Here is a 144,179-nt window from a genome sequence, read left to right as displayed (position 1 = left end):
CCCACTCGTGGATCAAATAAATGTTGTGCGGGGGCTTGTCCCCAGGACAGTCCATATCTTTGTCTCCAGGACAGTCCCTACCTTCAACAGCTTCCACCATACTCCCTTTTACTCTACCTGGTAAAGCAGCAAAAGTAATTTGAAATAGGAAAGCACTTGCTTTCTTAGTCATATGTACCTAGACGCACACACGCAGGCTTTGAGGAAGGATTTGGCAGGGTGACTGCTGCTGAGGGAGTTCTTTATCAGCACGGAAAGCCTGCTGCTCTTGGGCATCAGAGACGGGAGGAAGAGCTATTTCAAGTATAAAATCAAGGGTTATTTCTGCCCGTAGCACTTGCCTCATCCTAAGAGGATCTGCAGTTTAAAGTGTGAACTATACAGCTGTTCCCAAATCTTCTGATGAAAGAATCCCGAGATAAGAACTACTGCTCTGAAATCCTGAAGGTAACTGGAAGCCTCCTGGTTCCATCGAAGTTAATGGGGAAAAATCCGATGAACTTTCAACTCGCATGTGTGGGAATAAAGTATGTATTTTTGTTCCCCCCCCGCCCATTTTCATAATCATTTCGCCCTACAATTCATCTGTAGGATTTCAAAGGAAGATTCTTTTCCCAGTGACGCTAGTGAAACCCTGTAACGAGTTTAGGGCTAAGAGGACTCAGCAACATCACTCTGAGAGCAGAATTTAGACCTGACCTATTAAAACCTGCTATCATCGGATGTCTGGAAGGAAGGAATGCCGTTGCACTTTGGCAAAGAAGACACTATAAGCATAAAGTTAGTTCATATAACTCATGTTTCATTGTAGAGAATCACCTCAAAAGGTGGGGGTTTTTTTCCTTTATTTTCAGTTCAGTGAGCAATTTCTCTGCCCCACAGTTTATCATTGCAGCACGCAAAGAGAGAGTTTGAGGAAGCATCCCCGAGACGGAGGAGTAAAAACAAGTCTGAAGGCTCACGGTTATTTGCTGAAACCTGAACAAGCATTTGTATCCATCAGTTAAGGAAAGAAACTTCCCCAAAACTGCAGATATTCAGTAAGGAAGTTTACACACAGAAAACATTTGTGATCTATATTGTTCATTGGCGCAAAGACACTATATGATCTCTGTTTAATTATGGTTGACATCAAATGTATCAACAATCAACTTTGACCACCAGGAACATGAGAACAAGTCTTAAAAAGCAGTCACTGGGAGGCCTGGATTTTGGACCTGCCTCTTTTATCCACCAAATGGCCTCAAGCAAGTCCTATAACTACTTTTCACTTACTGTTAATGCTACCTGGCACAATTCACAGCACTCGACTGAAGTCCCTATACAATGCCCATTGCTAACAAAGCTGCCGCGTTAAGGCACCAGTCCTCGGGCAGTCAGAAGAGAAGTGTGCACCTTAGGACACCAGAGGTGGGTAAAATTACCTCCCAGCATGTGCTGTGAAGCCTGAACTGGGAGGTGTGCTCTGAGCTGGCTGAGCCTGGCAGAGGGAGGAGGAAAAGGAGCGCTGAGATTCTGCGTGATCTAAGAGTTGAGCTGCCCAGTGCTGTAAAAGCCAAATGCTCCTGAGCGTGCCTGTTCGTTAAGCCTTTTGGAAACTGTTTGAAATTTAGGATGCCATCGACGAGTCTATTGTAGATAGGAGTACTGAAAGGTGGCTTTTCCACATCTTCTTAACAGAGTATTTTAACAGTAAACAGTTGTGAGGGAGGAAAGTGCTATTGTCCCTGTTTTACAGCTGAGGAGGTAGATAACTAAAATTCTTTAGGTTCTGGGTCAAAATGGCTCACATAAACTGGAAGCGTGTGTCAAAGCAGGGAACTGGGACTGCCCTCCTCTTTCTCTTTAGGAGACAAAGGCCTTCTCCTGACCTGGAAGCTCAGGTCTGTGTGACACGCCTGGCCTTCACCAAGAAGTTTCTGATGGTCAGGAAAGCCAGCAGTGAGAGCAGGCAGTAGGTTAAATGGGAGAGCAAAAGGAAAGCTGAGAGCAGCATTCTGAGCCCAGGAAGAGGTGGAGAAGGGGAATGCAGGCGCCTGGATTGCAGGGAGCTCAGGGGCATATGCGGTTCTCTAAACGTCTTGGCTGCAAACTGCACCAGGAAAGGTGGGAGCTGACTGTATGCTTGACCCATAGGACAAAACAAACTGATAAGCTTGTCCTAGGGTTCAAACAGTGTTTTTTCCTAATCCTTCTTTTTTTTCTTTTCTTGTTCAGTGTTAAAGGAAAGCTACTTTTTAACATAGCAAGAACGAAGGAGCCAGAAGAGGTGAGAGCCAGGCTGAGAGAAAGCAGGTCTGCCAGCCTGTTGACCTCTCACACTTCTCAGGCCCGTACTGCATTCCCGCAGCCAGCTGGATCATCACTCAGCAGCCTGATAACAAGCTCACTGCAGACGGCGCTGGCTGCCGCATCCCTGCCCCGTGTTGCCCGCACCGCCTTGCACACCACAGCCAGAACCCAGGGTCCAGCCGCAGCCCAAGCAGAAGGCGGTAACGCTGGCCGTAAATGTAAAGGAACGTGGGAGCTTTGCCTTGGGTGTTTCTATCTGATTTCCCTTTCCCAGCCCAACCGTTGCAACCCCCAGATGTCCAAGTTTCTAAATTTGTCCTTGCAGAGCCAGCCAGCAATGCGCTCACCTGCTGCAGCCACCTCCTCTCAGTGCAGAGCTGCTCCCTGAGGGTATGCAGATACCAAAAGCTTTCCGTCTATTTTAGCATCCATTAGCTCCACGACAAAAATCTAAGGGGACGGATGATTTTTCACATTATGAAACCTCAGCAGTTTCTGTCACGGAGTAGAGCCACCCGCTGTTGCCAGGCTCAGATGAGACAACAGAGCCCAAACTGGTTTGGAAAGGGAGCACCTTCTTGCTCCTGGCGACGGTCCCTGCAGAGTAGGGTTAAGTCCTCTTGCCCTTGCAGTACCTGATCAACCAGCAAACACACAGGGGCAGTTCCTAAGGCTTCCTTTTCAAGCAGTAAAATATCTTAAAAATCAAAGATAGAAAAGCAGTCACCTTGCCCAATATCAGTAAAACCAGGTACATCAGAAGGTGCTGAGATGATAGAAGCAGAAACTCAGTTTCTAACCTCAGCAGATCTCAGTGAAGGCTTTGATAGCTGTTCAGATTAGTAGAAATGCTTCAGGATATTACCACCCTTCTGGCTTCTGCAAGTCTCTTGCCAGTGTTACATTGCACAGCGTTTAGAAAACTGCCTATACATTTCATAGCATTAGCTTGCACATCTACTGATAAGGGAGAAAAGAAAACCATGTTCAAAAACGTAAGGAAAGCTCAGTGTGAAATATGACAAACTAAAAAGAAAAAATGTGGGAATTTTGTGGTAGGATTTTCAGGACTCTTATGTAAATCCATTAATTAAGCCTCTGAAATTAAATTTAAATATCATTGCCACCAGAATGTGGCTGGCCTTAGTCTAAGCCAGGTGAGCAGCCTGAGAAATGTGTGCAGAGAATTCTGATTACTTTATGCATTTTAACGTGACACAGACTGGAAAATGCTGTTAGTAAGTCAAAGAAAACAAGACAAAAGTGAAAGAAACCACTTTAAAATGGTAACTAAAATATAATTACAATCAGTGCATGGGAATACAAGAATCCATGCACTGTTTCAGTGTTATTACCCTCTTACCAGATGCAGTAACAAAAAAACAGATTGGAAATACAGAAGCAATAGACACAAAAGGGAAATGAAAGATTAATATCTTAGTGTTCATATAGACCTTAAGATGAGCATATAAGAATATGCTGCTGCTTCTTTCATGTCATCTATTTGTTTGTTACACTTACTGTCATTTACGTGCTTTGGAGTGTCCTCTTCAACCCCCATGCCTGTTGTCTCCATGTGCAAAACAGGTTAATCAAAAATGCCAAGGAACACTACTCCGTTGGTATTCCTCACATATGAAAGCTGCGATACTTACTCCAAATATTTAACTGACCCCAAGGCCAGTCCTTTTGAGACCCAGCTTATGTTAACATAAATAATGCACTGCTAAAAAAGAAAGATTTCCTCCTATAATGAAGTATTTTAGTGCTCTAGCAAACATGATTCCTAGATGTACTTCACCTCCTCCATTAGAGACTTATAACATTAATGTCTCATGTTTGCATTTGACAGTAGAAATAATACGGAGTAACTATTTACATTAGTAAATCTTTAAAAATATCAGCATAATACAGAAGTAAATACGACGAGCAGTGAGAAGGCATGCTTTTGGATTTTGTAATTTTTCCACCTCCCAATCTGTTTAGCCTTATTTTTCCCAAGCCCTATTTTCCTAAAGCTACACTTTCACAGGTTACGTATTATTGAGTCTGAATTAAAATACATACAATTGCTTATTCCACAAGTAAACTTAAACTATCTGAATGGCTTGTATTTTATTTTAGGATCTATTTTACTTGTCTTGTGTGGAAGACCACCTTGACTAGTTATTCTAAAAACACATCTAGGCCATTATTCTTTCTATCAGCATCTCTCATTCACCACCCCCACTAAAAGCAGACAGAACCTGCTCCAGTCTGTGATTTTTTTTCCTTGTAGGTGAATGAGATTCGCTGCTACTTCCCACGGGTCCTCCCTGTCTGCCCTCGGCGAGGCTGGAATCCGTGACCTCCTCTGAGAGACGCTGGCTTTTTACAGTATTTTGGGTAACACTTGCAAGGCGACAGCACTAAAGGGACTGCGGGGAGCTGGGATCAGGCTCCGTGACCGATGCTTTCACGTTTTCTGTCCCCTTACCCTCACTCGTGTCCCGTGGAGGGTGGAGGGCCACCCATCAGCCTGCAACCGTGCTGCTTGGGGGCTTTCAGAGGAAAGAGGGGTGTTCTCCCAGTACCCTCGTGGGTGCAGAGCATATCCAGGGGACCAAACTAAGAAGTAGTTTTAATACAACTGAAAAATCCATACAGGTAAAGCCACAGTAAAAATACTGTGGCTGTTTATCTTAGTACCTGAGGGAGTGTGGTTTAGCTGAACGTCTCCTGGGAAAATGTTCACAAAAGACGTTGATCTCTTCTGTTTCTGGAAATGTCAAGAGTGCTGAATTAACAATTTTTTACTTCATGGTTTAATTGTTCTCATCCTAATGAGGCAAAAAATGGCAAAGAAAGAGAGAATTAACTTTCTGATGCTTGAAAACTTCTTTTTAAATATTCTGAATTTGACCAACAATTTCTACCCATCTTTTTGTGAGAGACTCAGACCTGAAAGACCAGAGGTGACACCACTGAAGCATATTTGGACAAGTTAAAGCTACACTGTTCCTAAGCTGCCTATCATCACGGATTCATGAACATTCATTTTGGTGTACTAACGCAACTTTCTAATGACTACCTACTCCTGCACTGAGGACTGACGTGTACAGCCTGATAGTCTTGTTATGGGGTGCTTTGTCAAAGTGCTAATACGGCTCCTACCTGCTGTATTACCTCATCACTATTTTTTTAACCTATATGGGTTTTTAAGAAAGAAGCCCGAGTTTTAGAAATGCTGAGCAGCCACATGCTTCAGTGACATCAACAGGAGATAAAAGTGGTGAAAATCAGGTGCCCTTTTAGAAAGGATGAATGTGCTTTTTCTTGACACCTACTAGTATTGTCCTGTTCAGCCCACTCAGATGTATTTGATGGCGTTGCCTCCCTTCACCCTCTAGGTGTATTACAGCTGCATCAGGTTCTGCTTCTATCACAGCAGAATCAGATCAATAACATATAATTTAGTATAAAAGTCTGCTATTAACTTCTAATGGGCTCTCCATCTAAGTGAGATAAGCCCGATTTGGCCCTTGGTTATGTTTTAAAATGGATCAAGGGGCAGCAAAATGTTTTCTATTGATGTGATGTTTGGCTATCAGAGTTTTCTCTTCTACATAGAAACAGGGGATACATAAGCTGAGGATTGGGAGAACTTAGCATTTCAGCTTAAATGGGAAAATCTAGATGGCAAGTGTGTTATCTGGTCTATGCAGAGGCATGGCTTCAAGTTTATTACAGCTCATTTTAAGGCCATAAAATTTGCCAAAATTAGTAATGATTCAAACTGTAATAAAAGCTGAAGTCCCTGCTAGATCATACATATTAATATACCATCAGCATAAAATGCCAATTTAAATTCACCGATGCCAGCCTCCATCCCATGAGACTCTGAAGCAGCATTAACAGCTTCTGTCAAAGGCTCTCGTGTTAAAATAAAACAGCGTGGTGGTAGGGAAAAGGAAAGACAGAAAATATCTTTTTTTCTGTAGTAATCAGCCTTTAAAGTTTCCAAGCTGTCTTGCTCTCTACAACATCAGAATTTATCCGGCTGTGTGTTTGAGGAAGCAGTGATTTAGTGCTGGCTAGGACAAGGTTGAAAAGTGGCAGTCTCTCTGAGGCGAAAGTTAGCTGACCGTGGTCTTTTGGGAGCCTGTATATTAAGAGCTCCCCTGTCCCCAAGTTCTCTGTAGGGGACATCAGTGAGGTTAGTAAAATGTCATCGGATCTGATTTTGTACTGTTTGGGAACTTTGAATTTCACTACATCACTCTTCAGGCTGGTTTTGCGAACATGACATCCCGAGATTCCTTAACAAATAATACCAACATTCTGCAACACCCACTGCCTTCAAGCAGTGTGATTCAGACAAGTAGGAGCTTTTCTTTCCATTAGTCCCACTTTCAGCTTCATTTTAGCAATGAAATGACTCCCTCCTTCCCTTTCCACACAAATAATCCTCTCCTAAAGAAGTCCAGTTTCTAGTGATTAATAGCATTTTGCAAAGTCTGGCTAACTCTTTAGCAAGAACTGTTCAGAGCGTCAAGGCCAGGGAGAGCAGAGCTCAGGGCTGACTGTCGTTATTCCTGATTCTGCCACTGACGTGCTTTGAGATCTTTAATAAGTTAATTAACCTCTGTGACTCAGTGTAAGCACTGGTGTAATGCACGTAGTAATGCTTAACATAGAGTCCCACAGATGTAAGGCATGATAAAAGGGTAGAGGACTATTATTGTTACTAATGATCATTAGTTTGAAATCATAGTCAGGCAAAACCAAAAATAACAAGGCCATTGCAATTAGTTGAAAGGTAGGGTTGTGATATTTAATTATCATTAAAAGGGTACATGATGAAAAATACATTACGTATTTTCATGGTACTACTTAGAGAGAGACGAGAAATAACTTGGTGGGATATGTGCAGTAAAGACCGGGAGTAACAGCTCTGAAAAATGAGGATCACTAAATCTTCGGATTTCTTCTCCCAGCATAGAGCTTATTTTTCCCACCATGTTGGGCACTGTGGCTATTAGAGTAAGGCTATTTTTGTATGTGTGATAGGCTTGTGCACTGAAAGATAACAAGCCACAAGTCTGTAATATCTCTACTATTGTTGTTGCTGTTATTGTTCTTACCATGCTTAATGCTAATTATATGTATTATCTAGAGAACCCTAGGTTTGGGTCAGAGCACTTTTGTCCTGTGTGCTGCACAAGTACATTAAAAGATATTCATGGTCTCAAAGAGATGGCAAAAGTAAGCTGACATCTTTACACAGCACAGTTGGTTATAACTGTCTTTCCATTTCTTTTAAACATTGCCTCTGGGATATAATTAGATAAAGGAAAAAAAAATCTCTTGCATCAGTTAAGATATTAGTGATCAGAACTGAATATTGGCAGTCTCAAAGAAGACATTCCTTTCCAGCTATCAAGAATTTTCCTTTATTGACTCGTATCTTTCAGCCTATCAAAGAAAAGTTTAATTTGTAGCTGAAATGCTGATCCTCCGATGAATCATGTTTTCTTTTGAATGCTAAGGGCGTCTGTCTGGCAAAGTTGGCAGCCTGATCTCCATAAATATTGTTCTATTGATAAAAAGAGGAATTGGATCTAGGGACTATCCAAAATAAATATTTTGCAGGGATCCTGAATGTCTGAATACAATAGAGCAAAGGAATGTTATCACGTTTTAAATAATAATTCAGACATAAGCTGAAGTGAGGATTAGTTTTAGTTGAAAAACTGTCAAATGCAGCTTGCACCTTTCGTTTCATTTGGGAAATCAAAATGGACACCTATTTAGGGGTTGCTGTTTTCCCTTTTATCATCTGTAGGGATTTGCCGTTGATTTTGTTGGGAGCAAGCCTGGGCTGTTTACTTTCTAGGAGATTTAGCACAGGATTTCAATGAAGTATTCAGAAACACCAGCCCGACGTGCTCCTGCCCTTTGGGTGGAGGTGGATGGAAAAAGAGCCCTTTGTGCCCTCCCTGCCAGAAGCCTTTGCAGGCTCAGGGCAGTTGCCTCCGCACGCCAATGGGGCAGACATGCACGTGGAAAATGAGCTCTGCGTTGCAGGCAGCGGGCAGGCCAGGCTGCCCCCCCACCCAGGATCAAGGGAAACCTGTATACCCCCCCCTCTTCACATTGGGGAAGCACAGAGGAACGATTTCTCCCCAAAACATAATTGCTCTGGGGGTTCTCTTGGCATGGCATACCTCCCCACTGCCCCTCAACAAGGCTGTGCCCCAAAAGATGAAAGACGTATGCTGGCATACCTCCTCCTTTCTGCCCCTTTTGCTCCTACAAAAGCTACTTACATAAAGCAGAAAGGGTGCGCAGGAGGAGGAGGAGGTGTATGTGGAGGATTACTGCGTGAGAAGTCCTCAGAAGGGCTTAGGAGAGGTGTCTCAGCACCGTCGGGTCACGACAGAAAATGGTCTGACGCAGAGGCGTGAGCCAGCTCGTGCTGGAGTCAACAGGACCGTACCTCTGCGTATCCAGTCTCGTCCTCCTGCTGCTCTTTCCCAAAGGGAGCAACAGAGGAATTTTTCTCATCAGAGACTTTTTCTTCTTATCAACGAGCTACACTATATTGCTGCTGCAATATATAGTCTAAGAATAACAAAGGACATATATTTTTACTGGCTCATCTATTTAAGAAAAGAGAACTCCTGTCATCAGTGCTGAACTGTAGACTAAAATTCGCGGATAAGATATGACCTACTATTTCTTTGTCCTGTAACTCACGGCGCTGCTGTGACTGCCATGCAAGGGAACGTTGTATAGTGTATGTGACAGATACACCAAGGCTGGCTGTTTATCTGCTTCTCTCTCCCTATGAATCATTCTCCTTTCTGTACTGTATACCTCCTGAAAAGGGTCTCCTGTTTCAAATGGATTTAATTTTTTTAAATGCATGTTTACAATAAAATCATAATAAAACCATACTTCTGCAATGAAAGTAATGGCATTATTTACTTGGAAGTAGATTCCTCTGGACTGAAACCTCAAGCGAAACCTCCCTTTTTGCTTATATTCTAGATGACGGAGAAGCTTTGTGTCTATCAGCTTTCGTTGCCATAGGCACATTTCAGCACTTTCCCCTTTCAACATTTTAAAGAGGGTCTACTACTTTTAAAAGGGGGTCACACCAGTTACATCCTCTCTACCATTTCTAAGAATCAATCAAAGGCCTTCTTGGCACCAACTGAATCTTAAACATCTGTATTAGTCACTAAAAAAAAGTCAAGAGTGAGAGACGGAGGTGGCATTCTCCTCTCTGTTGACCCTAAAGTCTTCTCTTAAAAGTTCAAAGAACACTTAACAAAACCCAGAGAACACCAAGGAATCGGCCATCCGCAGGCAATTCCCCCCATCGTTCTGAAGGCAGAGGCGCTGAAATGCCCGGTTGAAGTGGTGCACAGCAGTGCAGGGCTCAGCGGGAGGGCTGAGGCTGGAGGAGGTCCACCCCGGAGCTCAGCCCTGGGCAGCGGTGGCTGTGCCACACACTTTGGCAGTGCTTTGGCACAACCCGGTGCCCGTCGCCCCAGCCCCAGCCTGCTCCATCTCCACCTCACCGGCAAAGCTAACGGTGGCTTCCCGGCTGGGCTTCTTGCACAAACAAACAGCACACCTGAGGAAGAATAAAGAACCGCTTGTAAAAGGAGTAAAGCAAAAACCCGAGACAAAGAAAATAAATAGCGGTTCACGAAAATGTCACGCGGCCAAAACCAAGGGCGCAGAATTCCTCAGGCAACCTGAGAGAAGTACAACTGTGTTTGTTACGGTGCCATCTGCTAGAGTGCAGGTCTTGAAATCTGTCAGAGGAAGGCTGTGTACCTAATCAAAACATAGCTCCTTCTCTTGGCTCAGTGATTTAATAGCACTGCTTTTGGGTACAACACATTCTCCAAAGTACCGCTGTGCTGCAAGTTACAAGAATGCCTTTCCGGTGTATCTGTCAGAGCTCTGATTTCTAAGCACAAGCTGAAGTTACTGGGGAATTTTGCTTAAAGTCAGACAGTGTAATTTGGATCTCTGCATAACTGTTTTTTGCCTTGTTCACGCTCCTTTTTTTCTGCTTTTTGCTCTAATTCTTACAACCACAATTGCTGAAGTTTGGATTTGGGCGGGAGGCTTTCGGTAAACATCAGAAAAATACTCATTAAACCAGGAGACACTCTTACTTCATTTAGGTCTACAACATTAAATTTAAGAAGTATAGTAAACCATTTTTTTCTCTGGGACTGCAATGATTTTTCACTGGCAAAAGAGTTTTGCACCTGTACAAGGAGTTAAACCCTAGGACAAAGTTGTAAGGCTACACTTACTATTATACCACGAAGCCACAGCAGACTCTACATTAGTGCATCAGAAATGCACAAAATGATCTCTATGAAATGCTTTCGGTCCTATCTTAGAAGCACAGGACCGCCTCCAGCTGCCTGAACGTTAAGCCCTTAGTGCCACTTGCACATCCTACCACGTCCCACCGGCTACCTCGCATTTTGCCTCTTGGGAGACGTAATCAATCCACCCATGACTGCACATCTAATTTATTTTAAACCTCTTAAATACATTACAAGATAAAAAGACCAGCTTCTTGCTTTCATGTGTTTTTTTAGCCCTTCTGAGCAGAGACGCAGTGCTTAGCAGTTTGCTCAGAGAGAAGCTCCCACAGCCGTCACGAATGCCCCTGTAGTCACTGGAAAAGCTTTGTTCAGTTTCAGTAAGCTTTGAACAGAGCTCACCAAGTTGTTATTTCTCTTAAAATGACAACTAGAGGCCTCAGCTGAGACTGACAAATACTGAATAAGAGACAAGAACTTCCCAAAAAGTTTTGAAATTAAAACCATCAAATAGATGTGATAGACAATGGGCAAATAAACTGCATTTTTTAAAATTATACTCATTTTATAGATTTAGTTTCTACAAAAAACGTATGTGGTGGAATCCAGAATGGAGCCTGCTGTCCCCCGGTCCCAGGTCAGCACTTTAACTACAAAGACATTCTTCTTCACCGATCAATTGTGAGATAGGTAACAGAGATTAGGTTAAAGACCATTATTAGGAGCTCAGGAGATGATAGAAAATGCATGACCTAATGCCCACACAACTTTTAAGCAACAAGGTAGTGCATGTGTGCCCTAGGATGCCATCTTTCATCACACATTCATGTCCCTTTTTCCTTCCCACAGGTCCATCCTTAGTGCAAAAAGCTGACGGTACTCAATTAATGAGTAACAACACGCAATTTTATTTTCCTTCCATTGTTCAGTGCATGGCCCAAGCCGCCTTTCTTCTGCACTGATGAAGCTGTGCTGTAAAAGTGGGATTATTCACATCCTCAAGAGCTCTTTACAAATGCCTTTCACTGCACTGTGTACGTGCTTCACCGTCATTCGTGACCTAATTTCACAAAGCTCCTCTGAGACACGGACTTTGTATTTTTCCCATGTTACAGAAAATGCAGTGCAGAATGACTAACGTCAAGTTGAACAGCATACACACGCTTAGGGCTGCAAGGTCCTTGGGCGTGCTCTGGGAGCTTGGACAGGGAGAAGTCTCATCTCTGGAGACTTTAATTGGTGAACTCCAATCACTTTCTACTGAAAGGTTTTGAACTGCAGTATTTCAAAGAGATGTCACTTTGCCAAAGGTGAATTTTCATAGTGACAGTAAAAGATAAGCTCCAGATATAAGGTTTCTCCTTTTGTGAAACTTCATATCCCAGCTCCAAATGTTAGAAGACACTACAACATTTAAAATAAAAGAAGCTGCGCAGCTTTGAGACTGGTAGAAATATATTCTTTATCCCATACCTTATGCTGAAAACTGGCAGTACAGCTTTAGCTGAAATACCTTTGGAAAAAAAAAAAAAGAAGTTAGATGGAAAATTTCATTCCAAACAGACAAAATTTGGAAGAGATGTGAGAAGCTGAAAACAGGGTATTACAACAGGAAATGTGCAACCTCAGGAATATGCTACTGGCCTGACTGCAGACTCAGAGAGCATCCAAAACAGAGACGTAATACTGAAAGGAGTATACTGTAAGACTGAAAGGAAAGGAAGCCACAATAAGAACACCTAAGAAAATAATGCCTGTCAAGAAATAAAGCACGTTTTACAGACCGTAATCCCAGAGAACATTGTAGTGTGTATTTCTCTGACTATTCCTACTCCAGACTTGTGGCACCATGGAAATATCCTTTTCTTGTTTTCCACTGCCAGCTTGTACGGAAAAACAGCTTGCTGGTTATGTAAAATAGAGGTTATCAGCAATATTGCTAATTAACGGTGTAGTTGCCAGCTAAGAAGTTAAACCCTGACAAATATGACCTAATGTTACACAAATATGCTTCATCAATCACAGTTGAAAAAAATACACAACAGCCAGTATTTTCTTTGGACTAGTAATAGAACCTATTGGCAGTTAGTGTAATTAAAGGCTAGTAAGCAGATTAAAATGTTTGGGGTTTTATAGCCTTCTTGTCTACAGAAAGAGGATGAAAGAGTTTTTAAAATGCCACAGCTTTGAGCTGGTGGTTGTTTAAAAGGGGGAGAGTTTAGTGGGAGCCCAAGGATCTACAGGCAAATCCAGGTTCACTGTGGTGAGATCTCGGGTCTCTGGGCACAGTCAGGCTGTTGGATGTCTTCTGATGGATGCTTGCTGCTGCTGGCACTGATCTTGTTCACAGCAGCCAGTCGTACTGCGCTGCAGTCCCGGTATCCTCCTGGGTATCTGTCTGTCGTTGTGACATACAGAGCTATTCTTTCTTTGTCCCATTGTGTCCCGTAAACTTTGAAGCTGTTGGGGAATATCGGTAACGTGGAGAAGCCTGATGGGCTCTTCAGGAGGTGGGTTTGTTTGGCCTCTTCCCTTCAAACGGAGAAGAGGGAAGTACAGTTCATTTCTTTAATTTATTAAGTGCAGAATTTTTTGAATGATGGCTTGTGACAGATGGGAGCTGAAGAGTGCAAAGATGAATAGGGAGTCTCAACAGCAACCCAGAATGAGACATTCAGCAGATTATGTTCTTAGGCTTAGATGCAAAGAATAAAGAAGGAAAAAAATCTTGCGTGGGAGAATTCACTTTACTGATTTAATGAAGTTAAATCAATGTTTTTACAATTCTTTTTTTTAAAAAAATGATGTCTAATGGTGAGGATGAACCAAGCATTCTTAAATATTCACTCTGAATGCCAATTTCCCACATGCCATGCAAGAGGACAGATTGACCATTTTTTTACTGCTGTCAGAACAACGTTACTCATCTATTTTAGTACAGACTCAGTACATCAAGGATACATTTCACAGTAATATTTATTTAAGCAGCAAAACATTACTCATTGACATAGAGAACTAACGTTCCATTTATGCTCAGCAATTTATCATTAGACTCACTGGATTCACATACCATCCCAGCAAGATAAGGAATGCTATGAAAAAAGCTATTACTTATAAAAAGGAAAATCAAAATCTGAATATTAAATAGATTGCACTGCACCGTGATGGAGGTTTTCTTTTAACATTGGCAAAAGAGAACAGCACTATAAAAGCGGAACACGCTATATGAAAAGAACATGGCTGGAAGTAGTGGCAGTGATAATTGGCTCTGAACCTTTCATGAACCCGTTGACTTCAGTGGCCTTTGGATGAGGCCCAGAAAAAAAGCCACATTTTTATATGGCAGGCAGATTTGATAAAGGCACAGTCTGAATCAGAAACAAAGAAGTTGTGGGGAGCTATGCAGAGTAGACCATGAAGCAGAAATAAATAGTATTCATACAGTCAAAGAAACAAGTATAGTAATTGCATTCACTCACATTAAATGCAGTTGATTGATTTCCATTTAAGGAAAGATTGAGCTAGAAAAAAAATAGGAATCAGAATTGAAAAATTCTTCAGGATCTGGGTTATACATCTAAGATGAGCCCTGCAGGCAACAATACATCCATTATGCTTGGCATTTGGCCCACGCTTTGTATTTCAGTTGGGTTTCACAAATCACAAATCCTCAAGGGTTTATAATTTCTCCCTCCTTTCCTGGGATCACTTGGCCAGCTCCCCATTACGCTTCCAGCACAGCTAAGGCCCATGGAATGCCATGTACAAAGACTTTGGCTCTTCATGTCTCTCCATGAACATGGTTAAGAGCTGCTGTTTCCACCAAGGTAGGACTGGGTCTCTGGTGAAAGAGGTTTCCCTTGTTCCTGATGAAATGGTGAAAGGCTCCTGCTAAGGTGGCTACGCATCAGAAAGAAGCACACAAATGCGTAGTGTGGGTTTATAAATGCAAGTGCAATGCTGCAATGCCAAACCTCTTCATACCCCCGTAGGTACTAGAGCTCTTCAGGTGCCTTGGATTTTTAGTTTTTCCCAGGATTCTTTGAATAAAATGCAATTATCCAAGTGAGGTATTTAATCAGCAGAAGACAGAGTGAATCCCTCTTTTTGTTCCAGTAGGGCTATGATTTTTCTGACCTTATTTTCAGCTCAAATAGAAGGAGAGATCCTGCCCAGATCCTAAAACAGACAGCAGTTGGGGGGCTAGGGCACCCTTTAAGGACCTGAGCCATATAGGTGTGAGCTGGGAGGAGAAATTTGAATGAGCCTCTTGATTTCCCGTCACTGAAGTAATGACTAGAAAGGGAGGAAGAATAATAGTACATGATGCCTACCTGGAAGAGGGAGTTGGCTGCAAATACCAACCTGGGTGTACTAGTTGCAGGAGTAAATGCCAGATTTAAGACACATTTCAGTGCACAGCAATTCTTTTATCTACTTCTTAGGTATTTTCCTGCTGATTGTTTGATTCCTGAGCAGGAACAGCTTATCTTGCGCTAGCTGTAGCTTTTCTCACTCCAGAGGCCTTCCCTCTTCCTTTCATGGAGATCCTGGCTGTCCTGAAGGGACAGCAGAGACCTAGGTAGGAAAATGCGAGAGCACATCTAACATTGTGTCATATTGGCCTACGGCGCATTCTCTCCCTTTTCTGTCCCACTGCTGACTGTTGCATTTGCTCCAGGGCATTTTCCCCAGACACTGGAAGAGATCATGGTCAGAGGAGAGGAGAGAACAGATCTCCAGAAAAGTTACTTGATACCTCAGCAGATGCCCAATGCAGTTCTTACTACAGCATCACGAACAGCTGTACTGTCATGGTGCTTTGGCCAGCACACTGTTCCCACTGGTAATTCAGAACATAGGTGTGCTTCATTTAAGCAGCTTCTTGCTTGCTCTACTGGTTATCTCAAATTTCTTTCTGGGGTGCCTGGTTTTCCCCATGCACCACAGAGGTCACCCAGGCATGTACAGGATTTTGGATTCTGCATCAGAATCAAGCCACCCAATTTTAAGGTGATTAAGGCTCTTTGAGGGTCTGGCCATTTATAAATGGGGAAGAGAAAATAACATTCTGTATTTGCACATGAATGCCAAACAAAGGCCTTATTAATGATAATACATGGCTGCTCAAGAATGTCTTATGTTACGGGGTCAAGATTTTTTGGAACAAAGTCGTGCTCCCCAACCAACTGCCTGTGAGGAACTTTTTCTGAATAAGAACGTGAACAATGACTTATGTGTCTTTAGAAATAAACATTAGTGATTAAATTAGAACATTATTAATATGTAAAAATGAAAATGTGTATATAATCTTTCTTCTTCAGGTTTCTGCAATGATGTCTTCTTTTACCTCCCCTTCTCTAAACGGTACGTCATTTGTGATGCACAAGCGAGCTGCTTTCACAGGCTAGAAGGGAAGAGTGAATATGGGCACCCAGTAAAAAATTATCAAGCTAGAATGGCCAAACTGCCATAATATTATATGTATTATAAATTAAGCTGCTTTAACTGAGAGGCAAACCACATGACATTAAACTAGTCTTATCAAGGTTTGACTAGGCATCCAGAAATAACTGCAAACTGAAACAGGGCATGTGTGTACCAAACTTCACAGAAGTACCCATGACAAAAATTATGTTTGCAAACACAACACATTTGCACAAACATCTAGAAACCAAATGCTTCCATCATTATCAAATGTTCTTCAAAGCATTGTTGATATTATAAAACTTGTAGCTGGGAAGAAAACACACGTGGGGCCTTATTCCATACCTAGTTGATTATCTCAGCCCAGGAATACTATAAGTTATGTTTTAGATAAACTTGCAGTCACTTTAAGATAAACCAGTACAAAAAAATCTAAACTTAATTGCCACAGAAAAAAAATTAAGTACACTGGATCAAAAGATTACTTTGCCCAGTCACTGATATGTAGTCTCATCTTATATATTTAGGTATCTATCTTTTCAACCAGTGGTCAACTCAATGCCTGTCCACAACTGTTGTTCCTATCCTTCATAGTGACTGCCTTGGGAACCCTCACAACAGGATCTGCCTCGGCAGTAGAGTAAAAGAAACACTCCAGAGATCCCAGATGAAGTGTTTCACCTTTGTCAGCATGGTTCACATATGGAAGTACGTATGGAAGGTGGAAAAGAAAATCTTAGCATTTTTCTCCCATTCAGTATGTCACATTTTGGGTGGGTTTAGATGCAGACACATTACAACATAGAGCTAGCACTACACTTTATCTTTGACAATGTTTATTAGTCCTGAATTAAATCCAGACTGTTTTCTCTGTTGGTCAGTCATGCATCTGACTGGCCGGATGGGTCTGGGTTTCTTGAGAACAGGGTTTGCTTTATTTTGGAAAGAAAAATGAGGCTGTGAAAACCTTTGAGGACAAAGCTTTGCTCTGCAGATTAAAATTACTGATGGTAATATTTTTATTTGTTAGCTAAAGCTAAATTTTAACTATCGTGTTTTGTTATTCCAGATTCCTGCATGCACAACATTTCATTTAGTTTTTTTATTGGAGAAAGAAAGAACATGTTTAGAGCAGCATAATTATTTAGAATGAGGGTTCAAAATTTTATAAGATCATTCCTACTAGTAAATCAGAAATCATTTGACCAAGGATATAATTTTAGAAATAATTGAATAAATGCTGAGTAAGCAATAAAATGTCCTTCTGTTGCATTTAGCCATTGCACAAAGACACGTCACACACTTAGATGACACCTTTTCACTCCGCTACCGTGTTGTGCAATGGTTTCCACATCCAGGTACTGGGGACTGAGAGGGGGATGGCAGACTCCTTTATCTCCTTCACTTCAGGAAAACAGAAACCAGTTGACAGTGTATTCAAGGAGAGAGAGAGAAAGAGGGAGAGAGAGAAATTTGTTTTAAAAACCACCAATGCTACTATGAACTATCAAGTTCTAATTCACATGACTCACACTAACTACTCTCCCCAGGCTGGCCAGATGACAAAGCACATTATAATTATGTGGCTAAGATTTAAATGCTCTTAAAGCCTATGCAACTAGCCTAATGGACTCCACTAAAACCCACCAAGGGCAGTAGAGCTCACAACCAAAGACCATAGCTAGATATTACAAATGGCAAGGCTGTAGTCCAGTGAAAACATGGTGCTACTTGCAAATTGTTTCTCCCTAAAATGATTGCCTTGCTGAATGCTCGAGGAGAGTGACATCAGTTAGTGGTCACCCATGACAGTTTTATTCCTTCAGCTGTTTCCTATCGCTTCAGCTGTAACGAAAAAGGTTTTCTTTCCTTGCATAAAACTCCAATTGAAATGAATAGGTAGGGGAAAGCTTTTCTAAAACTAGAGCTCTCACTCCTTGAGTAAACAAGAAAATTCCTCGAAGGATGTATTCATAGCAGGATTATTGTTCTCAGTGTGGGTCTTCGGCAGAATAATTTCCCTCTGTATATGAAATAATTTGGCCAAATGGACAAAAGGAGAGCACAAACTGCTGGTTTCACTGGCTGGACTAGATCAGCCTTCCTCTTTGGTTTGTCTGTGCTTTTGCTCCCTATTCCATGCTACAATGAAAATACAGCCCTGCAATGTGTGTGTAAAAATGTCTTCTCTATAAATAAAAATTGGTTGTGAATAGTCAGTTGTCAATGCACTGCAAGACCACCTAGAGAGTCCGCAAAAGGCAAGGTAAAAAACAAAACAACCAACAAAACAAGAGGAAATATTTTCAATGTCCAAAAAATTAATCTACTATTTTAAACGCAGAATAGAAGCACAGATCCAGAAAATGATACCTACAAATTTCTGCTTTCCTTTACTCACTCAGACTTTTTCTACTCCTCTTCTGTTTTCTCATTCTTACTTCTTAGTTTTAATGAGTTGATTTACCTTTTCCTATAATTGTTTTGCCTTTCCCTATACCAGTCCCTGATTGTCCTTGTTTCAGTCTTCAATATGCCCAGTTCTTCCTCTGCCCATCTCTCTATCCCTCCCTTTCTTCATCTGTGGCTCCTCTATTTTATGTCATATTTTCCATTCCTCCTTTGCTAGTGAGGAGCTGTGAGCTAAGGCCTCCTCCCTGCCACAGCAGAAAGTAGGAACAGAAGCACATACAAAGCAAAGACTCTTGTGGGAAAGAGGGGAAAGTAGAAGTCCACCCAACCATTGCCTTGTGCTGCTTCCATTTCAGAGCTCGCTGCTTAGAAATTCTTACTTCATTTCCCCCCCCACACACACTAGTATGGGAGGAAAAGGGAGTAAGAGATCCCTCATGGAGCTCCCAGACCACGAGTACAGCAAGAAAAAGAAACATTCCCTTCTAGAAAAAGAAGAACAGATGTGCATGCTTTCTCTTGAACCTTTAGAAATATACAGCCACATCCATTGGATAAAATAATTCATCAGTTTTCTGTCTATTTTCAAATCCCTCCCTGTACCCTAATTCTTCAGATTAGATCATCACCTGGCACAGGCAGCCACCAGGCACTCACCCTGCCATCGCAAGTCCCAGGCTTCCCAATGAAGAACTCGGGAAAGTTACAATATCAATCTTAATTTTATTTTCATTTCTTTCATTTTTCCCCTCTCAATGATTTGAAAAAGAGCTCTTGGAGAGCTGAGATATTTCTAGCACCTTAGTTAAAATGCCAGGCCTGCCACATCTATTGGTCTTCCCACTAGTCTACAGCTGTTTGGTCTACTTTGTGAGACTTAGCAGGTATTCTAATCAACCTATGGATTTATTTTTGGCAGTGAACCAGGACTGTGTATTAAACTTGTGAGATTAATAAGGAATAGTGCCAATATAAAACTAGGCTGTTCTGTTTCCCTGAAGTCACTGAGAATATATTACCCAAATATAGTTTACACAGATTCATGGCTACAGAGTGATTCTGGGTAATATTTTCTGCTTTGTTTTTAATTTTGGGGAGAGTGTTTGTATTTTTGGTTCATGCTTCTTAAGTGAGGTTTCTAGGGGTTACAGTCACTGGCAATTTACCAGGATGTTGTCAGAGGCTGAAGAATAAACCTTGCCTTCAAAACAATGCATCTTTTGGCTGGAATTTATTGTAATCAACATGGCAATGCCACTACTTGTTTTTTCTGAACTCATCAGTACAGAGCTGTTGAAAATAGCTTGATGCTTCTCCTTTGCCTCCTGACATTAATCATGGTTAATTAAGTGACAATGAAGCTCGGGTTAATGCAAACAGGCATTAATTCTTGTCATCTCCCTATTCTCAGGAGTATTCAAGTTAGACAAGCAGAGAGAAACAACACTGAAAATATATCTTGGAAAAAACATCCAATTAACATCAGCATTGGAGGTCTTATCAGAGATCTCTTATAAAGTATGTCCCCTTTTTTCCCAATAACTGCAAGCAGGCAAATCCCAGCGTCTGCTCAGAGTTAGATGTAGGACTGAGGTGTACTTTTACAAGCACTAGGATAAAAGCTTTTGTATCCTTGCTGCTGAATGTATGCCAGGCAATGTCAGGCAGCAAATGTGCCAGGTTCATTTTTCTAGAGACTTTTATCTGAAACACTGAAGTGTTTCCTCACGCTGCTCAAATGTAGGAAACTAAATGAAATTGGGAGCTCAGGAGCAAGCAATACTTCCTGGGTGGCAAAAAAATGATTTAGAAAGAAAGGTTTAAGTAAACATTTCTTTTTTTGTTTTGGTTTGGTTTGGTTTTTTTCGGTGGGATTTGGGGAAGAATAATAATTTTAAAATCAGGTTATAAAATCTGAATAACTATCACTAGATGAAACTACCGGTATTCCAAGGTGTGTTGGCAATAGTCCTGAAATGCCCCTTTCAGCTGACTGAGGCGGTAGCTAGCTGCTACCTGCTTTTACATCACTCACAGCTCACTGCCTAGGCTTGGAGGATTAGCAAGTAGATCTCCCTTCTCTACGGATATGAAATATATGAGGTCTGTTACCTTTTTCAGCTAAAGCATTGACACCTCTGTTTCTAGATACAAGACCCACACAGTAGCTCCACCTTGAAACGTTCAGCCACCGCCGCACCAACGCTCCTTCGTCACCTCCTATCCAGCCCTGCAACACTACAGCCACGACCACTACTCCTCTGAAGCTTGCTGCTGCTACGTCCCCACCACAGTCGCCCGTTGCTCCCCATCCCACAGTGTTGTCCTCCTGCCAGCCTTACAGCACTTCTGCTGGCTGGAGAAGATTTATGGTCTGCAGGACCGGCTCCTTCCCCAGGGAGAAGGCACTAAAAGTTGGGATTGGAGTTGCCTTTTTTTACAGTAAAGAAAGGCGATCCCTCCACATGGCACTTTGGAGAGATGTTTGGTGTTCAAGATTGTCAGATATCAACCCATACATTACAGTTTTGTGACCGTTAAGTGAAAAGTTTGTTTGTAGTAAAAAGACAGACGCTCAGGACTTGCACTGTCCAGTCACCTCCCCATGCTCTCCAACAGATCCATGGAAAGAGTTCCTACATGTGACACCGATCACTTCTACTGAGAAATTTCAAGCACTTTTCAGGTTTGATGCGGAGGATGCAGCTATTGCTAATCAACATTGCGATGCCACGACTTCTTTTTTCTGAACCGCCCCTTGGCAGCACCTTCTGTCCCCTCGGTCCTCAGGTGAGAGGAGGGGGCTGGTGGCAGGGCCGGGGGGAACCATGAGCACCCACCCTGGGGTGCCCTCCTGGGGCTCTCCAAGGGCATGCCACCGCTTCCACAAAGCAACACGCAATCCCCTGCACCTCAGTTGCCAAATGCCCTTTCCCAGGGCCCCCACGCTGGGGGTGCATTTATTTTCTCTCTGAATAATACCAGATAGCCAAGGAGCAGAGTGCCAGTTAGCGTCTCCTGTGTAGGCTCAAGGATGACTCGGATTGGAAGAAAAGCGTCTTCAAAATGAAGTCATGGAAGGCCATTTACAACAGAGAAATGGTACCCACAGTGTTTTAAGTTTCTCATAGCGATAATTTTAATAAATCTTTTAATTTGGGCACTCTTTTACATACGGTGCTGTACACCTAAGTGCTGGCAGGTAGAAAAGCAGGCTTGTGTTGCAGTCACAGGAAGAGAACCTGAATTATTTACGAGGGGAAAATTTTTCAGTCTGGGAATCATAGTCAAATGAAGAAAATCAAAAATCTCAGCTACTGCACGGTGCAAAGGCTATAAACCTAAGATCTCCCATCCCAATTTTTTATGTGGCTAAAGGACATCTGTATTCAGCAGATCACAAAAATAATTCATATACAAGTGTATGCAGGTGGACTTGCTTTTCCCTGCTCTGGCTCCTTTAGCATTAATATATGCTGAATACATGATTTGACACAGAAACTTAACTTACTCTCTGAATTAGCTATTGCTGCCTTATTTTTGGCGCATACTGGCTTTCATGCTCCTGCTGCTTCTCTGCAGTACTTTTATTATCTTAATTTTTGAGCTTGCAGCAGTACAAACCTGCTGGGTGCAATGACTCAGCTGCTTTCCTCCTCTTACTGCTGTGTACAGCATAGATATCTAGTAGCAATGATGAAGGGTAAAAGGAACGGGGAAACCAGATAAAGAGCGTGCTTCTTTGTAGATACATATATGCTGCTATTGCATAATATAGATACATAGATACCTATGCTCTTCATCTATGCCCGCTCAAGAAATTTGGTTTAAAGATGTATTAGTGTATTATAAGAAAGAAATAATAATGCATTCTTGTGTTGATATTGCAGTGACCCTTATGGAAAAGACAGACTTTACATTCTTTCTGTAAAACATTTTGTCATAAGTACAATTCTCCTCTATCTATCTCCTCACTTTATTGGTATTCACTGCTCCAGAAAAACAGTTTTTACTAGAGAAATAGCCTTGGCCCTCACATCCTGCTCCCAGAATGGGGGCTTGAGCTCTCCTGCACCTTTGGATATAGAAAGGTGTAATTGCCCCAGCTTTCAGAGCCGGATTGCACAGATGACCCTATCTATGTACACATCTAGATTCATGTTTTACAGCTTTCCTTTCTCATGGTAAGCAACTAAAAGAAATGAAATTTGTTTCCCCAGTTCTAATATTGTACAGCAGCTCTGCACTTACTTTTGGTAATCCTTCCTCTAGCAGATGCACTGAGTCCTTGAAGAAATCAAAAGCTGCCAAACATCAGCCTCTTCACTGAAGTGACATAAGTGGGAACAACTTTGTGGGGAGAAAACCACTGCAGAAGGAGAAAACACAGCTCATTTCTGTTTCTTTTTTTACCTTCTAGACACTAGACCTGAGGTGGAGATCACAACACTGGCTGCACTCCTTGAAAAACTTGATTAAGAAGTGGCCAAATTACACCAAAGAGGTCCTCCAAGAATTATTTCCATAAAGGCAACACCATCTCACCTGGTAAAAGCTATTTTTCATCTGTTAAAAGTCAAAGGAAGAATTTAAGTATTAAAATTTGCATAATTTCCTTCCTTGTGTTCTCTCATATACACATTCAGCCAAGCTCATTAGTGCTTACGAGGTAGCTTTGCTTCAAAAATATTACAAAAAAATCAATTATGACTGCTAGCTGCTAAATAAAGAGGTGACACTTGGGAGCAATCTGGATTGCATGATAAGCTGAGTTCATTTGAACAATACGCACTTGAATACAGTTAATGTAATGTCATTAACCTTGACTTCAAGAATGTAGGTTACTGTTATAGAAGGGTGACTGTATTTTGGAAATCAATAACCAAGTCAAGGATTTAAGGGTCATCATTACCAGGCAACTAATCATGCATTCCTAATGTGAGGCTGATCCTGATTCCACCACTGCATTTGTGCGGAATGTGAAATTAACTCTTTAGGTTGCAAAGGTCTAACTGATTAAGTAGAAACTCCAACTGGAAGGCAGGAATGAGTGAGAATCTTTAAAAAATAATATATTGCTTTAAACCACCATAATTTTTATAGTCAACTGCCATTGCCTGGCCTCCTGGAATCATACAATCATGTCAGAAATGCAACTTGCATTAAAAGGGAAACAACCCTCCACCAGAAATTGCTGCCTAGTTCTGATTGCTAGGGAAAAAAATATATGAAAACATGAACCCTGTTTTTTCTAAATTAAATCTCATCACGCTTAGACCTGCAAGCTGCCTATACACCAAATAAAGGCAATAGAACCATTTCCATTTTAGAAGGTACAACAAGATTGCGTAGCTAAAATTAAGACATTTTCAAATATCAGGATGCACAGTTTTATCACCAAAGGTATTTCAATCTTCAGTCTGAGCTGGAGAAATGAAGACTAGTGCAGAAAAGGTATGCTGAAGTGGTTTGGCTCATGTATGTACATGGTCAGTAAATTGGGATAGTCCTAATGCTAAAATCTATAGTTTTAAAGCCATGCATGTTTGGTTTCTTGGCTCCAGTCAGTGGGATAACAGAAGTTCATCATCTGTGTTAATTGGTAATGGACCTGTATTGGCAGTTGTCAGCTATAGCTACGGTTGCGTCTCGCTCCAAACTCTTGTAACCTGAAAAGTCCTACAAAGGTTCATAACACTTTTAGTCCTGGCACGGAACAGGACTTGGTCTCTGCACAATTTACTCCTGCAGTTCTTCAAAATTGGTGCAAATGCCCTTTCCCAATGTAAGTGTAACGGGCATTTTAACTTTGTTGATGGGAAATGTATTCCTTCGGTAGTTTTCTTTTTTCCCAAGGAAAACTGGGTGACCAGAGGTGGACTTTTCCCTACCAGCTTTTCTTCCTCTCCAGTTCATGGCCTTGCAGACGGCCACGTGCGCTGGCTCTTCCTGGACATCACAGCTCCTCCCTGCAAAGTTTCCCTCTGGGGACTCCACGCCACCATCGCACCTCTCTCCTTAGGTAGCAGACAAGTTCTAACCCTGTGGTGCTAGAATTGGAATTCAGGGGGCCCAGCCCCAGGCACACTGTACTTTTGTCCCCCCAAAGGAAGACCCTTCCTGTACTCCAAACCTCCTTCTGGTCCTCCAGGAGGTCCTCCTGCCAACTCCCAGTATTCTCCATGAGGATAACTACAGCCTACTGCTTCCTCATCCCTCCAAAACAATTTGACTTTTTCTTTGGCTTTTTCACCAGAGAAGCCTTTGCAAGGCTTACAGCTTTCCTGGCATCCCTCTGTTTTGACCAAAAGGCCTTTTTTTCCCCTGGCAGTCCTTCCCAGCACTCTTCTGCCTTTAACTCTCTGCTTCTGTGCCAGGACAGCTTGCAGGAATGGGGCCTATATGAGGATATAATCGCTTGGGAAAGGAATGTAATTAAAAGCAACATATAAAGCAATTAAAAAAAAAAAAAAATCTTCTGAGGACGCTCAGCTGGCACAGTGAGAATCTTGCTGAGAATATTTAATTGTTCATGTTATTAAGTGCAGACAGGTTGGTTTTAATTCAAAACAAACATGGGAATTAAATAAAAACCCTATATCAATACAACATTATAACTACAAAATAAAAAAATGAAAACATGTAGGAAACATAAACATTCAGGCTTTCAAAAAATGGGAAGGACAAACTGGATTAATCAGGTAATTAAAAAAAAGTCCTAAAGTTTTAGATCAGCTACAATATAAGGAACCAGATGTAACACTGATGCAGCTGCCTTGATTATTCATGTTTTTTATTCCTGTTTTTCCAGTTAAATCTGCAGCAAAACATACTGCATTTGATGACATCAAGTGCATATCATAAGAAACACTTCACAGCAGAATTTACATTTGTTACATTTTCTTTCCTAGGTGTCCTGTCTGCTTATCATTTCATTTTTGAAGTGTTACCACATTGACAGATTAATGTAAGGTTTTAGCTTATTTTCAGAGTATATGCCCTTGGTTTGCTATTTGATGGAAAGGTTTGATAGAAATACTGTCAAACACTAGACAGGCTTGCGTGAGGTAATGCCCAAACTGATCAGAAAAAGCCAAAGCTTTTTTTTTTTTATATATAACTAAGAAGAAAATCCAGATTTCTTATGAAAGACTGTACTTAGTTTTATCTAGTATGTCTCTTCTGTGGATGTTAACCAATTAGCCTATTCTTATCTGAGAGAAGTAAGAAGCTTTTAGCCCTGTTTGGGAAATGCAAAACTTAAGTAGGGAGATTAATTGACTACCCTAAAACCAAAAAAGGAAACTCCTTCAGAGCTATTATTAGATATTAGGAGCTCTGGACTTCTCACCACCTGCTCAAAGCCCTAGACAAAATGATTCCATCCACTCCAGCAAAAATACTTAATATCTCATTCTCCAATCAGCGGTATCATTTTAAGGTGTATTTTTCCCAAAGCTGACCAGTTCCTCTTTTAGTAGCCATTCCCAAACTCCTGTATTTACTCCCATTATACCTTTACTGCCCAAAACGTGCATTCAGACACTGCCTAAGCCAAGTCTCAGTGCAAACCAATTTTTCTCTTGTGTCAAAACTATGTTGGGGAGGAGGGAATGGAGGGTGCTTAGATGACAGTGTTGACGCTCGAGCTACTGTGGAGAATCACAAACATGATGCTCTAATAAATAAACCCTGCTGACAGGTTAGAAATCAAAGCTCATTAGCACAGAGGAGGGAAGACGAGCATTTTAATGCCTCTGGATTCCATCCAGTGCAATTAACACCACATACAGCATATTGTTCACCTAAAGCTATAAATCACAGTAACAAGTGTCATATTATACACAGATCCTGAAACCACAAGAATGAAAATGAGGAATGGCTTAGAAAAAATTAGGGGATATCACATTTTTTCGTACGACCAACTGGAAACTCAACTGAGTGCTGAAAATACTTTAAAATTCTTTCAAGATGGATGGTCCTCATAAATATGTCTGAAGGACTCCATTTACCTGAATAAACTACATTGCTGTAATGCCTGTGGGCCCAACCCTACCAGGGCAAGTAATCAAGAGTAAGACAATGGTATTCCTGAAGTGAATATAAAAACTCATGTGCCTTAGTCTGTACAGGACTTGGTATAATTTTTGGTTGGACTCTGACTGAAGGGTTTAAGGAGAAAAATAGTGACTCCCAAGTTCAAAAGGTGTCAGAGCTAAATCTGAAGCTGAACACGCTACTGAGATGCAGATTAAATAAACTAGTGATTATTTCAGAGTATTTCTATTTCCAGGTGAGTTGGACCCCAGGAGGGGGGCTGGGTTTAGATTGCTGCTACTGTTCAAACTCAGAATCACATCCACTACATTTCATTTTTTTAACCTCTTTACAGGTCCTGTGCTCTGTCTGACATCTTTCCATGCAGACCGTCATCTTTCACTAGTAAATAACGCAGAGCACTAAATACATTGCACTGATATATTTAATTATACCTCTTTTTTTAAGCTTTCTCTTCCTTCCCGCTTAGGACACTAGGCATGCACACCAACCAGTTGAGAGCGCCATCAATTTGAGACGGAAACTCAAAACATCGGACAGGGGAAACGTCGTCCTGATAAACTTTGCAGCCTAAATGCTGAACCGCGTCTTTTCAGATTGTATCATTGTCAACGAAGCGGCGCGTGGCGCAGTGGCTGCCGGTGCCTGTGACAGCACCGGGGACAATCCCACATGCGCTACGTCCCGTGTCCCCCCCAAAAATGTCCAACAGCCCATCGGCAAGCAGACGTCAGAAACGGTCCAGAGGTCGTCCCAGGACAGCACAGTTGTTCCTCCTTGGGGACAAAAAGGACAGCACACCCAGAGCCACCCCTCATGGCCCGCTCTCTCTGTCAGACTCACCTCCGTCCTGGCCTAGCCTCTCTGTCAGGCCCAATCCAGGCGAATCCGCTTCCCAGGAGGGATCAGGCAGCTATGCAGGGTGCAACCCGGTTGCACGGAGAATTTCTCAACAATCTGGGCTTGGCTGGGTGCGGAGGAGAGCGCAGGTCTCTCTTGGGGAGCTCCCTGGTGTAGTAGGAAATGGGCTTGGCACCGGCCACGTGTGACGAGCGGCTCGTCCCGCTCTGTAATTAACGTTTCAAGCCGTGGGCCGGGAGAGGTGGGCTCTGGCTGCCAAGTTCCCTCACGCACGGCTCCCGCAGAAAGGAGCTGCAAAAACCCTGTCCACGGCCAGCTGGGCGCCTGCCCGTTCCTCAGGGGTGGAAGGAGGTTCCTCCAAGAGGAGGCCCGCTGCCTGCCCCTCGGGATGGGGGACTGGTCGCCATTTCGCTGGCTCTTCTCCTGCCCCGTGACTCTTGGGCTTCTGTCGGGACGGGCTGGGGTTTGACAGGAGGACAGAGACGTGTCCCCTCCCCGGGCCTCCTCTTGAGGGTATGTTACTGGTTGGTGTTTAGAGGCAGGGACTGTAATCCCTTGGGAGGCAGAGATTATCCAGACTCTCCTTCTAACGGAGGCCGCAGCTCAGTTGCCGTCTGAGGAAGAAGCCGGTACCACCGGCATGGAAGCAGCCTCGGCACTTCTGGCCCCACAGGAGACCATTACCCCTGTCACGAACCTGAAGGTCTCCACGTTCCGTGGACGGAGGAGCTGAACACAGCCCTGAAGCAGGTGCTCCAGGGCCAAAGGGTGGCAGAGATTCAGGTGTACTCCTATGCCTACCATGTCCTGATCCCTGCTTGACACAGAAAGCTTTCTGGATCAATGTTTAAAGGCAGAAATCTTCCCTTGAGTAGAAAACCTAAGTAAGTGCCTTACTTAGGTGGTCTGGATTTTCCTGCCAGATGCCTCTTTCTTTAGTCACTGCCTGTTTTAGCCGTCTGCTTCGTGTGTTGCAATCTCTGTCTTGCCCTTAGGCACCAGCAAAAGTAAAATAATAGTCAAGTTTTATGTCAACAGCTGGTTGGAAACAAACATATTCCTAACACGCCATTATTTCTTGTCAGGTGGAGAAGACAGACCTATAGCAGGGCAGTGACAGTGAGCCTCACACATGCTTCCCTTTTTTTTAATGTTCCACACGTACAGATCCGGTTAGGAAGAGGAAACGCATAGCAGAGTAAGGGGATGGCAGAAATTTGACCTTCGTGCCGCTTCTGAAGGGGCCTTTCCCCCACTTCTCTTGTATTTCAACATGCTACCCAAAGCACTCAATTACACATCTAAATTTCCTCAACTTGTCAACAGAAATTTAAGAAATTGGCTCTCCTCCTAGAAGGGTATGGCTGTAGCTAGAGCAGAGCAAGATTCTTACCATAGTTTTCTAATCAAGTGTTCTCTGTGGGCATATATATCCCCAGTCCTACCTCACGTGTCTCTGAGAAAAGACATACCACCACCCTGCTCTCCATAGCCATCAATTATCCAAGCCCTACAAGCAGCATTATTAAGACCGAAGAGAGCAGTTTCCCACAGATAGGCTCCTTGTTTGATTCTCATGCAAAAATAGTTTTCGATTAGCCAAGCAAATATATATCATTGGGAACACATGAAGGGTCCTGGCCGCAGCTGGTGGGTGGATTACTCTGCATATGTGGAGGGGGCTCGGCGTGGGTTTGGTAAGGTGCTGTCAGTCATGGCATCAGAGTTGAAGTCCAGCCCAGTCTTCACACCAGCATGATTAATGAAGCATTTTCTGAAGCCACTGGCACGCTGTGAATGACATGGTTAGCCTTCAGCCACTTCTCCTTGACTCTCCAGCCCAGGTGACCACATCATTTACTGTTGCAGACCCAATAATCATATGATTGAGTGTGGACAGCCTATGGCACAAGGCCAGCGCAAAGGTTTGGTCGTGCTAGCACGTCACAGTGTACAGTCCTTACAGCATCTTTTACAGCTTAAAAATCACAGAAGGAGACCGTACACTTGTCTTGGTGTTTTTCTGGAAGCTGAATGAACCTGTGGCAGCTGCAGCTGCACAAATGACTCCTTTGGATTAAGTAGAAGATTGTGGCCAAAGTCCCTACAGTGCCCTCTGCTTCCCTCCCTACCTTCTGCTTCTCTTCTCACTGGCAACCTGCAATCACCCTTTTGCAGTAGCCATCACTGGCAGGGTTTAAGGATTTTTTTTTTTTTCTTTATCTGTCACCCTTTGGCAAGGTGATGTCAAAGGCAACCTGTTCTCTCTGTCAGTAATACTAGTGTACTAGGTGTAGTAGATCGCCCCAAGTTTATGGAAATCCATGTGGAAGAAACCACAAAATTTCTTAGTTCATCCACATGCCTGAATCTGCTGTGACACTTCTGCAGGCACCTATAATGAAGCCAAGAGAAGAAGTCAGCCTGCCTTGACCTGTTTGCTGCCTTCAGGACTTTCTCAGCAACCCTGAAGTTTTGCCCGAAGTAACCCAAAACTGCTTCTCCCATTGTCATACTTGCTCTGTGGGGCTCACAGCAGTTCTCTGGCAAAAACAAACCAACCCAAGACATTTCCAACAACAAATTAAATAAAATAAAACAAGTACCAACAATCAAAGCTGCATGGATTCTGTGGGCAAAACCCATAACAGTTTATTGGCTGTTTACATTCCTTTAAAAAACTCACCACTTATTCTACAGATGTGTTTTGACGGCAGCATTTTGGGCAGCGGCCAAGAAAGGATAAACACAAAAAGTTGACGCTTATAGGGGAAATGCAAGAAATGGAGAAAGGAAGGAAAAAACCTGCACACGCGCACGCAGAAAACCCAAAGGCCTTTACAACTAGATCGGGAAATGAGAAGGGTATTTAGAAACCAGTGTGTAGTCACTGAGCACTTGGAATGACTCTTCCAGCAGGACCCACCCCAGCACCAGGACACAAAAGGGGTGCCTGCCCAGCAGGGCAGGCTGATGTGAGCTCTGCTCTCCAAGTTGACCCAACATGAAGGCACAGGCCAGTGCTACAGGGCTCTGTTAGCATGGCAGTGCGCTCACGGGGAGAGCTCTCGGCCCCAACCTCGTTTATGTCTGGCCAGCCTGGGGGGAGTGGGAAAGACGGGTTTGTCTGTGCCTGCATATATAGCCCTAGCTAAAATAACATGGCTATGCTGAGCCCATGTAGCTCGAACCACAGGATCTTCAAGGGCCACGCTGGTTGAGGATGAATAGATTGATGAATTGGATGAATTGGTAAAAGATGGGGATCTCCCACAATACAATTATCTCATTATCAGATTGAGACAAGGTGTATTTAGACATTCAAGGTCCTGAACAACGTCAAAATTTCTCCAAAAGGACAACTTTGCCCATGCTCTTCCCCGATGGCCATTTCCCACTTCTCCACTACCTCAGCTTCCTCCTGTCCCACCGTATTACTGCTAGACCCCTAAACCAGGACCACAACCTAGTGCTTCTCTCCACCCCGTCTCTCATGAACATCTCTTTCCCAAAACTAGCCTCCAGGTTCTCCTCCAACAGCTGTACTTCTCACCTACCAAAAAAGTTCCCTAATCCAAGCCCTTTCCCTCCCCACCTTTCCAAAGAGCTCACTTTTAGAAACTTTTCCAAAAGTGACGGTTGCAGAGACGCTGCCTCGGCGCACGAGGCCCTGCAGATTGCACACTGCCAATATCAGCTCGTCTGGGCATACCACCTAGGTGCAGGACCTCCTCTGCTTGAGAAATGGGGAAAACTCGCTGAGGAAAAAAAGATTTTTAAAAAGACACCTGGCTAGCTAGCACCCAAATGTGTCTGTACAGATACTCAAAATTCAGATTGGGTATCTATATGCAGATTTGTCATCTGAAAATACCCACTAGTATCACAGAACTGCTAGATGAAGATACGTCTATAAGAAACCAAAAGCTAGGATGCTGTGTAAGTAGCCTAAGTTTCAGAAGGGCCAAGCACCCAGTAAATTCCCCTGAGACCAACAGCATTATTGTTTGATTGTGACTGTATATAATACAAACTTCAGCAAGAGAGACAGACACGGAAAAAGCAAGATTACACTGGCTTTGAATGGGAAAGCTGATTAAATGCATTTTCCTCAGTTACTATTTGATGTTCCTTGTCACTGTGTCTACCCATTACTCACCCCTTCTGCATATCACGCTTGTGTTTGCCATGCAAAAGCACATAGTGTTATTCAAATAATCCAAATGCTGAACCACGAGCCGGTTGCATTTTGTTCACAAGCTGCAGAAGGAAGAGATACTATATGCTATGTATATATAGGAGGTACTTTTTCATCGTTTATCCTTCTGGGTGGGGAGAACAATGAACGATCTCTACCTTTTAGCAATAAACTTGCGTGCTTTTATTCAGTTGCATTTAAGTCTTTCAGGCCCTTATCTATGAGCAGCAATAATACTAATTCCTTACATTACTGAACTGTTGCAGGGTGAAATACACTACACATGGTGAAGTGCTCCCATACTGTTGTAAAACACTGATCAAAATACCCAGATATATAGCTGGTTACCAGGTTATATAAGTTAAAAGTCACCAACCTGGCTTACAAACCCTAATTATCTGATTATTACAGTCTGATGAAAATAAAACTTAACCCCAAAATATTTTGCCCCAGGATATTTTAAGATCAGTGACTGATGTTACCTAGAGACCACATACAGCTCCTGGGGGCTGGTAGGATGTTCTCCGTGTGGTTAGGTACGGCTATGGAGCAGATGGGGTGTATGTAACGTGGTGAAATGCTGCGGGCGGAGGTTTACAGTCCTGCAGTCTAAGCTGTACATTCAGCTCTGGTCCCACCACTCCTGGAGTTTGCTTTCCCTAAAACTTTCTGACTCAGCAATGGCCCCACTACCACCACCTTCCCCTGCCCAGGCTATGGCTGGTATTCAGCTGCTTGCTGGGAGTTGATCGGGAGGCCTCAGGTTCTTAGATGCCGAAAAGGCCTTAACTGTCCCCCTTTTCTTGACACCAGAACTGGAAGGTACCTGTGGTTATTCACATTAGCGTCATTACAGATGTGTTTAATCTTGCTGGTTCGTCCCCCCTCTAGTGACCTATCAGCCCAGAGTACAACATCTAATAAAAATGCAGTATTTCCATGGTCCTCACCACTGTACATCATCAGGCTTAAGCAGGAGGTGTGCAGGGTGTGAGGAACATATTCAAAGCACATACATTTAAATGCCTAAACGCCTGCGTTTGCCAGCCTTGCCTCTCCGGCCTCCCTTGATAGTCAGTGCAGACAGAGCGTCTCCCCCAGCGGGCAAGTCAGAGCCTATAACCGAGGCTCCTCTCTGAGTCACCCCCAGAGAAGTTACCCTCGTCTACTGGCTCTGAAAGGAGGCGAGGGAGACTCATTTCCTGACATAGGCATCCCAGTTCAGTGCCTCAACCTTGGCAGTGTCACCGCCCTCCATCTTCCCTGGATATTTTCTTTTTTCGTTTCTCAAGGGAGCAAAGAATAACAAAAGAACCGCAGGTATTAGAAGCGATTGAACTAAACCCAGACCAGCGAAAATATACTGTTGCCACATTGGCTTAATGGAGAAACAAGCCCTGGCCAGGAATGTGTGACAACAGTGTCTAAATCTGAAAGATGGACTGGGATGATACACGGTGAAACCAACCTTCCCAACTTCTAATGAATCCTACTGCATGTATAGACCCATAAGCAAATGTTCCATATATGGGAGAAAACTGGTTGTTTTCCAGCGCATCCTCAACTCTATGTAAACCAGGAGGAGAGCGACTAAAGTAAGATCCAAAATGAGATACCAGATAGTTCTTTCATCCAGTTTTAAATATATGAATACATAAATCAATGTGCATGTTTATGTGTCTGGCACCAATTAATAAGCACCCATCCTGTGCCTCAGGCTTCCTGACAAGCATCAGAATTAATAATTTAATACATGAAGAATGATAATCTTGTGGTTAAGTCATTTGAAAGTTGGTTTCAGTTCTTGGCTCTGCCATAGATTTCCTGTGTGACCGTGGGCAAGTCACTTAATCTCCTTGGCCGAGTACCTCAAAGGTATGTAGGTGCCTGATCCCACCAGTTAGGCGCCACTGATATCTTCAAAAAAACACTGCTCAGCTGTTACTTCAGTAAGAGTAGGTGCCTAATTTCTGTCAGTAGTCATAAACAGGGGCTGCTGACGTCATCCCACAAGCTAACGAGCTGCTCCGAGGCCTTATTCAAGTTCAAACTCCTGGGTCCCCACCGTGTCACAGCTGGGAAAGCTGGATTTCAGCTCAGGGGACCCCGAGTGGAGGTGCAGACGTGCCTGCCTGGCTGGAGAGAAGCAAGCGTTTTTGGCTGGGGAAAGCACTGCCTTTTCACAAAGACTTTGGCTCCCGGCAGCTCCCTTCTCAGCTGGGAAGGTTTTTTTTCCCATCCGTCACTTGTCTGGACCACTAATTCAATCCTGCACGTTCAGTTAGGGAGCAGGGAGTTACAGGATGGGGGAAATTAGAGAAAGGACGGCGGGAGGGGAAGGACCGTGCAGGGAAGGTGACACTTTTCTCAGCCTGGGCCAGGGCAACGCACCCTCTGTGCCCCACGGGAGGGGAGCAGCCACGTTCGGGGCCGTGCCAGCCTCCCCACGGCAGCCCGGCAGTGCCCGAGGGCTGCGTCTCTTCCCTCGCTGCCTCTTTTTTGCTGCGAGCGCCCATTGCCCTCCCTTTCCCTTTCTCCTGGTGCTGCTGACTTTCCGAGGGGGAAAAGCTGATGTTCATCACCACCGAAGTCCTGAGGACACCAGCAACGGTCCGGTCAGTGCCCTGCTGAGTCCCTCAGGGAGGTAGAGCTGTGATCGGAAACTCCCCAGAGCAATTAAAGGGGAAAAAAAACCCAAACAAAACATACTTGCCCTTGTGACAGATCTGGGGGACGTTTACCAACTGGGTGATAGGAAAAGGCATTTATTTCCCCCCCCATCCCCAGTTATTGCATGGTGGGGGGGCAGCTTGGCATTTGGTGGCCAGAGCTGTTGCTCAGAGCCCCCCACCAGTCTTCCCAGAGGGACCTGACCAGCACTGAGTAAACCCCAGCAGGCTGTGCAAAGGGGAGGTAGCCGTAGGGAGCCAAGTCCACACTGTGCTGTTACTTTCCCTTATTTCTCTGGAGGAAAAGCGATGTTTTTGGACTGTTGGGAGTTTTAGACTTTGAGGACTGGATTTAAACAAGTCAGTCAAGTTGTTCAGGTCTTTAGCATATGTGCTAAGCTAAGCCAGTTGTACTTCATCCAAAGAAAGAATAAGGAGAGAAATTTTACATGGCAGGATAGGAGTAAACAGAAAATACAGTGTTGAAACAAATTCAGTGGTTTAAGAAATTCTTCCAGCTAAAAAGTCACTTATTCTGTTAGCTGATTTAAGACATTGCAAACCAATCAAAGTGGTATAGAAAATTAGATTTTCCGTACGTGCTTTAATGCTTTCCATAACAATGTGTAGCTGCTAAATCTCATTAATCATACATGAGAAAAGCAAAGATCTCTAAGCACAACTGAAAGGCACTGAGCTACCAAGATAGGGAGATTTTGAGCTGGTGAGGGTTGTTCCCTGAGGTCAGTGTCCTTGTGGACGCGCAGAGCTGTCTCTGGTGCATGTGTTGTGGGGGGAGCAGCTTCAGCGAGGAGAAAGCGGGCCCTAGTGCTTATTTCTCCTCTCCTCCTGCTGAATATACAGAGCTCTTTTGGGCTCTTTTGCTGGCACAGCCCCATGGAGTAAGCCTGCTTGCTGCTGCTGCCCGCGAGGAAAAATTCCCAGCAGGGGGAATGCAGACCTTTCCCAGGAAAGCTGTGCCTGTCCCTACCTGTACAAACTGACGCCAAACCATCCCTGTTCTCTCCCACTAGCAATAGCAACTCGACGCTTCAGTCTTGTCTCCCTACAAAACCGTAGCCAGGGAGGCACAGAAGAATTACGCAGCAAATCTCGGCTCTGCCTGGGAGGGCAAAGGCTTCCCCCAGCCCTGCAGGTCAGGCTCTGCGAGATTTCAGCTGGGATCACAACTCCCTTGGCTCTTGGCTAGATTTAATCAAGCTGGAATGAAAGGCGGCTGTACCGAGTTCAGTGCAATGTTAAATAGACCGGGATTTGACAAATGAACTCCCCTAACACACATTACCGGAGGGAAGTTAGTTCAGGGTATCTCCTATCTCTCCATGTTGTTGAGGAGTGCAGTGCTGCAAGAATGAAAATTTAGGAACTCTTTTGCAGCTTTACCCAGCAAGTGCTTGGAGCGCACAGACTGGAACATTACTGTAAGGAACAAAGTAAGGCAGGAGATACATAAAAACAGCACAGCGTTTAGAAAAGAAACATTTTAGAGAGGAAGAAATTCTTCTATACCTTTGCTGTAGGCATCCTCCAGAAGCAATCATCCCAGCCTGAGTCTGCACTGTTATCAGTCATTACAGTCAGCACCTGCCACAAATGCCTCCAGGCAGGATCAGGTTTTGTGTTGTCCTTCTGGGGAGGGTTTTAATGGATAATATGATGAAAAGAATACAAAAATCTGCAGTTTAACTCCTTTCCCCTTCAGCCAAATCATTACTATGGTTGATCGTTTTGACAGTTGATCTAGCATATGGGCACTGACTAAGTAGTGGATGTAGCCCTAGCCAAGAAATGAATCTACCTGTAGGTGGAACACTGACCACAAAATGCAGTGGAAAGGCTCCCAGCTACTCTGGACTGAAGTGTTTTTTTTTTTTCTTCTTATTGTCTGGTAGAAAGCAACTGGTTTTTACATCACACATTATCATTTAAAAAGAGTATATAGCCATTGCTCTCCATGCTGTGGCTTACAGGCACATAAGCACGAAACACTTTGTGAGCTTACTCATTATTATACATAATGATAAGCATTTAGGAACAGTTTATTAACATCTGGCAGTCATCAGCTTGTAATGAGAGGTAATTTTAATACATCCGTTCAAGAAAATTAATTTTTCATGCCTAATGGACAGAAACATTAGCATCCGTAATTGAAGGATTTTTTTCCAAACATCTTCATTCTACATATATTACTTGTTTTCTTCTTTTTTAATGTGAATTACTTTTAATTTCTTGTTGAGTACACACTTTATAAGGGAAATTAATGGAGGCTTCCTGTTATGAGCCAAAGGAAGTAAAAAACCCAAACAGATGGATACTTTAATGGGTATCTTCACAAATCCACATAATGCTTTTTCACGTGCCCTTAATCAAGCGTACATGTGCATTATCCAGATTTTGCTTGCAGTTATACCACAGAGAAGCTGAGTGATTGCATATTTGATATAGCTACTGTTTAACCCCTTTACACAGCTCTTTGTGGAAGAGCTCAGACCCAAACCTCGCAGCCCTGTTTGAGGAAGAGGTATCCTCTGAGGGCTGCTGGTACCTCTAGTGACAGCTTTTATTCATTCATTTCTCCTAATGCTTACAAACTGTATCCAAGACCTATGAATAATTTGGGTTTGCTCATTTAAAGTCCTCTGCTCCGTGACCTCTTCCATTGTTGCCGCTCACCAGTGAGTCCATGAAGATCAGGCATGCTCTCTCACTGCATCCACTTATTCTAGCATGTATTCTTCGCTCTCCACTGAATTTTTGCAGCTCATATCGCTCTTTACAAGTTTTGATGCAGAAGGGAATAAAAGCTTTCAGAAGTACTTCTTACTGCTTTCTCATGCTGTTCCTAGCTTCCCCAGTGGTAAAAGGACACAGTGGACATGAAGTTTGCAGACATAATGTGCTGGAGGTCTTTCTTCCTTGTCCGTAATCACAAGAGCTGCTGCACATTTGTTGGGGCTTAGCACGGCAATCCTGATTGCCTGCTCTCGCCCCAAGCCCTGGGACAGGGGTACCGTGCTCCTCTTGGCCTGACATCCCCGGGAGAGCCCTGGATCCCTTCCCCATCAGCTATGGTCCTCTGCAAAGAAAAGTCCATTCCGGCGTGGGAGCGGCTCACTCTACATTTTCTCCTTTGATCCTTCCCAGTAGAGATTGGCTCAAGAAAAGAGGTGAAACCTTCAAAGGAAATAATAGATCTAGCATGTTTGCTGAATGGGTCTGCAAAATTTGTGGAGAGATGGCTATCTGGAGACATGATCTTCTTTCCCACCCGTTGTTCTTTCAAAGCCTCCTGCTCAGTTAAAACCATAAATGATATTAAAAAAAAAAGCCCAATTACCAGTCAGTCAGACAGATCTTATTTTCACAGATCCACTCTCAATCCACCATGCTGTATCACTGTTATACGTGAGGCACAGTAACGCTACTACCCAACGTAAATTTTACTTAATTTCAGAACCACACGGATTTTTAAGGCTCTCTATGGCAAATCTGCCAAATTCAGCCTCTTCGCCACATTAGCTGCTTGAATACCTTGAATAGTTTCTGGCACTACTATAGGAGATATCACTGGCAAAGGCAGAGCGTGGCGAGGCTGGCAACCCAGGTGGCATGCAGGGAGCTGGGGGCACTGGGGACACTGGGGCCAGCCCCAGCCCCGGGCATCAGATACCTCCCTGGGGATGGGGACAGGATGGGGATGGGATGGGGTGGGATGGGACGTGGACCTGCAGGTGGGCCCGGCTCAGCAGGGCCCGTGTCCGGGCAGGGCAGGGCTGTGGGGAGCTGGAGACAAGCCCTGCTGCAGCACTGTTGGGCAGGGGCTGCCCTGGTCATTCTAGCTCCCCTCTGTCGATGTGTTCATGGAGAATCTACTCATGGGATGAAGAGCTGCAAAAGGATGTAAGTTATTTTTTGCATATTTATCCCAAGAAATCAGCAGAGAACACCAGCCAGTCTACTAACACCAGTTAGTAGACCAGGAATGTAGAAGTCTAGAAAGAAATGCTTCAAATACTGATCATATATTTGTGATTTTAGAAAAGGATCTTCTAGATGCAAGGTTTTACATTGTAGTTTTACAAATGTGCTTTCTTGTGATTTTTTTTGCATCCTGTGTTTACTTGCATTTTTAAAGGTCATAAATGGAGTTGACTTCCTTTGAGTTTTGATTTTGTAAATTAATTCTCGATAGACATCACAGCTTCTGGCATAACATCAATATTATTGGAGTTTACATGCAATTATTCTCACAGTAGGTTCTAGTTCATTAATTCCTGAGAAGCTAATACTGTCAACAACACTTTGATTTTAATGATATCATTAGAAATAATCTTCTTTCTTACTTCTCTGATTGTTATTTCTCCAGTGGCATATTTCACAGTACTAGCTCCTTCACTTCAGTTGCTCTGAGTTTTGTCTGTGCTAGGGTGGTACAAATTCAATTTCTCTTGAGCAGACATCCCACAGGATTTTACTTGTGGTATAATAAGGTTCAAGTATTTCATTGATGATTAATCTAAGTTTTCCAGCATTTCGAGATCTTGCTGCAAAAAACCATATGTTGGCTGCCTTCCTTGGGGCAGCTAGCCTCCCTCTGCTTCTCTTTATAATTATAGGAGGTAACCAGCCATCCAGGTGGATCCAACCCAGCTTCAGCAACAAGCTCAGCTCTCCTAGGCGAGATCTGTTTGTGATGAACAGAGGTGAGGGCGATTGGGCTGTTTCAGGGCTGAACGGCTCATTGAAGACTGCCTGGCTGGCTTCCTACACATGGTGTTGGTAATGGAGGTACCTGAGCTGGGGTGGAGTAAAGTTGGCTACAGTGAGTAAATCCTTCATCGATGAAAATACCTTGTCCTTCAGCGTAAAGCCCAATTTATGTATTTCCCCCCCGTTCTGCTATGCTGTATGTGGGAATAAATGCTGGCATCTCACAATCTATCAATTCACCAGGTAATGCACGACACATACGTTTTTGCTTAACTTTCAGAGCACATGGCTTCAAATCCTTTAAGATATCCATGACTGATGCCAAGTCTCTTAAAATCACTGGAATATATCCTTCATCCTCCAAATCTGATTCAGAGCTTTTGGAAGAAGCCTATGCAGGCCATGACAGAAGTAAAAGTCATGCTGGGTTTACCTCTTTCTTGTATCAGAACTGTGTGGTCAACTGACTGCTTGCAAAAGGGACTTTGTTTTGCTTCAGAGGTTGATGATGTTCTTTGCTGATGGCTTTGTGTTACCAATGTTCAAGTTCCTATTTGTTTTTTCTTTTGAGAAAAGGAAGAGGGGAAGAGAGAAAGAAAAAGAGAGAGAAAGAAAGAGAGAAAGAGAAAGAAAGAAAGAGAGAAAGACAAGCAAAGAAAGAAAAAGAAAGAGAGGCTAAGCATTTTTGGTCATGGAAATACCCATTTTAGTTTATGTTTGCTGGAGGGCTGAGCGCAGGGAGAGTATTGGCCAGAAGCCACCAGGTTATCACATCACGGCAAGGATTTTCTGGAAGAAGCGAGGTAGGGAAATAAACCATGTTAGCTAAGTTCATGCCCTTTGTAACCCTGTGTTCCTGACAGAGTGAAGGCTTCTAGCTTGCTCAGTACTGATTAAAAAAAGACCAAGTCAGTGATTATGCTGTTTCTATATAAAAAATCCTGTTTTCCTACATCCTGGAATCAATAAACCCCAAAGGAGTGGGTTATTGTGCTGTATACCAACACACAGTTAATAACTGAAAATTTATGCTATTTTTCTAGGTCATTTGTATTAGCATGTTTGGCTCCGTCTTGAGAGTTTGAATTATTGATTCCTCCCTTGTTTAAACAGAATTGTTTTCCCCTCTTTTCTTCTGTACTGCTGTCTAAATCATCACATCCACAACACCACAGAAAAGTCAATGCTGTAGTTTAGTGATAGAAAACTCCACTAAGCAGAACCCGGTGGAGTCATCATGCGTGCTCTTTCTTGGGTCTGGGAGCACAAAGTTTAAACTGTCTATATAAAAGCTGCCACAAAAGCTGCAGAGCTCATCTCTGTTGTTTTTTTTTTTTTCCCATTAAGGTATTATTTTTTGTCAGATTCTGTTACAATCCCAGCACATGTTTTAACTTACTTGTAGAAGGCTTACGTATATAAATACACCCACTCCCTACAGACCCCTTTGTATCATTCTGTCGCATACTTTTTACTGGAGATCAAATCAGGGACTGCAGCTGGCTGAAGGGTCTTGAGATTTGATGCCAGGAGAGGCATCATCTTGGCCTCGGCATCTGTTTTGGAGGCCTGCGGTGGTACTGTGGTGCTCTGACGGGGCAGGCACAGTGAGCGGAGCTTCGTGGAGAACTGGCTGATTTTCGACAGCTCTTCGAGCTGCAGGTTGATCCATAGGGAGTCTGCTATGCATTAGAGTATTCTGCCAGAATACAGTTAAATTGAGATGGATAATTAACTGCTTCAGAGCGCTGTCATAGAGGAGATCTGACTGATGCATACGTCTTGACATTTATAGCTAAAAACCTCCTGGGCAGAGAAAATGATACACGATTTCATGAATATTATTGGCTAAACATGGACTCACAAGACAAATAATAGCAGTTAACAAGGTGTAAGAGGAGGATCAGCAAAAGCCTCCTGACACGCAGCCTTGCCCTAAAGCCCTGTGCGCATCCCCGTCCCACTTCGAATTGCAGATACAGGTAAGTTAGTAGTAGGAACTGAGCTTTTGCAGAACCTACAGTAAAATCAGTAAAATCCTGAAGATTTTGAATGGAAAACTAAAAACCCCTGTGCAGCTGGCAGTGCCAGCCCCGGGACACAGACACCTCTGCTGCCAACTGGTTGCACGGGGCCCTGGCATGGCTTGGGGCTGCGCCACCTGAAAACCAACCCGGGGAGAAGTGCCGGCCGGGGACGGTGCCTAATGGGTGCTTTGTATACCACAGCCCTGGTCATACGAGGTTTCAGCAGCATGGGAACACCGTTTGGCTCCACCAGTACAAACCAGCCGCTGCGTCCCATGAGTGCTACCGTGCTGCAGGCGCTGCGGAGCGGCTGCTTATGGGGAGCTGTCTGGACAGGATAAATCCCTTGAGTTGAGCGCCTCTGGGAACTTTGCGCTTTTATATCTTTCTCCCTGTGAGAATCAGGAACGAACATCACCGCGCAGCTAATCCAGCTACTGGCACGGGGTTCTGAGCCGCTGACACTGCGTGCTCCCAAAGCCTGCTCGCTTCAGGGCTCACCGGCGAGGGGAGCGCTGCCTGCTCCGTGGGCCTTAATCTGGGAAAATACTTGCTTCTCTTCTCCCGTTGGGGTGCGAGGAGAATTCAGCGTCTTGTGCTGGATGCATCGTTTCTGAGGGCAGGGCACCGTCCCTATGGGTAGCCAGAGGCTTGGTGCTTGGAGGATGACCGCCCTGCTTGCCTGAGTGCCCTCCACTGCCCTGGGGCCATGCCAAACCGGTATTTCACGAAGGCTTAAACACCAACCTGCAGCCAGGTTAACATCCCCTTGGTGCCATCCGTCCCTGCTGACTGCGGCATGTGCCAACCTGGAGCTGCGTGCCCACTTGGACCACCGGCGAGGATCTGAATTTGCCTGGAGCTGAGCAGCCAGCGGAGGACGGGAGGGCTGGCGCTGGGCTACCTCAATGCCATGGAACCAGTTCGCTATGTGCTGCTGTCAGCAGGTGTCAAACAACCCTGAAGGATGGATTTGACATGGGTAAGTAGCTGCACCGTGACAGCCATCTAGAGGGGACGATGCCTCTTCAATATCTTTGTATTCTCTGTTTCGATTTGCCTTTTTACCACCAGCTGATATTGCATCATGCATACTGCCTGCTTTTTGGGGGAGAAAGAAACGATTTCATACCTTTTCGTGAAGCAGATGGGTAGACCTTTTTGTCACAGCAGATGGCTGTGATAACACACTAAAGACCAAAGGCATCAGGCTTTAAAGAGACTGTTAGACTCTAAATATAGACCAGTAAAATCCACTCATCAGCGTTCACTGGGGGTTGCGAACTAAATCATGAATTTTCTCAGTGTTTGGGGGAACAAAAATTGGCATAATTTCTAGTGTCATCTATATTAATCAAGGGAATAGACCAGAGTCAAGATCAACTAAGGTGAAAGAAACACTTTTCATGTGTCTTTTCATGACATCCTTTAAAGCACACTTGGTTAACTGGCATCCAGGTAAAAGAAAAACATCTTAGCCTGTCAAGAAAATAAAAGACAGTGCGACTTCTGTTTGAGATGCAAACATCACTTCTTACTTCCTATTCATGTGGACTTTTGTGCTTTCTGTCCTTTCTCCTGCTTTTGGAAATTAGAATAATGTTCAAATGGCAAAGCAAAAAGAACTAGTGGTAGAAAAGTTGAAGAAAAATGGATCATCTCTGGAAGAAATGGAGAGGAGCAATCTTCCTCTGCAAGACCCTGCTGCTCTGTGCAAAAGGCAGGTGGTTCCTGCGCAGTGCCCATGTTCTAACACTGTGAAAAGATTCCGCTGGATGACATTGTCACAGCCCGGGCTGGACAGACCAGGGAGGGATTGTGGCAAGGTCAGAATTCCCTCGGGCCAAATTAAGGTGAAATGACACCAAACGATCAGTTGAACGTTCTATTTATGGCAGAAGCAGCCTGAACTTGGAAGGTGTAACAGTAGGTGGCATGGTTTCTCTCAACAGGAATTGGCACAGAACTACCTCAGTAAACCGTGTAACCCGTGGTAAGCATATACATCAATCCAGGGAAGAAGGAGATCCCTCCCGTTGGGTCAGGAGGTTCAGAGCAGACCCCCTTGCTTTCTAGACTCCTCCTCACAGAAGAGCCCAGGGGTCGCTGGATCCACTCCTAGTCCCAGAATGGGTCAGCGGTTTTGTGTCTAAAGGGATGAGGTGTAGGTGTTGTGGAAAAAAGAGAAAGAGAGAGAGAGAGAAAAGAGAAAGATTTCACCAGTCCTGGGTCCAGCGTTGGTCCAGCCAGCCTAGAGGTCCAGTTCCGGAGGGCGTGCGGGTGCGGGGCTTCGGTTTGTGTCCTTTTATCATCTCCTTGCCCCTCCTTTGGGCGGGCACTTGCACGGTTTGTGCTTTCAGAACCTTTGGGAAATGGGTCGGTGGGCTTGGGGGTCATTTGGACAATAACTTCCCCCTCCCTGCAGACATGACCATTGTTTGATCTTTGCCCATGCATGGTGAGCTGCCCTGCTCAGCGTCTCAGAACATGGAACTGTGCATCCTCTGGCACGATGCCTTCCCAGTCCTCTTGCTGCTGTCCTGTGCCGATCTCTGCTGGTCGGCTTCTCACCTGTGGTCCGTTGTTATGCAGAACTTGCCCAGCCACAATATTTGAGACATTAACTCTTTCAGCCTCTCACAAGGCTGGAGCATACACAAGTGCTAGAAGCTACAGAGACTTACACTGCTGCCAAAGGAATTTCCTTAGCCCATATCGTACTGTCGTAACCTGAAAGAATACACTTTTCTGTGATATGTTTAAATAAAGAAAATCTCTACACAATAGCATTTGGAACTGTTTCAAGATTCCAATACTGGAATGTATTTGGGTATTACCTGATGTCTGTTATTTTAATTTTAATTCCAATAGGAAGTGTAGCTTAATGCAATGCTGAGGCAGATCAAGACTGGAAGATCTGGCCTTCAGCCAGATATTTTTTGTCATCTTCTGTAGCTAGAGGCTCTGAAGTCTGGAAACAAGTCTCACAAACAAAAACAAGTTGTTTTTTGAAGAGTGGAAATAAGAAACCTTTTCTCCTACAGGTTTATGTTCTATGCCCCATTCTTCCCCTCCTCGCTCCGCCACTGCAATGATCTCAGCTTCCATCTCCTGCAATACCACCGCACTCAGGCCTCCCCCCAGCCGACACTCGTCCCATGCTGTCCAGGCATCCGGCAGGCCAAACAGAACAGGTAAGACGAGTGACCACGCTGCAGCCGCCTTCGATGCAAATTCCTAATTTAAATCTCTACCTTCTACTCAGACTATGCTTTTCTTCAGCACAATAGCTGCTGAATTTGTCTGCCATCGCCCAAGAGGTTCGAAATCATTAGCAGAGAACTGGCAGACAGAGACTCAAACCCTTATTTCTCTTAGAGACCAAGATAAAAATACAAAACGTACCTTATCAAAGTAGTGATAATCTTCTCCTCCCCAGGTCTGAGCCCTGCTCCGGCTGACTAGGCAGTCTTTTAGGTGCAGGGCATGAGGAACACTCTCTCATTGACTCTTCTCATTTGGCATCCCTGAAGATGAACGCAACCAAGTTCTGCAACATGACCGTCAGCTTCACCAACTTCTTACGTGCCGCATTTTGGGGCCTGAATGTGACCCCTCCAAGGAAGCAATATCTCAGTCAGTTATACTTGATGTCACCTCTTGAAACTATTGTGATCACACAAAGCATTTAATCAGTATGAAGTTTTGCCATTTCAGCCATCTTTCTTCATAATACATTGTGCTGGTTTTGGCTGGGGTACAGTTCATTTTCTTCATAGCAGCTGGTATGGGGCTGTGGTTTGGATTTGTGCTGGAAACAGTGTCAATAACCCCGGGATGTTTCCGTCACCGCTGAGCAGTGCTCACCCAGAGCCAAGGGCTTTTCTGCTTCTCCCCCCACCCCACCAGCGAGGAGCCTGGGGGGGCACAAGGGGTTGGGGGGGACACAGCCGGGACAGCCGACCCCGACTGACCCAAGGGAGATCCCAGCCCGTAGGACGTCGTGCTCCCCATATAGAGCTGGGGGAAGGAGAAGGAAGGGGGGACGTTGGGAGCGATGGCGTTTGTCTTCCCCAGTCCCCGTTGGGCGTGATGGAGCCCTGCTGCCCTGGGGATGCCTGAACTCCTGCCTGCCCACGGGGAGTGGGAATGGATTCCTTGCTTTGCTTTGCTTGCGTGTGTGGCTTTTGCTTTACCTATAAAACTGTCTTTGTCTCAGCCCACGAGTTTTCTCACTTTTACCCTTCTGATTCTCTCCCCCACGCTGCCGGGGGTGGGGGGGGGGAGTAAGCGAGCGGCTGCGTGGGGCTTAATTGCAGCTGGGGTCAAACCACAACAAATATCTACTGGAGCAGAAAATATTACCTGAAAAAATACTCTGCTTGGTTAACTCTTGCTTCCAAAAATGCTGAAAAGCTCTCAGGAGGCTCTCTGTCATTGATGTTAGGAAAATCTCTTTCTATCACCTATAATCAAAGCAAAACAGCCACCCTTACCCCACAAAAGCTCTTTAACTCCAGCAAAATTCACAAGAAGGCAGGGCAGGGATACACAGGACCTCATTCCATCCACACTTTTACTATCACAGATGACCACAACACTGTTATGAAATCAGAAAGCTCCAATTCAAAAGACAGTTGTTATATTTTGAGTAACATTAATACATTTATTTAATTGTAATTTACTTTTCATTCATAAAAAGGACAAAGCACGGTCCTGCTCTACTCATTTGGAAAAAAAAAAGATAAAAAGTAACTAAAAAAACAGTTCAATATTCATCAGTATCAAATAATAGTAATATCAATTTTCCTGAAATATAAAGAAACAACAAATATGTCTATCTATATAAACTTTAATTAAGAACCTTGCGTTTTAAAGCGGATGATACATCAGTTAGTTTTTCTTGACAACAATTTGAAACTGAAGGTCCCGGTCAAATTTACACAATTATGTGAAACAGAAAAATCTCCAGCTGATCAGTATGTGAAACCTACCTCATCTGTGCTGCTGATTTAAAAAAAGAAGTGGCTTTGCTTCCCAGGTCATTTCCATGCAAAAACTAAACAGTTTTGCTTTTTACACCACGTATTAGAAAAGTAAAAGGCAATCATGCATTTGGCAAAAGATTTAGTTGTGGTTGTGGATTATATAAAAATGAGTCATACTGCAAAAGAACCAAACCAAATGAAACACAATAAACCACAATTTTTTTGTACAGAAGGCTTACAGCATATTAGTTTCTTATGTATGAAGACAGCTCATTTCTCTTTCAAATAATTATACAATTTATGAAACTCAGTAGTGTTTGACACTTTGACATTCCTCTATAGGGAAGTTATCACTTTCACCTATTTAAAAAATTTTCATCTTGTAACAAAGTTAAAATTAAACTAAAACAGCATTATTGATATTTCTTAATGAAGACTCTACACTTTTACATGTAAATATATAGTACAAAATTATACAAATAAAAGAAGGGGGTGTAAATTATTAATTGACCTATTCTTGCTTCATGTAAATATTATTATTACGGACCTCTACAGTATCAGTTCTAAAAAGATAAAATCTATTTCTAAGTAGCTAGCAAGGTTGTGCTAATAAAATATGATTCAAAGCTTATAATTCTTGAAGCATCAGACATTGCACTATTACTTGAGCCAGCTGATTCAATATCACTGTGTTTCTTCAACATTCACACTCAAACTAATTCCCAGCACACCATGGAAAATGAAAGGAATGTGCATTTCTTTAACAACTTAAAAAAACCCCAAACAAACCAACCAAAAACCCAACACTGAAGCACTGTAGACACAGTCAGAACAAAAACATTCTCTATCTCTAATAGAGTTCCCATTTTGCGAAGGCCATAGTAAACATTTAGCTTCGACTAACAGTTGGGATCTGACTTTCATGTATTAACACACAGTTGGATCATTCAGTACTCTATCAAATAGGGAAACGGTCTCAGAACTTTAAAACTCTTATTTACAACACTATGAACATTAGAACAATATCAAGTTCTTGAAAAAGCATATAATTCTCCCAAATGTACGCCTTCATTACAGGAAGGTAACACCTGGCATCTGCAGCATAAAAATGTAAATATAATAATTTTTTTTACTGTGCTACTCTGTTTTTGCCATTTATTGTATATCTTTTTCTTTTTTTATATTTTAAATCTTTTCACTTTAAAAAATAACATACGTTTCCTACCATTTCATGGTCCACCTGGCTGATCTTAACATGGAATCCATTTCCAAGCTCCTAAGTGTTATATTGCTACCTTAATAATAATACTAATAGTAATAATACTAAATCAAAACCAATACATTACACTGCTTCCCTGAAAGCTGACATTTGACTCCTAAAATCAGCAACAACAACCATAACGGAATTTTTCAACAGAATTGTTTCAAGAAAAGAATATGGTAAATCTTGTGTCAGTGAAGCACAGGTAAATTCCTTTAAGCTGAGCATGCTATGCACGTCTCGGGTGTTCTGAACATATTTAAAATAAAAAATTCCTTGTCACTGACTTCTATTTCAAGTCCTTCAAATTCTATCCAATAGCCTCAAGAAATACAGCTCTAAAAAAATGAAATGTTTTTGCTTTGACTGTCTCTCTAAAAACCAGTAATCCCAATAAATGATGATGGGGCCATTCAAAAATATGCAGTACACAAAACATATAGGATAGTACAGACAGACGTAGTACTCTTACATTTATCACATACAATCAACATTTCAATCTCTATTATATTTCACAATTTGTTATTCAAGTTAAAGCACCTACGTATGGTGATTTTACTTTCACTGTACAGCCTATGTTATTGGGTTTTAACACTGTAACTTGCCCCATTGGACCGAATCATGCAACTGTCACAGATCAGCATAAGTGTTTTATAAGGCATATTGGAACAAGTTAAAAATATTTCTTAGCCTTTCAAAAGTTGATTTACTTCATGAAGGAGTTCCTGGATGCCTCAGTCCTCTTAAAGTTCATAGGAATCGGTAGGGTAATTTATTTTAAAGTGTGATTTATTTGGCTTAGGATGGTGCCACGGGAATCAAAAAGAGTCGCGGTCCTCGTCTTCAAAGGGAGTCCTTTGTGGTAGGCAGAGGACAAGGTAAATCCAGCTACATTCAGAATCCCGAGCAGGCGAGGACACCCAGGGTAGGCACCACCAGGACCAGGAGCAGAGTCGGTACTCCAGCAGCGGCACCTGCGCATCAAACAGAGAACAACACGGTGTTGGTCTTACTTCAGCGTTACTCGTGGCGTGGGAAGGGGGGGAACAACCCTGAACGTGAGCAAGAACGCGGGGTGTGAAGGTCGGAGAACCAGCTGGCGTATCTCAGCACAGCCTCTACCTGTGTGGAGAATCTGAGACGGACAAAGAGACTTGCTGCGGTGCAGTGGAGGACTCCTTCTTTTGTTCTGCAAGAGCTGTTTACGCAGCGCGTTTATACAAGCAGCAAGGCCGCTCAGGACACATCAGTGTATTTTGATTTGGCCGGTCCAACAAGCCAGGAGGTTAGACCAGGAGGTAAAAGGTCAAAATAAATATTTAAACATGTGAAAACAAAATTAATGGTGTCTTTGAAATGTGACGAAGCAAAGAGACACCTTTGGAAATGTTGATGTTCATATGATCAGCAATAATCTGAGAGATGTCAAAGAGCCTGGTGCCCCTGTTTACCTGCCAGATTACAAAGTCCAGATGGCTGACTTCTAGCAGTGTGGCATTTATGCCTGTTAAAGACACAAGGGTCCGTCTTAAACAAGTATTTTAAGACAAAAAATATTAATCGACAGCTTACAAACTTTACACAACTCACTCTGGCAAACAGGCCTAAGAATTGCTATTATGTTAAATGGCTTGTATTGCCATGGTCCAGCTCCCTGTTAAGAACCATCTACATGAGAAGCTAAGCCATCCAAACTGTGCCTGGCTGTCAGTCTCGGAGATGGGCCAACGGAGCTGGAGAACGGGCTGTTCTTTCATCCCAGAGAGAGCTCGTCTAGGTCAGGATGGTGGCGTGTAGGCGGGCAGTGCCGGATCCAGCCTACTGCTGGCCTTGCTGTTGAACACAGACTGAGGACAGAAGCGCTTGCAGCTGGTGGTGACAGTCCCGAGGAGCTGCTGGAACTGTCCCACTGGACGTCTGTCCAGCAAATGTTCTTCTGAATGTGGAAAAACCATACTGAAAAGGTAACATGCGAACCAAGCGGCACAGATTTCAGCAGGCAGCCCTGTTTCACTTAACAACAGGCGCAGTATGACAAATTTCAAGTATTCTTTCATAGGATTTAAAATCCCAAAAGAGCATTCCCACTTTCTCATCAGACCTCTTGCAAGGACAAGTAAATCACATATTCTGGCCCAGCAGCATGCAGGCTCCTAGAAAGACAGATCTGTATTTGTAGGTTTTACATGTCTGCCTCAGAAGTTTCTGCATCTTTCAGGATAAATAAAGAGCTTAATTCTTCTTTTTGTGTCTATCTCAAACCTCCTATCAATAAGGTGCTTTATTAATTTTAAGTTAGCAAAACATGGTCCTGAGGCTGAAAAAAAGCTGGTTTGAAGTGAGAATTTGGTAAAATAAACACCTGTCAGTTACCTTCGAGTCTTTATTTCTTGCAGTATTTCCTACCCACAATAATAAGGAGGAAGTAAGGAAATTAGATGGACATGAAATTGATTGATAACAAACCCCATTTTTTATAAAGTTTGTGGCCTAAGTCCAAATCAGAAAAGTCCAGAGGTCACCAGCTCATCAGTTAGATGTGGATATATCAAAGTGATAGTATTTAGTCATTTGTAGTTCCTACATACATAATTGCAGGGATTTTTTCTGATGGGTTTTTCACAATATGTCTTAACACACTGTGGGTTTGATGTCCTTCAGATCAGCATCTCTGCTGATTTACCATACATGTACTATTTGCAATTCCAAGATGAAATTTTGTTTTGTCCCCCAAACACGTCTTAACTAAGGATGATCACATACAGTCTTAATTTTGTACCGGACAGAGCTTCTCCTCTTTGCAGAGTCATTTAATTGAGCCTTCATCTCCAGTTCCCCGTGCTCATGGCACCATCTCCTCTCCTCATTTGCCTTTGAATAGCCCCACTCCAAACAACAGCAGTTTTCAGGCAGTTGTTCAGAAAGCCAGTTGGAAGCGTATCTCAAACTAGAGCACTTAGTTGCCTTTCCTCACAACTGGCTTCTTACAGTACTTCCCAACTAAATCCCGAGTATTGGTAGGGTGGGAACAATCATGTTCCACCAGATAGGTAGTACATGTGTATCACTGGAGAGAGCTGGGTCTAAAGATACCTTTCAACCAAGAGCTCTCTCTAGAGAAGACGTTAGAGGAGTGTGTGCCCCCCGTCCCACGAACAGAAGTATGCTAGTATGCTTCTGAGGTGACCAAACACCACGACAGGATGTGCCTACAGCTCTTCATATGCACACAGGTACAGCTTGTCGCCTGGCAAATCATTTAATGAAAAGGGGACCATAAGCCACTACCAAACAGAAGGCCTGACTTGTTTACAGTTGGCCTTCAGGAGTGAATTTAAGCGCTATTAGAAAGGCAGACCTGAAAGGCAGTGTGTCCTGACCCACGGATGAAGCTCTATGCAGACCCCACCAGGGATATATTCGGAAGACAGTTTCCAAGATGGAGACAACTATTTCCCGTCTTGTTTCTACCACAGGAGGTAGAAACAAGTATTTTTACATGACCCTGATTTCTCCATTGTTCCACCAGGGAGAAAGTCCACAACATCTGCCATGAAGCCAGAATTTTAGAGCTTTCCCCACAGAATTTATTTTCAATTTCGGCCATGTTTCTCTTATTGTCCCCCTTCTTTCCAGGTCCACCCACCACCCCACTCCTCCTGACCCTGGTCCTCACTCAAATCAAGTCCTTCTGCTGCTCCAATCTCTTCCGTGTCTCCCATACTAAACTCCACCCTTTTTCTCTTGCTTCTGACACCTCAAAACTCTTCTCTGCTCCCATTCCCACCCTTCCCCCTACTGCTCTAGGGATGCTTTCTTCCTAAGTCCTTTCTGATATCCAAGCACTTGGAAAACCAAGACAAGAGACCTACCAATCCTTCTTCATCAGCTCAATTCAGCTGTAAAAAGTACATTTCTATGAATACTATGTTTTTCCATAGGAAGCAGTATAGCCACCTCAGCAAAAGATAAAATTAAGGAAAATATTGGAAGATTGCTTTAAGTATCCACAGAGGAATTTTACGCTTAAAATGAACATGAATCTATGTTCAAATATATTCTCATACATAACAACTGCATATTTTGGCAACTGTGAAAGTACAGGGGTCTATTTATCTGTCCTTTTTAGTGATTTATGAGACACGTTCATCTTTTCTGTAGTCTTTATCCCTAAATATCAAAGTTGTGGTTCTTAATGAATGAATAATAGCCATAGGAAAAAAAAAATCCAGATTTCATATTTAAGAATATCCACAGAAAATGTATTCTGCCTTTGTCAGACCAGGATAATGCAGTTGGAAAGACACAACTAAACTCACATTTTGAATGCTTCTAATGAAGGAAAACATGAAGAAAAGTTTGCCGAGTGACACTGAATGATGAGCAAGTATGAGGAAATCTCTATCTGCATGTAACTATTCTACAAAGAGAAAGGAATAATAAATCTTGCCCTGAGATGTGCTCACTGGCTCCAGAATTAATAGTTAGCAATTCACCCCATTACAGCAGTTCCTTACAAGGTTTAGGCGCTGTTGCAGAGGTACGTATAACAGCTTTCTGCAGTGAAGCAAATCCTACCCTTAGATGACAGCACATTAACAGAACATTAGGAGGACAAATGCACATTAAACAGATCACCTCTTCTTTTTTCTTGTTAGATTACTGACCCACATGTCAGGAACCATACTTTACTGGAAACACCATTCACCAGTGCATGACAGCCAGTAGACTCCTGCAGCTCACGAATGGAAATTAATGTAAGTTTTGCCTGAATACAGACTACAAGATTTAATTCTGTGCAGTAATGCAATTGTGATCTGTCAGTTTTAACAACCTTTAAAAACTAGAGAAATGCCAGATAAAGACTTAATGAACATGTACAAATAAACGTGGATGTAAATTAAAAGAGAAGAATTATTAAGCTCCTGCTGAGGTCTGGCCAGGTATGAGCTGGACATATTTAGCACCTAAGGATTCATTCTCACCTCAGTGTTATAATGTGGGATCTCTCCTCTCAACCAGAATCTTGCATATCCAGTGCACATGCACTTGCAAACTACAGTCAGCAAAGTCAAGGCCAAAACCAAATCAGAACCTAACTACCACTCTAATACACTATGTGTGGACTTCATATCAAAAGTCCTCATTTCTTTCCAACAAACAATGAAACACACACCTTAAATTTGCTTTTTTTCCCAACAGCCCCAAGCAAAAGTTGTGCAATCTTACAGCATTCCCATGGAGGCCTTACTACAGTCTGCTATAGAGTTCCTGTAGTTTATATTTTTAAGCCTAGGACTAAACTATCTACAGAAACATATACTCAGAACATAGCTTAACATCAAATACAATTTGTATGGGATGCGTGCTGTTAACCTAACTTTTCTCCTGTCTCCTATTCTCAGCAGCCTTTCTCACAAGTGGCTGTTTATCTCAGTAAATGAAGAGAACAACTGCTGGATGGGTTTTCCTTCAGCATAATCTCTACGTACCACAGGAACTCCTGGTAAAGTCCCACTAATCCGCAGCTTTCTATTTGTATTTTAAATTCTGTGTTGCCACCTCAATCACATAAAGTCGGGGATGAAATCTTTTACACTTCTGAATGGAGATCCTAGATTTTACCGACATCTTGAACAGTACGCAACACTCTTCCTATTATGCCCAAAAGAAATGAAATCAATTTAATGCCTAAATGAAACAGGGATTAAAACAGTTCAGACTTTGATGTATTTCCCAAGCCTCTGTAACAATTTGTTATTAAAAATACGTCATTATTTTCTTTAAATGTTACTTATCTTTAAGATATGACATTTTTGGGCCTTTTCCCAACACCAGTACCTTTTTACACCAGATTGTAAGAAAAAATCTAGAGGCCTGTTCAGAAATCTTACTTTCATCAGATCTGTGAACCAGGAGATTAGTTACTGGTCATCTGTGAAGCTGTCATATGTGAGTAACTTCTCTTTCTCAGTGGGAAAGTGTTTGCCCTGCCAACATACACAAACTACAAGCTATTCCTTGGCTAATCATGAGCCGATCCTGTTGGCAAAACTCTTTCTCTGCTTTTGTTGTCAGGAAAGATTGTTCAAGAATTAATTTGCATTAAATGACATCAGTTTTCTTAGTTTCCAGGTACTGAACATCAAGGGGGATGTCTACATGACTCTTCTAGTTTGAGAAGTGTTTTTTTAAAGCAAGTATCTCAGCCGTCCCCTTTACTGGGGTTTATTTCACACTGTGCAGCTGTCTCGGATACCCTGTGCAGGACTGGACTGGAGGTAGTGCAAAGTAAAACCTGACATGAGCACACAGGCTGGAGCTGGATCTTCAACGCCGCTGTTTCTCTCTACAGATCCACTCCTCTCGTGCTGCACAAATTGTTCAGGTAGATGCAGACTGGCTATCTGAATGATACGGTCGCTGCAACACATTTTTCATCATACAGCTTATTATACATTCAGTAAGAGTAAGGAAAAGGGAAATTTTTCTTACCAGGACTGGTATTTTATAGGATTCATAAAGGATTTAAGTTTGTAACATAAATTTTGTAACTTGTTAAGAAATAAGTCTGCCTTTGTGTCTGTTTTGCAAAACAGATTCCTTTTTTCTGAAAGAACTCCTACCCATTTTCCTGTAAATAATATTATGCTTTTGGTCCAGGATCCAAGGACCAATCAACCCCCGGGGCTGTCTGTTTTTATATCTCTCCTTTTTACTTTAAGAAAGGTAAATGCAAAGCCTTCTCATATTCTGTTTGTCCTTGCTTCTAACTAAGCTTGTCCACTTCTCTGGGAAAAAATTAGGCCACCTGAAAAAGACGGGATTCTTGCCTGCTCCATTTGTTAGTTTCTTTAGCATCTATTAGGCTTCATTAGTATCTGTTTTCTGAGTGTTTTCATATTTACCCAGGTAGAACAGAAAAGCAAGAAGGGAGGAAATGTAATTTCTTCAGGTTAAACTAAACTGCATAAAAGAAGTGGGTGGGTTTGTAGTTCTGTCAGCTGGCTTCTGAAAAGAAATTCCAGTTGTCCCAGCTGGAAATACTGTCTTCATGAAAGACTACTGCAAAAGAAACAGGTAGTATCAGCTGACGTAATTCAAATTCTGCTAACCCTATTCATGGTAAATGGAAAATAACTGAACTAATTAGAATATGCTTATCTTGCATCACTGGCATCATTGTTAAGTCATGGGTCCAACTTTCCCTTGTCTAGGAATACCTTTGTTCGGGCACGAGGAAATTTTCCTCTTGCCTGTGCCATAAACCTTTCAAGAAAGGTGCTATGGAGTAATTCACAACCCTGTGAATTACTGTTTTGCAGCAAAGTAGATGTATAGGATGGAAATAATGCTGTCTGTGCATCTGCCCATGCTCTGTGCCGTGTTAAGGTTTGCTGTGCATCTGCGGAACAGCTTTAAAACTATTATAAGGAAAAGAGAGAGAACTTTAAAAATGTATTTGAAGAGCTGCTGATGGTCTGGGTGGTTTGTCCACCCCATGGTGTTAGTCCGTCTTCTCCTACTTGAAAATCCATATGTTAGAGTCAAGTAAACGTTTTGTTTTGTTCTGGCAACGGTACCTGGTGTGTTGGCAGTGTTGGCAGGCAGCAGCAGGGGCTTCTTTTCCATTGACTCTGGCCCTGCTACAGACCTGGGCTGCCAAAATGAAAAGAGGCCTTGGACTCTGAGGAAAATAAGGTAATTTTCAGTTGGTGGGCTATTACTTATCTGTCAATAAATGTAGATTATTTCTCAGATACCTCTTCCCTTTCATGTATGTTAATGTTCATTACAGATTCTTTTGCATGGAGAGTTAAGTAGAAGACCACAGGTAATATTTTTAAAACGTACGCTTTTAAAGCAGCATACTCAACAAATAATAGCAAGAACAACTGTGGAGGTCCTCCTGTGACCCAGGCAACAGCTGTAGTTGTACTTCACACGAATTTTATGAGTTTCAGGATCACTTATACGACCTAAAGGCTTGTCATACCTCTCAGCATCTGCCCTGTCTCTCCGGTTTTGAGTGGTCACTCCAGACAAACTGGCTCCCCAGCAGCACCAGCAGTACTGCCAGGACGAGTAAGGCTGAATCGTGTACTCAGCTAGGACGAGGTGTTCACTGCTGGGAACTGCCTGCTGAAGCAGCAGGAGCAGCTTGGAGCAAGTTTTGATAGCTCACCCCTATAGAAAAGCTTATCTGTGATTACAGTGATTGTCTGGTGTGGCAAGACACTTGGCTGTCAATGTTCCCACATAAATGTATTCTGCATTGCCTCAGAAATTATGGTTGACAGTCGTCTTTCAGAGGAATTTAATCATCCTCTGAGGGAGTCATTGACAGGTTTTTCATCAAAAAGGGCTAATTTTTCAGGAAAAAAATGGGAGGTCAGAAGAGAAAGTTTCACTGTAACCCTGAAAAGAAGAAAAAGGACAGATCTTCTTTGGCCAGCTGGCATGTCTGGGGATTTCTGAGTGAGGAACCTACTCCTCCTTGGTCAAGAAAATAGGGATTTCTGAATGTTTTTTGCAAGTAAATTCACCCCAAGTATACACCTGATGTATATATTGCAAATAGTCCACACTTAAACAACCACGCGGTACAATGGGCGAACAGCAGAAACTCTTCAGGTGCAAAATGGTGGTGAACTAATGGGAAAAATACTATAGTTTTGGAATTTCTGTGTTCCTGGGAACAAATGTGGCACGTATAAATACTGAGGCACGTTAAAAGCCTGTCTTGAAAATCTTCATCTTTCAGCCTGTAGGCTGGCTCACACATCAGAAGACGAAGAAGGATGCCCTCAGCTTCTACAAGAGTAGAAGCGCTCAGTCTCAACAGGCTGGATGACATCCCTCCGCTGCATGCCACAAGACTTGCACAGCATGTACAGTGCAGGGCTCACACTCATGAAACTGGACATTTGCTATACAGTCTTCATGTACAATCTTCCAAGGTAGCTGGGTAGCAAGATCTCTGGTAAAGAAGACAGAGAGGAATAGGCAGGATAAAGCATCTTAGAGGGCCGCATAGGCTGCATAAACCAGAGAAAAGGCATACTGGTTAATACAGAACCTCTACTGGGAAGGCTCCAATTTGGCCAGTTCCAAACAAAGGTAAAATTAAAGGAGAAACAGATGAAGGTAGAAACTAGCAAGAACACACAAAAAAATAAGAGCAGGGGGCTAGTGTAGAAATAGTTCCTAGTTTGATACATTTGCTGGCGACTCCATCTGGTTTTCTGACAAAGTAATTTTCGCATTGTGAGGACTTCGTAGGTACATGTGGAAAAGGCTGTGATTAGTACTGCACTCCCCTCCAGCTGAGCACATCATTTTACATTTTAGTGTCCTGATACAGAAGTACTAACAGCCATTGTAACTGAGTGCAAACACCTCCTTTATAGTCAGATAAAGCTTTTTACCTCCATACTGTGTAATGTCAGAAAAAGATTTGAAACAACCCATCACTGGGTTCTATTATTATAGAAAATAATAACCTAGAAATTAATGAAATACTTGTTTTAGGGAGAGAGACAAAATCTTCTCATGTGGAAATAAATGAGGGAAACATTTTTTTACAGATAATATCTAAATGAGACAGCAGTGCCTAAACCCAGCTTTAAACAGCTGCTCATCTGTTCAGATGAGTGACTTACGCTGCCACATTAAATTCTACATTTCACTTATGTCTGCTCAGCAGTATTAGAAAATAATGCTGAGTTACAGAATTCAAGCACAGAAGGATTGTTATGTCTTTTAATGTATATCCTATATCATCTAAATATTGCTTCACATACAATACAGTTTAAGCAGCCTTTTACTTAGTTTCTCCTGTACTGAGCCTAGGAAGATAGATTTTTCTAAAACACACCTTCTAAAATGGCTCACAGCCTTGATTTAGAAACACTAGGAGTTGAAAAGCAAAAAATCAAGATTTTCATGCTTCTGGAGACGAAATTTTCAAATTGATCTTCTGTTAGAATTTATCTCCTGATAAAATTCTTACTTCAGCCACTCTATAGCTAGAGCCACAAGCACCAAATGTGATACTTTGAAACATTCACATGAACTTAGATGAAGGATCCTTCTGACATTTCCTACTTTGACAGAAGTAATATTCCTCCTTTCCTTCCCACTTAATGTAAAGATGTTGAACAGGCACAGGAGACAGACCAGGTAGCGCCTACAGTGCCTACTTCTAAGAACTCTGTTGTCAACTCTCCATCGCTTGCTTCTATGAACAGGCTCTGGAATACGGTGAAAGTAAAATAGATGGCACTGATCTTTAAAGGCAAGAACACTTTGACATTGAAGTCCTTCAAGTATTCTGAAAAGAGCATGGAGCATTTCAGTATGTAATAAGATGCACTATTTAATATATCTAAATCTATCGATATATACAAAGAGGGCAAAAATACAAGTATTTTGTATGGTCACTGGCACTTAAACGATAAATTCAAGTTAGCAAATATGTGATTTTATCTACTCCTCATATCTGTAGTAACAAATCTATTTATACATGAATACAAACCTGCCAAATAATCACAGTACAAACTGTACTTCTAATGAAACATTTATCATTTAATGTACTGTCAGTTGATCTCAAGTTTGGAAGTTACACAGTTCGCAGGAGCGCAAAATGCCTGGTTGCACCTGGTTGTAACTCGGGCTGTCTAGTCTGACCTCCAACTCATATCAGGACTGTCGCCAACACTGGATGTCGTCAGCCGTAGCTTTGCCTAGCTGAGTCACAGAACTCTCCAAAGACAAAAACTGGACAGCCTGTCTGGGTAACCTGCTCCAGTGCTGCACTACGCTCTGGGTGAAGTTCTTCCTAATGTCCAGCCTGAACCTCCCAAATTGCAATTTCTGGCCACTGCCCTATGTTTTATCATCTGCCATGACCAAGACTTTGGCTTCATCATCTTTGTAACCGCTCTTTATACAGTTATGTGCTTCTGTTGGATAGCCCCTCTCCACCATGCTAAACCTTGGTGTTATTAAAGGACCTAGACTCTGTGATACTTCCTTAATACTAAATTAAAGAGCTGTGCACCTTCCGTATTACCGAAGAGTGTTGCTGAAGTCCCTCGGACTTTGCCACTGAAGTAACTGGAAGACTATCACTGCTGCCTTTGTCAGAGGATCACTGGGTTTTGTTCTCTTAAGAGCGAGGTTTCATCAAAAGGTGTGTTACAGCAGACATCTAACCTAGGTCTTCTGAATCACTCTCCTTGCCAAGAAGGAAAGGAGTCTGGCTAGGTTAGGTGCATAAAACTGAGAGGTATGAGTACACCACCACCCCAAGGCACCCATAAAAAGTGAGATAGATTGTTAACCGCTGAACTGAAAAATACCGCAAGGATTTGAATAAGGCAGTTTCACGTCTTGCTACTGAAAATTAAAACATGTAAGAATTGTCATGACTAGAAAGTATTCCCTTCTTCATTCCTTCACCCCTGTGATCATGTCTGCAATCCTCTCTAGATTATTAAGGGGAAAAAAAGTAATGAGAAGACTCTTCCAAAGATTACTTTAAATCACTCTAAACACTACTTGGCTGGCTTTGATTTCTCAAAGCAATTAAAAATACTGTATAAATATAGTTCAATAGTTACATGTCCTACCAAGAGGTGAAAGCAGAATATGCATTTGTATTAAATTAAATCATTATGCATCAAAGGGATTGCACTATTAAAGCAAAATACTAATCTTGGCATTCACTCTATGAGCTATGTGATTTTTTCTGGGCTATTTTTGCTATGTTGCTACATTTAAGCGTAAGAGAGTTAAATAACTATCTTTTGGATTTTTTCCATCTTCTAATGGTAGAGTACAATGAATATAAAATACCAAGCATTTTGTTTAATAAAAGGGAAGGAGTACAGTGTTCCTGTGCTGGTGTAATAAGAACACTGAAAGTACCTGTACGATATGTCTCAACGACTGGATAAATTAATGGAGTAGTTCAGCCAAACTGAATTTCAGTGTGAGACCTTTAATTCACTGATGAATTGATGGTCCTACTGAAACAGTGGCAATCAAAATCTTGCTGAATTTTTAAGAGGTATTTCCGACTGCACAGTGAACCAACATTTATTTTTATTTTTCTCCTTAAACATTTTAAAAGTCAGTCATTGTTTGGTGGGTAACATTCAAGCTGCTGAAAACAGTAAAGAAAGTATTTAAGGGTTTCAGAAGAAGAAAATAATTCTTTGTCCATCAACTAAATATTATTCAGGCATTTCATGGTCCACTTTCCTGAAGCTGGGAGCATAGGGTCAGCTTTAGTGAGTCTGACCAAAGGCCTCTCTAGCTCAGGACACCGACTCCAACAGTGGTCTGTAACAGATGCAGTGGAAAGGGAAAAAAAAAAAATCATACCATGCAGAATGTGATTTTCCTCTCATATTCTTTCCCACTTGTGTCAAAGTAGCTCCTGAGCTACTTTGTCGCTTCTGTTCAGTAGCTCCTGAGTCAAAGGCTGAATATAGGACACAGTTTTAAATGAGGGCTGATAGACCAAGCCTCTATTTATAACTTTGTCCTGCACAACATCCTGTCACAGGAAGGTCCACGGTTTAATTCTGTGCCATGCAAAAGAGCGTAACTTGGATAGTTTTCTATCTGCTGCCTGCTAATTTTACTGAGTACTGTCATTCTTATAATGTGAAGAAAAGTGAATAATCTTTTCCTACTTACCTCTTGCAATTACCAAATTGTTCATGACTACCCTACTCTAGCTGAAGACTCCTTGCCTCTCTCACACACCTCACCCAGAATTCACTCCAGAGCTGTGTTACCTTCACTGATTTTCCCTGTACTTTTACAGTATCCTTCTTCAGTATCTTTTAGTATCTTCAGTATCTTTACTTTCCTAGCTCCAACAAGAACGTATGTTTTCCGTGACAGTCACACCTTCCTACAACATTCTTGCAAGCTTGGGGATAGCCGGCAAAATCTCCAACATCTAACAAGTTAAAACATGTAACAAAGTGTATGAAGTTGCCATAGATTTCCTTTTTGCTAATGTTTAAAAGCACTGCGGAGTTCTCATGCCTTCATGTGACCAAGCAATAGCCATCAGTGGGGATTCTGCAGGCAGTTCCCAAGCTCCCGCAGACAGGAATGTGGCAACTCGGACTGAAGATGAAAGCAGGGGGAAGCGACACAGTTCTTTTCCAGACAGTGGCCTTTTTCTGTTTTCTGATGGATAGCAACTACGGTTTCTTGTCTGGTCAGTATTTTCTGATAACGAGCAACGTGCTCTTGTTTTGTGTGATACTGTTCTCTTAAACCTCTGTTGTGTTCCAAGCATGTGCGCACACATCCAGTTTCTAGCCACAGAGCCTGTCAACAACCACAGCACAGCTTAGTTAGAAGCCTTATAGCTAAAAATGAAATTTTGTCATATTCACACTTTGTGTGTATCCAGGCTTTGCCATATAAATAAACACAACTGACAAAATAAACAGCATTGGGATTATCATAGGATAATGCAGACTAAGAAAACGTAACTAGATACGAAAACATTTCTGCAGTCTGTCCTACTGTTGAGTTCGAATATAAGAAAAAGAGAAGAAACTGCAATTAAGGAGAATACGGCTTTTCAAGAAAATGTTTGTTCTAGCACTGAATACACTGTAATGCACAGAACTGTCAAACCTCAGTTGTCAAAGTAAGGCTTGGAAGGAGGCAGCACCAATAAATCAGAACTGTGATGAAATGAAATGTGATGATGAAGGAAAATCAAGAGATATACCAGAGAACCTAATATGTTTTTTTAGGCAGATTTATGTACCAGGTTAGAGGGTATTCTGAGTATTTTCTACTTAAGTTTCAAGCCATGAGACAACAGCAAATGCATTGTAAAAATTACTGTTCTTTTAGAGGAGACCTCTTTTGGAAATGTATTTTTAGTTCAGTAGAAGCTTTTTGCGACATTCTCGTCACAGATGAATAGTAAGTTCCAAGATCAGTAAGGGAGGACTGTCATGCCAGTTACAGGACTGTTTTCATCAGCATTCCTTATGAATTTTACCTGTGTTCTCCTCTTTTCTTATTACTACAGCCATCTTTGCAACAGATTGACATTTTCAAATTAAGATAAAAAGATTTTGATTATACCACATGAAAAGTGAATGATCACCTGATTTACTTGATACTAATATATGCAATAAATATTAATGTCCCCTTTATATAATAATAAAAAAAAAAAAGATAAAATAATTAAAATGTTTGTATGAGTTACTACGGGCAAAAATTTTGCATTTTCCTTTGAAAAAGCTATGCTTCAAAGTAAATACTTTTTCAGGATCCTAAAACATGCCTCTGGCAAATGGAATTCATATGTGTATATATATGTCTGCAGTGAACACAGAGAAGCTGTAATTTTATTCTCTTGCTATAAGCATATACAATACATAAATTATTCTTTGTCCATATTTAAACTGAGACATTAACCTGATTTCATGTTTGAAGGTGAAGGGGCATGGTATCTTCCCTTTTTTCCAATATTTTCCCAAATCAGAAGTTACCCTCCCCTCTCCCCCCCACCCCAGATGAAATTTTAAAATTTGAGAGCTTGATTCTATTTTTCCTTACTCTGGCATAAATCAATTGCATTGAGGCCAGTGCAGTTACACAAGTGAAGTGAGAAAAGAACCAAGCACCATATGGTTTTAGTTCTTACTGATTGCAAGATTGCTTTGATTACATTAATACTAGCATTATGACAAAGCACGGCAATTCAAAAAGCATGCAAGAGACAAAAAAAATAAATCTCAGCCTTTAAAATAGTTAATATATTTCAAAGAAAACCGATAAGCCTATTATTAGCTACTGAAACTCCTTTGGTTAAACAAGTAGTTCCAATCTTCGGCTGGTTGCGGTATCTCAAGAATGAATTTTAAATTGTGTAGCTCATTAATTTACTATAATGGGCTTGAAAAATATCCCCAAACCTCTAACTGTACAACAGGCACTAGCCAATAAAATACAACAGTTCATGAATGTATTTTACACTGATTATAGCTGTATGCTGAAATGCAGCTCAGCATATACACAGAAAGTGATTTTATGATAAGTACTTATATTTCAAGATCTTCAGTAAAAAGAAATGCATGTGAGATGGCTGTATTTGGTAAGCTTCCTTTATATCATTCTCAACTAAAACCGTGTATCCTGTAGGAAGCTGACTGGTTATATGAGAGCAAAGTTGCTGTAGGACATTTGCCTCCCTCTTCAGCATGTGACTCGGTTTTCTGTGAGAAGGAAGAGGATGAGGAAAACATAAAAGAAAGCTTCTCCCTTAGACAAGGGGTTGATCTAGAAAGAACATATATTTCTAGTTTCTTTTACATTTGACTTTCAAACGTAATTTTGTTAGTTAAAATGTGCTGTATTTTTAATACATAAGTTAAGACGTCAAGGACAGTTAGGGTTCCTGAACTAGATGTTCTTGTACTTAAACCTAATTCAGACCTAATTCAGCAAGTGCTAAGAATTGCTCAGAGTACATCTACAACAGGCTGCCAACATGGTAGCCTAGGACAGCAACAGCAGCCACACAAATCAAGGAAATGGTTTTGGTTTGCAAATAGGTGGAATTCATACACCTGAAATCTAGGCCAAAAGATGTCTTCTGGTGTCCTGTCTGGCCTCCAGCTGCTGATCCAGAAGACCTCAGGTCCCCTGTAGATCATGTCATGCCTGCCAGCATTGTGTGGATGTCCCTGGTAATTGGGGGCATCGCAAATGCTACAGGTTTTGTTTAAGCTTCTGAATTACACCCTAGATGACAACTGATTATAATGGGAGCTTAGACTTAACTCAGGTGTATTATGTAGATTACTTTGGATTTGAAACCCACTGAACAGCAAGAAAACACCAATCTGGAAGACACATAGTTTTTCTAGACATTCCTCTCTCTTCAGTACAGCCTTCCAGTTTGCTTAAGATGTGGTCATTCCTGGGCAGCACCCAGACTATTTTGAACCCCTGCCCTAGTTGCTTAATTCTCCCCATTGACTTAGGCAGGAAATTAATTTGGTTTGCAAACTCTGGAATCAGATGCCTAAAGGTCAGGTAAGGCAATGGTCCTCTTGCATTTGATAAGATGCCTTATGTTTTGCCTTAGCTATTGTTTACATCTCTCTGTAAACTTACATAAGTTCCATTTTGGCCAGTCGACCACCAGAACACACATTACTATCAAACTTCTCTTCTTTGCAAGTGTCTGAGAAAAATCACCATTACTTGAAAGTTTCTCACCACTCTATCACCCTTCTTGTGCAATTATTCTAAACGCTGTTGCACTACTGGAAAATTTCCTTAAGAATAAAAATTAGCAGACATAATTTGCCACGTGTAGGTGTTAAAACTACACTTCATCCTGCTCTCTGGAAAAAGCATAGTTTGAGCTGGGAAATAGCCTGAAATGCTTGCCCAATTCTCTGTATACTGTGTATTCCAAAGAGATTACCCTGACTTTTGTCTCCTTTTTCATCTCCTTTTCCAAACTGAATCCAGGGAATGCTGCCTCTACCTAGGCCACCAGAGGCACAGTCCTTCTCTGTCTAGCTGGGGTATCATAGAAGTCATGGCTGAAAACTTGTCTGCAGCGTGGAAGACAGAGCAACACAAAACTCTGCAAACTAGCATTTGTAGAGTGCTAACTCTCCCAGAGGTGCTCACTCCATACGGGCACACCTGGGGCAGGTCTTACTGGCAAGACTGATCAGCGTTGGGGGGGTCAACGTTGTACTGACATGATGGTTCTGCTTCTAGTCCGGCAAGTAATCGATCAGCTGCTACCTAAAGGGTCTTTGCACCACACTGATGCTAGATGATTATGTATGATACAAAGATGACCTAAGACATGTCCTAAAGATAGCAGTTGCTTCAGCTTTTTTGCAGCTCATAAAATATGTTAAAAGTGATTCCCCCACAGTATGACAATATAACGCAACGTATGACAACTTTTGTAAAGTGGTTGACTTAGCACCCCAAGACATTCTCATGGAAAATGATACACACGATTAACACAGTGTATGCTAAATGGATTAAGAATTCAGTCACTGGCAGATTTCAAAACACAATTATTGAAGAACAGTCACACTGAATTTCTAGTGTAATTCCACAGTGAACAGTAGCAGACCGAATGCAATCCAATAATTTTCATCAAAACTAGAAGTAAACACATAAGGAACTGTGTACATGAACCAAAATGGCAAAGTAGTAAAGAGTAATGACAACAACACATTCATATAGAAATCCAGATAGCATGAGAACTTAAGCCATTCAAACCAACTGTGCTTTGCCGTAGCCATTATACACCAAGGAAAAAAGCAGACACGCCACACAGATCAGGATGGGATTCTGTATCCTGGAGAGCAGGGATTCCAGGAAGGATTTAGAGCTGGTGTTGGACAAACAAGATGAACACCATTTTATAGCTCAGTGCAGGGAAATAAATGGCTAATGAAAGCCTTTCGTGAATAATGCTGGGAGTAGTAAGTGTAGGGTGGCGAGACAATCTCTGCAGACAGCAGAGTTGAAACAGTGCATATAGTTAGTGTCTATGGTCCTAAAGGAATTCTCAGAAGTTGGAGAGATGAAGAGAAGAGGTATTGAAATTATTTAAGACCTGAAGAAAATGTTATCATGGAGAAATTCAAGGCGCTCAGTCTGTTTAGCATTTGATCAGTAACTTGACAGATATATATGCACATTTCTTAATGAGGAGAACATATCAGGCACAAAAAGACGCTTTAATCTAGACAAAAGCTATAAAAGGGAACAATGGCCAGACCCCCAAACAAAATAAATATAGAGAAAAAAAATAGGAAAAAAAAATGTCAACAGTGCAGGTGATTAACCATGAGAACAAAATATCTGGCAAATGATGGATTCTCCACCTCTAGATTCCATTTGATCAAGAGCGGAATAGATGGTTCATACAAACAAAAATGGTGATACCCAAGAGTTCACACTAGGTGATATAAACTGTATGTATTACTAAAAACCAGCAGATTGGAGGTCCACCCCTTTAGGAGTGGGCAGCTTCTTTCACAGTACACAGAAAATATAGCATTGGCATTGCTTTTTTTTAAAAGACACAACAACGGTTGCACTGACTGTGTGACAGGAATACTGTTCATGTTTAATCCTTACTCTTTCCCAAGTTCATTTCTTAATTAAAAAGACAAGAATACAATGCAAGTGTTTAAATCATAACCTTGGAAAGACACTATCCAAGTCCTTGATGTTTATTCATATGTTCTACTTCATACACTGTGTGCGAAGGCACTACTTAAATTACAAGACTAACAGGAAAGAGATGTACAGACCATGCCTGAGCTCTTATTTAGCATCAAAACTGAGCACAAGTTGAATCAGCCTGAGCCATGCTCCCTTCCCCTCTTTACCAATCAACCAGACCACTCTAAAGTTGAGCATGTTGCATTTCAGTTACTTTCCCCTCAGCAGCAGTTGACAAAGGAATAAGATACAGAGGCAACAAGTGCTAGGAACTATAGGATTATTGCAAGCTGACGTCTTGAGCCTGACGCCTGCATCATGTAGTTATGCTTGTAGGACCCTACTAGAAGTGGCAGCCTAACTGGGGGCACCAGTAGAAACAGTCTGATATTTGGAAGATTGGAAATGCTTCCAGGATTGAACTGGACTGCTGCTGAAGTGTCCTGTGTGCATTATGTCTTCAGAAATAAAATATTTTAAGATAAACTCTAATTCTCAGTGCAGTCACTGCTGAAGAGCTACCTCTCAAATTGTGGATGGGAATGGTGTGCCCATCTCTGGATAGTGTGCAAGAGGAAAATATTCAGTCCAAGATTTCCACGGAGTGTGGGAAAGGAGAAGGGAAGTTATCTGCTCACCTGAAATTTTTATTTGAGCTACTTCTCCATCTCCTCCTTCACTGTGTGCTCGGACCTCAACAACATATTCACCATCACTGGGGACTGGGACCTCTATTGTGTGCTTTCCAGTTGAAAACAACTTGCCTTCATGTTGTCCATCTGGTCTATAAAGTACCTAGAAAAGTCATAGTAAGTATAGTTATTGAAATGCTACATTTCCATGAAAACACAGTTACATTATGTACAGTCTGTCAATGAAAAAGCATTAGGTTTTTATTTATACATGAAGTCAATATATATCAAAACTTGGTGGCTGATACTACTTTTCCCATTTTTACATAGGGTGAATCTAGACAGGATGTTTCCTCATTGTTTTATCTATTATAAAACTATGCCTCCTTTTGAAAAATAATTTCAGCCCTTACATTTGAAATAAGTAATTAAATGATAGAGGATAATAATGCAGGGTGGCAAAAAGCATCAAATAAAAATCTGCGAACTCAGCTGGGTTTTCTGACATAAAATTTATTACCATTTTCATAAATGAAACAATTATTAATTTTATTATTAACTCTCAATGATGTTAAACTATTGCAAATGTGATGGTATATGTCTCGTGGGGCCTTTAGAAAAGATCCCCACCACTTCTGCAATCATCTCTGTGAAACACTGTCAGCAATTCCCAGGAAGCAGTTCAACTCTTCAAGCAAAATTTGAACATGTAAAATGTGATACTAGTTTTCTTACTGCCAAGCGAGCAGCAAAGTTAAACAGGAATTAATTTCTGAAGCTTTCTATACGCCCTATAGTTAGTATATACACTTGCTCTAGTTATAGAGTAATTGCATCTAACAAGGTTACATGTCCCTTCCCTTCCTGTACCTTCCCAGACTTTAAAGAACTCGTGTTCCAGGAACCGTGGCTCACATGGAGATGGGGAAGGAAAGCTGGACCAACGCGTACTGGTATAAGGAAAAACCATTTAAGTGTACAATATTTTTAAGAGTTATTTTTAGCCAATAGACAATAAATATAATCATATGGGAAAAGAGGTCGCTGCAGTCACTCAACTTTTCCATAATATGGCTTACTGCCCAAACGAATTTCAGTGGCCCACTGTTTTCTCATATTGACTAAGCCCACTGGCTTTGCCCTAAGCCTACTGGATGTCTGTGATCTCTGAGCACGATCCCTTCATCTTTAGCATGCAACCATGTTTAAGTCTGATTAGGTACAAAAATTCAATGCACCTCATGTAGCATACACAAAGACAAAAAAAATTTCCATAGATCATACTTTGTATCCTTCAACTGCAGACTCATTTGACATTGCCTTCACGTGATCCCAGGTGATGATGTACCTTGAACCAGATCTTACAGAACTGATAATTCTTGGGCGTTGGCTTGGAGCTGAAAAGCAACACATGTATAATGTACACATTAATGAGATTTCATAAACATTCAATGACATTTTTATTAAGACATGTAGAAATGTAAAAAGGGAAATTAGGCTGATCGTTACCTGATTAAGGGATAGTCTCCTTCCTGGAATGAACTGCTACAGCTCCAGCCAGGCAATTTTGGATGGCTTGTGCAGTGGCTGCTTTGTGGGTTTGCCTTTCTGTGTTGCCAGAATGGAAGTGGCCAACATTACCCTTCGCTATGTTGCTGACCATGTGTGTTTGCTGGCATGCAACTATGTTCAGAACCTCCCAGAAATGTGGCTTAAGTCATATTTATTCATTGAGCTTAAATATTTAATTAACCATTTAAAGGTATTTCTACAGCATTTAACTGAGTAGAAACAGGAGTACCCCACTGCAGAAACCATTAATTGTATTTCACACAATAAGCTTATAAAATGGAGTCTTATTCAACACAAATGAACCTTGCAGGTGCAAGTTGCACAATACAGTATTTACTGACAGAAATCCTCAAATTAGTTGTACATATTTTTAGCCCATATAAGTGTGTTTTAAACACACAAGATGTATTTCTTAATTGAACACTGCTCAGCGTATGTCAGTGCTAGGTATCATCATTAAGTCAGGAGCTATATTCAGAAATCTGTTATGGCGTGTGATTCAGATCACTCACTTTTCAAGGGTGCCTGATCCTGGCTCCCCCTCCTGCTAATGAAATGCAAATGGCAACTGGTCACTTTTTAATCATCAGCATACAATCCTTCTCGCTATGGATTAAACAGAAAGACAGTGTATAGCTGCCTAAGTAATGGCTGGTCTGAATTGTTCATCATTTGGAATATCACGTCCAGCTTTGGGCCTCCCAGTACTAAAAAGACTCTGGTAATCTGAAGTGAGTTCAGCAGAGGGCCACCGACCCGATGGGGAGCTGGAGCACTTGCCCTGTGAAGGGCGGGTGAGACAACTGGGCTCGTCCACCCTGGAGAAGAGACTGCTTTGGAGGGACCCAAGAACCTCCTGTCTGTTCTTACAGGGCGGTTACCAAGAAAAAGGATCCAGGCTCTTCAAAGTGGTACGGCAGGAGGACGAGTGACAAAAGGCACAAATTTGATTAAAAGAGACTCAGATTAGATGGTCAGAAAAAGTCAGGCAGTGGAACAGGTGTCCCAGAGAGGTTGTGCCGTCTCTGTTCTTGGAGGTTTTCAAGGTCCAACTGGACAAAGCCCTGAGCAACCTGATCTGAGCTTGTAGCTGACCCTCCTAGGAGCCTAAAATCTTAGTCTCCTTACAGCCTTTTGTAAGATAGCCACATTGTACATGGCAACAAAAAAGAGGAAGGAGAGCCTTAGTAGAAATTTTCAAAGAACCAATACCACATAAAGGGAGAATGTTGGGTATATGAATGAGAAGCCACATGTGAAAACATGACTGACATGATGCAACATGCAGTAATGAAGTACATGACATTATGCTCAGCCTAATGCTCCATTTACTTACGTGCTTTCCTGGTAATGATATCAATGGTTCTACTGGGAGGTCCATAACCTGCACTATTGAAGGCAGAAACATCTACATGGTAGCGAGTATTAGGCTTCAGGTTTTCCAATTTGGTTGAATATTCTTGATTGCTCACTTGTACCCGCTGTGCAGCTGCTTCTTTATCATGAGCAGCCCAGTAACGAATCTGTAAGCAAGCAAATTGAAGGATTAAATTTAACATATCTAGTCATAAAGAAAGTTTATAAAAACGATGTATGCTGGGTACTTCTATACTCTATACTCTGGGTAACAAGTGAGCTAAAAGAAACTAACAGCAATAGCACAGAATTCCTTCTGCAGGCTGTGATTTTAACCAAGTTGTACATCGACATAAAGAAATAGAAAGAAATTCAGATTTTACTATGAAACCTTTTCTCACAGTGGTTTAACTTGTTCTCAGCTAAGTCATTAGAAGTCTGGGAGGTGGACAATGCCTTCAAAGAACAAGACTATTTTCTTGTTGCTGTTTCTCCTGAGCATTTTACTCTGAACTTTAATATTGTTTTCCTACACTACAGTATAGACTAAACTCTGCTAATGTTTTTGCAATACTTTGTTTAAAATGTCTTACAAATTTAATCCTTTTGTACTTCTATCTAGGGAATGAGAAGTATTCGGTCATGTCATCTGTATGGGCAGGTCTAGACACATGTACTTAACCATTTTCTAAAGTTCTTTGGCTAAATTCAATCAGATATCATAGTACAATATGACATTTGTCCAAGTAGATGAGAAAGAACATGAAAATGCTTAAGCAGTGGGAAAAGCATCAATGGAAGCTTGTAACATCTTAAAATCCAAAGTCAAGTAACTGTACGTAGAAATTTTGTGAGGTTTTTTTTTTCCCAAGAAATTGTTCCATTTTGCTTTAATTCATTACACATTACAAAGCACCAGTTTAAAAGAGAGTAATTCCTATGGAGTGATGCCATTCCATAGGGTCCATCACATACGCAGGGTCCTATTCTGCATGGTCTTGTGAGATGCAAATGAGAGTAAACCACTGTCAGTCTCTGGGTTTTGTCTGGTTTATAACCATTTGCATAAGACTAAATTACTGCACTAACCTGAAAGAGTGGAAAGTCGTGCCTATTACATTTTGGGTTTGAGTGTTTTTTCTCTCAGCGTTTTTGCTCGGCTTCTGCCTGTCTCCATAATCATTTCTGGGTATGCTACATGAGGATCTTTTAAAATTTTTTAGGAAGGGGTTAATGTTGGTAATTTCAGGTTCCAAGAAAAATCTTGCTTTGTGAGATTTGACTGGTGACATCAGGTATCCTGTTATTTTATCTTTTAAACAGCACCAGCTTTAATCTTCTGTTCTGCTGACATTAGTTTTCCTTAGGAACTTCATTTAAGGAATAGATTAGGAGAGGAGATAGTTTGTCAAGGTGTTAATATCACAGTTCTCCTCTTTACAAATTATGGGTACAACCCTTGTTTGGCAAGGCTTTATTTTCTCTTGTTCATGTTTAAATTAAAACGTTTAATAGAAATATTTCTTTCTTTTACTTTCAGAGCACATACTGTGGCTGAAGGAGGAGAGGTGCAGTAGAGGATTTCTCTTCACCTACTTCAAACGCCTTTGGACACAGTAGCAGCCAGTATCACTACACAGAGGTTACTCTCATTTAAATACTGAAGTCTCTCATCAATGTTTGTTGCCTCAGTCTTGTCCATCAGCGTTAGAGGTGACTCATACTCTGATTATTATAAACGTGACAATATCTTAATGGCTTTTCTCACTCTTCCCTGGTGCAGAGAGAATCACATTGCATCTGCAGGCCCAGCTGGCTCCAATTTTTAAGTATAGCATGCACACTTGCCTTTCACCACTCACAAACAGGTAATTTTTAGTTATATAAATGTATGTCCTGCACAGTGTTTTGGAAGTTTAATCGACTAGCATCCTGAACATCAGTTTACTGTAATGTAGGCAGTCACACTCCTGAAATTCCCACTTATCAAGGTGGCTATTTTACTGAGTCAACAGCCTTTGCCCCAAAACGAGTGAGGAATGTGCACCCAATCCATCCTGGAGGCTTCTCCAGCAAGGTGGTAACCTCCGCTTAATGAATGGTTTCAAACTGGTGTGGATCTGAAACTGTCACAGTCACTTCAGCCGAAGGTCTGATTACGATCTTCAAGCCAGAATTTTTTCATATGTTTATAATTAACAAACTGTCGTAGGTAAACTGCTGCTGTTGAATGCAACCAGCTGTATACCACAAGCTGTTAACTAGGAGTGGCTGACTGAAGTGGGAGAGGGCGTGTAGGTCAGGAGCTAGAGGACATCATGTCTACCTCTGCCCCTAAGTTCAAACAAGTTTCTAGCCTGTAGCAAAGGGATGTCTGTGAAGTTCTAGGTGGCCAAAAGTTTATTAGCTACGACAGGACCAATGGTAGCTTTGTTGATATTAACTGGCCATTGAAGACTAATTAATTCATTTTTAGTATGTTCTATCATGTTAATTAAGTACCTGCTTTACCTAAAGACGGCAAACACTTTATGCGAAGCTTTTGTTAATCACGGGGCATATGCTGGGAGCCTTTGAATACCTCTGACTTGCAAAACTTTCTACAGTCCTACTGTTCATTTGCACTACAGTGACGCTAAGGGCGTAATATAACAAGTAATATACAGCATCAAACAAGACAAGCGAGAACAATGAATGAAAATGTAAATTACTTCACTGAGAGCATATTACAATTCAGGCAGAAGTAATATAATTTAAAAATTAAATTAAATTTAAATCCCAAATATTATTGTTCTTGGCTGCAATGTTGTGGACTTTACTCCTGTAGTGTGTGAGCTGTGTGTCACACACTCAGAATGTTCTTCTTTAGCTCTTCATTTAATATACAGTCTTATCTACATATTTGGATCATTGTAACTACTCTTGGAAAAGAAAAAATTTCAAGTAAGATGACTCCCTTGAGAGCTAAGAAGAAGTATTGTCTTCTTTATGCTATTTCTACATTTCTCTTCTCACTTATTATTTAAATAATTTTAAAGTCTCTTGAAATAACTTAGAAATTTCTTTCAGTCTCTTGCCTCTGTGGAAGTGATACCTAGAATTAAATGCCCCATTGCTTCAAGAAGTCACATTTCCCCACTCTGCTCAGTAGCCCCTCTCTCTTTTTCTTAAAGAGCTCTGCATTAACCTTGTTAGGATAATCCATAGGTAATGACCTCCCAGGGGACACAGGAGGGTATTTCGCCCCAGCTCTAGAGTTTTTTGTAGGCGATAAGCCAACAGTGATCTGTGGGAAGGAATGCCCTAGCCATGATGAATTAGTGCAGCCCTCCGTGCTGAAATCAGGGAAGAACACTCTCTTTCATGGTCCTCTCCTCTATTCAAATTTTAATATACTGAAATACATCAGAAGTTGTTTCTCTAAGTGTCATGAAACAACAGCTCTCATATTAATGAAATTTTTACATAGGAAAGACATAGAAAAGATACTTTACTCATACTAAGAATGAATGCTAATAGCATATTTCAGTAAACAAGGGACAATGGTGGTGAGTAGTGATAAATTTAACAAAATAAACGTATCTATTGGCATAGAAGCAGCAGGAAATATGAACAGTGTCTTTGGCATTGCACGCACTGAAGAGCTGTGGCTTTTAGCGGGCTATTGTAAGAACTCATAAATCTTAAATATTCTATATGGATGGAGATAGTTTTCATACTTTATCTCTTCTTTAAGTGTGAGCTGAGGATAATCCTCTGTAATGGCAAAATGTATCAGCTCACACTCATCACCATGAGGGCAGTCATCCTGACAGTATGCATTAGCGTCAAGAAAATCTGACTCCTCCTGGTGTGAAAAGTGTTGCGTCACAGGTGAAATACCTTCAAGTACTTTGCTCAGGGTACTCCCACCTCTTAACTCTAGCATTTAAAAGGTCACTTATGCAATTTTCAGGTAATAATAAAGACCAAAATGAAACTGAGAAGGTGGTCTAGTGAATGAGGGATTTTGCTAACCTGTGTTACAGCTGAGCAGTAATTAACAAATAAATATTGGATTATTTCTTGATGCCAATAGAGACAGAGCCTTCTAGGCATATTAGTTGGAATTTTATAATGTAGTTTGAGTGCTCCTTCTGCCACAACCTGTATTGTAACTTCACAAAAGGTATCTGTGGCCTTGACCTTCTGGAAGAGCCCTCTCTATTTTCGCCCTGTCCTATGGCTCCTTCAGGACTGATGGGAGATCTGATCTTCAGGAGCACAAGACTTTCCTTTTGCCCTCAGTGTAGAAGCACAGGCTTGCCCTCTGCTGCCTTCCCCTCTGCTAGAATGAGGCTGGTGATTGCTCTAGAGAAAAAGGCCTCAGAATTCACACCTTACTGAGCTCCATGGGGCAGTAATTCATGCCTAGCAGTCTGTTTATTGTGTAGCCAGATGGGAACTTTTTTCCACAGTTCTGATAACTAGAAGATTAGTTTAGTAAAAGAGAAAAAAAAGAGAAGAAATTCGTATTCTAATGCCACTGCTCACTGTACATATTCAAGCCAACCAGTTCACACCGGATTTGTGGAAGTGTAGTACCTCTTTAGGAATAAGTGGATGAAATTACACTCCAGCTATCAAACTAAGGCCACATCCCGCACATCTGTGTTCTGTGTAACAGAGCTCTCCACCCATTCCCAGGGTATCCCACCTTTCTTCAGAACAGCAGTTATTCTCTTTTCAGCCCAAAGACCCTCCATGCTTCTTTCTGACTTTTTTCTTTTTTTTATTGACTGTTCTGTGCATCCTGTTCTTTCCTGCTGAATCCTCTCCCCTCCCTTCTTCCCCTGATGTTCCCTGACAGCAACTCAGATGGCTTTATGTAAAATAAGGTAAAATTAAAAAGAAACGGCCCAAAGTGGGCTGCCTACGGCAACGTTCTCCCACCATCTTCTTTCCCCATTTATCCTCACTCCTCCAGCCTTCCTACCCCGTTCCCCACTACGACTCTCATCATCCACTGTCACGCTCTATCGCTGCTGCAATCCCAACCTCTCCCAGCGCTCCTTGTTCCTGCTCTCTCCACACCCCCACAAGTCCCGCGGCGTGTGCCTCCCGAGTTTCTGCTCTGCTTGTTCAGGATGCGCAGGCTTCGTGCCCAGTTTCTGCACGGACTGCCCAGCTCAGGAGCGCAACACTGCGACGTGGCGGGCTGACTCAGGCTCACAGGGCTGGGCACTCCACCCCGCTCTCACTTACGACCATGAATTTGTCCACGCTATTCTAGTTGCACAATCTCTACGAAACACCAAACCAGTGGGCTGCTTTAGTAAATTAGGACTTACTGTTGATGCCAGTGCCTTAATTTCAAACTCCAGTGTTTTCTGCTTGTAATTTTAAAACCTAATGTGTGTACTGTGTGGAATCAAGCTTTATACGGGACGCTATGCTAGTTCCTATTGAAATCTTCACTATGATCTTGTTACAGTACCCCAAAAGTATTACATAAATCTCATGGAGACAGAAACAGAGATCAGGAAATATAGAAACAAGTATTACTAATTAAACCAACATTTATTCATAGGTTTCAGTTATAAAAATACATTCTACGAGGTTACTCCACATTTGTATGTGCTCATTTTGGAACATAGAGACTACCATCAAGCAGTCGACAACTTAAATCACAAAGCAAGCCACTAACAAACTAAGGCCCAAATCCCTATTTTGCAGTGCCGCCAAAGTAAGCTGGCTGCACACTGCAGAGTTCGTCAGCATCCACTACACATGGATGTTAAGAATTCCCTGCTGGAGTATACGTGGCCATTTCTGGTTGTATCCACCCTGTGGCTGTTGTCATCTCTGTACAAGGACAAGAGCAATTTTTACTGGTAGTACCACTTAGTCCTGGACCAGATGAACATACCTTGAAGCTCTTTTTCACGTGGAGAATAGAAACCATGAACAAACCATCATTGTCTTGCACAATAGCACTGCCTCTGTTATACTGGATTCTGGGCACTTGTCACATAGTCCAACTTACTATAGGATTTGTGGGTGAATTATATTAAACTGCTGCTAATTTAGATGGGCCATGAGTTAGTTATAATTTCACTTTTGTGTTGACAATTACACCCAAAACTTAATTTCAGTATGTTTTGAGAAGGTAGAGACAGGCATTCAATTACATAACATAGGCAAGATTCTCTTATGAAATATGCCTTTTTTTCAGCTGAATAGTCAGCAGTACATTTGTTAGTATGTTGTAGTAATGAAGTACATAGCACAAAAAAGAACCTGTTTCTCAGGATGTGAAATCTGTACAGCAAATGACAACTAAAGAGACATGAACCCTAGGAGATAGAATGCTAGAGTAGGAATTATTCTTGCATTTAATGACTGAAATTAAATGAATGAGAAGATATACAGTGCCACCTCTAAACTCACCTGATATCCTTCCACAGATTTATCAGAAACATGGTGCCAAGAAACAGACATTTCAGAAGATGACAAAACTTTTACGCTCACATCTGTAGGTATTTCAGTTGGAGCTGGAAGATGAAACACATGTTAAACATCCCATCTCATCCAGTGATACTGTTATACTTGCTTACAGGGGCTCTTCTCACTGCAGTATTTTGTATTATTTTCTTGGTGTCAGGAAGCCAAGTGTGTTAGTCTTTAATCTGGTTTTACTTGAACTTTACTTTAAATTCAGTGATGATCTGTACGGGAAATGACTCTATAATAACAAAGCACTGATCCTATTACTTGGCTCAGACTATGTATTTTTATGCTTCAATAGATTCCATGCTGAAATTTCTGTAAATTATAAACAGGCTTTGATAAACAGAATGAAGCATCCAGTGATCTCTTACTAAATTGGGCAGCAGCTCACAGATTATATACATCAGATTTTTTAAGCTAGTTACACACAAATATTCACTTAGTCGTGATGATACAAAGTTTTTAGAAGACTAGATATTAGATATAGACCTGGCTAGTGGCACATACAAACTTGAACATAGGTGAGAAATAATCCAAGAGCACCCTTTTATCAGGCATACATCACACAGTTGATTTTGCTTGTGTTCTTAGTTCTGGACAGCAGCCAACATAGAACACAGACCATTATAATGTGATAGGCTTTTATTCAGGGCTAAAAATACTAAGTTCTAGTTTCATTATAAGAAGCTGTTAATTTCACTGCTGCTTGTATTTTAAGTGAGGTAAGGAATTTAAAAAGGTATGAACTTAGCAATGTCTATAAAAGATAAAGTTTTCCAAGCTAAGAACAGTTCTCTGTCATGAATCTTTTGAAACAAGTTGCAACAGACAGGCATGGCAGCCTGAGCTGAGGAAAGCTTTCATATACTTAATCTTCCAACTGGGCATCCAGTCAACTATGCATCAAAACAGCCACTGTTAAGAAAAAAATCAGTTACATCTCTCATGAAAAGTAACCAAGGTAACAAAATAATCTTATATGCAAAGTTACCTTTTGTAATTGTCTTTCAATGACTGTTAATAATGCAAATGTATAATTAAAAAATGATACATTATTGCAAAATTGTTTTCACAATGACAGGAATTTAGATAAGCAAGAGGCCTGTGCACTCATTACTAGCAATCATTACTTGCTACTAGCAATGGCAGGTATGACTAGTAGTTGTCAGATATGGAACTTGGATTAAAACATGTGGGAACACAGAAATTCCCCAGTCACTAAAGCGAATAAAGATGCCCACAGTTCTAACTAGACAGACATAGATATATTACAAAATCCACAAATTAGTGGAAATGCTGTCATTATATTTATGTATGTATGCGTATTTATACATATCCATATGGAATGCTGTATGACCATATTGCTTTGAAATCTCACTAATACCTTTGAGAAGTTGTGTTGTCTGACAGTAGTAATATCACTTGCTGATTCAGAGGTACAGAAGTTCAGGTGGAATAGATGTGATCATCTAATCTATTCCCAAATCACTGTCAGACTCTTCTCCGTTATATCAATTACAGAATTTGCCAAGATGTTTCATATTGAAAAGTTCCAACTGCCAGGGATTTTGCTGATACAGTACTCTAAAGAATATTTCATCTGCTTATGCTTGTTTATGAGCTCCAAATAATTTATATCCCTATTTGGCATTTGTGTTCTGTAAATATTTTGCAGTCTCTCCTGAGCCAGAAAGATGACATCAGCTGCTTTTCTCCAGTCTTCTAATTCAGTAATTCTACCAACTAAAGAAGCAATCACATGGGCCTCACAATATGTTCTCTTCACTGAAAACATACTGGCCATCACACAATTATCTTCTAAGCGCAACTATACCAAGTTAAGGCTGGGAGCCAGTAAGCATGCTACAAGGTATGGAGGTGACTTTGTATAAGTCCTGATATCAGCAGAAAACTGCAGAATGCTCTTTGGACTAACTTCCATTACACTTACTGGAAAAATTCCTTCTAACCCACCCTGCAGTTCCTGGATTTGATATGGTCAGTACTCAGGGTCGTAGCTCTGCATAGGAGCTGTGAGCACTACTGGTAAGGTTTGGAGCACCGTGAATTTGACTGTTTTGGCGACTCTTGTGCTTGAAATCAAAGAAAAGAAGTAGGTTCACTGAGCTTCTATTCCTTTTGCTGCCCACATCTGGCATCGTTCAACCACAAGTATTTCTATCAAGTGTCTGGACATTGCTAAAGTCTATGTTAGGACATCAGCAGCCACCGAAAAGACTTCTTTATCTGGAAGCTGGCACTACTGCACATTTGCTTTTCCTCTGTCTTTTGGAGCTCCTAGGGTCTGCCATGTCTCTGAACTTAGAAAGCTATACAAACACACTGCTATCTCTGACATGGTTAGTATAATCTTAATATAAACATGTGGGAGCTTATCAGTCAGCTGTCGATAATGTCTCTGAAAAAGAATGGATACTGAAATGTTAACTGGCAGATATGGCTTTTACTACATCATAGCTATTTACTAACTCATTTATACAATTGCAAAAACAACCATTCTGTTGCTGCAGCAGCTGCTGAAGATGATATCCTAAGGTACACTTCTCTGAGAAAAAGGATTAGAATTAGCCTCTTCAGATAGCTAAGTGTTGCTAGCTTGAACTATTGTAAGAAACAAAAGGACTATTTTATCTTTTCTATGTGTGTGGGCGATTTGTGTGCAAAGCTCCCATTAGTGCTAATGGGAATCATGAACATAAATCTCCTATAAAGTACACAGAGTAAAGAACAGAGTCGGAAGTGTGAGAATGTGGCCTTGTTATCATATGCCTCCTTTTGGCTCTTTGGTCTGGATCTGTTGACTTTGTGAAGGAGATTCTGCTCTACGGAAAGAAAAATATGAGCAGTTCTTTGGGTTTCTGGCAGAAATTAATAAACCACATTTTTTTAAAACAGGCTTGAGTGATTATGTTGCAATTAGGATGTTGTATATATTTCTTCTGATTTAAGGTAGACCTTCTTCTAGTCCTTTCTCTCTCCCACTAAGTTTGGAAATGTCATTTAAACTTCAATCCTAAAGATAATAGGAAATGTGAAATAATTCCAGTAAGAATTAAGAAAAAGATTTTAGTGAAGTGTCAAAGAGTTTTTCACTAAATTATTCACTTGCTAGATCTAACTTCCAAACCAGAATAAAGAATGTGGCACAGATAATTTATATCAGACTCTGAACATGCTGGAAATATAACTTGATGCAACTGAACTACCATTCCTTCACAATTTGGGGCTAAATTCTGATACTGATCTACTAGAATAATAGGCTTTAGCGTGGTCTGTTAAGAAGAAAAAAATACACTCATGTCAAATACATGTATTAAGACCACAGAGACATTGCTGGATAACGATGTAAATGTTTTAGGTGACCAATTATGAAGATCAGAATTTCTTTTTTTAAATCCTTTAACAAGCGGTGTGAAGAATCTCGAATGCTTCTGTGTATTGCTCATTGACAGCAAGTACAACCAAGTGCCCTGCATCACATAGAAAGCGGAGTGTGAAGTTGTTTATTCAGAACAAACTACAAGTGTTTTGTGAGGGCAATATAGCCCCTCCTTGCTGAAGGTGTATGTTGCTATATAAATCAGTGTGAAGGACCAGGTTCTCTCTACTGATGGTAGCGCTGATCTGGACCCTCAGTGTAAAACTTATCTGGAACCTTTACTCACCATCTTGTGCTGAATAAATGACAGCAGTGAGACTGAATGGTCCATCCCCTTTGTTGTTAAAAGCTTTCACTTTTACTTGATACTGGGTTGAAGGTGGCATTGATTCATCCTTGTGGACATACCGGCCAATTTCAGGATTAGTAACTGTAACTCTTCTCCATTCTTTCTCACCAAATGGCTTGAAAGCCACTATATAACCAAAGTTATTGCCATAGTGGTATTCTCTTGACAAAGGCTAAAGAGGCAAAAGATAAAACATTAATTTTTGTAGCCAACTAAACAAATGGATCTCTAATGAAAAATAAATAATACAGAAAGCATTGATACCCACATTGTAAAAACACTGAACTGAAGTTCCATTTTCTCCTGGTTTGCTTCTATGATTTGCTCCCACCCCCTTTAAAAATATACTATCAAATCAGTGGATCTGCTACTAAAACATTTTAAGATCTTGTTCCTCATCCAAACTCAGTGCAAGGCACATCACGTTATCTCCTACAGAAAGAAACCAAGAATGATTGTGTACTAAAAGTGTTGTCAACTGTAGCTAACAAAAAATGTTTCTTAAGGAGTAAGCGACAGTGGATATGTAACACAGATACGCTATGCAAGTATACGGGTCCATGTGCATCTGTGTAGATAGATATTCCCGTAAAACAGAGAGAGAGAAGAGAAAATTTACGTGGCCGGTCCAAATTATATTAATTTACAGAAAGTTGGTCACCTAGGCAACTGGCACAGCTGATTAAGATGGACACATTCAAAGAATGATTCATCCTACCACTTTTCACTGATGATGGAGGGGGTCCAGTTGCTGGTTGAGACTATCTACCTAGCTTCTAAGTGGTAAAAGTTTAAGTGAAATGACTGACTCCCACTTTCAGCATGAGCATTAAAGGTATCTATCCAAAATAGTTCTTAAAACTAGAGCTGATTTCCTATAACTAGGGATACTGGAAAATTTAAAATTATGGACCACAATCTGCTATAATGAATTTTGCTTCATTTACCAAAGCTCTACACTCAGTGATCCCTCCTCAGTCCACAGAGCCTTTACCACAACTATTAGACAGTGCACCCAACGGGACAAAATCAGGTCATTCATCAGTGCATCTGAAGGCTGACCAGAAGCATCCTTTGAAAATAAACTTCCTGCACTACCTTTTCCCCTTCTGTAAGCCTCACAGTGATGAAATAGCTTATCTTGAAGTAAAGGTCCTGGAGCAGTGCAACAGAGAGTAATTATTCTCTTTAGGTGTTTGCCCACTACTGTAGCACTTCAGCCAATATGTGTGGAGATACTCTGCGCAAGGATTTATGAAACTTAGATGTTAATAGTGGAACAAGTCAAAAAAACCCCTAGCTCATAAATTTTGGTGTTTGTATTTGTTTGAAGCTAGAATGAAACTCCAAAGATTCTGTGAGAAAGAAAATTCAGGTGAAAACTCACCGAATTTTTGGAACAAGAGAAACATTTAAGTTTTGACTTCAGAAACATAACACATGGATTAGAACACTAGTATACATAATAGAACAAGAAAAAAATTAAGGCAAACACAGACGTCGGAACTCAAAATTTGAAAAAACATCTGATAAGGACAGATGAACAATGATGGAACTTCTTTTCTTCATGACAAAGCTTCCAAGAAATGTACAGAATCAGACCAAAGGCTGGGACTTCTGACTTTACTCAGCTTAAGGTTCACTGACCCCTCTCCCGGGTGTACCAGCTATCAGATCCCATTGTATCCTGTTTTCTCTGTTGCTGCTGTAAAGTTTCACCACTCTGCAACATCAATGCTAAAGTCACAAGAACAACAGTGCAGCAATACTAAAAGCAGGCAGCCTTCAGCTGGCTGAGGACAGAAAGCTGGTTCTAGATGAAGCTCCCTAGACACCAGTGCTTCAGCACGGGACCATCACTGGATACAGGCAAAAAGCAGCTGTGGGAGTCAGGCCCAGAATCCAACAGGATTTACCATCTGTAGAGTTCAGTAATGAGCAGGTTTCCTCTTGCTTGCTGTTCTTTTTTCCCCATACTTAACTGCATCTCTAGCAGAACAGTGGCTCAGTTCAATCAAATACTGGAAAGTAGCCTTGGCACACCATGACTAGGGTTAGGAGACCCTTCTAGAACATGGGATATGTACGGACAATCTTCCGGACTAAGCGCCTCTTGCTTCTTGAGTGGTTACTCTAACCATGACTCCATGTTGCAGAAGACACCTGACTGATGCAGCTGACTGCAGGTCTCTACATACATAACTTCTTTGGCTTTTCTGGGGGACATAGGTGAAATGCCGATGTATGTAAAATCTGGATTATAATTGAGCTTTAGACGGTGGAAAGATACCCATCTACCTACAACATGACTTCTGAGAACACATGAATGACTTAAGCATAATTGGTAATTAAGATGACTGCCAACAGATAAAATTTGAGAAACTCCTCACGCCAAAAAGGAGATGGATATTTGGTCTCTAGTTGTGACGCTAACCACAAGGCACCGGGTGAAGACTCTAACTACAGATCAGCTATGAAAAAAAACCCCAAAACTCCAAACCTGGATAATCTATTTCATGTGCTTAATTTTTTGTGTGTCAGGCATATTCTGAGTGTACCTATTGGATGACGTATAACACATGCCTTAGCTTGTTTTCTACCTCAGGTCTGACTAGACATCAGGTGAAAACTGGATGCCTAGTTTCCCAGAACAGCTAACGTACCTTTGTGTACCTAAGTTTAGATTCACAGGCAACCTTGCAATTCAAAAAGTAGAAGATTTCACAGACTGGATCACGTTCAATAGCTCGTCTTCTGAATCTACCATTGTATGTAGCTGCTTAAAATAAACCAGAATCATATCTCATATGCCAAAGTAAGCGGCCTGGATGCAGCCCTAGTCTCAGAATGGTTTTCAGCCAGAGCAAACTTTAGAAAGCCAGGACTGGCATTTAAAAATTATATTCTGGAAAGTCTTAAAATAAAACATTGCAAGCAGCTTGCCCTCCAATGGCTGCACATAATAAGTAGATATAAGTAGCTGAATAGTTTGTAGTATCCACTAAAAACTTTGAAAAACAAAATGGAAGATGAAAAAACACATGGGGAAAAATGAGGAAGAATGGGCATGCCACTCCTAGCTCTCTTTCTCAGTTCTTCTTTCAAAACAAGACTCAGAAGAGCTTTGATTGCATCTCTGGCTGTCTCATTCAACCTGGGCTTATGAATCATAACAAAAGCTGAAAGGGGGTTGGCAGCAACATGTGAACCTGCCATACATTTTGTTCTTCTCTTCTTAATTAAGGACTATTTTGAGTAGTGTATGCAAATGTCAGCACATTTTGGGGAATCAATATACACCTTTATCTTAGCCTTACAGATAGATATATTGTTGTCTGTCAGACAGGCTCTGTAAATCTAATGCCTCTACTCAAAAACACTTGCTAGCCATAGTAGTGGAAGATTCTTGGGAAGTAAATATTTGAAACAATGCTTAATTTGTCTGACTAAATGAGCTACTCATTACAGAACAGATGTAAAAAGCATGGCATTAGGTAAGAGAAATAATTGGATTATAAATCTACTTGGGCATATAGGAAAGACTGAAATGATCTTGTACTTCAGATCTTGGATTAGTCACTATTCTCCTGGTTATAATTTTCTTTTTTTAATTTGATCACAGCTGAGTTTTCACTGTATTGAAAATGCCACAAGTATGGCTCTTTACATGCAATGCAAGAAGTAGCTCTGTAGTTTGTTAAAGTTTTTATAAGACAGCACTTGTGAAGAAATAACAAAATAATCTAGGTCTTGTGCAACTGTCCATTGCATGTGTTCTTATTTGACTTTTGCTTTTCAAAAATAAATAAAGATCAGAATCAAACCCATTAGGATACATCTAATTCCTAACCTATTGTTAGTGGAATGAAGAAATAACCTTTTCAATATATTTTAACAGAAGTGTAGTTCTTCCTTTTTCAGAAACTTAGAAATTTTTTCTTTAGGTAAATTCATTGCTAAAATACTTAGGAAGACTGAGTAAATATTTTGAATTGAATTAAAACCAAACCAAAACAGGAAAGCCCAAATGTGTTAGCCCAAACACATGGCTGACTATTTCTGTGTCATACTTCAGAACTTTTCCAAAGAGGTATGATCAACCTTAAGTACAAAAAGAAAGAAATATGCGTATGAATTAAAATTTGTACATTCATAAGGAGGATCCCTATACAACAATGACAAAGTTGCTGTTGGAATTATGTCATCTTTATATCACTTCCCACAAGAAAAAGCAGTCTTCATAGAGGTAAATAAGCTGCTACATCTGATACAAACTATTCCCCAAAAGACAAAAATGGTGTAATGTGCCTTATGTGCCTCATAGCTATATGAAGGTGAACAGAGAGGTCATTAGCAAGATAGACTTGGTAATTTTTTCAAGCATAACATTTAATCACCTTTCTTTGCCAGAGGTAATGCTTCTGTAACTCTGTTTTTGCTGGATACTGATAGGCTCTGACATGACTCAGATAGGCTTTTTTTGCTTTATTTCTCCTCCCTAGCTTTCCCAAATACCCTTCAGAAGACTTCAACTCTCTCTTCCATGTAACTTTTGCCTACACAACAGCTTTGCTTATAAATTCTTATGCTCTCTTGTTCTGGGGTTTGCTTTCTTCCTATCTTCCTCTCTTTTCCCTTCTTCCCTGTTTTCAGAAGCATTTTTTTCCCCACAGTATAGGTAAATTTTAAAAACCATTGCTTCAATACCAGAACGAAGAGAGCATTTATAAATATAGCTATATATACAAGACTTTTTAAAGACAAAATATCATGAACTGAATACCTACAGTACATGAGAGAGATTAAATTTTAAAAAGACTGTGCTTACTGAAAAGCTTCTTTGATAACGCTGTAATTTTTTTAACTTTTCATTGCATTATTTTTGTGATTAACATTTTATCTCTGTCCCTTTCTCCGTTCTTTATTTTGCTTAATACATAATCATTAAAGAAAAATTAATGGCTTGGAGGAAAAGAGCAACAATATCAGTACGTGGATCTCAATGAACGGCTAAATTGTGGCATGAGGCAACATTGTTTTGTATTACCAGTCACACTACCAAAAAATAAAACTTATAAAATGTCAATAGACAAGAATTTCCTTAAAACTCCAGTTAATAATTATGACAGGCTAGTTTATAGAATGGCAATGTATTTTCTTTTTTTTTTATAGCCTGTAAATCTGTGCACAGCACATTGAAGTCATAATTAAGCTGTTATACTTTTAGTTGTAGTAATCTGAGTGCTATTCAGATTGTAACAGAAAAAGGCTCAAAGAAAGATACAATATGCAGAATTTTCAAATGCAGTTACATCAATGACTTATCATAGTCAGTATGTGTTTCAATCTCTTTGAAACATACTCCGAGAATGTTTTAGATCATATCTTAGAAACGTCCAATACAAAACCATCTAAAATATTGTCTTCCTCATTCCTTTTTACATATTTTTATGAGAAAAGTCTGAAAACCTGAATATACTGTGTACAAATCCTGCTCTCACAGGAGCCAGTGACAAACCATCCACGGGTTTCAGGAGGAGGAGATCAGACACAAGGAAGTAAAGGTTTCGTGCCATGTCGGTGCAATACCTACCATCCATGTTATTGTCAGCTCTCGATTGCTCCCCCCGCCTCCTCCGACATCAGAAGGAGCCACATTAGGAGCTAGAAAAATAGAAGAGACAAGAAAAATGACTACGAAGTATGCAGTCAGTAAAAATATCACTATTTACTTTTTCTTTTACCAGCAGGGCCAATGAGCACACGTGGCACACACAATTAAAATAATGATAGTCTGTAATAGCTGTGAGAGTCTGCGGTCTTGCCAAGACTAATGTATAGCTACTGCTGCAGGAACCATGCCAGTTCTAACTATAGCTAGCAATCATTCTTCTTTTCAACCATATTCTCTACAAATATTTAATTGAATATTCAGAAACGGAACACTCCTCATAGGTCTTAAGAAAAGCACTGTGTGTTGTGCTTGTGCTTCCTCAGACGTTGACATGCCAAAGGCTCAAGCACCCAGGACTTGCACATGTATTTACCTTAACAGACTGTGGTTAGTTCCATCACTTCAAGATATTTACTCACAATGTGTACTGTTAAACCCATGGATATATATCTGAAGCACTGGCATCCTAATCCTATTCTAGATTAGTGGCGCATGTCTTCTTGATTGGCATGTTCAGAATGGGTAGATGTTCAGAAGCAAAGCTGGCATAGCACTTACTGTATTTTACACTGATATTGTGTGTGATGAAATAAAAACTGTTGAGCTATCATCAGTGCACAGCTGACTGGTAAAGCAGGATACCCTGAAGGACTCTATTACAAATCAGTCCTGTATTCTCATTTCTGTAAGACTCTTTGCACTAAGTGTGAGGATTCTATTGCTATCCCTCTACGGTGTTTGTGTATTTATTTGCTGTCACTCAATACTAAGGACACACAAAGTACCACTGAAAACTTAGGCAATGATGGCCTATCTATAGTGCGTTAAACATGCCCCAGGTGACCATGCATTAACTACATGTCATATCTACATGAACATGTTCTTTGTGTTAAGAATTCTTGTACGATCAGGCATTTTCTCCACTAATCAGTGAATGTCACAAGATAGTAAGGGGATAATTCCTAAGTGCTCTCCTACTAATTAAGATGTTTGCTGAGGCCTTCTCTGAGGGTCAGCTGAGGAGAAATACAAAGCAGATAAGAATTAATGTTTCCAGAAAGGATAAAAATATATAGCAATAAATTTGAAATTGAAATCAGCATGAAATTCAGTGCATGACTGGTGTTATTTATTTCAGGCCTTCCAGAAAACAAATTAGTGGAGAGTGAGACTAAACACACATATCATGACAATTCGAGAGGAAGCTTGACTTATTACTTGACCTTGTTATTACTGAAATACACAGTAGTCACACTATCTATTATAAGCATATAACTTCAGTGCTAAGTTAGAAGCAGAGGTTTGCTAGAATGCTTAAGTAGTCAAAGAAGATACAGAGGCTGCCAGAGAAAAGAAAAAAGACTGTCTAATGTCTTACAAATCACCCTTTTCAAAAGAAACTCTCTCCTCTCAACCATTAAACCCAGGTTTCTCTCTCCATTAAGACCAGGCTACTAATTCAAACAGCTGTACTTAGACAATTACTCTAATGCATCCAGAAGCTAAAATACATAAAAGCAGACTTTGATCCACTGAATTTCAAGAAATCACTGTGAAATGTGTTATTGATGAAGGAAGCAGATTTCATTAAAAAGAAAAATCATAGCACACATTCTTAGCATGCTAATAAAGATGTTACTGAAATTAGTTATCTACAAGAAGAGACACTGAAAAAGCCACTGATAACCTGTGAGTTTAACAGATATTATTTTTCACCCATACAGTACAACAAAGATGCAGCACTGTTTGTTGCTGTTTAACACAGAAAAAATGTTAAAAATAACTACAATGTGTGGATATGGGTTGTTGTTTGTGCAATAAAATACTTACCTTCTTCAGATTTACATGAAAATGCACATGCAGTACTGGTTCTGTAGTACCCTGGAAGTTGACAGTGCAACCCAAATCGTATTGCTGCTGCTCATAACGAATTCCAGCTCCTGGCAGGAAATGCACTTGGGCACAGAAGTTCATCTGCAAACTGTTACTGATTTATACCCTATTTTGGCACTGCAAGAAGTGCTGATTGATGCCTAGGAAGCCTACATAAACATTTTGCTTTTTTTTCCCCCAAAATGTCTTGCAGTCTGCCAGAGATGACAATGGTGTTGTGCATGGGGAATCAGACAACAGCCAAAACAGACTACCCCTTGCAAAAGCATTGCATCCTGCTACAAAACTGAAGGGTATGCCATTTTTTGGAGGCTACAACAAACACCACAAACATGGCACACTGCAAACTGCAGGATACTATCACTATTCCACCTGTGAGCATTATCTCCCCTCCCTTTCTGTCTCTTTTCTGACATTTCAAAAATGTCTATTGTGCACAAGGCACTCCAAGAAGTGTGTGTAGATTTCTCATTTAGATTCCTGGGTGTTCAAATACAGCTGTTAAGTCATAAAATAGATGATGCTAATAGTCAATTTTATACGTGGCAATTTCCTTTTACTTTAGTATTGAAGTTCTCTGGCTTTTCCTTCCCTGTAAAGATTAATTTAACCAATCTGTATTTCCTTTCTCCTTAAGCAACAAAATTTTTAATGGACCAAATGTGAGTCTTTTTTAATAAATGTTTTGAAATTTGCAATGCAAATACATTTTATTTTGAAAATACTATCTAATCAAAGCAATAACCTAGCAGGTGTAATTGCAAAAATTAACGTTTACACTTTGATTTTTCATTTTTAGTGGGACAACAATTGTAAATATATCTAGGTTGCACATGGGTGCTAATATGTGTTAAGGAGGATATACCGGTATATAGAGGCTTTGTGTGACACAGTCTTTTTGCTCCTAGAGCACTGCTGTTATCTCCTTTGTACAGTCAAACCAGAATGTATTATCTTGAATAATAACATCTAATTCCTCATTTTGGAGAATTAATTTTAAAAAGGATGTGCCTGAGCCTAAAGGATATCCTTAAATATGCTCTGAGATTTTAACACTGAGCAATTAGACTGATAAGGGCGTATGTTGTGTCGGATAATGTCACATCTTTGACGTGGAATAAGAAGACACAAGACCAAACCTTCAATCACAGAAAAATGGCATTATCCAGTATACCACACATCCTGCCATGTATTCTTTAGTTAGAATACAAACTAAATAGCAAATGGACTTTTTTCTTGTTAAACACATGCATGTTTTTTTCTAAATCCTGTACCCTGGTCCCAAGCATGTGCATGCATTCATACACAAACAACCTGACTGATAGATACAGTAGGGGATCTCTGAAAGATACAGTATGATTCTGTTTCAGCAATGGAGGCAAATTTGCCATTTTTATCACCATGTTTCCTTCCTGTCTGCTTTGATGCTATCACACCTGGACAGTCTGGTATTTGGTTACTGAAATCTACAGTAGTATGGCTGAAAAGATATTCTCCAGACTTGCTCTTACAAAGTGGTTTTTTTCAAATAAAAACCAAAATTACAAAATTAATAAAAATGTGAAAATGAAGAAGCACATTAAAAAACTTGATATTTTCTGTTTACGTACGAGCGCCTTCAGTTCTAATTCTCTGTGACGGCATACTAGGTTCTCCTGTCCCCAAAGTGTTTGTTGCTATTATCCGGAACTCATATTCCATCCATGGAATTAAATCAATCACTGTTGCAGATTCCATGTTTCCTTCAATATCTGATGGTTCTAAAATAAATAAGAAATTGCTTTAGAAAACAGCATTTTTACAATAAGGTCAGCCAACAACATGGTGGATTTCGGCAAAACTACCACTATTCTGCAACCACATGTACCCAACTGAAGGAAACTTCTTGTACATTAGGAATACCACAATTTACAGGGAGTACTCATGCAGCGACTGGGAATTTGGAAACTATGACACTATCTTGGATAAACCCTTATAGAGTTGTAAGTTTTAGCTGGGCGTGAACAAGCAAAAGAAGTACATGCAGTTATGAGGTATCCTTACTAATTAAGTATTGTAGTTGTAGAATTTCATTTTGCCTACAGACAAATGCAATGAGAAACCTGGAATGCCAAAACAGTAAAATAAAAATTCATGATATAGACAAGGGCTAGAAATGTGCAAATGCAGGGTTCGATCAATTGATAAAGAGTGGTTTATAAAATGTGGTCATATTTTGGTGCACCTTATTAGTGAGCATGTTACAACTTGCTATCTAGTTCTGATCCCACAAGGGTAAGTGTTCTTGTAAGTCCTGTGAAAAGACTTATTACTGTCATAAGGATGAGCTTCTTTACCATAAACAAAATGCGTAACTCGTGACTGTCTGTCTACAATTCACAGACAACAGGGGTTGTTTCTACAGCTGTCTGCAGTTATAGAAAGAGGATTTTCATTTATTGCGTGGGCCAAGAGTTGTTTGTCAGGTTAGAATCTTGGGTTCAAGGGAGATGAGAAATGAGATATTCTGCACTGGAAAGGCAGCTGGTTTGGAATTAAAATAAGAATGCAATGGCTGCAAAAAAACCAGGCACGGCTGTGTAAGCACTGGATGGTGACACAACTTTCCTCTACCTAATGATCATTAAATTTTTCATTCTAAAGTGAGGCCCTGAAAGAGAAAGAAAAAACACTTTCCATTTTCCTTCTACCTACCCATCACCCTCCCTCAACCTCAATCAAAGTATTTTTCTGTCCAGTCAATGGAGCCACTGCAAACCTCCTATGGTATGCAAGCCATGATACAAATTTGGCATTCCTTTTCCTGGGCTAGTTTCAATCTCTTCATAATGAATCTCACTGTGCCAGAAATTCCCAGAATAATTATGAATACTCAACATGATGAGAATCTGATCCCTTTAACTGGAAAGAGCAACATAAATATAAACAGCTTATTACATAACCCATTCATACACATCTCCATACTGTGAAGCAGAACATGCTTCTTTCATAAAACACACTTGATATTATGCAACCTGAGATGAATGATTTGGTTTGGGAAGAATGGTAGTAGCAATAACAAGAACAGTATTCCAAAGTGCCATGCCAAAGTATTTTTTTTTTTCCACACATTGAAAACTAGCAGCATTAAATAATAGTCTAAACACTGATGAGAGATCAATTTGGACTGTTCATCATGCTTCTTTCATATGAAAGTGAACACCAAACCAAACTGGGATGCGCCCAGAAATTAAGTAAAAGCCTGCAGTGGTGCCACTGATGGTTACTATGGTGAACTATTTTTTGAGGGAATCATGTATTAATCAAAATTACTCAGTGTGGTCCAAATGAAAAAGCAATGATTTTTAAAACACTGGAATAGTTTATTTCAACTTTTCAGAAATGAACATCTTCCTGCTAGCTTCTTAAAAAAGGAAATCAACAATCTAGATTCCTCCTTGTCCCAATCAAGATGTTAATCCCACTCAATGTGCTACAGGGTAAGACTCAGTCTGACTGCATGTCTCAATGACTATCATTAATTCTGTGAAGCAGAAGAACTTCAGAGATGCAGAGAGTCCATCCCATCATGCCCGCAACACTGCAAATTGGGAATCTTCCTGAGAAGTGAGACAGATGGGTTCAAGTGTCTGCTCTGAACCAGACAGAGTAAAGATCTGCATCCAGCACTTTTATGTCCTACACATTTACTAGTTCCAGTAACACGCGGCACAAAAGGAAGTAGTATCAGAGCTGCCACCTGCTGTTTATAAATTCTTCCTATTCTTCCTATAACATTGTTTCTTCCCAATTCCTTTTTTCTTAATTAAAAAGAAAAAAAATGAATAGGAAATAAAATATAATTTATCCTGAAAAAAGCAGAGACTGGTCTAAAAGTATCCTCCCTCCTGCATATATTGTTACTGAAGCAAATTATCAGTTATTTGAACAGCTCTTATTTCTACATTAATTATTTTTTTAAAGTTCAAAGACAGTTATTCTACAGAAACTATTAAAGAAGACACAAGAGATGGGAAGGGACTGCGGAACCTTCTAGTTTTATTTTCCAAGCTACTTTAACATAAGTCATATACTAGTGCTGCCTGTTGGAGGTAATTATATACAATAGAGCTACATATACTACATATTCTAGAACAGAAATATGATTTAAGGCAGCATGCCTAGTATTTTTAACTTTTTACTCTAAAAACATAACAGATTTTCAGGTCAATATGTCAAAGTATTTCTTAGACATCTAACTCTGTAGTTTCAAAGGACAACTTAAATGAAAGACAATAGCTGAAACTATTATAACTCTTAGTATTTAGAAATGCTGAGTATGTGATGCCCTAATTCCACAGAAAAGCACTTAAGTTGTAATTTATTACTGTGGCATAATGAATTGTATCGATAGGACAATTCTGTATAGCTCATGGCAATGCTATCCTTCATAAACCATTCAAAGATACTAGTAGTCTAAAAATATTTTCATCATTTATGCATTTATGTTAAATCTTGCAAAGAAATATACGTTAGTGTGCAATGTTCAGGTAGGTGCCTCCTTAACTGCAATTATGTGGCACAATGATGACATCCAGTGGTTAGAAGGATAATCTTAGCCATGTTTTCTCTAGGGGTGCCAGTTTTAACACAACTGGAACTTAGTCTGCTCCTAGGAAAAATCAGACATTTTTAACCAACTTTCTGCATAACAAATACGGAAATGAAGACGCCCATCTGTCATCCAAATTAACCTGTAAATAAATTTTTATGATTCTAGTAGCTAATGTGGTATGTTTCAAGCAACAAGGAAAGAGGCAAAAACCAGGTAAAAACTCTGGCCTGTTCTTTTCTGTATTTCTTGATATTCAGTTCAGGCCCTCCAAGTGCTGGGAAGAAACCTGTTGACAACACACTGACAGGACGGTACCTGCTCCCAAACCCTGTAGCAGACACTAACAGCATCCCTGGTTTCCTTTTATTGTGACTATTTTCTGATTAGCCAAGCTTTCAAGCAATCAAACACTTCAAAATGTATTGACTTTATTACTTCTGGCATTACTCTTACCTGTTTTGGCATCTTTCCACTCTTCAGATAGAAAGGTTTTTGACTGGATAGTGTATTTAGAAATAGGACTATGATTGTCTGTTCCACGACTCCAGGTAAGTGCTACAGCAGTGTCTCTAATTTCCTCTACTCTTATACCTCCGGGAGGGCCTGGAGGACCTGAGGAAAAAAATTGGTAGTTCAATTTACAAATTAAATATTCTGAAAATGAAAGTTCACTAACTTTCCTCCTTGTATTTATCAGATACAACGCTTTCGAGTCTCACTTTCTACTTAAGAACAGGTTGAAAATGGATATATAGATTTTAATACTCCACAGAGTGATTCAGAGGATAAGTGCTCTTGCATCTAACAACTACCAAATGAAACTTCCATGACTCCTGCATAAGTAGTAATACTGAGATTTTCTTAAGTGAAAAAATGATACTTTGAAACTGTTGCTGCTCTTTTTTTTAAACAACAGTGAACTCAGTCAGAAAAAATACATAGAATCTTCCTTCCTAAATTACACTTAAACATGACGTTACTGGTGGCCCACCTTTAATCTACACTTCTGCTTGTGCCACATTGGCCTTGACCACAATTTAAATGGAAAATCTTGTAACCTATATTGGAGAAAAATCATACCTTGAAAGACATTTCTATAGACCTCTTATGTTTCTCTTGGCCTTCATATTACCCCAATGTGGTAAACCCACTATCAGATTCAAACTTCCTACAGACTAATATAACTTGAGTGAAAGCAGAACTAGGCAATGTTTCTCTGCAGTTCAACAAAAGCCTTCCCACAACAAGAATTTCAAAAAAACATGTCAAAATGTGGAATCCGCTACACTCACTGAACTAAGAGCAGTCTTGCAAACTACATGGGTGAAATTGAACAACCTCTGTGCACCAGAATAACCCCACAAAGACCACCACCAAGGAACAGAAGCACTAGCTGTCAAAGTGAAAAAATTTTTCACGAAACAGCCATTCAACATCTGCCCTTTCGGTCTTGATCATCACAGGACATATAAAATTATTTCTAAAGAGTATTTTCTTTTTCTTCGAAAGACAGATACTTGCAAAGATTAATTTCAAAATTCATAGCTCTAGTGAATATAAAAAGTCATGAACTAAATACAGATGTTGGCTTGATGACACATTAGTATGCTCCTGACACCCAGCTAAATCATTACAGGTAAAAGTTGCTTGTCCTAAACTAGTTCACAGTCTCACCTCCATGCTTTTGAAGTATTAAATGGTTTCTGCTCAAACCAACTATTTAAAATAGCTATGTTAAAATAACAGCAATTATTCTCAATCCATATTTGGCTTTGAGTTTGTTAGTTGTACTTCAGATCTGAAGAGATAGGCCTCTGCTCCCAAAACTTGCCTGTTTTTTCCAGGTATATTGCTAAACCTAGTAAATGGTATTGTACCTCTCCACCAAACCCCACCCGATTTATTTCTGAACAATAATAACAGACAAAAACGGCTGAAGTGAATACTTGCATTTTTCTAAATGCATTTTTTAAATTTTAAAAATTTTCTTTTAATTACTACTACTCCCACACCTCTACTTTGTGTGGGTAACTTTTTATTGTTGCTGTACTGTGCCTTGGTCCCCAGAAGAGAGGCCAAAACGTGCAGATCAACAGGCACGGGTGACTTTTTTCATAGACTAGAAAACTAAGACGAGAATGATGCAGGCACATACATATGTGAGTACAGGAATCTTCATCTGTAAAAGACACCACAATGTTCAGTAAGCTGTGCTAAAACCCCTCAAACTTACAGCAATTCTGTAACCCAAAGCTTAGTACCTACTTACAAACTTGGCCTATAGGTATTTTCAGATCATTCTTTTCATATTGACTCTTCTGGTTTTGTTATTATGCTTCTGTTTTCTATGATACACAATTATGTGATATATGTTAACTGTTGTGTAAAAACAGAGACAATGCATTAGACCTATTGAGAAGTATTTTCTGATTCCACATTCGGAGCTAATAATATGTCAACATGATTCAGGTAATTATCCAACAATCTGATTGAACAAGGCACAGAGCATATTAAAAAAAACCAACAAGAAATAACAGGATATATGTCTCTGCAGTATTTACAGAGAAACCACAGAAAACCAAAACAAAAACAACTCAGCAAAAAGAACGGAACGAGATTTCTACATCAGATCTAAACACACAGTGTGCCAAATGTACCTTCAGCTCTTGAGCTCTTTATTTTCTCCATAAATCTGAGCAAGAGGAATCAAATGAAATTAACTGAATCAAACAAATATACTACTGTATATTGTTGTTCCTTGGTTTCAATTAATTTATCCTTCTAATGAGCAAGCAATTCCATTCCTGACCCCAAAAGTATTCAAATTTAGACTGGTTCCTTAAAGAATATATATGCCATTGTTTAAAAAGAAATAAGCAGGACCACTCTACACAACCTATGGGGCTCTGGCCTATGACTTTGACGATCTAATTCCTGATTGTTTCTTCTCCTAAGATCCAAAAATAGTTCCCATTTAGTATCCTTGGAAAAAAGTACATCAGTTGACTACTGGATTGCTCCTAACCAACTTCTATTAAAGTGGCATTGAAAACTAATCTACTAATTAGCTGTCCTCGGACCTCCCTTTCAAGGTAAGGACTAAATACATCACTGCATGTGAAACAGCCTATTAGTCTTCAGAGAGGATGCACAAAGTAGAAGCTGTGGCTAAGAGCTGATTTTTGAGATGGGGGTTGTTTGTCAACTCTCCACCCTGGTAATGTGCATATCTGCTAGCCCAGCTCTAAGGACTGGGGTACGTAAGGCCTGAGAGACCCCTTCTCCTGCAGGACCGTTCACTTCAGAAGCCCTCAAGCCGGGAGGTATGGAAAGGTTCCTCAGTCCCAAGACCCTTCTTTCTTTCCTTCCTTCTTTAGGAGATCTCTCTTGCAGCTTCTCACTTCACCATCAAAGTTTCTGAAGATGGCACCTGTCGGGAAACTCCAAGGGCCAGCTGCTCCCTCAGGAGAGCTGAGCCGGGACCCACGAGTAACCCCCGGGCCGGCAGCTCCTTCAGCAACGGGGCGCAGTCCCGCGGGGTCCGAACACGGCGGGCAGAGCCGCGTACCGATACGGCAGTCCTGGGTACCGCAGGCGAGGAATCTGGTGACAAACCACCGCGTATATCCGAGGAGCCCGTCCAGGAGAGAAGCTACCTACAGCGTAGGGCAGGGCTGGAGGCCGGCATGCCGGCAACACAGCTCCGGTCAGGGCTGAAGGTCCGCGGCTGAGCTGAGCGGGGCTCCGGGGCCGATGGGCAGTTGCAGGGTGGGTGTCCCAGTGAGGCTGGTCGGGCCATTAAGGCCTGCTGGTCTTCGTTCTACTAATGTCAGTAGCGAGTCTCCTGAACACGACGGACATTCTAATGCTCTGAGGTCACACAGGACAATCCATACGGAGCGTTGAAGTGTTTTGTGCACAGGCAAAAATATCTTCGTGTGCCTGCATGAACAGCAGCTATCCTTTACTGCTTCATTGATGAGATGCTCTGGAACCTGGCTCTGCGTTTTCATACCATGCTGTTGCCTCTTCCCACCAAGGCAGTGAAACTATAATGTCACCTTTGTCATAGTTAATCAGATATTTAACCTTGCCCATGTAAGATGCTGAGTCTTCCACTGCCAACAACGGCAGTGAGAAATTACTCAGCACTAGAGCAGAACTGTGTTCATCGTCTTAAAACCCAAACGTTGAGCATAAAATGAATGCTAATTTCTTCCACAACATAACCTCAGAGCAATGATTCTAATTATAATTACCGAGTTGGAAGGAGAATCAGAAGCTTGATAAGGCACCTTGTCTATCTTTATTTTTAAAAGGAATTTCGTGCATAATAGTAAGGCACATGAACAGACCCTTCTCTTTTTCTTTGCAGATGTATTCTGCAGTTTCACCACTTATCATATTTGCTTTGACGTTTCATCCAAAAGTGATGACATTCACTGGTTGTTAATACCCAGCAAAAATTAAACACAGAAATATTCAAGTCCACAACATCCTCAGATGACAGAAATTCAGAATCAAGGCACAAGCTATACTTCAGCTGCTATACAGCTCTATAGTATAACTGGAACGTGGGGCAAAACATGACAGCAATGCGGCTCCAAGTACAAATTATGTCTGCTTTGAATTGTCAGCCTTACAGAGCACTAGCACTTCAGAATGTGTTATACCTGGAAGCACGAAAACAGAGTAAAATGCCCAAAGGACATGAATTAACTCACGCTATTGAAACCATGCATTGTAACAGATCTTGTAGGATACATACCGTATGAGCAAGCAGTGTTTTGAGACCAAAGTAACACTTAACAGACATGGATCAGTTAACAATGGAGTGATAACCTTAACCCCAAATGTCCTGGTTTCTGTCATTTGAAAACTAGGAATCCTTTTAATGTAGGCCTGGTACTGTACACAATGATTTAACTCATAAACTTTATGAGAAAACAGAAGTGGCTTCTTAAAAATGTTATACAATGGATACATTGAAATGATACTTAAAATCTATTTTTAATAATGAACACAAAATTAAACTGTCTAAAAATTACTTTAACATAAGGAAAATACCCATAATAAAAAAAAATATTTATTGCTTTCCAGGAAAACACACGCTTAGTTAGACCTCTAAATGTCTGGAGTAGAATCAGTACCCTGAGTAGACTTTAAGGACTTGGCATGTTCATGCACTTCTCATTTTAATTTCTGTCATTTCTTGGTAAGAAATAACATATTCTGAACAACCAGAAACACTCTGCTTGTCTAGGTGAAAACCAGCCACATTTCTGTTTTACCTGGAGAACCTTACCTCTTACCACAAGGTCGGCTGAAGCTGAGGAGTTGTCCACAATCGTCTGAGCGGTGCACGTGTACCTCCCTGCGTGCCGCAGCTGAACGTTTTTAATGAGCAGCTCACCGTTGGATTTAATCTGTCACAAAAATAGCACTTAGTGAAGCTGGTAAACAGCCCTGTACACCCATGTGATACCTGTCTACACATCCCTCCCACCTGATATACAGTGGCTGCTGTTTCCAAAAAGCGAGCGCTTACTTCGAGAATGGATCACCCTCAAAGATACATCTGATTTATATGGCAGCTGCTGAAAAGCGTCCTGTGTTTCCTGAGGAGCTGCTGCTCTTTACTGGACATGAAAAAACCAGCTGTCTTAGTAAATGGTTTTTTACAAGCCAACACCTCCCTCTTCCTTTTTGAAGCCTGTATCTGACCATTAAATTTAGTCGAGAATTTTTCCATGAACAGCAGTCAGATGATTTTTCTGCACCATTACTTGCTTTTTTACGCGAGTTTGTGTGATAACATGCCATGGAGTCCCGCTAACAGAGCGGGATGCTCTTTGGCTCTCCCTCTACAAGCCTAAAGCAGTCCCGACGTTTTTATCGCAGAGAGGCTACGATCCCAGCCGAAATAAAGACGCACCAAAGAGACACTAAAATGCAGCGACCGCGAAGAAGCGATGGCGTTCAACACGCGTCACGTGTGTTGAGGAGACCTGCGCGGCGGTGTCGGTGATGGACAGGACGACGGCAGTAACTGTAACCGTAACCCCCGGGCCGGGCCGCCGGGGTGCCGGGCCGGCTCCAAGCCAGCGCGGACCAGGGTGGCCCCTTCTTTCGGCTCCCCGGGACGGGGTGCCCGCAGCGCGGTCTCAGCCTGGGGTGGCGAGCCCCCTGCCCCACTGGCCGTGCCACCCCCCCGCCGCCCCGGCTCAGCTCTCGCTGCTCCCTGGCAAACGGCGTCAGGACCTCCAGGGAAGCAACTGACTGTTGGGTGAGGCTCAGACCCTCATCATCATCCTCATCATCACAGACCCTAATCCTTCCTCAACACTCTTCACCAATGCTAGACTACTGGGAAAATAGACAGCTACGGTTTCGGAGGGATAGGAGGTCCGCTATCTGCTGCTACCTGTGGTTGTACAGAGAGGCAAACTGAATAAAAACCCCCTGAGTAACTAGGTGTGCACCTGTACAACAAGGAGTAGAAGAGAGACCGCTACGTACACCACAGCTATTCTTAATGAAAAACACATTTTATGTTAAGATATTTACACGAATGTTTAAAAATAACACAGTTAAAATAATTTTGCTTATCTATCCTGCGGTTTATTCCTGAAAAAAGATTATAAGGTTAAATCACGGGGTTATACATGTGTCAGTCTTAAAGGTATTCCAGAAAAAACCCAAATGTTCTCTCTAAAATATATCTGACTGCTCTCATGAAAGTCAGAATGTTACAAAATATTAACAGATGGATTTATACCACACTAGACCAAAAGGGGCAACATTCAGATTTCCTAACTCACTGCAGATTGTCCAGAAATGCAATTTTTTTTAAAAAAACCCAAACAAACACTGAGGTAACTCACTGCTATCCTGAAACATTCACATGCAGGAACAAAAGGAATTCAGATGCAAAATGGCATGTAAAAAAAAATTTGCTGAATACTTAGGTGTAAGAACTAGTGTCATCATCACAGAAGGTTCTAGGGAACAGCAAAGACCTTCAATACAATCTCAATTATGAGCTGTCATTAGTGTCTCTGCATGAAGAAATGAAATAAAGCTATGTCATCCGGTTTATGTTTCCCAATCAAAAAGGGGGGGGGGGTAAAGTTAAATCTTTTCCAAATGTTCTGAAACTGGAATGCCAGTTTAAAGTCTATATTTAGGGGAGATGAAAATAGCCAGATAATACTGTCCTTTTTCTTTCCAAACTCCAGTGAGGATTTTGGATGCCAGCTTCAAATTTCAGCACAAACTAAAATCTGTTAATACCAATTTTTTTGGTCCAACATAAGAATTCACATCTTTAAGAAATTACTGAGGTAAACTGTTGATTGGATAAAATGAGAATCAAGCACACATGAAAGAAACTGCTTAATTCTGGCTAGCAATACTTCAGCTGATTGCCTTACAGGGTCAGAGAGAAATGCAGGTTACCCTGTACCTTTTCAATTTTTGAGTGACACAAGTGCTATTAGCAATGATCAAACAGTTTAGTTGTATCAGTGAACCATCCAATATTCTTGATGTATTTCAGTCCATTTCTCTTTTAGGTATTACTAAACTATGTCCATATATATATATATTTTCACACTTTTCACTCAAGACTAATATGACAGGGCTTTTAATTCAATTTGCCAAAGCGCATGCAGGATACAGAGATGAGGTGAGTCTGGGACAGCGGCATTTCTGTACAGGTTCCCCCCCCAGTTTATTCATGAGAAGTCCAGGGGGAAAATCTGGGGGGATTACTGTATAAGCGAACACTGGCTGCCTGCCTGCCTAATCACATTTAAGCCTTTTTTGTCTACAGTGGTCTAAGCAACACTGTCAATGGCTTTCAGGAAGAAAAATCAGTGGGAGTGTCAGTACTTCTATGGGAGCAGAGAGGGCGGCTACCTGCTTCTCTGCCCTCCAAAAAATTACAACAAAGAAGCTGCAGAAGTTCAAACTCCTTGAGTTTTCAGTTCCTGGTTTTTTTCCGTTTTGTTCGTACCAGTTTTGCTTTTAATAAAAAGGACAAACAGTTCTCTGTTTGAGTGCTGTGTATAAACCTCTAGTTTATTAACACTAAATGTCACCCTAGAAAGAACCATGCTGCCTGTGAATCTCAGATCATTGCTTGCAGTTTGATCTGCAAATAACCATAAGCAAAGGTTGGGCAAAGCAATAAGGTTTAGAAAAACTGCATAAACTCAGAATTCTCATAATCGTATTATTACTTCAATAACAAATTATTACAAATTCTTACTAGTCTTCGTACTCATTAATTCCTATGTTAGCACTTTAATTAAAACACTTTATTATATTTATTAATCATGCGCCCATATACTTGCTCTAACATTAATTTCTCATACGGGAACTTGGTCTTAAAATCTAAATGATGAAAAACAGATGGGAAAATGTAACAATTTAAAAATCGACAACCCTTATATATGGTATTCTATCTTGCTGGTTCAGAAGCTCTCCTGGAGCAAGGTTTTATGCAGTTGGTGATGAAGCTTTCCATACCTCAGAAGAAGCCTCAGTTCTTGGTGGTAAAAGAAGAGCTTGCAAAGCAAATAAAGAGCATGGGCATCAGCAAATTTTGTCCACAAATTAGATATGAATGCACTGTATGTTTTCATTCAAAAACCTCAGCTCGGCTGAGTTTAAAAATGCCTTCCTTAACTCAGAGAAAACTGAATCACAGACTGGAAACAGTGATAGCAGTACTCAGGGATGTTCCAAGGGTATCTGTGGTTCACCACTCAGTTATTTACCAAGTTTCAAGCAAAGACTTTCATCATATGAGCCCTATATTTATGCTTTAATAGTGATGTCAAAAATAGCATTGTATGACCTATTTCTGAGATTCACTGTTCTCTTTTGACTATCACCTTTGCCAGTGCACTAAATTACTGAAAGCCATCAGATCGTTCCCCTGTGTGATCAAAAATCATTTACAGGAATCTAGTCTTTTGACTGAAAGCAGTATCTGCTTCTGCTGGGACCTCAGAGACAATAAAGGAACTTACATTAGTATGAAGCTAACAAGCCCTTTGTAATAATAAAACTAACTTGGCAGAAATAGAAGAACCTGGTAAGCAGAGACAGAGTCGTTTTTTTTTTTTAAATTCAGGTTCAAAAACTAGACATCTGAGCTTCAGAGGTGTTTAATACACAGTGGAGGTAAGATGATAAGAGAATCGATAAGAAGTAATGTGGAAGAGATGGGATTCTTGGTGATGAGATCAGCTTTTCCAAAGCTAGCAATAATTTAAAACATCTTTTACTATTGCCTGTTAATTTTAACATAGAGTTAAAATTATTAAGTCTATGTGAGTTGATGTGAACTGTTTTGTTCCTGCCAGTAGAGGATCTGCTGTGTGGTAGATACAAGTAGAACAGATAATCCAAGAGCTGTTGATGAATGTTAATGTAAATGTGATTATAGCTGTTTTCCTGATCTTGAGATCAGAGATGACATGGGGACAACACCACCAGTGCAGCTGTACTGTCTCAATCGTATTCATAGGAGAGCTTATCTCACTTTGTTTTATAAGCCATGGCTGGCATGAAAGTTACGGGTAAACAAAAAACCCAGCAGGATAATGATGACAGAGTCATTCCCACTGAAGAATCTCTTCCTTCAGTGAACTATATTTATATGTAAAGGAAGTACAGTGCTAATTCTACCCCTGAAATGTGGACTGGGAAATATTTCCAACAAATATATTATTCTTCCTCATTCAGCATACCGCTGAGAATGCCTGAGGACACTGTGCTTTGTACCAGCATCCCTGCGGTAATATGCACTGTTATTTCATTTCCAACAGCAGAAAAAGCCTAGGTGCTTGTTCACTTACACTGATGGCTCACAACTTTACAGCTGATGATGAAAATTCACAATACACTGCAAACTACATTTCTCTAAGCAGTGCTCACACCTGGCTTTCTCAGCTCCTGCTACCTAACTAGGGATGATACATGTATTTTGGTAGTTTGTGAAGTCTCACAAGCACAGAAGTTACAGTTAACTGATTTTGCTGTGTATTTTTTTAATTTTAGCACAGAAGTTGGCACATCTTGATCCTCTAAACAGACTACATTTCTTTGTGCTGGAAATAGCACTGCGGATTAATAATAGGTTTCCTCAAAGGCTTCTGTCAGAGCTAACTGCATGTTGGCTTCACCCTCAGCACTATGTCTTCTGCTTCCCTTCCCCTCCTTGCTCTTAACCACTGACTCCATCCATCTCATTCCATGCTCACTACGTTACTATTAGGCCCTAGCCTCTAAATTTTACCCCAAACCTAGCCAAAATACGTGACTTCCAACTCACTCATGTCTAAAGCGTCTCCCTGATACACCGAGGCACTGAAAGCAATGTATTGAGACAGTGCCTTTGGAGAGTCCTGCCACTCTTATTCAGAACAAGCAGTAGCTCAGCTGATTTGGTTGGCCATGCTTCATCAACAACCACCTGCCCCCTCAGTATATTCAACAAATTGTACTGAATGAGCTCACTATAATGCTGTCTCCCAGGTTTTGTTCCAATCCATACACAGGTTCTTCTTCCTAATCCATACACGGCCTCTTCTTCCTCATCAGTGGGTAACTGAGCTTTCTTATCTGAACATGTTTCTCTAATTCTTTAATTCTCGTCCTGAAGTTTCTACTGATTTCCTGTCACGTAGCTGTAGCTAGACTCCACACTCTGCAAGGAGGATTAACAGGGGAAGCAGTGAAGAAAAATTAAAATCTTTGTATCTTTTCTGTGGCAGAAAACTGTGGAATGTGCAAGGAGAGACTTATACAATAAAACTGTCTACTCAATAATATGTTGAAGCAGGAGCATGCAGTAAAACACTTTTGTCTACCATGTCCAGTCAACGAACTGCAGATGATAATAATTTACAAAACCCAAGCAGGTATTAAGCTATACTATATATATAAAACCTAAGCTTTTCAATCTTTAAATATACATGACAAAAAGCAGATTCATAAATAACAAATCACTGAGCAATAGAGTTTTCCAGATTCCTTGAAATGCTGTATCTCTATGGGACATGAAAGGATGTGTTAAAGTTTAGTTCCTCAATCAAATAATCAGAGGAACAACCATACATAAAGTCAAAAGCAATCAATTTAATAGTAAGATTTCAAAGACTCCATTTGACTCTTCGAAAGCTAACCAATTAGGTTTTTTTTTATTCATTTGAAATATCACCATCATAGGAAATCAAAACAGCACTGACAAATGTTGCTTTGATAAATGAGTTTTAGTACTAATATAATGCAAGTTACTTTTGCCTTCAGCAAATGATGGAGATACCAAAGCTTCCGTTTAAAGAAAGAAGACTTATGCAGGTATTTACATGAATTTCATTAGCATTCCATTATGCGTATGTGACAACAATATTAGTATTATTTTGGGAACCGAAATACTGTGGCTGTATCAAGTTTCAGCATGTTGATCTGCATTGTCGCATAAATTAATAGTGATATTATCAGGAAGACTGATGAGGTTCCTTCAATAACGGGAAATTATAGCACAGAGACCATGCATCCCATATGCAGTACTTTTAATATTCATGATGGAATATTTTTTTCTTTTATGATTGGGTGGCAGCATGGGACTCCACTGCTTAGAGCCCAGCAGCTAGGGCTGCTGCTGTCAAATGCACAACAGCTCACCGCTTTGCATCCGAGAAAGCCTGAGCAAACCTGCCACCCAGTGACTTGAGCTGAGAACTGCCAGAGATGGAAGCGGAAGGCAGGAGAAAATCCCTTTCTTCGCTCACACAGGAAGGAAAACACCCCTTAGTGTAAGAATATAATAATATATGAATGAAACAGAAATACTGAAAGTGCATATTCCTCTTAATTGCATTCTATATAAACTTTTGTATTGGATTAGCTGAATTTTTTAAAAATTCTGCAGTTGTTATTACTTAAGTGCTGAATCGCCAAGTAACTACAAATCGCAATTCCAGACTTCAAACACAATCCTGCTGTCCTCTCTGTCCTGAGTGATGAAGGCTGAGCTGCCCATGGAAGAGGAACTGAGATTATCTGCACTTGCTTTGCATGTGAAAGCCCAGAAGTAAGGCTCAGGAATGCAAAACAAGAAGCTGCCCCTCCTAAAATAATTTCTACCAGTATTGATCAAGTGCAAAAGGAACACAACAAACCAAGAAATATCCTTCAGGGAGACTGAGTTACACACTGACAAATTAACTGATGTTTGGATCTAACTTACTTAACTTTAACTAAGTGAATTAAGAGTTTGTCACTCTTCAGCTACTTCTGCATCTTATGGAGTATCCATCTCTGTTATCTATTGAAAGAGGAAACCTTCCAGCACAAGATTCAATACCCACATGAAGCGAACCACCTCTTTCTCTCTCTCTGCAGACCATAGAAGGTCTGTAGAGACCAAGCTAGCCTAGCAAAGCTAGGCTAATTTGTTTTTAAAATCAAGCACTTCAATAAAGTGTTTTAAATATTGTGGAGTTAATCAGGACCACTAGCTATCTGGAAGATGGAACAGGTGGCTGGGAAACTAAATATTAAGTCAATCTTCACAGAGAATAACACCTTACACACTTGCTGAGGCCCTTATTTGGCCCCATATTTGTTCACTTTCAGTGCTATGCTAGAAAGTGCCCTAAAATTGGGATTACATTTCAGAATTAATTTCCCCTAAAAGAAAAAAAAAAAAAAATTCCTTCTGTTTTCATTATTAAGAGGAAAACCCAGAAATGTGTACCAATGATATAAAAACTGTCGTTCAACATATGACCAACAGGTGGAGAAAGTTCAGGTTCCTTTCTCTTGCATTACACAGTCTTGCATTACAAAGTCCTCTGGTAAAGGCATTTTCACCTTCCTTCCATGCCAAAATCACTGATTCATCAAAACTTTCAGCCTGATTTTCTGTTTCACAGAACACAATTTCTTTGTGTGACTTCTGTCAGGTAGCTAAAAACAATCAACTAAATAAAATTTGATAAAACCAGAGTGGTTTTATTTCCTCTTTTACAAGGAGTACATTTAATGGGACTTTGCTCTTTAAGCTCTTACTTTGACTGACACTCAGACTGATTCCAGCCTTTATCTAAGGACAAACTAATGTCATTAGGAGGTGATTCAAGCTTTTTCAAGGTATTCCTATGCACTGATTAGTACTGAAGTGTAAATATAAACCTATCACAAGTGTGGCTTAATAGCCACATGCAGGAAATGTTTTGAACAATGCTAGTGTACTGGTGTAGATCTACATATTTTGTAATTCCTGAGGCAACACAAAATACACTGCAAACTCCTTAGCACCCTGCTACTAAGTTTGGACACAGACTTTCAGGAGGTTTACTGCAGAAAGGGCTTTATGTCTTTGGGTTTCAATGTTGTTCGGCTGATCTTAGCATACTTCTACCGTCTTGTTGGACAAGGACTTTTTCTCTCACTGAAAGACAGCAGTGTGACTTCTTAGGAACGTCTACAACTCAGTAAATGAACAGGCTGCAGCAACTCTGACTCGTCAAAGGACTGGTTTGTTCCAAAACAGACTAGAATAGTTATGCTTGAAACATCTTCTCGCATGGGGATAAACAGACGTTGCAAAAGAAAGAGAAAAAAGAATCTCTTGGTCCATGGAAAATCAAATAATATTGCCAGCCTAGGAGAAAGACTCTGCAGGAGGCACTTTTAAGTGGTACATCATTTTAAACGTGGAGCTGAAACTGAACGTGGCCCCTGGCGATCCCGGACACTACAGGCACCTTTAGGAACCTTCTCTCTCCACATCCACAGTTCCTCTTGGGAGCACAAAAAAAAAAGTATCTAAATTTGAGAATTTTTGTATCATTTAAACCCAGAACAACAGAATAAATATATACATGTGGGCAACCACTCTGAGGTTGTTGTTGAATATTAGGTAAATTAGCATGTAATTAGACATAACCAGAGGGGATTTCTACTTGAGGTATTAATTTTGAATAAGCCTGATAGAAGACTCTAAAAAGATAACCATACATGCAAACACGAAAGATCTACGATTCCTCTTTCTGTGTGCCAAAACGAGTGTCTTTGTATTAACTTGTTTAGCCTTCTCACAAACTCTTCTTGCTCAGTGTTTACAGACTGTTTGACTCCTACCCACCATCTGGCCCAGTCTCGTGCCAAATTCCAGAAACGTTGATGAGAAAAACATGGGTAAGTAAAAGTGAATGCATATGCACACTTTTTTGAGATAATTTCCACCCTGTTTACGATCAGGCTACCTACTTAACAGCTATATTGACTATTAGTCAGAGTGGGGTTTAACTGAGGTACCAAAATACTTACATCAATTTAGATATCTGATTTCAGGTATCTACCTGCAAGTTTCTACATGTCTGTAAGGTGTCTAAATTGTAATTTTATTTTATGTTCTTAGCCTACTGCATCTTTCTAGACCTGAACCAACACAACAGAAAAAGGAAAATAGAAAAGACAGCTATTCACAATAAAGAAAACTAGGCTTTCACATATTAAATAAGGATCTATAGTATCTTACCATAACATTCCTTTCATAATGTTCGTGCTCTTTCTCAAAATCTATTACAAAGCCATTTAGAGACCAAATAAATGTCAGGTCTAATGTGGGATCATGGGATGCAATGCATTGCATGGTAGCATTCTCTCCAACGGTGACATCAACATTCAACGGAGCTAAAGTAATCCTTGTAGCTTCTGTGAAGTTAACGGCAAACATGGAAAATTCCAATAAATAAATGTTTATCCAAATGTAAGCTCAGCTCCATAAGTGTTTGATTATACATTAAACCACTCCCTCAAAGTCTAGTTTACATGTTATTCCAAACTCTAGTTTACATGTTATTCATGCAGCTACATTTCAAAGGACCAAACTAAAGAGAACAAAGGAAACCTTTTACAACTGAAATGCCTACCTTCTATTTAGCTGTCCTTTGAAAATGGCTACATTTCAGTCTCTGAATCACATTACTGACTATTTAAAGCTATTTTTATTCATTGACTATATCTCAGGTAGAAAGAAGACAGATGATGAATCTTAAGTGACTTGTGTTGCATTTGTTTTTATTATAATATTTCTTACGCTTTAAAACCTGTCTCTTTAACGAATGGAAAGTTCTACTCTGTTTTCAGGCTGAGTCAGATTTCCATTAGAGCACTGCAGGGACTGAGATCTTAATTTATCTACTGAGAAAAAAATATAATGGGTGCATAACAAACTACACAAATAACTACATGTGGAAAGGAAGAGAAAATAATACAACAAAGGGAGAAAGCTGTATATCCCCCAGCAATGTCTCTTATTATTACAGAAACAAAAAAAAAGGCAGAGAACTCATACAGCAAATTAGCAACACTGTTCTGGAAGGGACTCACTGGATTGCTGACACCTGTTCCTTTTTTTTCAATTATTATCATAAAACAAAAAGCCACAGAGTATCTTCCTTTTGCCATGACATATAATATCTTTCCCACCAATACAGAGTGGGAGTAGGGTACCAAAACCTGGAAGACAATAGCTGTAAGAAAAGAGCTATTGCTACTAGTTAAGACCTAGGTTCGAGCATGTGCCAAGGAGCACACTACACTCCACCATACACAGTACAGCAAAAAATCCTCAATAAACCTAACATTTCTTGTCAATCTGCCTTTGAGAGAAGCCTTCCCCCAGATCCTACTCTAGTAATGTAAAACCTGCTTAATACTGAGACTATGAGGATGGCACAACTACTGTTTTTTGCAGAATGGAGCATCTCATAGTCCATTGGAGCAACCTGTTAACATCTGATCTCTAAAGTCTTAGCTATGGACACCTGCTTAGGATACCTGCTCCATTCTAGCGTTGTGCCTGTATGTTCAGCATTTGGTTCTACCATCAGTGATTTTCTACATGTTTACATAAAGTATTCTACCGGTCTATGAAGTTGCTGAAAAAGTAGTCCAGTGGCAGTGAACAAACAGCGTGTGGGAAAAACCATCAGACTTTGCAGTGCCTGCCAGCTTCAGATTTAACTTTTTAATTTCCTGTAGTCATGTGCAATGTCTGAGAAGTTTTATGGGCCACACGATGTGCTTAGGAATACCATTTTCAAAGCATTTTTCGTCAACCCTCATCATTGTCCACAGTGTGAAAATAATTTTGAAATATGTCATCTGATCCTTCTGTTTCTGCTTTGCTGCAAGGGATATGTCTTAGTCTTTTGGTTCTCCTTTTTAGATGAACCAGAGCAGAATTCTCCAAAATTTTAAAATTCTTTACACCTAGTTTATTAGGTTTATAAACACATAGTTTAAGTGTGTCACTGTGCAAATTTTGTATGCAAATGTTGTTCCTGATTTTAGAAGGTATGATATAACTATTAAGGGGCTGGATATTTATTTACATAACCTTTCAAAATAATTAAATGCCTGAGGGTAATATTAAGACATATAAAACTGCAGAAGCTGATAAAAAGTAACCTCAATTATTAAAGGAATCTGATTAATCAAAATAAAGTCTTACAATTCAATTAGTACAATACGTTTGGTATAAATCAGCCAGAAAAATGCTTTCATATGATCTGATGATACAGATTAATTCTTACATTAGTACAGCAACATTGTCACATTCAGCATGATTTCTGGAACAGACATTAAAAAATGTATTTGATAAATGAGTCTTCTATTATCAGTGATAATTGACAGGCATAGCTGTTCATGAATGTCATCTTTCCTGCCTGTATTCTACAGCTATTTATTTATTTGACATCAGATTTAAAATACACAATTAAGGATATCACTACTCAATCAGTAAATACTAATACCCATAAAGGAAAGGAATTTAGTAGTGCAATCATATGGCTATATGCCCCATCTCACAAATTTAATGCATGTTTCTTTAACTGCAATGCTCTCTCAAACTTGCTTACCCCACCAACAAAAAAAGAAAAGAAAAACTAAGGAAGGTCAGTAAGAGTCTCATTTCTCTGTTTGAGTCATGGCCCCAGAATCACACTTTAGCCTGGGTGCTAAGCTACCAAACTGAATGAATACATTAAAATATGTTAATTCAATGGATCAGATTTAATAATCTCTTATGGAAAAATCAACCCTGAAAACTGAGATACAGTCTCAGAGCTGATGGAAACATACCTCATTTCTACTGAGCAATATGCTTTAAAAGCATCAATTTATTGTTTAATGAGCAATTAAATTAGAAAGAAAAGATACAAAATGGCTTCCAGAAGTAGTGCAATGTTGGAATCAAAATTAGTGATTTTGAATTAAGGGATTCTACCTGAAACAAACGGATGCAATTTAGAGGATTACCTGTCATTTCCAGAACACCAGTGCTATTAGCTTTTCCTCGGTTATTTTCTGCAAAACAGGTGTAGCGACCTTCATCCAACTTTGTGATATTGATAATTTCCAGGCTCCCATCATCCCAGATACGTATGCTTTTGAAAGGGCAAAAAACACATAAAGAGCAATCAGATTTTATATTAGAAAGCAATACTTTCAGTAGAATTGTGGTAAGTGAAAGAACAAACCACAAACACCTCTTGGAAGCTCACATCTACCTACTGCACTTATAAACGCTCCTACAGTAAGAAATATTTAAACAGACTCTGGCATCATCATATGCCTCACATTGCTGGAGCAAGACAGTGTACTTTCATTCACTTGTAGTCATTCAAATATTTTTCTTACAGTTTTGTGATACAATTCAATTCTGAAATGTGAACAGCACCAGACTGGTTTAAGTTGGATACCCTGCTAGCTACCCGGATCCACACTGCTAGTAACATTTTGCCATATCGTTTTCCTGAAATTACACATTGTCCTGCTCCTGAAGTCTGCAAAAGTGAGAACTAGCCTACAGGATAACTAGAAACATAAGGCGATGTTTTTAAGACTCACAGTGTCCACTATCAGGCAATACTAACCGGCTCCCATTTACAAGCAATTCTGTTCCTTTGCTCCACGAGAATTTTGGCTTAGGAGCAGCTTTAGGCTTGCATTCAATGATTACACGGCCCCCTTTAGCTGCTAGGATTTTCTTCTTCATTGGGTTCAGTTCAAAAGTAGGAGGTGAAGCTGAAAGCAAAAATTAACACAAGTATTGCTTGTTAGTGATTTTTCTGCAAAACACAATTTGTTTGCAACATGAAGTAAACGACAGAACTATTGAATTGTATACAAATGTCTACTATTCAGATCAGTGAGAAAAATATTAATGATACAGAGATGTGCTGAGTAGATGGTGATCTAAAAGAAATAGGAAAAATCATTATGTAGTTCTATGTTGTGTTACACCAGAGGTTTCTTTCTGTTGATTTCTGAACTTCCATCTAAGTTTAATCTAACAAGATCAAAGTCCACTGAAATCAATAGGAAGTTCCTCCCTTTCAAAGGCCTTTTGATCAGTCCTAATAAAATTTAGATTCCTGGAGACCAATTTCTGTAAAAAGTTGCTCACTCAATCATACTTTCAAAGAATAGTTGGTTTTACTTTTCAGTGGTTTAAACCCCCCTCTAGCAACTTTAAGGTTGTGCCCTTCTTCCTCTTTGTAGTTTTCTCTTTGGCCGACTGGCCTTAGGTATAGTCTCAGATGTACAAGAGTAATGAGACATGACTCTAGCAAGCACCACACTGATGTATCTGAGGTCAGACCTTTGCTTACGAATTTTCTCTTTGTTAGTAAGCAAATACAAGAAAAAATGCTTTTAATTATTTTGCATCTCAGCATACCATCATTGTTAATCATGCTAGCAAGTGTGTGCACAGCTTGAGGAAATAGGGCTATTAGTTATTACAGCAGTACAGTGAAAAACTCTGATAAACGTCCACACCTTACCAACACTGAATTTTGAAAATGTGCATGCAAAAAGTGCTCATTTCTGGGTAATCCAGGCTGGTAGTGAGTACATAGTAATGGAAGAACAGGAAGTCAAAACTAGTTTAGCTCTTGGGAAAGTGCGGAGGCAAGCGTGAGATGGAAAGCACACAGGGTAACTACTGCAGGGAAATCTCGGAAAGCCGTGCCATACAGCCGGTATGCCTGCTCTAATGACGTCAGTACAAACGTCAGAAATTGTTTTAAGCCTGAGCACTCTGGATCTGAAAGTCAAACTTTCAACAGGATGCTCCTTAGGGAAACACAATGGATTACTAACTACATCCAGCCATCAAATGGGACAGCCGCATTGCACGCAAACATTGCAGCTGATCTGAATGCGCTGTAGAAGGCAAAAGCAAAGGGGAGAGTGAAGAGGAAGAGCTTCAAAGGCCTGGTGACTGACAACATGGTTTCTAAATAAGCAGATTTTGCCCCACAGAGGCGTGAGGATAGGTGAGCAAAAAAGAAAATACTTCTCAACCAGTTTGAGTGGGTAGTCAGCAACTCTATGCACTTTGTATAATTTCTGCACTACCAGTTCCTCTGAGGGGTAACAGCAGCAAGCACGCATCAGAAATAATTCAGCAAACATTCAACATAAATTAATAACTGGATTCCTCAGGTTGTTACCAAAACCCAGCTAGGGAGCTCAAATAAACGCCACCGCACCTAGATTCAGTGAGAGTTCTTAGCTTTATCCTCACAGGAATCGGTTACCAAACAACGCTTGCAAATACGACTGCTATCTTACTCAAACCTGAAATAGTAAATAGAGCAAGTAATTCCACTGACCCACAATCTTCAGTTCAGCATTTGCATAAATAATTCCATGCGTGTTTTCTGCTATACATTGGTACATGCCGGCATCGTCGAAGCTCAGACTTTGCATTCGTAGTTCGCCTTTCCGGAACTAAAACACAGAATCAATAAAACAACAAGATATTCATATACACTACATATGCTGAAGCATTCACATCCATCTACATTTCTTCTTTTTTTTTAGTAACAGTGTTCAGAAGATAGTCCCTCACACAACATTCAGGCACTGATGAGATTTTATTTTATCCATCTTATATTTCAGTCTTTGTGACAATGTGTTCACCTTTTTTAAAAGAAAGATTCAGTGTCGATTGATATTTTTCTGGAAAATTCTTAGCTGAGTGGCGGTAGACACATCTATTCTTCAGTCCACTGTTACCTTACTAATGCAAACACTACTGATTCAGAAATAAGAAACAAGAAATTAAATTCATTTTATGCACATAAGCTTTGTTTCGCCATGCTCAGTGTTTAGTATGTTATATTGTATGTACATTGTTTTTCAACAGTAAAAGGTCAAAGCAAGTCCCAGTGAGGTAGTTTTTCAGAAGATTCTTCTGGGAGGTAGTATAAACTATTTTCTATTACTTTGTTTTAATATAAAAAGAAAACTCAGTAAATCAAAATGAAGTATTTGATCTATTTCTAAAAAACTGTGTAGAAAAATGCACAAAGTGCAGTGGGGTATTTTGTAAATTACAAATAGATGTCAATCAGTTTTTGAAAGATCATGTTAATAAATTCTGTTTTCTTGTGAAAATGAAGCTGAAAAGCTTTAAACTTTGTATATGAGTCAACTGGAGTGCACAGAGTAGTGGAAGATTAAAAGAATACTACTTATCTGAAAAAAAGAATAGATTAAAAGAATCATATTTCCTGTACTGTTTTACTGAAAAACATTTAAATCAGATTTTCTACAAGAAATCTTTGTTTTGTGCTAAGTGAAATACCTAATTAAAAATTATCTGATTTAGAAACAAGCTATATTCTCAAGGCAATTCAAATATTTTTGCTATTTCCATTTGGAAATCATCTCATAATATTAACACACAGCATAATCTTCTGGTGTACTACTGGAGAATTACACACTGCTTTCTGCAATCCGGTACGCAGCTTTTGTCAGTGAAAGCCAAGTTCAGTGGGGACCATCAGCAATTCACTTGCTAAATTACTTGTTTGTAATAACTGCAGAAGCTAGAAAACAGCATTGTTTTTTTCTGGTTTAAGCCATCTCCATATGGCAGATGGTGATATCCCTGTTCTCCCTCCAACCTCCCACATTTTTCTTAAGATACACAGCCAAAACAATGCTGCCTCACTGTCTTTTTTTGTTTGCTTGTCAAGATCAGTGTCACCACAGCTCAACAGATGCAGTGTTACATTGTGCCCTCTTCTCTTCTTTTTGTTCTTTAATGGCTCATCATACAGTATAAGCAATGGGTATTAAATAGGTTGTTGAAATTCCTGGACAAAAAATCTACTTTGTTTAAACAAAATATCCAATGCAATAAACTGAAATTATCAAATGGTACTCATTTAAACTTCACATAATCTAAAATAATGGAATTTTGCAATATTCTGTGGCTAGAAAAAAATGTGAACAAGTACATGATATAGGAACACCACTGATAATTTAAAAATTACTTTCTTGTCTCCACTGGCTGTGTTTTGTCTTACATTTTTGAAGACACACTCATGTATAACGTGGTAAAAAGGATTAGTTTTAGAGAGAAGCTGATAGACATTTTTTATCCAAAGAGAAGAAAATAGGATTTACTAAAAAAGGCCTGGAGAAAAAGGGATATCCACCTCCCAAACATGTGGTCAAAAGACAAGTTTGTAAAACTCTGAGCTGAATATTAAAGAGCCTAAAGAAATGCATTTCAAAATTGAAGAGACGATTGAGACAAAACTTTAAAAAACACATTTTAATGCCTAATGCAAGTGGAATCAGCAAATATTTTTATCATTACAATTCTTTTTTTTTTAACCTTTTAATAAAGCATGCTTCAAAAAATCTTTTCCATCAGCTAACCACCAGTCCTGCCTTATCTATGGCAATATACTTACCGAGGCACCATTCTTCAACCACCTAATTGTTGGAATAGGCTTGCCCGTAGCTACACAAGGCCAGTATAGGTCACTGCCTATATCCTTCTCTGTGTCATTGATATGTTCTACCCACTCGGGAGAGGCTGAAGAATAAAAAACATGATGCCTTGTAAATACAGGAGACACATATTTAATTAGCATTATGTTCTATTAATTCCACTGCTTCTTCCATGATACTTACCAGGCAACACATAGTAATGATGATAACTCAGCAATGCACCAGCACAAGAAAGAAGTGAAGATGTTTTTGTCTTACCACATAGACTCAAAGTAACTTAAAACTATTTTTTATAAGAAGAAAATGTGGAATTGATTTAATGGTTCATGAACGTCCAAAGACATAAGATGTTACCACTTAGACTGACCGGTAGATTATACTATGTGGAAATTACTCAGTAACACCATAAAAACGAGTTAAATGACATGAAATTGTGCAAAACCATGTATATACTGAAAGGGTTTCTAAGAAAATATTCTCTTGGTCCAGAGAAGATATTCAAGAAATTAATACTGAAAATGCCCCAGCACTTTTGCTTTTGCTAAGCAAATGAACCTCTTTATTAGCTTTATCTATTACAAGCAGTAACAACCTTCCCACACCAATTTTGAATTATCCCACTGAAGTTCAAGCACTTAACTGAAGACTTTAACTCAGGAGATGTTCTGTACAGTCAATGAAAAGAGACAGAAATCTTCTGAAGGTAATTCAGATGTTATGTACATGCCACCATTTTGTGGCGTAAGTCTCAGTCAAGGAGTCAGGTTACTTGGGATGATTCCACTATGAGCAGTAAAATACAATTTTTTGGTTCCCTCATTTAACCAAATGCATGAAGGAAAGGGACAGAGGCTGGAGGAATAGAAAAATTGAGTGTAGCTAGTAAGAGACATAGCTAAGACAGTTAGACAAACAAAATAAGGAAACAAGAAAGCAAAACAGACCTAATGATCTCTTTTCTTCCTGGAAGTTCTTTCACTTCAAGTACTCTAAATTTATTTACTTTCCATTATGCACAATTATATTAATACTAGCACACATTACTGTCAAGGTGTATATACAGCTATCATAACAAGACAAATTGAGTAGCTGTTCAATTAATACACTAATGTTATGCCTGGCACTCAATGCATGAGTTCTGATTTTGCTCAAATAACTTGAACAGCAGTGTGTCAGGATGATGCTATGAGTCAGCACTGACATCAAGTGTGAAAACACAGATATTTCCAACTGAAGTAAAAGCAACATAGATTGTGAAGAATAAAATTGTTCTACCTACCTTGTACATAAACTCTTGCTTGATGTTTATCTTTTCCTTTATAGTTTTCAGCCTCACACTCATAAAGTCCTTCATCTTCATATTGAATGTTGAAGATCTTAAGAACTGCACCAGACATGCTTATCTCAGCAGTGGCTGGCATGGGTTCAAGGTATTTACTCCATCTGAGCTCAGGAACCGGACTTGAAAAGGTATAGTAAAGTACAAATCAGCATGTTCAAGGACTGGCTGTTAAATTGCAGACTACAAAAAAGTGTTTGATGATGAAACATGTATTTTCATTCCCCTGAATGAAAGCAAACAGTGCTCTACAATAACTTTAAAACACACTTACTTCCCAAGAGCAAAACACTCCAGTGTCACGTTTTGCCCCAGGAGAGCATATGTGTCCTTGAACTTCACCTTGATATCAGCAGGATATACTTTTGCACCTAACAGGAAAAAAGAGATTCTCAGAAAAGGCACAGCAGAAAGGAGTACAGCTATAAAAATTTCCACAGTTCAAGAAAACTGTTCTTAAAATTCCAGACAAAATTCTTCTTTACAATGAATAAATAGCCTGGCCATCCATGAAGTCTGATTTAGCACTCAACTTTTAATAGTAAGGCAGAATTGTTTTACTCAGCAACTAGTTATCTTTCCCTGGACTGTAATGCCTAACATTTTTTACAGAACAATGCTTTAACATAAACTTATTTACTTCCATTTTAAGTGTGACAATGTACTGTGTGTGTGGGTAGACAAAAGCCTGAGTCTCCAATTTCCACAGATTCTTTTACTGGATGGAATGTTTTGAACTACTGTGAATTTAAGCTCAGTATTATTTTAGTAAGGGTACGAAGGAACTAGAGCCAGCAAATCTACAGATTAATGAGGGCACAAGGATGCAAATGTAATCAAATCTACCTACTGGTGATCCCTGTAGGACTCCTCTTGCTGTTCTTCTAGATGAAGATCTCAGTGTGAGTATTGGCCATGGAAAATTTGGACAAAGATCACTGATTTTTAATTACTCAAATTCAATCACAGTTCTTCACTGTAATATGGGAAATTTAACAGATAAAAGGGTCACTGAAATCTTGATGATTAGTTTGTGAGACTCTAGTGACTGATAGTCTGAAGTGGCAAAAGTGAACTTGGTTACCATTTGGAAAACATGCAGTTTTCATGAAGAAATGGTGGCAAATAATCTAGTAACACAAAGCCACATAGGTGTTTTAGGGGACTGGCCATGAGACACAAAGCCCTTAGGCTACTGTTGGATAGGAAATTTCAGCAGGGGAAAAGGATTTTCCATTTTCATGGGGGATTTCCTGGGAAACAAAATTAATTCCTGAAGCTGTTTATCAACTTTTACATAAAGTTTCTGCTTTACAGGCATAACCCTTTGAACCAATGCCAAGATCAGAAAAGATATTAAAGATTTTGGGATGAGTACAGGGGCTTATCACATAAAAGAGATGGGGACTCTGGGGATGAAACTCTGTTCTCAATGATATGAAAGGAAATTCGTGAATGAATCCAGGGAGATTTCCTTCACAGAGTTTTCACTGTGAATTGGAATGATGTGGACCTCTGTATCTGGTAAACTAAATAACATTGTGCAGTAGCCATTATAACTTGCCATATAATCCTCCTCACAGAGCTGAAAGTAGTTATGAACGAGCAAAATTAAAATACAAACAGCTAGAACATTGCATGCACATAGTATTTCCAATAAATACTCACGATCGGACTGTGGAATAAGCGGAATAAATTTACTGAATACACTCTTTGTTATTGAAGGGCTGGACACAAAACACGAATAATTGCCCTTATCTGATGCTTCTACATTTGCGATGTAGAGGTTGCCGTTCGTCTGTGACACAAATCGTCGTTTGTCCAAAGCAATGAATACCGGGAACTCATTTAGAAGCCAGCGATAACTGAGATCATCTGGAGGAAAATATTTTCTAGTCAATATTAAAACCAAATACTATCAGCTACTTAAGCCATGGAATACTGCGTGCATATAAGTTACTCCACTCTGATTTCTAGCTTACAGATCTTTTTCTTTGGGAGAGGCAGCTGTATGAGAGAGAATATACGTGTCCCAGTAGTCAGCTCATACCTGTCTACGCTGAACATCGGGGTATTGCTCCCCTAAGTGCAGGTTACTGTGCACGGCTGCAGTGCCCACGGCTCCCTGTGGGCACAGCCTTCCCACAGGAACCGGAGTGGGGTGGGAGGAGATGGGCAGCGGGGTCTTGCCCTGACCCAACTGAGGAGCTGGGAAGCCCTTGCCAGTATTGCGACTAGAAATTTTAACTAGAAATATGTCTCAATTCTTCAGTTCCCTGCAATACTCAGACACGGAGTATGAAAACTAAAACATTATCGCATTTTACGTGCAATGTGCTGTAAAAGAGATGCTAACAGCCAAATTCACTTTCACGATGGAACTGCAGATGCTTGAGGTTACGGGCACAATCCCTGTAAAGCTCTTCGCTAGCTCATGCTGAGAGAAAGGTCATGCTTCCAGAGCGTAAATCACCACATCTCCAACCCCTCTACTGCCTGCTGCTGTTCCATGATTTTAACAGGAGCCCATGATCATTTCTGTTGTGGTGACTTCATTGGGTGGAATGAAGCTGGGCCCTGTCCAAGGTCAGCAGAAAGTCTGGGATGACACAATGACATGTACTCAGGTCTTCTGAATGGTAGGCCAAGCCTCCCCGCCGTTATCCAGATTAGTTTGAATCATGCTATCTGTTATATCAAAACCTGTTTGTGAATTCAACAATATCCTTTACACATGTTCAACTACAAGCATATTCAAAATGGAAACCTAACCTAAACCATGATTCTCAAGCTACATAAAAGTTACTGTTTAAGTAAATGTAAAGAAAACTTTTAAAAATAAATATTATTTTGTCTTGCACTCTTAAGCAGTTACAAATGAAGCATGTTAAGCTGAATTACCTGGGTAGTGGTAAGGGGGCTCACAAAGAAGCACTGCGCCAACACCTTCTCGCACTTTAACCTCATAGCGTTCCTCAGGTGGAAAGGGATCCAGATCTAGTTTAAAAAAAGGGGTGGGGAGTAAAAGTGTGTTTTTCACTGCAATTATTTTTTTTTTATTATTTTCAGCCCTGTAGAGATTAATATGGAACTACAACAATATATAACAAAAAGATACATATGGACCCATAATGCCAGTTTTGCTCATTTTAAGTTAGTCATAATCAAGTGCAATGTATTTTTTTTACAATATTTTAGTCATCATAACAGCAAATGCCAGGGAAAAATAAACAACAACAAAAAGTGGTACAGATTGTATACCTAAGAGTAGTCAGGTGAGCTGCATTTGAAGAAGCAATCCCAGGAAGAGAGAGGACAAGGATTTTAGGTTATTTTTCAACTGGCTTCTTCAAAATGCAAGTTTAATTCTTCACTGTAACTTGAAGTGGCTTCTCTGAAATGACCTGGCTGCGCTCCCTGACAACTCCAGCAGCCAAGGACAGGTAAGCAGTTAGCTCAGACACATCTTTTGTGCCAGAGGTTTGGGACAGAAGTGACTCAGATCCCAGGAGAAACCTTAGCTGATGCTCTAAACCAACTTCCATGCAGCAGGGTAAAGGGACTGTTGTAAAAGGATAAAGAAACAAGTCCTTCATGGAGCTACATATCATCCCGCAGACTGTGGGAGAACAGTAACGGTATCTGCGGTGTTAAGACAACAGTTGCATGAGTAACTGTAACTAGGTCAATAATTGCACTTTGCTGCTGCTTTTCACTCATTTTCTGTATCCACTCTGAAATTAAACTATAAACATCTTGAGGCAGGGAACACCTCTTATGAAGCTTCTCCATGTCACCGAGCTCAGCGCGATTGCAGAGATCCTGACTGAAGTCCTGCTCTAAATGCTACTGTGGTGCAAACAATACATCCATAATACCCAAGTGCACAGCCTCTGAATGCAATAATCTACCATAGAAATCCTCTAAGATAACTTCATTCAGATTACTTCAGCTTTCCTCAATGGCAGGCAGCTATCCAGTTCTACTAAACTCCCAAGGCTGGCTCTGAGATCTAACTAAAACTTAAGTTCAAGAGCAGCCAGCCAGAAACAAAGAAAAAATCAGGACAGAGCTACATGCAAAAAGAGATAAAGTAGAAAACAGAGACTATTCACTACTATAAAATGCAAAGTATAGCTAGATAGATCCAGCAGACACTCTGCATTATCTAAAAATAATTAATTCCTTAACTTTCTAACAACTGCTATGTTTACTAAATATGGTGCAGGTAAAGGATTCCTCCAAGGCCAACCACAGCTGTCAGACCTGAATGACTACAAGAATTTAGGAAGCAAATGACATTACGCTTTGTCAAATGCATGAAAAAAAACTCTAGGAGAGTTAACATCTGCGTCAAGGAAAAGATGCCTCTCCCAACTTCTGAAAAACTAATGTTTATTTTGCTCAAGCACACCAGAAGATAATACAGATCTTTCCAGTGACTGACTGGATCTTGACTGGGTCAATGCCTAAATGGTAGACATTGTAATGGGCCACTCTAAGGACTTCTGATTATTATTTTATACAATTTTACCCTGTGCCTTACTGCAACGTATGTATTGAGTTCTCCACAACTAGCTCCCAATTAATTTGGAATATTATTCTTTGATAAAAAAGGAAATTAAGTATAACAGACTGACACAGTAGGAATTAACTATTTGACCAGAGAGGTTTTGTAATCAAAGCCAAGGAAGCTCTTTACACAGATTGGAAAACCTGTATTCATGTAATAGCTGTAGTAGTTTGAGTATATTCCCATTTCATTTGCCAGCGTGGACCTTACTACACAACTACCGTCTATCTTCAAAATATTGACTGATCTTTCCTGAAAACACCAATTTCCTTGTTGCAGACCTTTTGTTCATCTTGTAAATTGTCACTATTATTCATTTCTGCTTTCTTTGGAACAGGTTAGTGTTTAAAATCTGTTGCAGAAGTAGGAAAAAATTAAACATTACAATCATTAGCAACAAATGTGTTGCTAATTTGATACTGCTTTGCATATGGACAGTGTAGGGTTTGATGAAAGGAAAACCTACCATTGCTTTTAAGTTATTTTAGCTATTTTAAGTTTACATTTTAAGTGTAGATATTTTGTTCATAGCGTTCTTGAATAACCTTTGAAACTTTGGGACAGCCACCACAAATTTATACACGGAATAGGACAGGCAATTTGTATATGTAAAACATTATGTTAGTCCTGAAGTAGAATGGTCTATGCCAGGTGCAGGAAAGTCATACAATTATTGAGATGTAATTGTACACCTTCATCCCTCTTAGGAAATGCTCTGTCTTCTTTGCGCATGCATTACTTGGTTATTACCCAATAATTATAAAAATAAAAGTGATTCCATGAACTCTTAATTGGAAGATGTTCATTTTTAGCTGGAATGAAAGAATTAGCATAATCACTGCACTCCTGTACGCACACAGCTAATATCTACAGTGTATGGAAATATCTCTTCATAGTTCTTGAAGCCTCTCTGCTATGAAATTGCTGTGGTTCACTATTCTGAAACTGTTTCCCAGCAAATAGAACAGTGTATCAACTTCTGATTTTGCTCAGGACCCACCAAAAAGCCACTAAGCATTCCTGCAGGTTAAAATTCCTTCCTTTAGGATTATGTGTGTAACAGCTAAAAAAGACTTTAATGGGTTTTAAAGCACTGGATGTAAAAAGATCCAGTTCTACCAAAGACAGGGTTCTCAGATGGATTAATTGACATGAAGTTTATGAGAGAATGCGGCTTTTGTTCCATAATTTCAGTAAATGTGACAGTAAGACAAAAATAAAATGTCTTGCTCATGTACAGCTGGTCAAGGCTTTTTTTGAACTCTTCTAAATGGTTGTTGCCATTTTTCAATCAGTTTATGCACAAGCAAAGGAACAAAAACTTCCACTAAAGATCAGGCATTTTCTATATTAATTTTAGCAACTCTATATTCAATTCTTTAGAAACCGTGATTGTGGAAGAAAATGTTTTTTACAGGTGATCATAAAAAGGAGAAGGGGAGAAATACAACAGCATAAAGAAGAATGAGCGTATCATTTTTTTAACAGGTATTTAACGGTTTCCAGCTACCTTTCACTTCTATTCTTCGCCTCTTTGCCCTAATATCATTTAAATATTTAAATATTACATATTAGGGTTCTGTTCAGCATAATTGCCCAGTACACTAACTATCAACATTCAGCTCATGCAGTCAGTGACCTGGTAGCCAGGAAAACATGCCTCAGACTGTTTTGATTCTACTTTTTTAATCTATTACATGTACTGGTTTCATTTTAAGTAGCTACAGCAACTATTGTGGCTTTTATCCTACTGGTCGTTCAGGACTGGCACCGTTGTTGCCTGCTTTAGGTATAAATAAATATCCTGTAAACTGAATTTTGATGTCATCTCCATTAGAAGTAAATAACAACCTGGCCTTCTATTCATTCTAGAAAATACACTGGGTAAAATACAAAGACTAGATCAACTACAATGTGATCCATCGGCTCAATGCAGCCTCTGAGTTTCCTTGATGTATGTGGTCCCCCAGTCTTATAATTACTAGCAGAAAGCAGAACTTTGCATTTCATCTCTGATCTCATACAGTAAGGAGTGAATTCTGCTCACAGAGGCTGCTGAAGGACAAGAGGAGCACTAAGCACTTAATGTGAGGATTAAAGGGCACACAGGGCTTGGTGAATGGTCACCCATGAGCGTGGATTCCTTTTTCTGTGGATTCCTTTTTTTGTCCTCTGATGAAAAAATATATCTAGGGAAAAAAGCATCTTAAGGCAGAATAAAATAAAAATCCCAAACACTGTCTTCAGTCAGTAAAATTTTACATTACTCTTCATAGAGAGCACATCAGTGCTTTACAATGCGTGTACTTGTTGACGGTGCAGGTCTGTGCATATGCATGCATTCACAAGACTAGTTCGTGATTGTCAGAAGCTGACAGAAATGTCCCCCAGCAGGGTCTTTGTCGTAGCCCAGGAGCCAGGGAGCACGCTTTACTAGCGAGTACCATGCCTTCCTCCCGCAGGCATCCCACTTGTGTTTGCACAGCAGCAGCACCTCATCACCATATGCCCCCACTTGCATCTTTCTGCTGCGACTATCTCCCCTCAGGTCCTACCATGACTTAAAAAGAGTCTGGACATTATTATCTCAAGATCTGGCTCCATGAGTCTCTTCCATTAATAATTTAACAATAACTCACTCAGAAGGATGTCAAGTCAGCTGAATGCTAAAGAATACAAAATGCTAACAAAACTTATTTTGTGTTGATCTTTGCAGACTAAGGCACTTAAGATACTGTTTTTACGGAGTACTACAGCCATAGCACATGCTAGCAGAAGACACTGCAGTGTAAAACATTGGGCATTTCAAGCTAACCGTAGTGTTTCTACGTTTTGACGTAAACATCGGCTTACATCCAAAACTCAGAGTGGCTTCACTGCTTCTGACAGTTCCAAAGATATTCGACACTACACAGACATATTTTCCAGCATCCCTTGATTTCTCTGGATTATTGATAACAAGTCTGCCTCCCACCATACTGTAGCGTTCCTTTGTTAAATCAATATCCCAGTTGTTGAGTTTCCACCTATTAAAAAAGAGAAGCCACATATAAGATTTGGCCCAAAAAAACAAACCTGGAAAGAAATATGATTTGAAAAATAACTCACAGGTTGTGATAAACTATACAGGGAGTTATTAATACACTTCTATATATGCTTTAAGTTTTCTTCAGCAAGAGCCACAGATTTTAACTCCATAGGTCTTTTAAACATAACAGTCTCAGTCTGCTCCAGCTTTCTCAGAGATGTGACATAGGTTAAATCCTGATTGCTGGCCAGGCAGTAAAGGATTCTTGAGCTGGCCGAGAATGAGCTAGCTAGTGATCAAGCACTGGGATTATAAACATATCCTCAAATAGTTATCTAAGGCCAAACTGGCTAAGAAAATACTCCCTCTGCACCTCCAAAGTATGGACTAATGAAATTTTTAAGAGCTTTTTGCAAACTCGCTGTAGGGGATGAAAATATTTCATAAAGCCTAACGTGCCAGTGAAGCCAGCGCAAAAACAGTGGCACGTCTACTTACTACATTCAGAAAATTGCTGGACACTCTCACCTTAATTACTGTAAAACCCCACAGCCAGTTCACCGAGCCACTGTAACTTGCACTTCAGGGACTACGAGAGGAACTCAGTGGCCCAGCTCTGGCCCTCACTGATTTCTACGGATTTAAAAAAAGTTAAAATACATGGAGTGGGAACCAGTATTCATGATTTATAGCTCTACCTACATCTATTACTGTGACCACAAGGGGGAGCCCATAACCTTCTTTGAAAGGAACTGCATGTTTCCTGAGCACAAAAAGGAAAAATACAACTTAAACACATTTAAAAATCATAAAATTCTTTCAGTGTAAATAATTTTTTGTCCCAAAGTAAAGATAGGCATTAGTGTTTGAAAATGAGAGCGCATACCCTATGTGTTCCTTCCTTATTGAAGATGTACTGAAATAGAATACTCATTTGGAAGCTGAAATTGAAATTGTCACAGAAAGAAACAATAATAAAACTGGTATTATTAAAAAATAAGTTAAAAATAATGAAATGGCAGGATTTTCAAGATGCAGTAAATAGCATTTAGGTTTTACAGGATTTTGGAGGTATCACTTCAGTCCTGTGAGACATACTACGTGTCTGTATTACAAATAAAAAAGCCTCTCTTCAGAAATACCTAGGCAGGAAGGACCTATCTACCTTTGAGACAAGAGAATTTTGGCTCATGAACTGTTGGAGGGCTAAGAAATGAAGATAATGTATCGAGGTAGACTACAATAATGATGTCAGGAAATAAGGAAAGTGACCTTACTCTGTATTGCACTTATTACCACATCAGCTATCAGCACTAAGTGTCGGATCTGTTCCTAGACAGAAGAGTTCTGGAGGTGCGAGGCATTTCTTCTAGAGTGACTTTACTAGTTCAGATTTTGCAGGGCCCATGATAGATGAAGAATGCTAAAAATTTATGTAGAGCCTGTAATCACTTTATAGATGGTATGTTTACATAGTCTTGCAGACAGGGTGGGGGAGTCTCTGGACAGACTGGAAGTGATGGGGAAGTATATCAGAAGGGTACCAAATCTAAGTGTATCTGATCTCTCCACACCTCCAGTCCTTTCCAAGCATGAATGGGGAGAGCAAACAAATGCAATAGCAAAATGCCATGTAGAAAAACTTGTAATGATCCTAGAGCCAAGGATCATATTCAAAAGGGGTATTCTAGTTCCCCCTCAAATCCTTCAATCACAGGTGGTTCTGTATATGTAGACACCTGTAAGCATATTTAAAAAAAACAAAAAGGCAATGAAGACTAGCTAAGCTGGTTTGATAGAAGAATACCATAGCTGACCACAACACTGTAACAGATGTAAAAGAATGGCCAGCAGACTCAACTGCTTTTTCTGTCCTAGAAGCCAGAGTCTAGAACACACGTAAAGTGAATATTGGGGGCATATCATAGGATAATTCAATGAAATGGATCTCTTTTGCTGGCAAGAAAGTCTATCTGTCCCTTAGTTTGATGACAGCAGTTTTCTGCCCATGACTAGGCTGTAAATTAGTCACGGTCTTAATAGTGACAATCTTAAGTACATTTCTCTGTACATAATGAGCAGATAATGGCTGACAAACTCATATGGATGCCCCGAGATCTCACAACGAAGCAGAATTGCTCTGCTAATAACACCACCATTATTGTGAAAGAGGTCACGTGTGACTCTCTATTAAAACTAGTTGAAATGTTTTTCCAGAATAAAGTTTTTCATGTCTTCAGTAGCATAGCTGACACATTTTGAGCATCTCTCTACAATATCGTGGATGCAAAAGCAACACAGGGTGTAGAATATCCAGGTTCAACAGCTAGTCCCCCTTCTTTCAGAGTAAAATAGGATAAAAAAGCTGTTCTGAATCAAGAAGAATAAGGACTTGAACCTCAGTCATCCTTAGCTAGAAAGATAGCCTCTTAATTATATTTTAAAGGTCACTTTTTTTTTTTGTTTTGTTTTGCATCCGGATCAGTATTCCTTTCAAAAGCTGAAAACATTGAACGCAACAGGAATACACTGTTTTCAACACTGTCTAGACATTCTGGCACATTGAATCAAGGTTGATTCTTAACTTAAAAATTCAAATCTCCCTGTTTTTTCCTGCCTTGACGACTTTCTATCAACCTGTGAAGACAGTCAATCATTTAATACCACAACCTGAAACACTCACTGAATAAAATATGTAAGACCTGAAAATCAAAAGAAGAGAGGTTACCTGTAAGTAGGAAAAGGAATCGCTCGAGCTCTGCAATTCATTGAAACTTGCCCATCTGAAGATTCTTCTGGGTAGATGGTATCAATGGGTTGCTCCTCAAAAACAGGTCCATAACCTTTGTTTCCTTCCTCTGAAAAAATAGCAGAGTTTGAAATTAATTACTTTTTAATTAGTAGTCAAACTGAAGATGAATCTATATCACACCTTCCAGATTCAAAATGCGAAGGCTAAATAATGACTTCCCCAAAATCAAGTTCTATATGCATCAACAAAACCAGAGCAGTACAAATAAATAATAGAAGTGCTGGCCTTCCTTCACTGACTCCTGCTTCATTCCTTCCATCTGGGAACTAAAGTAACTCAAACTATGTTCCTATAAAACTAGCCTCCCTGCCTTCTCCGCTGACATCATTTGATTATTTGTCACAGTTTATGCCAAATATGGTGGAGATAATTACGAATTGAAGATATGCCCTTTAGGAATGCAGTGAGACCAACTTACTTCACAGAGGCCAACAAATTCTCATCAAACAGGTCCAGATCTAAACCAACTATCCAAACATTAGGTGTCCCTTATCTTACAACCTAATCGACTCCAATGGTTTTATATATTCAGAAAGAATCTTTACTGCATCAGACAAAAAAACCTCTTATGTTGGAGATCAAAGCTGAGAATTACCTTGCTTCCAGAACATACTTTTGTCTTTCCTTTCAAGCTCAGGTATATGTATATGTTAAGTTTCTCCCCCCCAAAAAAAAAAAAAAAAAAAAAAAAAAAAGTCCCACACTGAAAATAATTTAAGTTTGTAAAGTCAAGCACTTAAAGGTGAATAAATATCGAACAGGTTTGACAACAAACTATTTTTTTTTAATCTTTATCCTCCATTTGCTGATGCTGTTGTAAAGGTTGCTGCCTCTGCCTGCCCCTGCTGCATTCCCTTCTCCTTTATCTCCCCCAAGCGTACAAGACAGCTCTTTGGGGTCTGTAAAAGCAAGACTAGGAGCAAAGGTGGAACGCTCTGGGAAAATTCTGCTCAGTAAATCCAGGATGCAACTGGCATTTTCTGTGATAACGGCAAATGTGCATTCTAGGTGCAGAACGGCACTGAGAGGAGATGGTCCATGCTCCGTAGAGATAATATTTTTTAGACAACACGGCCGTCTCATTCTCACAGGTCTCTACTGAGACTGAACTAACAGTATGGACACTTGCAAGCAAACTCATGGGAAAAACACAGCAGTACATGACTGCTACCAGGTTCACTTCCCATTCAAGTTCAGAGCCTTGCTCCAAATACCAGAGATGTCAGAGATCTGGAAAAATGACTGCAAGAATCTTGTAATACAAGGAAAAACAAAACAAACACAGTTTTCCTAATAAGATCTTCAGAGATGGCTGAATCATTTTAGCTTAAAAATTTCCAAAAGCAATGGTTAAGGATGGAAGAATACTAACATTTTGCAACAGTATCTGTGCTGCCTCTAAAAATCCGCTACGTGTCTTGCAATGCTGCATTTAAAAAATCTTCACAGATCAAGACATTAACTGGCAATGTAACAGATGAACGTCCTTAAATCAAATTACAATTTTGTACTCATCCCCTTAAAAGTCTTGCCTTTGGTTATAAAACATTTTAGACTAAATTAGACAGGTTTTAGAAAACCTAAAAGAGAAGAAAGAATCTATCTATAGAAATAAAGAATGTAAATTATGTCAGTGTTAAAATTTCATATATACATAAAACAATTCTTCTGCAGATATCTTTTTTATTGTTCCTGAATTCCATATGCATAGATAGACACTGGGTTACAGCACTAGCAGAAGATTGGTTACAGATAAAAAGTAAGTTCCCTTTCCAGTTCGTGTTTGGGGAAAAAATCACCACTTCCCTTAGGGACAGGAGCAGGACCAGAAGGCGCTGTTATGCTGCACCACATATGGTCAGGCAACTTCCTTTTTAAAAACTAATTCATGTAATGAGATGTCTTTCAAAGAAGGAAGAGCAACTAGAAAGAAAGGCAGAGCTTTTGAAGAATGGTCTGCTTTCTTTGATATTTAAAGCACAACACTATGTAAAAATCTACATTGCTAGATCTACTGCTAGATCAAAAGAAGAAGTAATTTCAGACTGAAAAGGCAAGAATCATGTATTTGCCCAGAACCTGGAATAACTGAGCCACAAACCTGATGGTACTTCCTAAGCAGTTCTTAAATATGAATACAGAATAACAATCGCCCCTAGCAGCAAACAGCCATATCATATGCAGCTGACTCTGTCCACCTTAGGACTCAAATGATGTTACAGATCCCTTAGGCATTTCACGGCATGCATTTTTTATGCTGCCAGCACTATTAATTTTACTGAGTGAACGTCTGTTTCTCACACCTATCGAATATGCTTTATAATGGCACTTCTGCTGCAATCTATTATGAACCTGGTTTCAGATGTCTGGCTGAGCAGAAAAAGATGTGCAGACTGAATGTCAGGTGTGGCAAGCAATAAACCTTTCTTTCTCAGACGTAAGCTGAGTGTGGACCGGTGATACGAAACAGCATGGGGGAGAAAAGAGAAGAGAAAGGGTTTGTGAAAAGATCAGGAAGAAATGTTCACCCTTTTAAGTGAAGCACCATGCCTGTGCAACAAAGTCTGGAGAGTGAGGAAGGGCAGACCAAGAGTACAAGGAAAAAGATCAGGTCGCTGAAGTTGTGCCTACAAAAAAAGGGGAGAAGTAAAAGCAGGGAAAGGAAGAAGGAAATGGATGCATTAGATAAACTGAGGATGAGAAGAAAAGCACATTTCATCTGTTCTGGTCCTGCTTTAGACAAGAGGATGGACCACCTGACCTCTCAAACACCCTTACTGCTCTATTTTCTGGGTACATTTCTCGTGATTTATATTTTAAATTGGAGCAAAAGCTATCACCTAATTCTGACTATTTGAGGCATTCTTCGGTGAATTCTTCAAACAAGATTCAGACTTTTCAACAGTGCTAAAACGTATTAGGAAGTCTTTGCAAAGGTCAAGAAAATCTCTACACAGTTGATGAGATCACGGATCCTGTATAACAACCATCGCTGCTGGAAGGTGGCCCTGCCATCCCTTCTCCGAGCGACACTTTCCAGCTGGGCAGTGTCATTTTCCCTCTAGGCATTCCTGCAACGCCTCTCATGCTTGTCTGACTTCTTAGGTAGCTGCTAAAGCTAAAGAGAGTGGAAATCTATTCAATTCTAGCTTTCTGGGTTAGTCTTCTGCCAGTTTAGTGAGGCGCATTTGTTCGCTGATGAAGCCTTACTTGTGCCAGTGCAAAGGGTGGAACGGGAGCAGGGGTGTAGGCTTCCACCTTCTGAGTGGAAAAAAGTTGTCTTACGGACTGAACCATCTGATGGAACCGCTGCCCAAGATAGATATCTCTGAAAGCCTTATCACTACTTACAGATGAGCTACAAAACTGTATTAGTACACCTTTATGTCCCTGCACAAGCCTGTGAGAGATCACAATATAAAATATCCAACACATTCAGAGAAAAGATACCCAAAGGATGTCTGAAAATAACAATCAGAAACTACCCGAGGCAGTTATTTTCAAGTCATCTCAAGAAACTTCATCAGAAGAGGAAAAAGGAAGGCACCATAAAAAGGCTTATTCAGTGCATCCTAATCCCGTATCTATTTAATTCAGGAAATGTCAAACTTTTCCATATAAACATATTTTTTAAAAATTAATTAGCTTTCAAATAACTTTCTTTTGCATGGTATACACTAATGTAAAACATAGAGACAAAGAGGTTTTCCAGCCCACATCCTGTTGGGGTTAAACCACAATGATTACTTAGGTCATAAAAAGAACAATTAAAACAAATCAGTAGCCAATCATCCTTGTATCAGTCCTCTGTGGATCTCCCTTCACCTCACATCCTTCCATATCCGAACCATTTGCCCACTCAAATGGCCCTGCAGCCTCTGGGCACCCTGCTCCTGGTTCTCCCTCTCACATCCTTCTCCTCTTTGATAAGGAAATTACGCTCATCTGTAAATATAAAGGTAACGCAAAACTTTTCAAAATAGCCACTGTATAGGTCCACTTCTTGAGTCTTATTTCCAAAAGCCTAATCACTGTCTGTTGCTGTTAGCATATTTCATTAGTTCAGTATTTATTTTCATAATATAATTCCATATAAATTTATTAATTCTACTATGTATTTCTCTAACTACACTGACACTAACACACTCATGTCATGTACAAATCTGGCATAATTTAACAACACAGCAGACAAAATCTGACTTGATTTTTGAAAGACAAACGACTTGAGCAAAGCTGCCCTGGATGTAAGTCACCATAACATTGGTAGGAAGAAGGGAAGGGACTGATTCTTTAAAACCAAATACAGTTATTGTGCATTAAAAATACCCTAAATTAACCATGTAACCTTCCAGCTTAGCTTACAGGTCTTCACTTAAAAACACATTTACGGAAATGATTCATTCAGTTCCTGATACTAGAGGGTCTCGTCATCTGTCCTTTGTATAGGCTTGCTGCAGACAGGACGAAGGTTGAGTAGGTGGGGAGAGTATGGTCACTTGGTCAGTTTGGGATTTGAGGATCAGGAGCCTGAGACGTGGAGAAGATATGTGGTATGAGCATCCCAGGGATGAAGCTTGGGACACTGTGAAAAAGCGAGGATGCAGGTGTTAGGTCTATGGCTATTTTGTGGGAATGGCGAAGTGACCATGGGCTGCCTTGACATTATTGTGATGAAAAGAAATAGATGTATCTAGGGAAAGGTGATGGCGTAACTAGAAAACCACTTGGGGTACAACTGGGGAGGGAACCAGAGGAACTGAAACAGAAAAAAAGGAAACTTCATGTGGTATAAATGAGGTGCCAGGAAAATACTGTCCAGTGTAGACATCATCATACAGGTATGACTTTTTGGCAAAAGTGTGGACAGTCTTAGGGGAAAAGTGGAGGAAATTCTCACCATCCAGGAAAGGGTGAGCAGGGCTCACCTGCACATGAACATACACACACAGAGCTCAGCTGTTTCTTTCTTCCCAACTTATTTCCCACTCAGTCCTGTTAAACAGTTTGAAAAACCCTGTTCTGAAGAAATACTCTGTGTTTTAATATCTGGCTGATTGTATTAGTTGTTCAGAAAATTCTTTACCAGCTGCAATTTCTTGGTTTGACATTATTACCACATTTTTGTCAAACTTCTAATTATCTAGACTTTTCATGTCTGGGTCCCAGCTTATCTGGACGCAAGACATACATACTCCTAATATTCAGGGCAACATGCCCTCCATTTTTTCACTTTTGACCTTCCCAAGTACATGAATTTTAATCCTTTTAAATACAGCAAATGACCTGCTGGGTCTTTTTTAATTGTAAAAATCACTAAAAAAGGGTGACTGATTACCTGATATTTCTCCCTACCTGATCTCAGTATATCCTACCAGATTTACTATATCAAATCATCTCAAAAGGTGTCTTTTTGACTGATTCTACAAACCCTCCAGTAAGTAAGACTTCACAATTTCTTTTAGCAAATTTATTCCAATGTCTAACAGTGCTTACAATTAAAAGATTTCTCTTTTAAACATCTAAATTTTAATATCTAAAGATCTTCAACATTTGGACTTTTTAATTGAATTTGCTATTTTAACTAAAAGTTCTCGTATTAGATCTGAGTTTCATCTGGTATTTTACTGGCCTCTTGGGTAAGAAATAACGAAGAAAAAATTGCACCAAGAGTATTTGCATACAACCACTCATCTTGTGCTTCATGTGCAATGAAGTCTTTAAACATAAATATTTACATTCTACATAGTAATAACCAACTACGCCAACCTGTTACTACCACAGACAATATAAAACACTGAACTCACACCATCGATTTCAGTGGGTTAGAGTGCTGAGCAAAAAATTCCTCTGTCAAGAGAGAGCAGGATTAGTTTGCTTCTTTTGACACCAGTCATCCAAATCACTTTCAGACAAGTCAATTTGTTTTATTATCAGCTAATTCCATCCTTACATGCATCTAATTCATTTTGAAAATCGATTACTCATAGATTAAGGATAATGTCATGAAGTAAAGCTGCTTATAATTACGGGAACTGCTCTGTGTGTGAGCACAACCAGAAAGGGAAGTTAAAAATATGTAGTTTATTAAAGACTATTGTCAATTTTTTTAGTTGATAGGAGAAAACAGCAGTTCTTGGGCTTATTTTTTTCCAATACAGAAAATGAAATAAACCCTAATTGTTTACTTTTGTCTTACTCATCCTCAGCTACAGATTGCACATATCACACATGTTTTTAGGGGTTGTTTTATGTGTGGCAAATCATGGAACGTAAAATGCTTTTAAAGGCTTTTCTTACAGATAATCTGGGTTTGCAGCACTCCAGTATCTCAAACCTTAATGAGATGACACAGAGGAGATAAAGTTCAATAAATGAAGTTATGACAAGAATAGTAACTCCTCCTTTCCTCTTTCTACTATGTGTACTTTCTTGTGTACTGTAATAAATTCAAAGTAAGACTCTTGACATTAAGTATAGGATTTATCTCACAAAATTTTAAAACTTAGGGATATTGTCCAAACTAGTCACATAGGCTTTCTTTAGAGGGGTCAGACAAGCATTTCCAGCAAATAATTCAGATATCCCATTCTTTCTTCATCAGCCACAGAGAAAGCTGAAACCTGTATCCCGTACCCAATCTTTAGATGGTTAAAAGAAACTGTAATGAATCTTCCCGTAAGAGAGTCTGGATTTATCTGACTGTATCTGTGGAACATGACCTGGAGCCTCTCAGCCGAGCCCACTAGCCAAAGCCTACTCCTGGCACTGAACCCAGAACCAAAGGCTACTCCTGGAGCTGAACCTTCTGAGGTAGCTGTAACACCATCACTACCAACAACAGGAATGCTATCAGCAATTTATCTCCCATTTCCTCAAGTGTTAAGATTCGGGAGGGGGGGTACGGTGATGGCACAGCCCACTCCCACAACTGATGAGGGACCTATTATTATACACTTGGTTTTACTTGTTTTGCAGCAGCACCTAGAAACCTCTGTGGAAGGTCAGGGAGCACATGGTCAGGCAGTACTAAGAAAACAGTCTTTGCCCTAAAGAAATTATTATTTCATTCCAGTGCAGCACCAGAAGTGCAAGTGCACTTTCTGCTTCTTACTTGTTCTGCAGAGCTCAGACACCCGGAGAACACAGAGAAGGTCAAGCACGAAGAGATACTATTGTCCTTACATCCTCACATGTCCAAAGATAACAGTGTACCTGTTCTTTCTTAGCCAAATTTGAACATCCTCTAGTGAACATCATAGAAATATACGTTTTTGTCCATGAGCGTTATGCAGAAATGCATTGAAATAGTGATTTTATCAAGATATATAGGAACATAATTTCCACCATACCAGATGACTCATCAGTTCCTTTTCCAAACTTTCCAAACATTTTTTTTAATGCAATACCTCTCCATACCATTTACTACTGGCACAGATACTGCATTTGGATCTATAAACAGTAAATCACAAAGTGTAGGTTTAATCTATGAAGTTCCTGGGGGTAAAACTACTGTCTCCTTGGGTATCTGCCTTCATGGGACTGTAAAGTCTGGAGAGCTTTCCTAAATCCATTTATGAAGCAGAGTTTAGTGCTCAGATTAAATATGACATTAGATATGATGAATGGGTATGTGTGAAACTGAAGACAGCTCACGAGTTCAGCAATTTTCTGTTTTATAATAGAGCTGAGAAAATGGTAACGCCAGGCAGCTGGCACATCATGGCTGAAGTAAGGCATGTTACTCGTGCTGTAGTACTTTGTTTAAGAGTCAAGACTCATCACCACCACTACCAATTTTTAATGACTCTTTCTAGGTTCAGTCATGATCTTCTTTTCTTTCTATCAGTTCTACGCTTGGATAGTTTCAGAGAGCTAGGAATTTCCTGGCTCAGCACCGATGAGGTGAGAACTGGCCACTGGTGCATTGTTTTCCAGGACACCAGGTTAAAGGAGCAGGTTGCAGCACAGCAAACCCAGTACAGCACATCTCCTCTGACTTCTGTTGCCACTTTCAGCACTGGGAATCGTGAGGCTGATACGTACCACACAGGCAGGGAACGTGCACTAAGAAGGGAAGAGCTGATGATCTTTATCGGGACTTCGCATTGTGTGGCAGAAAATTTGGAAAAGGGAAAAAAAGACCACCCTATTTCCTAGTAGATGCAGCTACTAGTAATTACACATTGCTTCACAGTTGACATTTAACAACCACCGTAATTCAAATATATTTATTTTCTTCTGGTCATGGACAGTTGCCACAAGTACACAGGGAGTTACTTTATACCTGATGTGAGATGTTATTTTGTAGGGAACCTCAAATGGATCATTCTTACAATTTATCTAATTGAATTATTTGTACAGACTGCTACCCATCTTTTCTATATACTTATTCTCACATTTTGCATAATCAACTCTATCTAACCTGAATACAGAAAAGTAGAAGAAAAAAAGAAAATCCCCAAAGGAAATAGCATACTGTAATTTTACAGTCTCTTATAATGATTTGCTCAAATGTCTCTCAAAGACAGGTCACTAAACCATGTTAGGACACTTGTGCATCATTCTATCTTCATATGGCTAGTATGAGAAAAAGCAAAAATGTTATAAATTAACATTTACTCTCACTTTCTAATTTGATATACTGAGAGAGATTGCAAGTACACCTTCATTTTCTACATTCTTTAAAAGGTATATGTTTCCATGTTGGCTTATAGGGTAGTTATAATTTATATTTCATGCAGGAGGTGTGGAATGTTCTTTACTTAAGAGTAAAAATAATCTTTTAGCTTTTTCCTTCTTTACAAAGTTATTAATGCTTTTTCTTTCTAGAATGTACAAAAGTGACCCACATTTGGTTTCAGAACAAAACTGTCATGGCTGATATACAGTGTTACCACACCATTTTTTAGAAAGTTATATATTTCAAGTGATTCACCAGAAATGGTGGATATATAGTTATGTGGCAATTCATTGGGAAAGTAGGTTAAATGCAAAGTCAAATGTAAGATCAAGTCACTTCAGTCGAATCCTTCACATGTTGTGAATCATGTGCAAGAGATTTTTAATGGATGTCTATTTGTATGTTTTCCTCATTTGTTCTAAAGTGTCTTTAACCTCACTAAATCCTCAAACCACAAAAACATACAGAAGTAATTGAATATTAGTAAGGGAAACAGCTGATTAAACAAAAGGGAGCAAGTGTTCCCTTAACCAGTACTTAGGGCAGTCGGGCTTCTCGAAGGCCTCCCAGATCCAGCACCATTAAAAAAGTCTTTTACTCAGGAAGAACTTGCTTGCATGTGTCATATGCAAAAGAAACTAAGAGGAAATGATGATGGGTATTACTGAAGTACAGTGAAGGGCTGGCAGTAAAACATGCGGGGCTATATATGCCTATGAATCCATATGTTCAGAAACTACAGTGGATGTATCCTAAGGCCCTAATCTTGCAAACACTGCTGCACATGCATTCAACCCCATAGTAAAAAAATTCAAAGTTCCAAGACCAGAAGATCAAACCTCCATATACTAGAAGGGAGTGCTGAAAAATAAAGGGAGAAAGATTTGAATGCTCTTTTAAGACCTACAGATTGCATACTTTAACAAACAACATTTTGCTTTAAAAAAGAAAAGGCAAAACTGTATAAATTTTCCTCTCAGAATATCTGCATAAAACAATTCATTTTGAAGATAATTGTAAGAAGGTTGGCAGTACTTTTTTGATGGATAATGCCTAATAATTCCACTGTAATGAAAATATATTTTCAACGAAAGATGGTAACACTTTTAGTAAGGGATGGCTACAAGAGCTTCCGCTGGAAATATTAAGCTCTTTAACTTCATCTTTAGCAAAGGTAAAATGGTAATACTGTTTGCTAAAAGCAAGTAATAAGACAGCATTGAAAGTGCTTGTTTAAGTTCATTAAAGGCCTCTCACTCTTTCAGGAACCTGATCCATCACAAAATTTAAGCACGTAAGTTGATCCAAATCAACAAGCTTATGTATAAGTGCAATGTTAAGCACACGTTCAAGTCTTCTGCTGCATAAGAATCAACTTGATTCTAAAAACACCACAAATTGTGACGTGAGTATCAATAGCAAATCACAGCAAAAAGTTTTCCAAAGGTCAGTGTCAGAAACAAGCTAAACCAGGGGGAAAACCTTAAGATTCCATCACTCCTGCTGCGCACCGAGATAAAATTATTTTAATTAGCATCTTTATTTTTCTAATGAGCCTCCTCCTTCTCTTTCTGTTCCTGCTTCCCATACACCTCTCTGTTTCCCTGGCATTTAACATTGCCATAAGTGGCTGCTGGAGACAGTCATTTGGTATCACTCTCATCAGTATTGATCCACCTGGCAGCGTTGTATCCTGTTACATATTTTCACGAGAGAGGGACAAAGATCTGTTGACACAGCACATGGCTAGGTTAACCTGGAATGCTAATGGATGCTGAACAGAAGAGCCATGGACTCATTCATTATCTGACCTAGCACTAAGTCGTCAGGATCCGTATCGTCATCGCAAGCCTAGAAACCATTTGGTATTTAGTAGATCTTGTACCGTTTTCAATATGTCACAGAAATGAAGGCCTACTAGTGTCTGACAAACTCCTGGTCAGAAACAAGATGGTCTGGGAATGAGCCAAATTATCTCTACTGGGCTCACAGGAAAGTAAACAAGGCACTTCCAGGTTTTGGAGCATTATGATCACAAAACACATTATGATTATTTATTTACAAATGCCAGACACTCTGCAGTAGCCTGAAATAGTCTTCTAAGATCCAAGCAGGGACATGGCAGACAATGTAAACAGGTATTAAGTATATTCATCCACTTTGTATTTTAGAAGAAAACGCACATCTCTCTTTAGCAATTGTGAATAATGCCATATGTTGTGATAAATAGCTTTAAATAATGTAGATTCTGGCCCTCAGTTCGTAACATGTATTTTTGAACCTACTGTTCCAGAGAAAATCCAAGCTATATATAATTTAAGGTTTGGGGGTTGGATTGGTTTTTTTGAGATAAGAACAGTTTAATAATTGAAAATTATTTTAATTTAATTGAAAATAATAATAATAATACTAAAGGAAGATAACAAAAAGAGAGTGAAATATAACCCAAGATAGACAAGCGATGCACATTGCAATGGCTCACCACCTGCTGACCGATGTTCAGACAGTCCCCAAGCAGCAATCTGTCCCCACCCCTGGCCAGCTCCCCCCAGTTTCTATACTGGGCATGACATCACATGGTATGGGATACCCCTTCGGCCAGTTTGGGTCAGCTGCCCTGGCTGTGTCCCCTCCCAACTTCTTGTGCCCCTCCAGCCTTCTTGCTGGCTGGGCAGGAGAAGCTGAGAAGTCCTTTGACTGAGTATAAACGCTACTTAGCAATAACTGAAAACATCAGTGTGTTATCAACATTCTTCTCACACTAAATCCAAAACATAACACTGTACCAGCTAGTAGGAAGAAAATTAACTCTATCCCAGCTGAAACCAGGACATCCACAAAACTCATGATGTAGCATTTCGCGGTCTATAAAGAAGATTCCGACATCCTGATGGAGAAAAGGTACCAGTGGAAGCCAGCAAGATGCTAAAGGGACATCAGTTTCCAAGAACCAGTCATCAGTCAAACAGAAAAAGTAACCACTCAAGCAGTCCCGCTTCATATTATATGAAAGTGTTAGGTTGTCTTTGGGAAGTCCACCTCTACTTTTCTGGACTGAAAAGAGTGGGAGAATTACCCCTATCGCATATGTGCCAGTGCAGTCCTTGAAGAGCCGCGTCGGTAATTATGTAGTTTCTCCTTTACAGCAAGTTTCAAGGATGAAAGGCTCCAACCCTTGGCAGAGCGAGTTTCTCCACTTAAGCCTAAGAATGACAGGGTACAGCTTGCTTGTCTTCTCAGACTGCCAAGAGGAACGCCAGCCAATACCAATTATAGTACTTTTAAACATACTCACATTTGCCTATTAGTTACTTAAATCATTTAGGTGATTCTTCCTTAAAAACCTAAGTGTTACTTCAAAAGTGACTTAAGAGCCTAACATGTTGATCTCACGGGAAAGCCAGTGCTCAGCAAATAAGGGATGAAGGTAAAGTGCAGCAGTTACTCTGCACAATCTCCCCACACGAGCCTTCCAAGTGCGTATGAAATACCAGCAACGTACTCAGAAATTCAGCTGCCTTTTGAGGCCTGATCTGACCCTAACTCAGGTACTGCCTGGCTCTGAACTATGAAATCCCAAGGTAAAAAGTAGAATGGTTTCATCAGAAATAAAATATCGGCGGAACACAGTAATATTTTTTGCTGTTGATTCCTCTTATAGCCAAATGTAATCAAGTATTCATTAAGCGCAATAAAATATAGGGCCTTTGCAGCTTTTAATTAGTCTTTTGGAGGAAGAAACAAAACAAGCCTATTGCTGAAAGACTTAATTCTTTTGGTTCAAGGTTATTATCCCAAGTGAAGATACACTTTGGTTCATTGATTTATATGGGATGTACTAGATGAAAGAAAAGTTTAGAATTGAGACTTAGCAATAGGATACAAATTTAACGGGGAGTCAAAGGCAACTTAGAACTATGTTGGAGAGAGCCCAGATGTCAGGGGAAAGAGAAGAAGAGTCGAATATTACCAGTAACAGGCACGAAACAACTTTTTTTGGCAGTGGACTGACAATCATCACAATGTTCCCTGAGGAGTGATTTGCTGCTCTCATTTGCCTTACACTGCTCAAAGTGCACTCTGAAAAACAACCCTTATTATAACTGTCTGTTCTATCAGTAAGTGAAAGACCAAATTACTTATGACTTTTTCATTTATAACTGCAAGACTACATTTCAATCAGTAATTTACCTGGAAAATAAATATTGCTCCTGTCTCATTGCAGAAGATGATCTCTGCCTAAACTTCCAATGCACTGATTCATGTAATATTTGCTTCCCTTCAGTCAGGTGTGCATTCCCCACTGATGGGAAATGGCCAGTCATTGTAACAATTCTCAGCATCTGGCTTTGATTACCACAAAACAGAACTGGCTAAAAGTTGGAGGTTTTATTCCAAGAAAAACTCCAGATTTCTAAAAAATATGTATTTCAATTTGGGAAAAAAATATTTTTAAATTTCCTGCAGCAGGAAAAAGATCAATTGGAAAACAGGTAAAAACACTTAGCTTATAGAGTGTCAGAATACCTGTCACCCTTTCAGGACAAATTCTGAACATCTCAAGTCAGTGTAGCTTCAGATTTTCAGCTTCCTAGCTCCTTGTTTCCCAAATACTTCTAAGCTGGTAAGTCTGAAAGCTCTCAATTCTCACTCAAATGCATGAATTCTGAATGTTTTCAGGTTTTTTGGCTGATATCTTTGAACTTGGGACAGACCATATGGTAAGATATGTCAAAGGACACTGACCCTGGAAGCTATCAGTTTCCCAGCTCCGGAGCAGTTAATATCGTATGTCTGCTTAGGAGCCACGGGTTGCAAAAACCTTGACTGGTGGCTCCAGGGTCACCGATTGGTTTGCCCAAAGGCAACTTACAGTGCAGAACGACCTAGAACTGTGGGTCCAGCACCACAGGGGGCAAGGTGAGCCAAATACACTTCCAAAGAAACCCCGTGTTTTGTTAAAAACTCCTAAAGCAACTTCTTTAATATTCTGCTTTCAACATCTGCTCCCAGCTAACTTGCCTCTTCGCTCTGGTGCTTGGTGTGTCTTGTTACTGAAATGAGAACTCATGATCTTTACTCAGAAACTGTCCCCGATTCCCACATTCTCCATTATTGTTGCCATTGCCAGCATTCCCCTTGATAGTGAAAGAACACCTCCTAGAACTTGACCTGATCATTCTAATCGTGCTCCTTCTTTCTCTACAGTATCTATCTTTCACTTTTTAACCACACCATGCATGCTCCCAAGCAACCCCTTAAATTTTATCTTGGTTACTGCAGCGATGTATTTTCTGGATACCATGACATTTTCATTGCCAAGAAATACACTGAAAAGGAAAATTTGCTAAGACTAACTGCCAGCAGCTCTAGCACTCATTTGAAACGAGAAACCCGCCAGCAAGATTCAAGTGCCGGGGCAGAGCAAAGACTGCAACATCAGATTTATATAATCCAGATGGGTGTCATAAACCCTAGATGACAGAAGCAGACTTTCTCTCAACTCAAATGGATATTTAATTATTTATGCAAAGTACAGCAGGTCCAAGAGCAGAGAGTGTGCACGCTACTCAGCCTTGCAATAATACACCAGAATTAGCGAACTCCCTCTGATTATGTAAGACTACAAATCTTCCACATTGGAGGATGGTGCCATATCTTTAGAGGTGGAGGTAGGTCTTGTCTTTGGCTTTTGATGAAAAATGCAAGCAAGTATTTATTCCATACCAGAAGATAAGTTAGGAATTTTCTCTGAACTGGTAACAGCACTATTGGAACCTGCCCCTGTTCGAAACCCTTCACACCAATGGCTCCTATTCTTCTTGCAGGAATCTACCACAGCCAAGTACACTCAAAGGAGAGATCAAATGAACATTGCCATGAATATATCAATGCATACTCAAATTGAATCGAACGTCACCATAGCTATCGTTGTTCTTCCTATGTCACTTACTCATGACCTTCATAGCACACAATCTCCCCATGTCATTCCACGGCACCTGCCAGGAGGTGCATTCTGGTGCCAAGATTTCTGGCTTCTGGGCACAACTGCAATGTGCATAATACACAAGTAGTAGCATTAATCATCTGGTCCTGCCTGTCAGGAAATTAACTGAACATTTGTTCTCAGTGACTGACTCAAATTTTTTATCAACCAATGTCCAGCACTTGCATAATATTACTGATGGCAGTTGATAGCCTTCTTCCACCCAACTCCCAGGAAAAGCCCAGTGTCGAATTAAAATGGTGAGTTTTAAGTTTTAACTCTGGTGCTATCAGCAACCCTCACATCTTAACAAAGAAAAGGCCCTTGAAACACATAATAAATACATAAGCATGAGATCACAACATTTTAAAGGTCTTGATTTTTATTAGGCATCAGTATATCCTCCAGCAAACTCAGATGTGGGGTAAAGAACAATGTTCAAATCCTCCATAGAATAAAATACTGTTCTCACTAAACCAGAAATCACTCCTGGGACCTATGGAGTAATTTCTTAAAGCCAATGAGCTTACATCACAGTATTAATCAGATTTTTTGACTCAATAATACAAACAATATAGTCTCATGGTAGTGAAATTGAGGCAATGACTGAAATGGCAGGCCAGATTAAGCAAGCCTATGAACCGCTCACGTCAATTACGAACTCATTAAGTACACAAAGAACTCCCCAAAACACAAGAATGTTTCATGAAACGCAGTAGAACTAGTTTTATGAGTAACTTTCCCCTCAAAGCAGGGAAGGATCTAAAGCCTACCCTGAAAATAACCAAAACATTAGTACACAATATTTGCACTTTTCAAACCTCAGTCAATATTTCGTGTATGCACAATTTAATCATTCTGCTTTTTACATTTTCTGATCTCAGTTCATGCAGTCTGTATGTAAGCAAAATGTTTTCTTTCTTGAGAAGAGCTCTACTTATGCTGGCAATCCAATTCATCACAGCAACTAAAAACCAGCATTCATTTAAATTGGCATGGAAGTCTGAAACAAGCTTTATACATCTCGAAGTTGTTTGGAACAGTTGGAACAGAAACTAGATTTTAATCCTGAATTTTAACTTTCCAAAGAGCTCCTTCTATCTCTTAGAATGAGCCAAAACTTCAGTTGCAAATGCCTCCATAATTTCAGATGTTAGAAATATTACTCCTGAATGTTATAATATTTATGACCCCATCTCTATTTATGAAATGTTTTACAATTTGTAATGTAAAATTAAAGTCGGTATATGCAACATTGCCCCACTGTATTATGAAAATTACCACTATATTGTGCTGGTGAAATTTTATGAATTTTATGAATTTTAGATGGTGTCTATATTATAGAATTTTGTGTTTAGTGTCTCTTCTTATGGGCGTATTTCCATTCTTCTAATCATTTTGACCACCAGAGCACAGACAGTAGATACATTTTTTATAATCTAGAGAAAGAATTAATTCCATATACCAAATCAGAATAGACAAAACCAATTTTAAAGTCCAGATCTGTCTTTCTGCAGGCTTTTAATTATGGTGTCCATTCTAGTAAGTATGCTTCCTTACAGTTTCATCATTCACATTTAGTAATTCATTGTATCTGCACAAATAAATTAAATCCATACAAACAGATAATTGACCTTGAAATGCATTAAACTGACAACAGTTACTTAAATGAATTAATGTGGGAGGTCATCTTACCTGTCAGGCTGAAGACGAAACAGGGTGTAATAAGATGATAGATGAGGAACCACATGGTTATCTTATGTTCAGCGATTATCTCAAAAGGAATTGTGCCTTGCAATGCCACCATTCAGAGTGCTAAAAATACCTGATTACAGAGAAAGAAAAAGGAGTGAATAATTCTGACATCAGGCTTTATCTCATATCACATTTCACTTGCCAGATTATCGGTCTAAACTGAGTACTTAAGAGTTAATAGAGGATAGAGTCTTTTGAATAATAAATGCATTATCAAATTTGCTGGATCAAATTAATGATCTCTTTTATTCAGAGAGCACACTGTTTAAGAGCACTCAGATTTTCCCATGATAGTAAGTAATATGGCAAACGTTAATATTGAACATCCTCTTTTAGACTCATCTTCCTAACCCAAAACTTCCTAAACCAGATCCTCTCTCTGTGAACACTTCATTATTAGAAATATTAAAATATTACACAGTTTGCAATAAAATAAGGAAAGTCCAGATTCTATCCTCCTCCATCTCAGTAAATACTACATTACGATTAATGATTTCAAAGTCTGTAAAAAGAAAATTACAGTGAACCTGAAATACATTAATCTCTTTCACGATTCATTTATTTTGTCCAGCATATCATTCCTTTTAAACTTTTAACATACAATTCATGATCCTCTGGAAAGGCGGTATTAATTTTTATGAGTTTCCTTTTAAATGTTGAATATGATCATTATTGCAATGTCATATTTGAAGTTTTCTCTTTTCCCTCTGCGAGAAACTCTGTCTCTATATATACTAAAACCAAGCTAAAGAAGAAATATGCAGCTTCTTTTGAATATTCTAAGATTTTAGAAACCATTTTTCAGAATACTTTTCTTCTGTAACATTTTTTACTTCTTTTAATCAGAATATTTTGCTAGCTTTTTGTTTCTGGCTGGTGGCTGTTATCTATTTCTTTAAGGCAATGCGCCATCATGCTTGCAGTGGGCAATTTTCTGTTTTGTTTAATGGCTTTCTTGCCATGAATATATAAATGCATCCTTTACATCCATCGCATCTTGTTCATACTTCTTCTCTTGATGGGTTCTGCTGTAGCACTGGTTAAGTTACGACCTTCACACAAAGCCAGGCTTCCAGCTTATCACTGACAAGAATATTGTTGTATCTCAGGCACGTGCCAATATCATCCATTCCTCTCAGTATATTAATTTTGTTCCTATTTCATTATAAAATATGCTTATACATACCTGAATACCCTTCAGTAACATGCATCCTAGAACATGTTGCGTGCTAATACGGCATTGTCACTTTTTGCAAAATGTCATCTCGATGCTACTGTTTTCCAGCTTCCCTTGCCAAGTACCCATGACTCCAATAGCGGTTTCTACCTTTTACCGGGACTCTTGCTCTTTCCAGGTCAAAATTTTTACTAAATTGTTCTCTTCTTCCAAAATCCAAATGTTTTAGAACTTGTTTTGAAACTGCCCTGTTTCCCCACCTTCAACACCAAGAAACGGGCCGTTTTGAATTTCAAAGCACACGTACAAACGTACCTGACTCCCTAAGTATGCGTGGGATCAGTGCTGCTGTGACCCACAGAGAGCTGCTGGTCTGAGCTGCCGCCGGACACGCGTATCCCGGTGTGCGTGTCCCATGTCTCTCCTTGAGGTGGCTAGGAACACGTCTTGGTCACTGGGGCCTCACACTTATCCCCTCCTCCTCAGAATAACGCTAAGAAGGTGTTTATCTGAACATGGCTCCAATAGCGAGCTTTCCTTAGAAGAGGGGTGTTTTATTAAACTCATAGTGTAGGAAAATGGCAAGAAATAACACAAGAGAATCTCTTTGGCTCAGAAATTATAGCAGCTGTTGCACTTCGCATTTCTCCTTAACAAACAGGTCAAAACTGTATTAGTTACCATGACCCTAAAATGATTGCTGAGCACTGTTTTCATCTAACAGCTAAACACATACAACAGTGATCCCCAGAACTGAGATTTATTTAGAAATATTCCCTGGAAAAAGGCTCTTATGTTGGCAACAAATGCATATGCTTACTGTAGCTGGATCCAAGGGGAAGAATTTACTAAACATCTTTACCCTCTCACTTCTGTTGGCACTAAAGTTTCTTCAGGCTCTGTACACAAAGGATATTCACAACTATTTCAGGCATCTACCTTAAATGACCAAGGTATGAACTACTATGTCTATATGATTCCTCCAAAAGACAGTGGTTGGCTAGATCAACAAATGACTTTGTATACTTTTCCAGCAACCATATCCCAGCTATGAAGCTTCTTGTGTTATGACACTGCCTTGCCTGGAACGTTTATTTCCAAGTGACATGAGTTAAATTGCATAGTTGCGCTGAAATAATACACATAATTAAACAGCAATGAAACAGGAACTCTGTTGGGAACAACAGTAATTACACAGTAACTCATGGTGATAATAACTGTTCAAATATATTGATAGATGAATCTGTTAAGAGTAAACCTGTGTTCTCTCTCTGACATTACAGGCACCGCTGCAGACAGAAGATCCCTCCTCCCTCTCTTTTGCAGTATCCAGGTTTGATTTTGGAAAGTTACCTTGTCCTCTAGCTTGCCAAAAATTCCGTTCTGTTGGCTCAGGAAAAAATGGTTTGAATGCTGGTTCAAATTACGGTAAATAAAAATTGTGTCAGTAAATGCTATAAATACCTCATTTTACTCAGATACAAAAATATC

At 40.1% G+C, this 144,179-nt stretch overlaps 1 protein-coding gene across 1 annotated transcript; it reads right to left on the bottom strand.

Moving 5' to 3' along the window:
- Positions 1-45,657: 45,657 nt before the first annotated feature.
- CNTN1 (contactin 1) lies at positions 45,658-125,155 on the bottom strand (the record flags this gene model as incomplete). Its single annotated transcript, XM_010574053.1, is given in 23 exon segments — positions 45,658-48,021; positions 48,024-48,190; positions 48,192-48,237; positions 66,169-66,325; positions 67,447-67,559; positions 69,071-69,257; positions 75,520-75,623; positions 79,266-79,500; positions 84,922-84,992; positions 88,506-88,655; positions 91,943-92,101; positions 96,795-96,915; positions 106,053-106,228; positions 108,839-108,966; positions 109,456-109,606; positions 111,202-111,319; positions 113,299-113,423; positions 114,618-114,799; positions 114,952-115,048; positions 116,346-116,552; positions 117,579-117,674; positions 122,104-122,276; positions 125,007-125,155. Coding segments are annotated over 23 exon segments (3,219 nt in total), but the record flags the coding sequence as incomplete, so codon positions are not given.
- Between the last annotated feature and the right edge of the window lie 19,024 nt (positions 125,156-144,179).

Source organism: Haliaeetus leucocephalus, unplaced genomic scaffold, assembly GCF_000737465.1.
Source record: "Haliaeetus leucocephalus isolate CR32 unplaced genomic scaffold, Haliaeetus_leucocephalus-4.0 Scaffold406, whole genome shotgun sequence".
In the NCBI taxonomy this organism is placed as follows: domain Eukaryota; kingdom Metazoa; phylum Chordata; class Aves; order Accipitriformes; family Accipitridae; genus Haliaeetus; species Haliaeetus leucocephalus.
Note: the sequence above shows the minus strand (reverse complement) of the source record. Positions and strands in the feature narration are given on the sequence as shown.